General features: G+C 42.6%; 1 protein-coding gene and 1 pseudogene across 1 annotated transcript; one reads left to right on the top strand and one right to left on the bottom strand.

Annotated features, from left to right (window-relative positions):
• Positions 1-18,661: 18,661 nt before the first annotated feature.
• LOC127191115 (39S ribosomal protein L24, mitochondrial-like) lies at positions 18,662-70,928 on the top strand (annotated as a pseudogene).
• A 27,690-nt stretch (positions 70,929-98,618) lies between these two features.
• On the bottom strand, positions 98,619-102,373 carry LOC127191116 (lymphotactin-like). Its single transcript, XM_051148341.1, has 3 exons — positions 102,220-102,373; positions 99,619-99,733; positions 98,619-98,905 (listed from the first exon to the last, which is right to left on the bottom strand). Exons 1-3 carry the CDS (start codon positions 102,371-102,373, stop codon positions 98,734-98,736), a joined length of 441 nt encoding a protein of 146 aa, XP_051004298.1. The 3' UTR covers positions 98,619-98,733.
• Between the last annotated feature and the right edge of the window lie 41,806 nt (positions 102,374-144,179).

Raw genomic sequence — 144,179 nt, forward strand, 5'->3', positions numbered from 1 at the left:
GTGATGAGTTTGTGTGTGTGTGTGTGTGTGTGTGTGTGTGCCATGTGGTGTGATAGAGACCAGAGGACAACTTGTGGGAGTTGGTTCTCTTCTTCAACCATGCAGGTTCTAAGGATCAAATGCAGGCCCTTGGGCTTGGCATCAAGCGCCTTTACTTACTGAGCTATCTCACTGGACCTTAATATTTCTTATTAGAAGTTCTCAACTGGAGACAATGTTCCAATACTGTTTGGTACAACCCCAAATCTGATGATATTGTAAAAGATAATAGTAAAAGAAAATGCAAAGACTTCATAAGTGCAGCTAATTTCACAAAGCAGCTTTTCAATGTCCGTTTCCAGAGTGCATGATACACAACATTGACATCATTGTGTTTATCAGTATAACACACAGCAACCCATTGTATTCCACCACGTCAGCTACCATGTAATGCTTCCTATTGAAAGGCAAAGTCTCAGTCAATTGATCAATATATATTTATTAAAAACATCTCAGGAGGATGCCACAATATAGTCTGTAGTAGGGAAATACTGGAATGACACTTTTGAGACTCAAACAGCTCACAAGCTCTTTAGGCAGACCAAAGAGACAGTCAAGGGCAATAAGAGACAACAGATAAACACAAGGTTCAGAAACTAATCACATACATCTGATGAGAGGAAGGCTAGATGGAGGAAGTGGAACTCAGGGAAGGGTTTGAATAGCCGGCAATGATGGTTTTCACGGACTTGTGTTAAAACGTAGGTTTTGTTAACTTACAGCTTTATTCGTTTTCTAAATATGCATCAAAATTGTGAGTCCAATGCAAACTTATCTCCCTCTCCAAAAGTCCATTTGTTTCATGTACAATGTGCCCTGTATATGAATTTTACCAATGAACCAAACAAAACCGTTACATAATTCTTTCACACGCTTGTATGGTGTCGGTTGTCACTTTATAAATAAATCAGATGCCTAGAAATGTTGGTGCTCAAGTTACAAAGCTCTATGAAACAGGACCAAGACTTGAACGCAAGCCTTCTGAATGTAAAACCCAAGCTTCCCAGGGCCTTTGAACACGCAATGCCATTTTCCACGAAACTAGTCATCCTTCCAATCCCCTCCACCACAAATCTACAGACTACCTTGGTTAAGGCACATTTGGTTGGACACATTGACTAGAAAACCTATATAGCACCTCTTGTAATATGGAAAGAACACCACCCTCTCTAGTCTCCACTGGCGCCATCAGTTCAGCCGCAGCTGACTTTTCCCATCTAGCCACATGTCGGAGCAATAAAGGTACAAATGATGCAACCGATTTATTTAATCAGAGGATTTAAGCACATTAGCTGGGCTACTGAGAGTGAGACAAAGCCCGAGTCCTACTTAGCTTGGCTTACATTACCTCATCCTTACTGTTATCGTATTTAAAATACTGGATTCCTGATTTTAAGCATCATGTTCTCATTAAAACTTCATTCTGCCCGTCAGATGTCCTAGTTAAATTTGTTTACATGACACAAAAACACTCAGGAGTCTCTTCTAGCTTCCTTTATGTGTTCATGCTCACATACAATATTTTTCTCAATTATATAATTACTGAGTGTAGCAGGGACTTTTTGTTTTGATTTGAATATCACGTACATTAAATATCCATAGGGTTCTCTACTTTCTTTTTTTTTTAATTTAAGTAATTTATTCAGATTACATCTCAATTGTCATCTCCTCACTTGTATCATCCTGTTCCCCCTCCCTCCCTCTTTAGCTCTATTCCCCTTCCCTAGGTCTGTGACAGAAGGGGACCTCCTCCCCTACTATATGATCACAGCCTATCAGGTCTCATCCTGGTAGCCTGCTTACCCTTCCTCAAGTGCCACCAGGCCTCCCCACCAAGGGCAAGTGGTCAAATAGGGGGCACCAGAGTTCATGTCAGAGTCAGTCCCTGCTCTCCACACAACTGTGGAGAATGTGCTGTCCATTAGCTCAATCTTGATAGGGGTTCTAGGTTTACTGCATGTGTTGCCTATGGTTGGTACAGTAGTTTGAGTAGACCGCCCTGAGTCCAGATCCACCAGCCCTAAATAGTCTTCTTGTAGGTTTTTAGGACCCTCTGGATCCTTCTATTTCCCCATTCGCCTTTACCTCTCTCACTTGGAGTCCCAATAGGAAGTCCCAGTATCCATCCCAATCTCCTGCTAAGTGAAGACTTTCAGGGGACATCCCTGTTGGACTAGTGTTCAATTATAAGTGAGTATATACCATGTGTATCTTTCTGGGTCTGGGTTAACTCACTCAGGATGATCATTTCTACTTCCATCCATTTGCTTGCAAATTTCATGATTTCCTTGTTATTAATAGCTGAGTAGTATTCCATAGTGTAAATGTACCACAGTTTCTTTATCCATTCTTCAACTGAGGGACATCTACATTGTTTCCAGGTTCTGGCTGTTACAAATCAGGCTGCTATGAACATGGTGAGCATAAGTCCTTGTTGTGTGGTGGAGCATCTTCTGGGTATACTCCAAGGAGTGGAATAGCTGGGTCTTAAGGTAGCCCTATTCCAAGTTTTCTGAGAAAGCGCCAGAATGATTTCCAAAATGGTTGTACAGGTTTTCACTCCCACAGGCAATGAAGGAGTGTTTCCCTTTCTCCACATCCTCGCCAGCATGTGCTGTCACTTGAGTTTTCGATCTGAACCAATCTGATGGGTATAAGATGGAATCTCAGAGTCATTTAGATTTGCATTTCTCTGATGACTAAGGATGTTGAGCATTTCTTTAAGTGTTTCTCAGCCATTCAATATTCTTCTGTTAAGAATTCTCTGTTTCCCAAATCCATTCAATGGAAAAAGGATAGCATCTTCAACAAATGGTGCTGGTCTAACTGGAGGTCTATGTGTAAAAAAATGAAACTGGACCCATATTTGTCACCTTGCACAAAACTCAAATCCAAGTGGATTAAAGACCTCAACATAAAACCAGAGACACTAAGTCACTTAGAGGAAGAAGTGGGGAAGAGCCTGGAACATATTGGCACAGGAGACAACTTCCTGAACAGAACACCAACGGCCCAGGCCTTAATGTCAACCATTAATAAATGGGACCTCATGAGGCTGAGAAGCTTCTGTAAGGCAGGAGACACTGTCAAGAGAACAAAGCGACAGCCTACAGACTGGGAAAAAATCTTCACCATCCCTACATCTGACAAAAGTCTAATATCCAAAATATATAAAGAACTCAAGAAATTAAACACCACCAAACCAAATAACCCAATTGAGAAATGGGGCTTGGAACTAAACAGAGAATTCTCAACAGAGGAGTATCAAATGGCTGAGAAACACTTAAAGAAATGCTCAACCTCCTTAGTCATCAGGGAAATGCAAATCAAAACAACTCTGAGATTCATCTTACACCCATCAGAATGGCTAAGATCAAAAATTCAAGTGACACCACATGCTGGTGAGGATGTGGGGAGAGAGGAACACTCCTTCATTGCTGGTGGGAATGCAAACTAGTACAGCCACTTTGGAAATCTATCTGGTGCTATCTCAGAAAAATGGGAATAGGGCTTCCTCAAGACCCAGCTATTCCACTCCTTGGTATATACCCAGAAGATGCTCCAGCACACAAGAAAATTTGCTCAACCATGTTCATAGCAGCCTTATTCATAATAGCCAGAACATGGAAACAGCCTAAGTGTCCCTCAATAGAAGAGTGGATAAAGAAACTGTGGTACATATACACTATGGAATACTACTCAGCTATTAGAAACAAGTAATTCCCGAAATTTGTGGATAAATGGATTGAGCTGGAAATGATCGTGATGAGTGAGTTAACCCAGAAGCAGAAAGAATCAAATGGCATATACTCACTTATATCTGCATACTAGCCCAAGGGGCATGTCCCACGAAAGCCTTCACTTACCGGGAGACTGGGACAGAGGGGAGGGCATCCTATTGGGACTCTAAATGAAAGACGCATGGGAGAATAGCAAAATAAAAGGATCCAGAGGGCCCTAGAAACCTACAAGTAGAACAATATGATAGGCAGATTTGGGCCCAGGGGTCCCGCTCAAACTAAGGCACCAGCCAAGGACAATACAGGAGGTAAACTTTAAACCCCTTCCCAGATCTAGCCAATGGTCAGAATATTCTCCACAGTTGAGTGGAGAGTGTGATATGACTTTCTCACGTATTCTGGTGCCTCACATTTGACCATGTCTCCTGGAGGGGGAGACCTGGTGGCACTCAGAGGAAGGACAGCAGGTTGCCAAGAAGAGACTTGATACCCTATGAGAATATACAGGGGGAGGTAATCCCCATCAGGAACAGTCATAGAGGAGGGGAATAATGGGAAAATGGGGCGGGGAAGGAATGGGAGGATACAAGGGATGGGATAAACATTGAGATGTAACAAGAATAAATTAATAAAAAGAAAAAAGAAAAAAAAAGAATTCTCTGTTTAATTCTGAGCCCCATTTCTTAATTGGGTTATTTGGTTTGGTGGTGTTTAAATTTCTTGAGCTCTTTATATATTTTGGAAATTAGTCTTTTATCAGATGTAGGGTTGATTAAGATATTTTCCCAGTCTGTAGGCTGTCACTTTGTTCTGTTGACAGTGTCTCCTGCCTTACAGAAGTTTCTCAGCCTCATGAGGTCCCATTATTAATTGTTGACCTTAGAGCCTGGGCTGTTGGAGTTCTGTTCAGGAAGTTGTCTCCTGTGCCAATAAGTTCCAGGTTCTTCTCCACTTTTTCTTCTAATAGATTTAGTGTGTCTGGTTTTATGTTGAGGTCTTTGAGCCACTTGGACTTTAGTTTTGTGCAGGAAATATGGGTTTATTTGCATTTTTCTACAATTAGACATCCAGTTAAACCAGCACCATTTGTTGAAGATGCTATCCTTTTACCATTGAATAGATTTGGCTTCTTTGTCAAAAATCAAGTGTAAATAGGTGTATGGACTTATTTCTGGGTCTTTGATTTGATTCTACTGGTCAACCAGCCTATTGTTATGCCAGTACTATGCTGTTTGTTGCTCTATAGCACAGCTTGAGATCAGGTATGGAGATTCCTCCAGAGGATCTTTTAATGTACAGTTTTGTTTTAGCTATTCTGAGTTTTTTGGTTTTCCATATGTAGTTGAAAATTGATCTTTCAATGTCTTTAAAAAATTGTGTAGGTCTTTTCATAGTGATTGCATTGAATCTGTAAATTGCTTTTGGTAAGATGGCCATTTTTACTATGTTAATTCTCCTGATCAATGAACAAGGGAGATCTTTCCATCTTCTGATGTCATCTTCAATCTCCTTCTTCAGAGATTTGAAGTTTTTTTCAAACAACTCTTTCACTTGCTTGGTAAGAGTTACTCCTAGATACTTGATATTGCTTATGGCTATCATGAAAGGCATAGTTTCCCTAATTTTTTTCTCACCACAATTGTCATTTGTATACAGGAAGGCTACTGACTTTTTTGAGTTAATTTTGTATCCAGCCACTTTGCTGAAGGTGTTTATTAGGTGTAGGAGTTCTCTGGTGCAATTTTGGGGGTCACTTATGTATACTATCACATCATCTGCAAATAGGGATAATTTAACTTCCTCTTTTCCCATTTGGATCCCCGTTGGTCTCCTCTTGATGTCTTATTGCTCTGGCTAGAACTTGAAAAGCTATATTGAAGCGGTATGGAGAAAGTGCACAGCCTTATCTGGTCCCTGATTTTAGAGGAATTTCCTTGAGTTTCTCTCCATTTAATTTGATGTTGGCTATTGGCTTGCTGTATATAGCCTTTATTATGTTTAGATATGTGCCTTATATCCCTGGTCTCTCCAAAACTTTAAACATGAATGGGTGTTGAATTTTGTCAAACACTTTTTCTGCATCTAAGGAGGTGATTATGTGGGTTTTTTTCTTTCAGTTTGTTTATATGGTGGATTACATTGATGGTTTCCATATATTGAACCATCCCTGTATTCCTGGAATGAAGCCTACTTGGTCATAGTGAATGATATCTTTGATGTGTTCTTGGATTTGGTTTGTGAGTGTTTTATTGAGTATTTTTGCATCAATGTTCATAAGAGAAATTGGTCTGAAATTCTCTTTCTTTGTTGGGTCTTTGTGAGGTTTAGGTATCAAAGTGACTGTGGCCTCATAGAATGAGTTTGGTAATGTTCCATCCGTTTCTATTTTGCGGAATAGCTTGAAGAGTATCACTATTAGCTCTTCTTTGAAGGTCTGATAGAATTCTGCACGGAAACTACCTGGCCCTGGGCTTTTTTTTGCTTGGGAGACTTTTAATGACTGCTTCTATTTCTACAGGAGAAATAGGACTACTTAATTTGTTTATGTGATCTTGATTCAATTTTGGCAAGTGGAATCTATCAAGAAAATGGTCCATTTCCTTTAGATTTTCAAATTTTGTGGCATATAAGACTTTGAAGTAGGACCTAATGATTTTTTGTATTTCTTCAATGTTTCCTGTTATGTCTCCCTTTTCATTTCTGATTTTGTTGATTTGGATAGTGTCTCTCTGTCTTTTAGTTAGTTTGGCTAATGATTTGTCTATCCTGTTGATTTTCTCAAAGAACCACTTTATTGTAGCACTAATTGTATCTTAGGCTATTGGCCCAAATCATTATGATGAGAATTGTCACAGGTCCCTTGAAGCTATTAGAAGTAAAACTTTACCTTTCATCCAGATCCTAATCTCCAATGATGCCCTTGGAAGACATGGATCGTAGATTAATTTATCAAACTACTATTCATAAGAATAGTTTAAAAATGTACCACCAAGAGACCTCCTAGGACACCCTGCATACAGCCCATGGATGCCATCCTGTTATTTGTCCTTAGGCCATTGCTGGGCTGTGGTTACCACAAAGCTCACCTGAATCTGCCAGCTGCTTTCCACCTTGATCTGACTTTTAAGCCTTAGATTTGTGATATAGTCACTATAGCCCAACACAAATATCCCCTATGAAAAACAACATAGTCTTTTGAACGAAAACAGCTTACTCCTAATCAGGATTACAAATCATATAAATTTCATTAGTCAAAGATGACAAAAGAGGAAACTGAATAAACTAAGCATTTTGTCTCTCAGATCTATTCAACTGAAGACTTTGTCCTTGGATATTTGTCCTAAAACATACTAATATCTAAAGCCAAATTCCTATTAGTCAGCAGGAAACTGCTTTAGTCCATGCAGTATAAAGAAATGGAAGGTGCTGTCCAAAAGTGAGCCGAGTGTCACAACGGACTCCTCTCATACTCTCACCTTGCTTCCTGTTTGTTCCAATACTCAAATATGTTTGGAGTACGCATGCCAAGAAGTGACATGAAATTGCCATGTAATTTATCTGAGCACATCACAAACCAAAGGGCCGACTGTTATTACATGTAGCCCTTGAGTCAGGATGAGTGGCAGAACCAGACTGAACTGTACATTGCAGAACAGATGTCAGGGGAACAGAAACTTGTGATTGGCAAGCAAACAAGACCTGATGCATGCTTTGGGCTGAAAATTGAGGACCATTACCACAGTATATGTGAAATTTCAGCAGTTGTAATAACTGCTTCCTCTGTGGTTTCTAAAGACCTTAAGAACAAATGAAACCACTCTTTCAGGAAAACATAATATTTTGTAAAAGAAGAATTTTTTTTCAAAGAGAGCTGCAATGGTTTTCACAGAAGTAAACTACTTGAAACAAATTTTTAAAAAAGGCTTGCACAGTAGGAATTTATTCCAGTTGAAAACGTTGACCAGCAGAAACAAGTTGTTTGATTTATCTAGTTCTTCCTAACTTGTGTGAGTGTTAAATGCATGAGTGTCTCATTGAGTGAGTGCCACTCCACAGTGCCCTTCTCTTAACCAATCCAATGAAAACACTTGAATTTCCTTAATCTTGCAGTCAAATTTAAAGTGTTTCCTTTTACATTGGTCAACATTTCCACCTTTTTCTAGAAAGGAATAAATTTTTTTCATTGATTTAAATTTTAAGTGTTTTGTTTCCTTTTATTTTTATCATTTCTTTGCAGGCTCAACTCAATGATAGCCCAGTAGGGATAAATTTTTCTTGATTCAACATATGCTAAGGCCAGCATGTATATACAACCTGTGTCCCTCCTCACAAAGCCTTGCTTTCTTGCTGTCCCAGTACAGAGCACCTTACACTCTACACCTTTATATCTATATGAATCCAGGCAATAGTTTTATCTGATGGGCCCCAAATCATTTACACTGTTCTGCATTTTCCCCAAACTTGATTAAATTTGCACCAGTATCTTCTCTGTGGCTAGATTATGATGTCTTTAAAGTTAGAACCACCATGTGTATTTTTTCCTTATTTGTAGCTCACCCTCAAAGCTCCTGGTCAAGAACAGGATTTGTACTCAGTGAGTAGTGAACCCTGCCTTACCTACTCCTCACCCATCAAATCTGAAGGAACTTGGGCTTTACTGAGGTGTTCTAAAGTGGCAAGTGAGAACGCGGAGTTAATACTACCAACAGGTCAGCATATGGCATGGTAGCATGTCTTAGCATACTCCAACATACTCCAACTGATCCTCAACAGCTCCGTAGAGTATGGAGAGATGATCATTGCCCCACTGAGTCACCTGCCCAGAGCTGCACTGACTGGACAGCAAGGGCAAAAAAACTGTCTCCCTTAGGCCCAGCATTGGGTTGCTGCCCACACACAACTGTCTCTCAAGCCAAAGGTTCGGGCTTGCATTAATTTGTTTGATACATTTTTCTGTGTGGGTAAGAGACAGGGATCTAATCTTCTCTTCTATATGTGGCTATCAAGTTTCCCAGCACCATTCGTGGAAGAGTCTACTTTTCTCCCATTGTAGATTTGTGGTCTTTTTGTTGAAAATCAGATTGCTAAATTACTCTACCTGTCTGTTTTTCTATCAGTACCATAATGTTTGTTAATAATGATTGGCTGTATAATTTGAAATCAGATACTGTGATGCCTCCAATACTGATTTTTGCTTGTTTGTTTGCTTGTTTTTTTTTTTTTTTTTTTTTTTTTTTTTTTTCTCAAGATAGCATTGGTTGCCTGGAGCCTTCTGTGCTTCTCTGTAAAGTTCAGGGTCCTCTTCCTATTTCTGAGAAGAATGCTGCTGAAACTTTGCCGGGGAATAGTCATCTCACAGTGGTAACGGTGCTGTTCCTTGAGCAGGGAAGTCTTTCTATGTGGAGGTCCTGCACTGCAGAGGTCCTGCACTGCAGAGGTTCTGCACTTCCTTCATTAGGTTTCTTTTGGGGCCTTTGTTTCCTCGCTTGGTTTACTTTGTGGCTATGATGAGTGAGACTCTCCCCATGCTTGCTTTCTCAGCACATCTGCTAATGGTATAGCTGAAACAGTGTAGAAAAGCTACAGGCTTTTAACATTGTAGAGTGAGTGAGTGAGTGAGTGAGTGAGTGAGTGAGTGAGTGAGTGAGTGAGTGAGTGAGTGAGTGAGTGAGTGAGTTAGGTTTTTGGTTGGTTGGTTTCTTGAGACAGGGTTTCTCTATGTAGCTCTGGCTGTCCTGGACTGACTTTGTAGATCATGCTGGTCTCGAATTCACAGAGATCTGCCTGCCTCTTCCTCCCTCAGTGCTGGGATTACAGGAGTGTGCCACTGTACCATGCTTTATTTGTTTGTTTGTCTTCTTATGGGGCCATGCCAGGGTGCATAGCTCTTACAGGAGCTAATAACTCTTTCCTTCCTCTCTATGGGGACAGGGATCAAGCCCAGGTTATGCTTGATGGCACGCACCTTCACCTTGAGTTCAGGATTGTTTCGGCTGCAGATAATTTAACTCTTTCCTATTTGAATCCCTCTTATTTCTTTCTCTTGGCCTATCCCTCTGAAGCATCCATGTTGTTAAAAAATTATAAACTTTTTTGAGTGTGTAACATGTGCAAATTACTACTAAAGTATTTACATAGATTATATTATTTAATAAAACCATTGAGTGCTAAATACTTTTACATGCACATTTTATGAATGATAAAGCTGAAGCCAGACAGTAATTAATTAAATTAACCACATAAATGGTGGTTTTAGCAGTCTAAGAGGCATGTTTTCAATCACCTTAATTGATATTTTTTTCTTTTTATGAGCTAATCATTTGTTGGATGTGGGAGGGTTGCAAACATTTATGGAAAGATCTTTGAAATCACTTATTGCTTCACTTTGCAATTGTGTTTTCCCTGTGAAATGGGGAGTAACTTTCATCATCCTGTTTCAGTGATGGAACACATTAGCACTGAACATTCTAGTTACAGCACATGGAACAGTGCTCTGTAGATTTCGGTTTGCAAATCCTTGCTAAGTAAATAGGAACACGAAGAGAGGAAGAGGCAAGCACCCTTGTCTGATTCTGAGAACATTCCTGGCAGCAAACTGATCGGTTTTCTCCAGCATTCCGCAATGCCATGGGCTGGAATCCCAGAGTGTTAGCTTCGTAATGAGCAGATTATCCATGACCGTCACATGTTTCTGTTACATTCAAAATGACAGAGACAATGGGCATCTTTGTCTAGACTGTTCAGATGGCACTCACATTTTTCCTCTCTGCTGTGAAGTTGGGGACCAGAAAACTCTCTCCCTTTCTCTCTCTCTCTCTCTCTCTCTCTCTCTCTCTCTCTCTCTCTCTCTCTCTCTCTCTCTCTTCAACTTTTACTTACATGTACCCCAGTAATGGAGAAGGGAATGAGTGAGAAAAAGGGAGAGACAGAGTAGAGGGAGAAAGGTCTATCTCAGTGTGGTGGTTTGAATGAAAATAGGCTCAAAGGAGCGGCACAATTAGATGTGGTCTTTTTGGAGTAGTGTGGTCTTGTTGGAAAAAGTGTATCACTAGAGGTGGGTTTTGAGGTTTCAGAAACTCAAGCTAGGCCCAACATTACTCTCTCTTCCTTCTGCCTGCCAATCTGGATGTAGAACTCTCGGCTACCTATCCAGCACCACGTTTGACTGCATGCTGCCATGCTTCCCACCATGACAGTAATGGACTAAACCTCTGAACTGGAAGCCAGACCCAATGAAATGCTTTCTTTCATAAGATCATGGTGTCTCACATGTATCACAGCAATAAAATCCTAACAAGACACCTAGAAATCTGCTGCAGACTCCTTATGAGTAAGGACAGTTATGCAAAGTTGGTAACTAGGAGCGCAGGGCTATCTCTCAATGCACACTCAACTGCCAAGAAATGGAACCCATCCTTTTGAAGTACAAAGACCTCTTTTTAGTGTTAGCGGACCTATCATCTCAATTTACGTGGGTTACTTCAGTTTGGACACTGGAAGCTTCACTTCTCCAGAATTCTTCCCTGAGATTCAGAAAGTCCTTACAGCAATGTGTATGCAAAGTAAGGGAAAGTGCACAACAACCCTCACAGTGGTTTAAACAAATGACAGAAACAACTGAGTGTGACGTAGGTTACTTGCTCTCTGTAACGGTAGTTGAGGCATGTGTTAGCCCCATTGTCCCTGCGATCTTGGGCCAGCTTTCCCTTAGTTCCCAGGTCTCTATGATCTCTGTCAAATGACACAAAACCAGGCACAGGGATAATAATGCAGAGTAGGCAGGGCTCATTACAGAAATGGTATAAGGAATTCGCGAGGGCAAGAGTGAGCAATGAGCAAAAACTCCATGTTTTCATCACAACTGGCTTTCATCGTGTGTGCATTCTCTTCTCTCACTGGTCAGTGCACGCTGTTGTACGTGTCCTCCTGTCTAACAATAAAACAGCACAGTCCTTTGGCCTTCTCTTTTGGAGTTGTTCATTTTGTAATGGTGCCGGCGCTATTACTGTTTTATATTTGTTGTCTGAACATCTAGGAAACATGATTTGAATAGTCTGAATACTGAAAAAACTTAAACTAGCATTATCTCAACAAGACACTAATGTTCATAATAATGGTACCATTACACTGTGTTTACAGCTTGTGATTTGGAGGAACACACAGTGGATGATCTAGTATTGTGAACTGGAGTTAATGGTTGTTAACATCAGCTAGGTATCAGTATGCTTGAAGGTCATTGAAAATGGAGTCCTCCCTCACAATCAGTAACTTGTAAAATCAGGAAATAAAACTTAGGGAATTTGATTACCATTCAAAAGAATGAAGTCTGGGCCCCAGTTCTAGCCGTAGGTGGACATGCAGTATTTTAAATTGCCTCAAAGATCATAAGATTACTATCTAGAAAGAGGATTTCTGGTAAAGAACAAAGAAATGCTACAATGTCCTCCCATAGGACATAATCCAAATGGCCACTGAGTTAACTTGGACATCCCCAATAGATATGTGTGCATCATCATCCATGCCCTGATTTCCCCCATGAGGTCACGACGCAAAGGGCCATCAGAGAATTAAAGGATAAAATCTGATTAATAGATATACTGACCTCTGCAGTGTAGAATTGATCCCATCTAAGCTGACCAACGAGCATGGCTTCTGGACTTTATCAAGTAAATGTTAAGTCAAGAAACAAACTATCTGCCTCTAGATCATCTGTACTTTGATCTCAATTTTCAGATCATCTCAAATTATATCAATATTTTAATTTTTATAGTATGTGTGTGTGTGTGTGTGTGTGTGTGTGTGTAGTTCCGAGGATCAGCTGTGGAAATCCATCTCGTCTCCCACCATGTTCTGGGACTCACACTCAGGTGTTCAGCCTTGGCAGCAAGCTCTCTTACACACAGCCATCTCTCTAGCCCTGAATTATATGGATTTTAATGGAATCACAGAATCCACTTTGTTCCTCTATTTGCATATTTAGCAGATGAGACAAATGTAGATTCTGGACAACGTGATCCCATATGTACTTATAGATTCCATAAGAGGTGAGTTTTTAAAAATGGATATATTGTTATGGACCCGGGAACACCATTTTATAGTTGTCCAGCATTTCAATATTTTGCCATGCCTTCCAAAACTTTAGCAGATGATATGGATCCAGTAAGTTTAAGGGCATAGCCAGGGCTCTTCCAGTGCTCTCCTTTGCAGAGAGGGAGATTGTTGCCCCGTGTGCATGGACTATACTTTTTTTTTATTATTATTAATTTATTCTTGTTACATCTCAATGTTTATCCCATCCCTTGTATCCTCCCATTCCTCCCGCCCCCCCATTTTCCCATTATTCCCCTCCCCTATGACTGTTCCTGAGGGGGATTACATCCCCCTATATATTCTCATAGGGTATCAAGTCTCTTCTTGGCTACTTGCTGTCCTGACTATACTTACTTCTCATTTTGTAAATATGATGGCATCAGTGTCAGACATCATTTTGTTATATAAATTCTTTCCTTTTCACCTTGGGGGCCCTCTTGCTTTCTCTCACTCTTGACTCCCCTACTCTGGATGAAGCCGGCAAGTTGCTGTGAGGATTCCAGGCTGATTATACAAAGGACCACATGTTGAATCCAGTTGACAGGCAGGTGAGCGCCTCTGGGTGTAGATTCTCCTTCAGACAAGGGCTAAGATGACTAACCTGTGATGGAGAGCCACTGGCTGGAGTGTTCCAGGAGGACCATGGGAAATGGAGCATTTAAATTCATCATTTTGAGCTGCCAAGATTAAGGGAATGTATCACACAGTGACCAATAATGAACACAATGCCCATCCTTCTTTAACTCTTCCTGTCATTCAGCTGTCTCTTCCCTCCTCATTCTTGTCACACATGACAGATGTGCAAACTGGCCAATACCATAATTGCTCTGAATCCCTCTCCTTCTGCTTCTTCATGGACATCATCTGCTAATTAGTTATTGCCTATCATGATAACAGTGCTACTGCCATCTCTTTCTTTGTCTCTATGGTTACAACCCGAAAAGGTTGTTTAAAACTTTCCTACAATCACTCATCCATAAATGGTGCTCTAGAGCAGTGGTTCTCAACCTGTGGGCTGTGACCCCCTTGGGAGGCTTTTGTATAGAAAACTTACATGTCAGAATTTTACATTGCAACTTATAACAGCAGCAAAATTACAGTTATGAAGTAGCGATAAGATAATTTCCTGGTTGCAGGTCACCACAACATGAGGAACTGTATTAAAAGGTCACAGTGTTAGGAAGGTTGAGAACCTCTGCTGTAGTGACTTCTCTGCTTCATCTCTTCCTATCCAGAGTGGAGCTTCTTAAAATAATTGTCTTGGTTTCCTCTGCTTCAACTTAAAAATATCATACCACCTCTTTTTTTTAATAAAATGAATTGTATCTTGCCTAAATTCTATAAACTGAACTCCAGAAGATAGTTATACATCTCATTTGAGATGTTTTCTTTTTATCTCTACCTCAAAATACTAAATATTAAATTTCCTACATTTCTTTCTATTGCAGAAAGAGGTCCATCAGTTTTGGGGTCTGGACTCTTATTGTCATTCTCTCTCTCTCTCTCTCTCTCTCTCTCTCTCTCTCTCTCTCTCTCTCTCTCTCTCTCTGTGTGTGTGTGTGTGTGTGTGTGTGTGTGTGTGTGTGTGTGTGTGTGTGTGTGTGTGTGTGTGTGTGTGTGACTCTGTCCTTGTTTGGGTAAATATCACTCTCTCTGTGTCACTTTGTTCACACTTATCTAAAATTCACAGTGCCAGACCCCATGTCCCTTTTCTCTGTCTAATGTGTCTATCCAGCATATGGAATTGCAGCCATATGGAGCCTTGAACAGCCCCTGTATTCTCCTGGTTCTAAGGTGTGTGCCTGCTCTTCTCGTTAGCCCTCCCTTTCCCAGACAACTCCTTACACCTTAAAGAGGTCTTCTCTGAGTAACCCAGAGAGTTATGACTCTGCTCCGAACTCCCACATCTTCTTTGATTCACCCTTATCAGAGAGCATATGCTGAATAGTAATCATTTTGCTGTCCTGGAATATATTTTGTTTGTCAATATCTCCCTAGCACCTAGGACAGATCCTTTCATACCGAGCAGCTGCTTGATCACTGTTGTGTATATTGAGTACATGGTTGAGTACAAACTAGCACAAACTATAAGGTTATGCATTGATTTTTTTAGGGCCACCCTATGAAATTGTCTTAAGTTCAGTGGCGTAAAACAACAGAAGAGTGTCTACTCATGGTCCTGGAGGCTTGAAGTGTCAACAGAACCATGCTGCTTTGAATAGCATAGAAGAGAAAGCTTTGTTCTGAAAGACACTAGCCAATTCACTATACTTTGTCCTCTCCCCCTGATTTATACCTGTCCCCCATGAAAAATGTGTTCTCTCTATCCTACTGTCCCTGTCTTGGTTAGGATTACTATTGCTGTGATGAAATGCCATAACCAAAAGCAAACTGGGGAGGAAAGGGCTTATTTGGCTTACACTTCTACATCATAGTCCATCCCTGGAAGTCAGGACAGAAACTCAGTCACACTAGGAACCTGGAGTCAGGAGCTGATGCAGAAGCCATGGAGGAGTGCTGCTTACCAGCTTGCCAATCATGACTTGTGTAGCTTGCCTTTTTATGGGCAGGGCTGGCTTCACTCACAATGGGCTGGACCAGCCCCCTCCCTCCCCCTGCCCCGTCCCACCATAAATTAAGAAAGTGCCCTATAGATGGATCTTATAGAGGCATTTTGTCAGTTGAGGTTCCCTTATTTCAGGTGACTCTAGCTTGTGTCAAGTTGATGTCAAACTAGCCAGCACAATCCTTAATGTTTTCATCCACTACAACTCTAAACAACAACAAAAAAATGTATCTAAATGACACCTCAAAAATCCTCTCTCTGATCACCTAGATCATCTAAATCACATATAAATAAGACCCTGGGTGTGGTTCCTCCTTGAACAGAGGATCCCTGCTTCTGAAACACACAGGTAAAACATATATGTTTTTAATCCCAGAGGGGAGAAAAGAGATGGAATTAAGGGGACTCTGTTCTCTCCCACATTGAAAACTAAGCAAGGAAACCCCCTTTGGGTTTCAGTGCCCGTGAATGCTCCTCTTTGGCTTTCTGATCCATCCTCAGCTCCAGTGCCTGTGCCCTCAGCATCAGCTCCGTCATCCTTAGGCCTCTGGGTCCACAGCTCTACTCGATGAGTAACTCCTGTTCCTGAAGGCCGGCACATTTGTACAGCTGTGTCATTTTTTTTTTCACCTCATTTCCTGTCTATGCAATTAAAAGACTCTGAAGACACCTTGTTAATTTTGTCCACCCTCTATTCAAATTCAGACCAAAATGCCAACACTTCGAAGGTACAATAATTTTGCAAGATTACTATGGGCCATCTATGTATGTATGTATGTACCAAGGGGGTCACTCTAATAAACAATAATTTTCCACATATACTTCTCTAGGCCAGCCCTTCACTCTTCCTGGCTTCCTCCGACATGAGGGTGTGTATCCATGAGTTGAATGCCTAATCTCTTTAAAGATTGTCCTCATGTGCCCTTGGCCGCCTCCCAGATCACACTTACTTAACAGTGCATTTCATCTTTTCAGCATTCTTTACAATCTGGACAATATGAAAATCTCCCAAATCATCAAAGGCTGGTTCTTGTTGCTTAACAGTTTCTTCTTTACTCTCTCCTGCCTCTCTCATTTACTATACCTGGGAAAGAGAAACCAGGCCGCACCTTCCACTTTGCTTGGAAATCTTCTCTGCTAAATGATCAACTTCCTCATTTATAGCTTCTACCTAACACAACATGTTTTAGCCAAACTTTCTACCACTTTTAAAAAATTTTTTTTTTTTTTTTTTTTTTTTTTTTTTTTTTTTTTTTTTTGCCTTTCTCTGATTTCCAATGTGATCTTCCCCATTTCCTTCTGGGACCTGACCTAAAATCCCTTTATATTTATAATTCTTTAAGACAATATCAGATATTTCTTTGTCTTTTATGTTTTTAATTAATTCTTCAAGAAGTTTATAAAAATGTCTTTTGATCACAGTCGTTCTCCTCCTCACTCTAAATCCATCCAGATCCACTCCTTCAGCTCTACTAGCCAAAAGTCCTTGCTCCCTTTTAAGAAGATCGTCCCATTGAGTTTAGTTGGTGTTCCTCATATTCTCGTGGTATGAGTCCATCCCCTGAGATGTGATCAACCTTCCAGGGACAGGACCACGCTCATAAAGAAAACGTATCCGTCTTCCCCCAGAAACAATCAGCTATTTGTGGTTCCTTGGCTATGGTTAGAGGCTCATGGACCCCTTCCCACTCCATGCTAGAATGCTGACTTGGTTTAATCCTTGCAGGCATTCTGCAGACAACCCTGGATTCTTGCCACTATTGTACCGTGGGCATGTCTTGCCAAACCAATCATGACTGTAGATCATAGGGTTCACAGGGGGCAAGGTTGATGATGACTCCTCTTTGCCCCTAGTAACTCAATAGCACATTGCAGTACTATGAAAGCTCAATGTCAGATTTCTCTATCATGACTCTAAAATTCTTTGGCTTGTACCAATTACCTAATTCCAGAACTACTTCTAAAGTTTTAAAATGTCTATTGTAGCAACACTTTGCTCCCTGGCATTAAAAAAATCCACATCAGCTCTACAAAGGGAAACAGAATGGTTTCAGAGGGATATTAAGATTTGTTTTAAGATTGTCTCATAGGGATTGCCAGGATGCTGGGAACCTTTGAATGGGAGCTGATGGTCTAGTCCTCAGGAAAAGTCACTTCTACTGTGATAAATTTCATTTTTTCCTTTAATTCCTTTCCACCACTGGTTGGATGAGGCCAACCCAGATAACCAAGGAGAATAATTACTTACAGTAAATTAATTAGATCTCTCTGGCTCGAACCTTTGTATAATAATATTAAATTATTGGCTCACAAAAATAATTTGACTACTGTCATAGTCCCTTTTTTATCTCTGTGACAAAACACCAGGATCAAGGCAATGTATAAAGGAAACCATTTAATTGTTTAATGGGGCTTATGGTTTCAGAGGATTAGAGCCCATGATGGTGGAGCAAAGGCATGGTGGCCAAAGCAACTAAGAGCTCACATCTTGATTTACAAGCAATATGCTGACAGAGGCACATTGAGACTGGCACAAATTTTTTGAAACCTCAGTGGCTGCCCTGCGTGACATACCTCCTACTACAAGCCACATCTCCTAATCCTTCCCAAACAGTTCCATCATTTGGCTGCTTAGTATTCAAACATTTGAACCCATAGAGCCCATGTTCATGCAAACCATACCCACAGTCACACATGGAAGTGAATATTTTATGATTTTGTTCATAGAATAATATATTGCATTGTACAGATTTATTACCTACAGCATTGCCTTGTACTGCTTCTCTGAATAGCCAATAATTGATTAAAAGAAGTTGGAGTGAGGGATAGACTCATATTTTTGCCCATCATTCCCTTGGGTTGGCCCCCACACTGGAAGGATATATCATTGGCATTGTTTCCTCACATATTATAATGCTCCTTCAAATCCAAGTACACAACACAGAGGGACCATGCCTGTATTTCTCAAGTTGTGAATATTTCTTAGGTAGTTTTACCTGGGTTGTCCTATTAAATCTAATTTTTAATTTTCTTATCAATGTAGAATGCATTAGCTACACACAGGCTCTTGATATATTTAAGTAGGCATTGTTCAAGAGTATATAGAAAACTTATATTAAAAAGGGCCACCTAGGCCAGAGTAGAGTACACACCTGCAAAGAAAGGTTGGGAAAGCTGGTGAAGAAAGTTTTGAGTCTTTCACTGGTGAGATTTTTCACATTTAGCCATGTGTCTTTTGGCCTTGCTGGCCACAGTATCCAAAGCCAACCTCTTCCCCCCTCCTCCATCATGACTGATATGGGATGAGCCATTCAGGCTCCCTAGCAGATAAGAGGAAGAATCCTCCATGGAGCAGGCGGTGCCCAATAGTGGTAGAACACATCTCTAATGAAGACTGGCACCTATTCTGTGGAGACATGGTAGAAATCTTAGAAGGCAAGGATGCTGGGAAGCAAGGCAAGGAGACAGCAGAATTGGGTTGTCCTGGAGGGGTTGAACATGCACTACACTGGTTGAACCAAGGATCACTAAGGGACCATGATTGCTAATGACGCCCCCTTGCTTCATCACAAAGTCAAGCTAACGGACCCCGTGCACAGGAAACCCACTGATATCCAGTGGAGATTTACTGATACAGGAGAGTGGGTTCGAGTCTCTACAAGATCTAGGAGAATTATCCCTAAACCTGAATGTCCTAGAGCAGATGCCAATGTCCCTGAAACATGAACTAATGGCCCTAAGGACACATCAGTGGAATGCTCTAGAAAGAACTTATGTGCCACAGCTAAAGACATTAGAAGATGTGATGGTAGCAATGGAGATCCAGGAGACTCAAAGGCAGAAATGTTTCTTTTTTTTAAATTTTTTTTATTAATTTATTCTTGTTACATCTCAATGGTTATCCCATCCCTTGTATCCTCCCATTCTTCCCTCCCCCCCCCCTTTTCCCATTATTCCCCTCCCCTATGACTGTTCCTGAGGGGGATTACCTCCCCCTGTATATGCTCATAGGGTATCAAGTCTCTTCTTGGCAACCTGCTGTCCTTCCTCTGAGTGCCACCAGGTCTCCCCCTCCAGGGGACATGGTCAAATGTGAGGCACCAGAGTACGTGAGAAAGTCATATCCCACTCTCCACTCAACTGTGGAGAATGTTCTGACCGTTGGCTAGATCTGCATTGTCCTTGGCTGGTGCCTTAGTTTGAGCGGGACCCCTGGGCCCAAATCTGCCTATCATAATATTCTACTTGTAGGTTCCCAGGACCCTCTGGATCCTTTTACTTTGCTATTCTTTCATGCCAGAAAAGTTTCTTGGTACTCAGCCTGAGAGTGCTGCTTCTGCCTGCTCAGTCTTCACCTTGAGGGTAGAGGCCCCTCTTCGTAAAACACCAATAAAAAGCATTGAGTTATTTCTTTTTTTTTTTTTTTTTTAAGCCACCTATCACACTGCTAACTTCCCATGATGACAAATCTAAAAACAATCAACAAACACAAACCTCCCTTTGGTGAATCCTTCATCCTTCAGAGTTGACTTAAGCCACATTGGTTCAAAGATGCATCTTTTCAGTGCACTAAAACTATTTTGACCTAAGAGGCTTGTTCAAGCTCAGTAAGCATTACACAATCAGTTTCCAAAGCCAGAATAACCATGCATCAGGATAAACCTACTGTAGAAGAATCATATCATAGTATGCTTTTGTATGAAAGTTTTTTATTTAATTCTGACTGGGAAGGCATTACATACATTTAGTAGTCATAGAATAAGAGGTGGGGCCAACTGAGGCCTTCACAAAGCACACTGCCATCTCCTGTGGGAATGCTCATGTCACTCATCAGTGGCATAACCTTCACATATACTTCAGCTGACATATTCGTTTCCATCTCCCTATAAAGACTCACATTGGCCTGTGGGCCAGTCATTTCTTTTAATATCAAAGTCTCTATGACAGTGCCTCCTGCTGGACATATAACCAAATTGCTTTTTAATAACTTCTCTGAGTTAGGTGTGACCTCATGATTATTTCTGGCCAATAATTTTCAAGTGTTAAATGTCACTTCTAGATAGGGATGGTTGCCTGCCAAAACAACACAGCCATATCTTACTTGGGGTTTGCTTTGGGTCCCAAAGTGCAAACAATATGGAACCCAGGTATCCGTCAAATTTGTGAAGGACACATGCCATAAGCAAAAAACAAACCCTGGAGACTTTGGGACTGTTTTTCACTATAGAAATGTTTTTCACCATTTCTATCTTATCTAGGATGATGACATCATATGTCTTATCTGTGAGATTTGAGTTATGTCTCATGACATTTTTGTTTCCCTTTTCCAGAGTTTTTGGAAAACTCACCACTGATGCTTGTTTCAACATACTATCTGTAGAGTCATTAAACACATTATACATGCATTTATAATTCTTACCCACCTGACTCTAAGTTTGTAGATAGAGTACAAACTGCCACAAATACTCTTATCTAGTCAATATAGGTAATTAATTTCAAATTTTCAAAACAGTTTTATTTTCTATGTGACTTTATTCAAATAACCAAAAAGGGCTTGGGGAATGCATTTACTCTGTGTTTTATTTTCATCTGTTGTTCTTAACAGTTGTTTGGGTTAGCTTGCAGAGGCCTATAAATCAGTCAGGTTGGCTCCTGCCATATTGTGTGTAATTATCTTCTCCTCTAACCATCAAATGTGACCGTCAACTCACACCCTCTGTTAGGGAGCTTCTGTCATATGAAATGTTCAGCCTATTGTGAAGTATAATGCATTGTGCATGAAAGATAGTGAAGAAAGGGCACTCACAGCTCTTCGTGCCCTTTCTCCTGATAGAACATCACCACCACCACCACCACCACCACCACCACCACCACCACCATCACCACCACCACCATCACCACCACCACCATCACCACCACCACCACCATCACCACCACCACCATCACCACCACCACCACCACCACCACCACCACCACCACCACCACCACCACCACCACCACCACCACCACCATCACCACCACCACCACCACCATCACCACCATCACCACCACCATCACCGCCACCACTACCACCACCACCACCACCACCATCACCACCACCACCACCACCACCACCACCACCATTGTCATCATCATCATTTCTTTCTCATCAGTCTGAGAGAGAAAAAGGAATAGAAAGCACACTTTGAAGGGAGCTATTCACATAAGAACAATTAATCAAGTTGCAAAGTCAGTTCCTTACACATATGGAGAGAAAAATTTGTAAACATTTTGGATAAAAGGGACACATGGAATGTTATTTGTCACTTTTAGAAAGTGACAGTTCATTACTCAGAAGTGTAATGAAGGCACACATCTCCTTCAATGTGTAATTTCCAAGCAGTTTTGTTCAAAATCACAAGTATATGTAAAAGCCTTACACTAGCAAATGTTACCTTGTGGCTCCATGGTTTCCTCTGATAAGTTTCTTTGAGATGAATTACTCAGAAGCTCCAGAAATTGGGGCTATTAATAACACTCACTCAGGACAGAGGACAACAGAGATCAAAGTCTTGGGAAAGTCATCACCATCAAGTCACCAAGTCCTTCACCTCACTGCTTGGCATCCAGTCAATGTTGGCAGCTTGCAAAAGGCACAACTTCTATTCTGTTGCCATTCTGCAGCCTTGTAAGATGAGTCAAGGATTATTTTAACTTAGACAGTAATTTACACTTTAAGCATTACTGTTTCATGACCACATTACATATTTAAGATCAGGAGGGCCAAGGGTCTTGAAAAATCTTAAATTATAGGGCAATTTCCCAAGCGTTTAGACTCTCTTAGCCAGCAAGAAATCTGTTTCCCTGAAATATAGTGCATGAAAAGAATCAGGTCCTGCAAGCAATATTTAATAGAGAAAAAGACTGTCAGTTACTCATTATTTGTTATAAACTTGGATATGTGCCCTTGCCAAATTCGTACCATGGAAGTGAGCTCAGCATCTCCATTTCATATACAGGGCCTATGAGGATGAGGGGGTAAATAATTTATCAGGTACCTCAAAACATTTGAATCACATCTCCAAATTTTATGAGCATAGACCCTAATTTATCTTGCTCCTAGCAGGGAAAATATTTAAGGTTCTGAGGTTGCAGAGTGACTCGGTGGGCATTTTGTTCTAAGAAAATGTCTTGAATAACCAAAGACTAAGTATTAATGTCAAAATGTCCAAGGAAGAGAATGTCACAGCATTGGGAGTGAGCAATAGAGACTAGAGACATTGGATATCTAAAGTGACATCTTAAGACTGGAGCTTAAAAGAAAATAAAAAGACACATCTGAAACATGACATTGATTTTCATAATTCTTATACATGTATGTTTCCTTTTAACATCGCTTTCCTTTGCCTAGTGTAAATAAGAATATCCCATTTTTTTTCCATAAACAGGTTCTGCACCTGTTACAGCAGAGGTGTGACCTCTCTTCCCATGCATGTCCTTAAGCTCACTGTCTAGCATACCTAAGAGAGACAGACAACCAAATAGTTGACTGACAGAGTGGCATTTGATTCACCACTATTTTTTTTTCATTTATTTTTTAAACAAACCATTATTCCAATTGCTTCAAAGAGCCCTGTCTCCAAACATTCCTTTCACAAACAGTACCTTCTCTTACACTTTTATATGGTGCGTAGGGTACTTCAATCTCAGAATTGCCAAAGCGCTGTTTCTGAGGATAAAACCCTCTTTTTTTAATAAAAAAAAAAAAAAAGCCTTTCCATGATGATGACAATGAATACAGTAGGGACACCAATAAAGATTTAAAAGCAAAAGCAAAAACAAACCTAAAACCCCAAACCTCTTGACTGCCTTATATCCATCCAAAAGCCAGACCACTTGATTCTTGTAAAATACCCATTACCGCTCACCAGAAACAAAGCTTGTTCAAATGTATTTATCAAATTACACTAACTCTTAACCTTGTTCAAGAAAACCACCTACAAATTAAAACAAAACAAAACAAAAAACAATGCATGGATATATTCTTTTGTTCAGGAATCAATGTCTTAACCTACTTTCTGTTACTATAACAAAATATCTGAGATAAAATCAGTTTTAAAAAAAAAATAAAACTTTATTTGACTCATGGGTTTTAGGGGCTAGGAAATACAAGCATCTGGCAAGTGCTTACTTGCTATGACGTAGCAGAGGGGCATGGCAGAACATAGTAGCTCATGTCTCTTTGTATTCTTACAAAGTCCCTAATCTACGGCCGATGTCATCAATGTTGTGGTGTCAGCTTTAGAGAAGTAAACAAGGTGGGCCTGACTTTTCACTATGATGCATGATGTATGGTGCTAGCACCCACCCAATCAGAACAAAGATCAGGAAAATGTGAACCTAGAATCAGTAAGTGTTGAGCAACTCATTTGGTGTCTAAGCAATGCACCTTGATGCCACAGATTGACGTATGAGTGCACAAACCAAAAAAGAAGGAAAGTTGTTCCTCTACTGGGGCATAAAACGCTTAGAGATGTTGGGCTTACAGATAATAGCTAATGACTTTTGGAACTTATGGCCTAAGAAAGAGACGCCCCTCCAGTTTTCTTTCTACACTGTAGTCTTACTGCAAGTGAACTGTGTTAGTTCAGCCAGGATACATTCGGCCTTGTCCTCATGAAGTGCCATCTTACTGATTTCATGTTTTAATAAAAATAGTGGTTCTCCCCAAGTGACCCCAAAAAATAAGTGGTTGATTTTACGTACCTACTAAAATAAGAGGCAGATTTGGTGACGGAGCAATGCATAGTTATTTCTCTATAGGAGAACATATTTGGACACAGGCACTCATTTGGATAAGTGTTCCCAGAGGCCTGTACATGAAGTCGTGGGGTCTATTCCATAGTGGTATGTGGAACCTTTAAGGGGTATAGACTCATTGGAGGACATAAGGTCATAGGGATTTGCCACTAGAGGGGGTTGTAAAATGCTGGCCTCTTCTTGGTTTTTCTCATAAGGCGAGTGTCTTTGCTCTAATACATGCTGTGGTCACATGTTCTGTCTTGCAAGCTGACTGAAAGAACAAACCAAGTAATAATGTACAGGATTTCGAAAGGCCTTTCCTCTTTACAAGCTGATCATTTGGCATACTTGAAAATAAGATGTGTGGGTGTTTGACATGTATGCCTGTGTGCCACATGTGTGCCTGGTGCCTGTGGAGGCCGGAAGAGGGTGTTGGATCCCCTGGAACTGGGTTACTGGGAATCAAATCTGGGTCATCTGGAAGAGAAGCCAGTGCTCTTAAAGGCTGAGCCACCTCTCAAGCCCCCTTCCTTTTTTATTAATGGACACATGAATTATCATATGTTTGTACCATAGTTTTATTCAACCAAGCCCCCACTGACAGACATGTGTGCCCTTTCTTTTTCTTTCCTTCTTACTTTTCTTTTCTTTCTTTTTTTTTTTTTTTTTTTCTTGAGGTATGGTAAATATTTTATTTTTAATTGATTTTTAAAATTGATTATAATTTATTCACTTTACATCCCGATTGTTATTCCCTTATTCTCATTTTCCCCTTCCTACCCTCTCTCTCCCTCCACCACATTCTCCTCCCCCAGGCTCCCAACAGGGAAACGCTCTTCCCCCACCTTCTGGCCACAGTCCATCAGGTCTCATCAGGATAGCCTGTGTCCACTTCCTCTGTGTGCCTGCAAGGCTGCACTGCCAAGGGGCAGTGACCAAACTGTGGGCCCCAGAGTGCATGTCAGAGGTTCAGCAGCAGTGTCCCCTCCGCGTCACCAACGTGGAGAATTGTCTGTCTATCAGCTACTTTTGAACAGAGGGTCTAGTCACTATTACAAATAACTACGGTCAGCCGGGTGTGGTGACACACGCCTTTAATCCCAGGACTCAGGAGGCAAAGGCAAGCGGATCTCTGTGACTTTGAGGCCAGCCTAGTCTACAAAGCAAGTCCAGGACAGCGAAGGCTACACAGAGAAACCCTGTCTCAAAAAACAAAACAAAACAAAACAACAACAACAAATAACAATGATCAAAATATCGAGTGTAGCTCATTGCATTGCTGCCAAGGTACCTGTGTAACAATATATATATATTGCCAGTCTGTCCTTGGAAACAATATTTTTTTTTAGAAAATGGATTGCTGAGACAAAGGGTATTTGCATGCATATTACCAGCAATTGATGAATACACTCCATGCACCTATTTTGCATTTTTACCAGCAGTGTGTCTCAGAGGCCCTTTCCCACCACAAGTATGTTGTCAGGTTTTTGTATTTTGCATCTGACAGACAAGAAATGATATCCAATTGTAGTTATGATATCTGGATCTTGTTTTGAATGAGGCTGAGCATTCTCTCATATGTTTAAAAGTAATATAAATAAATTTAAATTCAAATATAAACACATAAATAAAAGCAATAAGCAAAAAGTGCTAACTCACAAGGCAGGCACGACAGAATAACATTAGATATCTTTTCAACTATCTGAAAAGCCAGGAAAGTGAGAACTGATGAACTTCAATTCCTGAAAGTCAACAGCCAGCCAAGATGGCTACTTCCAGCAAGGCTAATGCTGTGAGAAAACAAGGCCATTTCAAGGCAAGCACAGACTAAGGCAGCTCCTGACCACCAAGACAGCATTGCAGACACAAGACTACCCTCAGAGGGAGAGGAAAGATGGACTCTACCCCAAGAGCACAGTAGAGAGTCAGTTTCAGGAGAGAAAGAAGTGGGCGAAAGATAGGTAGGAAGGAACCCTCATGTCCAATACAGTAAGCTAACCAACCATTAACACTTACAAAGAAGGAAAACAAACAAGCAAGCAAGCAAACAGTTCAACTAACCAGATACATAATTAACAAAATTGTATCAGACTGAAATAGGTGAAAAAGGAGTTTTTGCAGATCAAAATCGAGTAAACCCAGAGCCCACCATGGTGGAATTGGTGCATTTGGGGAGTGAGAGGGGCTGTGCCAGCAGACTGTGTGAACCCTAGCCCACAAGAGGCAGCCTCCAAAAGCCCTCGCTGTACTTTCAGGAGCAGACATATAATAAAGGGAGAAGGGCAGCCAGACAGGACATGCAGTGACACGGGCAGAGGAGAAGGGGGTCAGTTTGTTCACTCTAGGCTTTCCCTGGGCCACATTCTCAGAGCTCAGAGCAAATGTCATAGAGCTTTAAATTGGAACCTGGCCTACAAAAGGCCCTTCAGATAGCAGGGAAGATGCTGAGTCAGAAACATTGGGTAAATGGAAGAGTGATCTGAGCCACAGACGCAGAGGAACACGGACGGGGTCCAAACATGTGCCCACGAGTGGGAAGGACTGTCCAGGAGCAGGAGCAGCAATCTCAGTCAGAACCAGCGAAAGGTCACCCAGCAGCCTCAGCAGCATCTTCCCACGAGCTGCAAAAAAATTGCCCAGAGCTGTGACTGGCATCAGTGGAGTAGCACAGGTATAGGGACAAGAGCCAGTAATCCAGTGTGGTGTGTGTGTGTGTGTGTGTGTGTGTGTGTGTGTTGGGATTTAGTCTCCCTGCCTTGGTCTCCTGAGAACCCGGGTTGTTTTGGGTCGGCTAATTGCATTTCTTTCCCCCTTCCTCTTTTCATTCTGGTGACAGAGAGGCAGAGCCACAGACCTCACTGGCCAGCCCAGCAAGTTCATGTGCTCTGACCTCAACGATAAACCCTGTCTCAAAAATAAGGTGGAGATTGAATAATAGAAGAAGACAATTGCTGTTGATCCTGAGCCTACTAATGCATGCAAAGAGGTTCACATACGTGTGTGTGTGTGTGCGCGCGCGCGCGCACGCGCGCGCGCACACACCCCTCCCCCCCCCCAAAAGTATAGTCACACATACACTTTTTTTTTTTAATTAGAAAATGTGTTCAGAGAAATCAGAGGATGCTTATAAACTCCTGAAATGATTCAAAGAGATTATGAACAAACAGATGAATGAAATAAGAAATTCAATACAAGATTTGAAAAGGAGATTCAGTAGAGAGAGCTGGCAAGGTGACTCAGTAGGCAAAGGCACCTGCTGCCAATCAGGATGATCTGAAACTCCTAAAACTGACACAGTGGAGGGAAATAACTGACACCCGCATTGTGCTTTGATAACCCCCGCCCCTCACCCCGCCACATGCCTTGGCACACATTGCAGCCCCTGACAAGCACAACCTAGAAAATGAAAAGAAAAAATCAGTCTGAAATACTGGAAATGAAAAGTTGAGAAGCAAACAAACAAAATCTCCATGGAGAGCTTCACCAACGGAATGGATTTGGTAGGTGCTAGAACATCAGACACTGTATCACATCAGTCAGTGTGTGTGTGTGTGTGTGTGTGTGTGTGTGTGTGTATGTGTGTGTGTCTGTGTGTGTGTGTGTCTGTGTGTATGTGCATGCATGTACATATACCCATGGATTTACATAGGTGCTGGGGGTTTGAACTTGGGTCCTCATGCTTGCACAGCAGGCACTATACCTACTGAGCCCTCTCTCCAATCCCTTCTGTAGCTATTTTATCCATGTATTAACAGTAAGGAAAATTAATGGGAAGTGATGATGTTGAACATGTTTCACAAATGCTTATAATGGATAAATTCCAAAGTGCTAGTGGTTTAACACATAAAAGAATATATATTTATTTCTATAACACATAAAACCCAATCACCAGGAGAATTGGCCACACGTCCACTTAAGACACTCAGTTAGGAGTTGTGCTAATGAAGCCTCTGCCAACTTCAGGATGGTTTCTGAGTCTTTTCTGGGAGCCGCCATCCAGAGAGTGGAATATTAAAGAGAGAATGAATAATATATGGGAGTTCCTTTGGGTGGGGAAGGCTTTCCAATGATAGACAACACCTCCATCCAACTTCCATTAGACACATGACCGCACCCAGGAGCAAGGGGCCTGGGGAACATAGCTCAATAGCCAGGTGACTGCTCCCTTCAATGTCTGCTATGGAGAAAGGAGTTGAAATGGCTACTAGATGCCTAGCTGTCTCTGCTACAAACTTCTGTCAGAAGAGCCACGCATGGGACTATTAGGAGGCTAGGGTGAGGATCCAAATAAAAAGTTGGCTCCAGGTTGAAAAAATCCTATTTCCAAAAGATGCTGTAGCCTGGTCCCTGGGATCTATGAATGCCACAAAAGGCAAAGAAGACAGGAAGAATGGAAGGAAGTGCGAGGAGGAAGGAAAGGGAAGAGACAGGGGAAGGGAGGAAGGGGTCTTGAGGTAGGTAGTAGCACTAAGTTTTCTGAGGAGCCGTAACAGAAAGAGGCAGGAAAGGGCTGAACACACGAACACAGGAGAGAAGAGGGCATACAGTGATGAGGATTTGAAACTGCTAAGCGTGATGGTGTGTGTGACGAAGCTGCAACCCAGGGAAGGCCAGCAGCCACCAGAAACTGAGTGGGACAGTGGGGAGATTCACCCAGAGCTTCTGAACGAAGCACAACCTGCCGACATCTCTATCTCACCACCGTGCTGTTGAGTTCAGACTTCTCGCCCCCAGACTTTTAGTTCCTTATTTTGAGCTGTTAGTCTGTAGCGGTTTTCGTAGACATCATAGGAAACTAGCCCTTGATGATGAGCTGACTTAAGAATTCCCAGTTTATCATGAGGAGACACCAAACTCTAAAGTACCTTTATTGGGTCGTCGAGATGGCTCATCAGCGAAAAGCTCTGCTCTTCCAGAAGATCAGGGTTCAATTCCCAACACTCACGTGGTGGCTCACAACTGTCTGTAACTCTAGCCCATAGGGGATCCAATGTCCTCCTCTGGCCTCCAAGGGCACACTGCACACATGTGGTGCACAGGAAAAAAATCTATATACATAAAATGAAAAATAAAATGAAAACAGCATTTTAAGTATTTATCTTTACAGCATCCTTTCTATGTTTAGAGAGATGGGATCTGTATTAGACACTAAAGGTCTGATACTGGATGTGAGAGGAGGAGGGGCTATAAGGTGGACATATCGGAAATTTTCACTGAAGCTATTCTCCACCCACTGGCATAAATGTGTCACAGCTTCCGGGCCCTGAATTTTATGGGAGCAGAGCAGGGTTTCTATGGCACTGAGCTGGCATCCACACCTCTAGCCAAGAGCGTGAGTCAGCTCACAGCAGTGAGCGTTGCTGCCTAAGAACACAGAGCAAGCAGGCTCCTTGGATTTTGTCTTTGATTCAAATATGCAGGCAGATCAACAACTTTTCAACCAAAGGAAGACTCTGGTGTTTGACAGGTGCAGTCTATAGAGATTAATGGCCCCTTTAAGCTGGGGACCTAATTAATTGACCAAAAAAAAAAAAAAAAAAAGATGAATGTGGCTGAGTTATGCTTTGCTGCTCCCAGGCTCACCACGCCCACCCACATCAGATAATCTTCAGCAAGGCCTCAACTCACCTGCCAGGGAAGAGAATATTGCCCGTGGTGCTCTTGCCAATTCACAAGGGCAACAGGATGCATTCCAGTAACCAGCTCAGAGTCAAAGAAGAACCTCTGGGGATTCAGCTCTCCCTATCCCCAGGGGAGTCTGAGGAAATAGGAAATCATTAGGTTGGCTGGGTGCATAAAAATGAGGGAACTCTGTGGATTTCTCAGCTCCCAAATTGCCCACTACGCAGGACTCTGTTCCATGCACAGGATCCAGCTACCTTGTGTGACTTTCAAAAGACCAAAGAGCACTGCATGTGTAATCGGGAGATCTGGTTTAAGCCCAGTCCTATCAAAACAGATTTGGATATGTAGTTATCACTTGGTCCTTCAACTTTTTTGCCTGTAGAAATGACACTTGATAGCCTATGACCATATAGTGGGGCAGGAGGTCCCCTAGGGAAGGGGAATAGGGTAAAAGAGGGAGGGAGGGAGGAATGGGAGGATACAAGTGATGGGATAACAATTGAGTTGTAATTTGAATAAATTAATTAAATTAAAAAATACGTAATAATAAAAAAAAAAGAAATGGGAGCTTTAATAAGTCCTTCCTAAACTCCCCAAAGTCTAACATTTGGGACGCTGCATCTAGGTAATTCACATTATCAAGACATTATCTGGACATGTGGACACATCTGCATGCCTGGCTGCATCCTTCAGGCCCAGAAGGGGAGCGCAGTCTGGATATCCCCATATACATGGCTAGAGCACACTGACCAGAGTATTCCGCCCCACAGGAGCCTCTAAGGTATGTTATAAACTTCACAGATATAGCTATCTGTTGCTCCTCAGCAGAGGAGCAGGGTACACCACCAAGAGATGACTTCACAAGTAAGAATCAGTTCTGGTGGGAGAGTGATCAGTATTAAATGAGAGCTTTGATTACTAGACCATGAAGCCTTACCATAGTGACTGTTAATCTTGGTGGTCAGTTTGATTGGATCTTGGATCACTTAAAGTGCCTTTCTGGGTGTGACTTGCAGAGTATTTCTTAGAAGCATTGACAGAGGGAGAATATATACCCCCCCCAAACAGGCAGCACCCTCCATGGCAATGCACATATAACCAGTATAGCTTTTGCCTGTTCTCCTTTACTTCTTGCTTGTGAGTGCATCCACTCTGCTAGTGCTGCTACTGTTGTCATCCTTTGCTAACATCAGAACCCAGGTTCTTCAGCCCTTCAAAATGAACTTATAAATGGCCCTTCCAGAATCCTCTAGGCCTTAGCTCCAGATTTGAACTGTGGAGACACCCAGATTCATGGACTGAGCAGCTATCAGATTCCAACCCCTTCTAGCATCTAAACAGGCATTGTTGGATGACCCTTGTGAGCCAGTCTAATCAACATGCTTTGTAATATACATTCATTCTATAGGTTCTATTCCTTTAGAGCAGCAGTTGTCAACCTGTGAGTTGCTACACTCCCTTTGGCAAAACCTCTATCTCCAAAAATATTTACAGGAAGATTTGTAACAGTAGCAAAAGTACAATTGTGAAGTAGCAATGCAGTAATTTTACGGTTGGGGGGTCACTACAACATGAGGAACTGTATTAAAGGGTTGCAGCATTAGGAACGCTGAGCACCACCGCTCTAGAGACCCTCCCCTCATAGAACCATTAAGGCAGACTTGTTTTCATTTTGGTTAGTTGTTTGCAGGTGCTAGAGGTTGCTGCTGGGGTCTCATACATACAGGCAAAGGCTCTACTACTCAGTGACATTCCTAGCCACTATTTACCTTTCATTTTGAGACAAGGTCTGACCAAATTGCCTAGGCATCCCCTGAACTTGCAATCTTCTTGCCTCAGTCTCCTGTCACTCACATTATTGGCCTGTGTTGCCATGCCTTGCTAGGTCTTTGTATTCATGGCTTTTGCTGCTATGTCAAAATACATGATGTGAGGCAACTGAAGAAAGGAAGGGCTTATTTTGGCTTACGCTTCAAGAGAGCACCCTCCATCCTGAAAGAAAAAACAAACAAGCAAACAAAATCATGGCAGCAGGAATGTGAGTAAACAGGCCACATTGCTTCTGTAGTTAGAAAGTGAACAGTAAGTGAGTCCAGGCTATAAAAAGCCCAAGGCCTGTTTCTAATGACCAACCTCTTCCAATGAGGCTCTGCTTCCTAAAGTTCCCACAAGTTCCCAAAGCAGAACCACCAACTGGAGACGAAGCCTTCCTGCACACGACCACATGGGGCACACTTACATTCAACCCTAGATAGTATAGGGGAAACGCAGCTTGGTGTGTGAAAAGTAAATGGATGGCCAAGGTCATGTTACAGAAATCCAATGAAAATGTATACTCACATTACAAAGCGTCTGACTTACTAGGGCAGCCAAAGGACCTGGCTCCTGGTGCGCAGCCTTGTGTTCCAGGAAGGTGGGATATGCTTCCAGTTTGAACTTAGGTCTTCTGCATCCTAGGGGAGACAAGAGGCAACTTACATTTCCTCATACTGAGCTCCTTCCTTTAGCACATAAGGGTAACAATGATTCGGTGAAAATGTCGGCAGGGGTTAAAGACGCTAATGAGTACGCTGAACCGCCTGATGAGCCCGGAGTATCTGATCTCAGGAACTAATTTTGCCAATGATTGAGGACACACTGAGGAAGGAATAAAGATAGACTGGAATAAAGAGAGACGGGGCAGTCTGAGGGGAGACAGATTTTTTTTGGGGGGGGGGTGGATCATTTGTTATTTGTTTTTGCGATGCTAAGGATTGGAACTCGGAGCCTTGCATGGGGGGGGGGGGGGGGACAAATGCTCTACCACCGAGCCACATGCCTAGCCATCTTTCTTTCATCTTTATTCCTTTCTGGTCCTATTGTGAGTTTGAATCTAATTAAAAGTGATGGAACAAAGTGTCCCCAAAGAGTCACAAGGAATGGGACCCAATAAGTTTAGCGGGAAACCGAAATAGAATGAGCACGATTGTGGCTTGGCATGGGGGGCTCTGACGCTGCAGGAGAGCGGCTAAGGCCTCCTGTTCCAGCAGTGACTGTATCCTCCTCAGAAGGAAGTGCCTTTGCCTAAGGACAATAGTGCCCTCTGAGGTTAGGACTGAAGCCACCTGGGGAAAGTAAGGGCTGGATGCTCAAACAAGGTTATAAATATTCAAAAGGTGGCTAGGATAGGACTTGATTGCTTCATCTGACCCAGCAGCATTCACCTGAGAAGCGTAAAAGAACTGTTGAATAAGACCAAGGGCTCTGTGGGAGGTGAAAACTGGATGTGTAGGCTACTGTCATCTGAAGTTAAATACTCTTTTCCAAAAAGCTTCAGTGGCAAAGCTAAGGGATGCAATACGTTCTTCACACGGATCCTTAGGGAATGGAATTCAGCAGAGGGGCTGGACTGTAATAGCAACAGCATTAATAATGCAGGGCGCTTACACTGTGGCAGCGTGCAGGGAGCTTATACATGGCAGCACGCAGGATGCTTACACTGTGGCAGTGTGCAGGGCACTTACACCATGGCAGCGTGCAGGGAGCTTATACTGTGGCAGCGTGCAGGGAGCTTATACATGGCAGCATGCAGGGTGCTTACACCATGGCAGCATGTAGGATGCTTACACCATGGCAGCGTGCAGGGTACTTACACCATGGCAGCATGTAGGATGCTTACACCATGGCAGCGTGCAGGATGCTTACACTGTGGCAGCAGCATGTAGGATGCTTACACCGTGGCAGCGTGCAGGGTGCTTACACCATGGCAGCATGTAGGATGCTTACACCATGGCAGCGTGCAGGATGCTTACACTGTGGCAGCAGCATGTAGGATGCTTACACCATGGCAGCGTGCAGGGTACTTACACCATGGCAGCATGTAGGATGCTTACACCATGGCAGCATGCAGGGTGCTTACACCATGGCAGCATGTAGGATGCTTACACCATGGCAGCGTGCAGGATGCTTACACTGTGGCAGCAGCATGTAGGATGCTTACACCATGGCAGCGTGCAGGGTACTTACACCATGGCAGCATGTAGGATGCTTACACCATGGCAGCGTGCAGGATGCTTACACTGTGGCAGCAGCATGTAGGATGCTTACACCGTGGCAGCGTGCAGGGTGCTTACACTGTGGCAGCCTGCAAGATGCTTACAGATGCATGGTCTGTTTCACTCAAGCTTCAGGACATGCAAATTTAGGTATTCATAAAATAAAAATAGTTGTGTATGATAACAAGATCCATTGTGCTCATTATTATGGGTTGTCTCTGGCTTGCTCCCACCAAAGGGGCTCAAGTGTTGAAGGCTTGGTCCCCAGCTAGTAGATCCAATCACCACGAGGGAGTTGAATCGTGAGGACATTAATTTCATCAACTGATTGATGCATCATTAAGTGCGTAGGGAATGGACTATTAGGAGGTGGGGCCTACTTGGAGTAAGTATACTCCCAGGGGTATGCTTAGCTCCTTCCTGTCAGTTGGTCTCTTCACAACCTGGCTTCCTCATGTGAGCAGCCTCCACAGCCACTTGCCGTGTCTATCATCACAGCCCGGTCCCCACAGGTTCATAGACATAGAACAAGTGAACAATGGACTGAAAACTCCAGCAGTGGGAGCCAAGACAAATCTTTCCCACTTTAAGTTGTCAGTGAAATGGCACTTAAAATTTCCTACCTCAACTACCAATCTCTCCTCCTTTCCCACCTCGGTAATGATGTCAGTATTTAGCCAGTTGTCCGAGCAGAACACAATTGCCCTGGGTCATTCTCTTTCGCGCTAATCTCCTCATCCAACATCCAATCTATCCCCCAGTCCTGCTACTTGTACAACTGAAATATTTTTCTGAATTTAATCATCTTTTACAATTCCCAATACCTAATCAAAATATCAGGAAAAAAAATCTATAAAAATACATATTTGGTCCCTGGGCCATAATTTGTGTTTCTGCCCTAATCTAAACCTTTTTCATTTTCACCCTTACTCTTTACATACTCTCTTAAATAGATTCCCTCACTCAACTCTTTGATGTACTGTGGGTCATTCTTTTAATTGTAGCCCCTTTGAAACAACAATCTAAGTCTGTTGTTAATTATAATAATAATAAGTATACTGTTAAAATCAGAACAACCCCAGCCCCTGGCTTTAGAGTGACCTTGATCTCGTCTCAGCTCTCATCTCCCACTCCATTTCCTACCATGATCTCTTTGCCAGCCCCTCTGCTCACAGTGACCACTTTGCAATTCTTTAAATTCCTAAGCTTTCCATCTATTCGAGTCTTAGATATTGCAGTTCACTCATTTTGAAACCATCTTGTCATGGTAGATGCTTCCTCATTTCCAGCACCACCACTGCCGAAGAGTCCGGTCTAACCAACAGAAACATTATAGGCTCGTGCGTCCCAACACTCTGTGTCCCTTCAACTTGGGTAATTTCCATACCACGATGCCCAGAACCATTTTACATACTGCTTTACATGGTAAAAAACTTCTGCGTCTACACATATTAGAAGGAGAAAGACCTTGTCCTGTTTGTTGATGTGTCTATCATGACCCTCACAGTTCTGGTAGGTCCTCAAAACAATATTTGTTGAGTGAAACAGAGAATGGTGGGTTGGTGTGGTGGTTTGAATAGGTACCACCGCCCCCACCACCACCCGCCCATACATTCAAGTGTTTGAATGCTTGGCCTACGGGAGTGGCACTGTTAGCAAGTGTGGCCTTATTGGGGTAGGTGTGGCCTTGTTAGAGGAGTGTGTCACTGTGGAAGCAGGGCTTTGAGTTCTTAAGTGCTTAAGCTGCACCCCGTGTGAAACGCATTTAGTCCCCTTCTGCTGCCTACAAACCAAGATGTAGAACTCTCAGCTCCTTCTCCAGCGCCATGTCTGCCTGCACGCTGCCATGCTTCCTTCCCACCATGATGGTAATGAACTAGACCTCTGAAACTGTAAGCCAGGCCCCAGAAGAGTTTTTAAAAGAGTTGCCTTAGTCATGGTATCTCTTCACAGCAATAAAGCCCTAGCTAAGACAGTTAGATAAATGATTAATAGCAAATGATTTGAAGATAAGATTCAATTCCGAAACCTCTCTATGCTCTTGTAATTCTTCCATACTCAGTTAACAACAGGTCTCTGAAAGCCTTCTTAAAGATCTGTGGGATGATTTAAAAAAAAAAAAAAAAAAAAAGATCTGTGGAATATCATTGAACACTGTACATTTTAATTAAGAAAAATGGTTCATGCTAATAAGTTAAATGCCTGTCCCTTTTGTCAGTAGCATAATTATCAGATTGTAACTCAGCAAAGAACTGCTTCCAACGTGGAGAAAGTATAACACTGAATGAGATAGAAAAGGTGGGGCCTTTTTTTCTTTTCTGACCACTAGGAAAGTGCAGATTACTTAGAATCAGGAGTACCATCAGGGCAGAGGGATCTGGAGTTAAAATAGCTTGGATAAGCCCTGACAGCATACTTTCTAGATAGGGCCACTTAGCCAAATCATTGAGCCTCTCTTGAAAGTATTATATCATGCAGGTAAAGATAACATGAGTCTGCAGTTTAACTGCAAAAATTAATACATATTTCTATATAAAAGATTTCTCTGTAAGGATATGGTTTTTGCAAGTGACTTTTTTCCACCTCACCCAGGAAAAACTGGCTTCTAAGCTTTAAATTAAACATTTACAGACTTACACTTACACTATGGAACTATACTGGAGATATATGTTCAAAACCAGACCCTAGTCAAATGCAAACTCTGCCTAAATTTGAGAAGTAGGAAAATGTTCACTCAAGCATTCACATTACCTGGAAAGTTACACTTTGAAAAAAAAAAAATCAGATCTGAATGTTCTCACGGATTCTCTCCATTCAGCTGGAGGCTGCTGCTGAGTGCTACAATTAACTTCTGGTTGACAGAGCTCTTTTTCTTTGTTCCCTTGTGTTCGTTCTTCTAAAAGCAACTCAATTGCTTCTCCTGATTAATTTCTAACCATATATATATACTTAATAGAATTGAAAACCAGCACCTGTGCCATATAAAGAGACATCAGATGAGCTACTAAAATAACATTCTTTTTCAAAGGCAGAATTTAGTCTACCTAAGCCAACCTCACCTGAGTACAAAATAGGAAGGAAGCAATGAATGCTAAGCTGGCCTCAAAGGCCATGTGCGGGACATTGTCACTGATGATAGGTCCGTGGGCTCCCTGTCCCGGCATTCAGGTAGTGTACTCACTTAGTTTTACTTACCGGAGTTTGGCTGCTAGGGTCTCCTCCCAAATTGCCCTAATGCAGGACTAGAGGGAAAACCTTTCTTCTCCCACATGTACTGGTCACTATCACAAAGCAACTAATCAATGGACAAGGTAGAAGCCAAGTCCCAGCAACCGACTCAGCTGCGAAAAGTTGTTTCTATTCCTCTCTAGATGTTGGCGAAGAAAGAGAAAGGGAAGGTGATATCTGGGTTGAAGCATCTTTACCTCCTCCCCATATTCTCTCCAGAATATTCTCGCCAGAAACTCTTCAGGCTGTTTCAAAATAATGTTCACTTCTTCCTCATTATGGCTCAACCTGCCATATGGCATCAAAAATCCTAGATGATATAGTCATTTTAGAGACACAACATTGGAAGCATCTTACAAATGGAAAGCAGCTGCAATTTAGCTTTTCTACTTTAGTGTTCTAATCCCAAAATATCTTCATAGGCTCATATTTTGAAGTTAACTTCACCACAGGGCCACAAGCTCCTGTTGAATTAAGAAAATCCATGAAGGACATTTGGGATATCAGATAGTGTTTCCCAGTAGGTGGCGCTGTTCTGGGAGGCTGTGAAGCTTTAGCAGGTGGGATCTAGGGTGGGCAACTTAGGTAGGGACTTGGAAGGTTGTTCCAGGACCTACTTCCTCCTTCACACTCTGTTTCTTGGTCAGCCATAATGTGAACAGCATCCAGCATGCTCTTTAGCGGCCTCCCCTTAACTAAGTAGCCATGAATTCTCCATGGTGGACTGAAACCCTCTGAAACTGTGAACCTTTAATCCCGTAGGCTGTTTCTGTCAGGCACTGTGGTCATGGAGACACCGAAGGACCTAGTATGCCTACACTGCTGCCAATTATGTGAAATTAGTCGAACTCTGTCTCTCTCCAACAAATGCTTATATGTTGTGTTATTTGACAACAGAAAAGTGTTGTGGAGCTTTCCCTCCTGGCCCCAAGCTCCCAGAATAATGACCAATGAGACTCAAAATATATTTACAAATACCTAGGCCATATAGCTAGGCTTGTTTGCTATCTAGCTAATAACTTAAAAGAACCCATGTACTCTAAGCTACGTGCTGCCATGTGGCTGGTTACCTCTGCTCAGGTTCTATATGTCTGCTCTCCTCCATCTTCCCCAGGTGAGTCTCTAGTGCCTGCTATATCCCAGAATCCTTTTTGCCTTCCAGGTGTCTTATCTTCTATTCTACCTATCACAGAGGCCATAACATTTTCTTTTAATTGGCAGGCAATGAGTCCATGCAATGCACATGATATTCTCTCTACAGAAAAGGACAGAAACATCCAGACTGCCAGCAAGCTGCCATCCATTGCTTACACGCTGCGCCAGTCTCTTTTACATCTTTGCTGTCAGGTTGTGGGCAGTTTCTTTATAGAGCTCAGATTCATTTTTCTTCATCTTTAAAATGGTTACAACCTATCCATTTTAAAGGAAACAATGAAAATAAAACCTAATAAGAAACTCACTGTCAGCATAAGGTATTAAGCGCCTGTAGTGTGATAATATTGCCTTAATTCTACACATGCAAAACAGATTCTGAAAACAGTGGTAATGGTGACCAGCATACACAGTAGCTCTAGAGGTACCTCAGCGTTGAGAACTTTGGAAAGGAACTCTCCCTCATTCATAAATCTGTCTGATTCACTCATTTACAAAGATAAATTGTCTGTTGTAATAGGGAGACAACAACAGAGAAACAGAAAGAACTGTTCCTGTGCCTGGTTGCTTGTAATGACAAAACACAAATCAATTATTAAGTGTCTATCATCTAGCTGTGTTTTCTGTGATCTCTAAAATCTAATCATTAAAAATTGCTGTTTCAATGTGTGACTCACAGGTCACAGGTACCATTAAGTCAGAGGCAGTCGAGCGTTCGCTGAGTCACACTGCACTGGAAACAGATCCAGGCACAGATGAAAGCATCTTCAAAGTAAAGCAGCCAGGGTGTTAGAGCAGCATCAGTCACTGGGAGAGGAAACAAAGGACAATGCAGCTCTAGATTATTCAAAAGACTCCTCTACAGATCCATCCACAAATAAAAAGGCTATAGAAACAATCCATCATTTCTTACTTTTGTCTGGCATTTTTTCTTATGCTCACATGACTTCTCTGTATACATTTCCAATATTATTCTTTTTCCCATTTACCAAACTTATACTAATATCATTATTTGTCACTAACTCAGGGAGGGGAGAATAGTTTCTTTAAAAAGCCAGAGGTCCATTAAAGAGTGCAGTGAAGGAAACAGATGTTATCAACTACTTGCTGATTACTGCCTGTTCTAAATGGACAAATGAGTAACTTATCTTGGTGCCCAGCCTTATCAACAATTATCACATTTTATTACATTAATCTATTAATCTCTTTGTTTTTGTTCTCTTGGAGTGCATTCGTGTCTTCCTTGAGTTGTGGGGACATGTTTACAATCTTTTTTTTTTTTTAATGTTTGGTCCAGAAGTCTAAATCATTCTTCCAGGGGGATTTACTGAGGAACTGGTAGCTTTCAGAGGAGATGTGTCTTGGTTTTTCATGTTGGTCTTCTTTCTGCACTGGTACTTGGACATCTGGATTTGTTTGTTGGTGAGCCTTTTTGGTTTTTGGGTTTGGGTTTGGGTTTTTGTTGTTGTTGCTTCGTCTTTTGTTCAAGTCATCTTTCATCTTTCTATGGATGTGTTTGGATTGTTCAGGGTATTAGTAGGGTTGAGATATTATTTTCCTATGTGGAAATAACATTGAGAGCCATGGGCCTTGAGAGTTAGTCTTGCCCTGGGAGTCGTCCACTCTCTGTAATAACAGTTATCAAGGGTTAACACAGCTTTGCCTGGGCCCTGCTTCTATTACTCATGGTGTGGCTCCTCCATGCTTGAATGCTCAGGTCAATGCAGCATGCTCTCAGCTTCCACTGACTCTGCCTCATGTTGGGGGCCCCTTAAGCCTTGGTACCCTATCCTGGGTCATCTCTGACCCATGCCCTACCCTCGATATGTGTTGTGCAGCTCTGTAATGGTGATCATTAACTGATTCACACTGTTTATGAGAGAGCTACTCTTTGAATAGTGTCACATACCTTGTCCAAGTTGATCGTGACAGAAGATCAAGTCTCTAAGAAGCTAAATATCTTGACTAAGACCATTGCCCTGGAAACCAGATTGGCACAACCCTACATAGCATTTGCTTCTGTATGTTCTTTATATGACATTTGTTTATATGTTTTTGTGAACATTTATTCAGTGGCACACATTTGACTACAGGTATAGCATCCTGAATAAAACAGAGAGAGAGAGAGAGAGAGAGAGAGAGAGAGAGAGAGAGAGAGAGAGAGAGAGAGAGAGAGAGAGAGAGAGAGAGATAGACAGAGAAAGAGAAAAGAAGAAGAAGAAGAGAGAGAGAGCACAAACCCAGTCACACACCTTCTCCAACAAGGCCACACCTCCTAATCCTTCCCCAACAATTCCAAGCATTCAAACAAATAAGCTACTGGGTCCATTCTCATTCAAACCACACATCAAGCTTTTATTCAGTTTGAGGTTATGTCCTGAGTACTTGCTTTGTAACTAGCAACATACTAGGTGCAGAGGAGACTGTTGTACACAAAGTCGCCCAGGCCTTCAGTCATAGCGATTCCTTCCCAGCACCCGTTACTAAACAGTTCACACACAGCTAATGAATGCATGGCAGCTCTCCAAGGAGGACCATCTCATTGGCTCCTTCCAGGAAGAACCTGACACATGGGTGATTGGGGATTGTGTGTGTGTGTGTGTGTGTGTGTGTGTGTGTGTGTGTGTGTGTGTGTGTGTCCTAGGATCATTCTGTGAGATAAACACAAGTAAAAGTCAAGAAGAGCCCAGTGCAGAAAGCTGGAATTGTCCCAGCTGCAGGCATGGGAGAACTCGAGGTCCCACAAAGACAGACCAAATAGCTTTCTGTTCAGTCTTTTTATTTGTTTAGTTGATTGGTTGGTGTTTGTTTGTTTGTTTATTTGTTTTTTGAGACAGGGTTTCTCTGTGTAGGCTTGGCTGTCCTAAACTCACTTTGTAGACCAGGCTGGCCTCAAACTCACAGAGATCTGCCTGCTTCTGCCTCCCAAGTGCTGGGATTAATGGCCTGCGCCACCACACCCGGCCTTTCTGTTCAGTCTTATGAATGATTGTCTTAAAGTTTTGCATGACCTTTTATTATAAAACCACATTGCCCTTCAATGAAATTATGTCTATTGGCTAGACTTCATTCTACAGTCAGGACAGGAATCGTCTATGTTCTCCGCTAGCAGAATCCTCCGTAGCCAGGTTCCGAGAGGCACATAGCTGTGATGGATCTGTTTGGGGGGGAGTCTGAGAAAGTGGCAATGCCTCTGGCTGCTTTATTGATTTTCTTTCCATCCTACTGCCTTTTCATTTCCATGACTCTTTAATTATGGAAACTGTTTTGCTTTGGTCAGGAACCAGATTCCCTGCTCCCCCTCCCCTGAAGTTGTGCCACCAAAGCTCCTTGGTTAGGAAGACCTCCCAGGAATTCGAGCAAGAGGCCATCCCAGCATCAGTGTCGTGAATTTTAAAATCCATGATGACACAACAAGCCTGGGCAAGGAAGGACACTGACCCTCCTCCTCTCTTTCTACCCTTTCGCTTCCCAGTCTTGCCCAGTTAAAGTCAGCTGGTATGATCTCATTGCCATTCTTCTAGACCTTTAGCCTTGAAGTAGAGGTTAAGTGATTGGGAATCTCGTGATGGTCAATTTGGTATATTAATTTGCTGGAGTTAAAGGATGCCCAGGAGGAGTTGGTAAAACAGCATTTCTAAGCATACCTGCTTGATAGTAATGATGCTAAAAGACATTTGTATTTGAATCAGCAGACTGAGCAATGTCCACCCTTGCCAGTGTGGTGGGCATCACCATCTAATTCACTGAGAAACAGATGGAGCTCGAAGGCAGAAATCTGACTCGCCTTTGTCTCGTCGTCATATTCTCGTTCCCTCACCCCAACCCCCTTGACTCTCCCTCCTCCCTCAGCACTCACACCTCCTTGAAAATTTACCCTTTGCTTCCTTTACACATCAATCTTCCTGGCTCTAGTTCCTTCAGACTCTGGGACTAGCATTGGAGGTGCCCTGGCTCTCAGACCTGCAGACTGAGGTTGGCTCACAGCCTGCTTTCCTGGCTCTCCAGCTTGCAGATGACAGCATTTCACTGGGATCTCACAACCTCCATAGTGCTATGGACCAATTTCATGTACACAAAAAGTTTGTCTGTCTGTCTGCTTGCCTATATTTGAATGTATGTATCTATCTATCTATATCTATCTATCTATTATCTATCTATCTATCTATCTATCTATCTATCTATTATCTATCTATCTATCTATCTATCTCTCTGCAATCTAGCTACCCATCCTTAGCACCTGGTGACCTGGAAGAGGTCACATGTGACTATGCTGAACTAGTTCTTTGTTATACGGGCTGCACTGTAATGTGTGATAGCTTCAACCACAGAGCCCCAAGGGCCAGTCCCACTGACCAGCCTTCCTCCTGTGGTCTCTGAGCATTGGCCATCGTATATAAGGACGGATTCTACCAATCGACCTCTACCTTTACGCCTCAGCCTCTCACTGGGCACACACATTTGCCTCCACTCCTGCCTCCAAAGCCCATGAGCACTTAGGCTCTCCAGTCTCGTCTCTTTGCCACAGTGTGTTCTGGGCACCATGTTTTCTGGGCTGAGAATTTTGGGGCCACATCTACATACCCATCTTTGGCAGACTGTGCTATACACTGTTTTGTTTTCAATTCTCCTTTATTTGGGTGGTATCAGCTCAGAGAGTCAGATAGCCAATCGGAACCCAGGAATGGCATGCCTGTAAGTTCTTTCTTGCTGAAGTTCCTGGTGTTTGCAATGCTCAGGTAGATTTTTTTGTGTGTGTATCTAGGACATACAACTTAATAGCTGCTATACAACTGTCCTTTCCATAAACAAAAAAGACAGAGACTGTTTATTTTACAACTTTTTCAACTCTTAGTCCTCTAAGCCTCTTACAAAGACAGCGGAGATAGTGATAGAAGAGCTGGCATTTGAACTGGGTTCTGCCTAATAAGGCCTTACAAGTAAAAATTTGGGGCATTTTGGGGCTGGAGAGTCGGCTCAGGAGTTAAGAATATGTTCTGTTCTTGCAGAGGACCTGAGTTCAGTTCTCACACCCACCATGGCCACTTATGAATACTATAACTCTAGATCCAGGAACTCTGACTTTATCTGGAGGCCTCTGCTGGCACATGCACCCATGGGAAACCAGGAGGGCTCTAGCTGTTCAAGACGACTGTAAGAACAAGATGGCTTCCGCTCACGACTTGTGTAGTTGGAGCACTCTCCTTGTTCCCCTTCAAATGCCTGTAGAAGGAAGACAGGCTGTAGGAGTGTACATGCCATTTAGAAAGAGGTGTGGTGTCTGCTAGCTCTTGAAGTATTTTTTGGGAATAGTACAAATTTAACAAAACTGTTATGAAAATCAAATCATATTATTCATATCCTAGCAGCATAAAAGGTGCTCAAATACCAGTTCCTAAAACTATGTAGAACCATAGGGCATCATGGGAGATTATGACTACCAAAATAGTTATTAGACTGTGCTGTTATGGGCATGTATGCGAATGTTTGACAAGGTTAGGTGCACGTGATATGATCCCTAGAAAGTCAATGTGATATCATTATAATTTGCTCAAATGTCAATAAGATAGAACACTTGATTTCTCCTTGTTAGAAAGTAGAGATGGCTTTTTTCCTTTCCTTTCCTTTCTTCATTTCTTTTCTGTTCTCTCTCTGTCTCTCTCTCTCTCTCTCTGTCTCTCTCTCTGTCTCTCTCTCTGTCTCTCTCTCTGTCTCTCTCTGTCTCTCTCTCTGTCTCTCTCTCTCTCTCTCTCTCTCTGTCACTCTCTCTCTCTCTCTCTGTCTCTCTCTCTCTTTCTCTCCATTCTCTAAAAACAAAAAGAGAAAGAGACGGAGTACCTGATTATTTTAAATGATGACTGAGAAGGTCAGAGTAAAACATAGTTGTGAATAGCAACTTTCTGATTTAAATTCTTTTCCATAAATATTTGTGCCTTTGATGTTTGCTTAATCATATTACATTAGCCAGAGACTGTAGACTTTGAGGGAAAATGTGCTGCAGTCTTCAAGGCTCACTAAAATTGCTTCATTTATATAATAGATATTTAATTTATTCAACAAATACTTATTTTGAGCCTTTCTTATTGAAAGATTATACTCTAATTATTGGGGGATCCCAAAGAAGAGAAACCAGACATTGATTATTAACTCCTTCACAGTCTGATGAATTAGACTCTACTTACAAAGTGTAAGCCTACCTGGAATGTGACCAATGTATTGATAAAAAGATATGTAGGGACTCTGAATAGGACGGGTTTTATTTTGGTCTAAGTTTTAACATACACTTCTGCCTCTATGAGGATATTGTGGTTTGATATATCTAGGTATCATCAGAGCTGACAAGTAAGACGCTTTTAACAAGTGCTTATCGACGGAGAGAAAAAATGAAGGAACTAAACTTCTGCCACTTGCTTTTCAAAGTAATGCTAGTATGGAGTCATCCTTAATTTGTATATTTCTTATAAAATAAATGAACAATCCTGGAGGCACAGAACCATGCCTGTCTCATTTTAAATTCTACATAGAACCTAGCTGGTATGGTTAATGCACAATAAATATTTTTTGAACAAAATGAATAACTTAATCAGGAGTCTGTTTTAGCAATGCATAACAAGTGAACAACTCTACAACACTTGCCAAAGCTCTCAGAACTCTAAGGAAGGAGGATGCATTTATTAATTTATTCATTTATTTATTCTATCTAGTTTGAGACAGAGTTTAGCTACATAGCACAGGCTAGTCTTTAAATCACTAGGTAACCTAAGCTGACCATGAACTCATAATTTTCCTACTTCAACCCCTTAAGTGATGGAATGGTAGATGTGCTCCACCTAGCCAGGTGGATATATTTTAATGCATATAAATAAACCTCAATAAATATAAACCAGTTAGCAATATCGCACTGTATCCTAAGAGGGTACATCTTAAGTTCTTAATCAAATGAAAAAGATAATGGTGTGAGTGACAGATGTTAAGTAGCTTGGTCTCCATGAACAGCTCACAATGCATTTACATATTCCAAAATAGAAAATGCAAAACTATGCACCTTAAAGGCAAGGAAAATTTACCATCTAGCCCTCTAATGCTGCAATAAGACGATAGTTTATTACTACAAAGAAGAAGCCAGGGAAGCAAGGTGACTGTAAACTCGACTGACTTACTAGCCAACTCCAGAACTAAGAATCTAGGATATTCTCTGTTCTGTTCTACCATTTGGAGGTGACTCATTTTACCCTCAGGTTAGTTTTCCAAGTGGCTGCAGGATCCCACAGTGGTTCCAAATGTGACATTTAAAGGAAGAGGAGACTGCCACCTTTTCCTCTGTATTCTTTGTTTAATTTTTATTAAAAGGTTTTGTTTACACAACGTATTTTGATCACACTCTTTCCCCTTCCCCAACTCTTCCCCATCTATCTGCCAAACTTGATGTTTGCTCTCTCAAAAAATAAATTGACCAAAAATGAAATCAAAGGAGACAAACAAACAAACAAATCAGAGAAAAAACAATAAGGTAAAAAAGTATACACACACACACACACACACACACACACACACACACACACACACTGCATTTTGTGCTGGTCAACTACTCCTGGGCATGGGACCTGCTCTGGAGTATGGTAGACTGACAGTGACTCTCCATTGGAGAATATTGATGTTCCTATCCCAGAAGGTATCAATTGCATATAGATTCTTGGCTAGGCTAACTTTGTGTCCATTTCCACTTCTCAATGCTGTTATTATGCCTGGTTTGAACCTGTGTAGGCTCTGTGTGCATTGCTGAAGACTCTGTGAGTTCATTAGCCCTGCTGAGTCTGGAAGACACTATTTCCATGGAGTCAATTACCACCACCTCTGCTCTTATATTCTTTCTGCCTCCTCTTCTGCATAGATTCCTGAGCCTTGAGGGTTTGATAAAGACATCCCACTTAAGACTTAAGTGCTCCAAGATAGACAATGACCACTGAAACCAACTAACTGTTATTATTGGACGATTTTAAAAAGCAACCCCCCAAAAGAGGTATGTACAGAAATATAGCATCTTTAATCATAATAGCTACATTTCAATGTCATTAAAAGTTATAAAGATCTGGTCACAGGATGGGTAGATAGACAATAGATACATAGATAGATAGATAGGTAGATAGACTGATAGATAGATAGATAGATAGATAGATAGATAGATAGATTGATAGATAGATTGATATGATATGATCTGACATAGATAGATGATAAACAGATCTTCCTCCTGAACATGAGTGAATCCTATTCTTGGTTTCATTGCTGATCTGCGTTATTTTTGCTAACTAACCTTAAAGATGTTCAATATACTAATGCCCATCTTCTTGAGAAAGCTATCAGCTGACAATGCTGAATACTACAGATCTAAGCATAGATCACTGGCTGTACAAATTTGCAGAGAATTTACAAAAATTTCTAACCAGGACAAATGGCAAAACATCACCTTAATTCACTTACATTATGTAGCAGAGCCACCCAGATATTGTTTGTAGATAAGAATAGAAAAGTCATATAAAATAAAATAAATAGAAACCATATCTTCAGAAGGCTAAAAATTCTTGCTGTGAGAGTGATCTACAAGAAAAGTTAAGCACAGTGGTTTGTGGTGTTTCTGGAATACAAATCCTTTACTGAAATGTGGCTTCTCATTGTGATAGAAACAAAAATGCCTTTGGCCTAACTCTCTTTTAGAAGTTTGGAGACATGAGCACTGGCAAGCCTTGAATCACTGTGAAAAGTAGTGAATATAATGCCATGTAAATTTATTCCATGTGAATAATAAAGAAGCATCCAAGATGGGCTTAATTCGTGTGTTATCCTTCCAGGTGCCAGTATAACACACATATTTGGCTCCCTAGTGCTCTGATTATGGTTTGAGTCAATGATTTATGAGGGGCAGAAAGTTCTGTATGCGGTTACTCTCTGCATCATCTGGCTTCTGAGAACAGGGCAGTGGTTCTTCTTAGCAGAAATAGATGTCTGAAATAGCTGCTAAACACTCTGAGCATGGAAGCCACCCATACAGTAAATGAACTAAAAATAGATCTGGGGCAGAAAAGAGATTGCGACTGTAGACTCAATTTTCTTAACTAAAATATTTAATTAACAACTTATTGACCAAGCCTATGTCAATTATAACCAGATTAACCAAAACAGTATGAAATGAGGATTAATTGACACAACAACAAAACCTTAAGGATATCAGTCCCTAGGAACGATTCTCCGACCGGTAGCCACAGGATTTCTTCCACTGGAACCGGGGGGTAATAAGACCTCAGAGCCTCAGCAGGAGCCGGAGCTCTGAAGCCTTCCCTCAGGCGGATTTCTCTAGGAGCCTCTTGAAGGGCAGCGATGAACAGCCAAATCTATCCCAAGTCTCCAATCGGCCCAGCTGCCAGTTCTGGGCTCATTTATATATCTCCTCCCAGAGTCTGTTCACAGGATCTTTTTCATCTGGTAGCAATTAAGCTCCTGCACAACGTGGTTGCTCTTCTAGTGAATTAACATCACCTGTTCTCTTACTAGACCGTTCGATCCCACACTTGGGATCCTAAAGAACAGGTTTCTCTCCTTCATGCGACTGTGCATGGAAATGAATCTGGTGCTCACATGGGGGGTGTCATCATGGAAGAGCTACATTGAAAGGTAGAGTCAGCTCACACAGCAACTTCTGTCCAGTTAACAGTATGTGGATACAAAAAAACTACTCATTCCGAGACTTATCTGTGAAATGGGAATTGTGTCCTGACTCCCTCATGTGGAGTAGGTGATGTAAACACCAGAGGATAGCATGTCTGAAAGTCTTTTGTGACTCCTAAAGTTACAGGATTTTGATATTCCCCCATCTCAGTAACAACCCTGTTCTATAAAGTGATGGTTCAAGCCAAAATCCAGAATCTTCCCTGAATCTTGACTCTCCATCACCTACTCATCCAGTCCTTTGGCAAGTATTTTGTTGAGTATTTTTGCATCAATGTTCATACAGGAAATTGGTCTGAAATATTCTTTCTTTGTTGACTCTTTCTGTGATTTAAGTATTGGAGTGACTGTGGCCTCATAGAATGAGTTTGGCAATGTTCCTTCTGTTTCTATTTTGTGGAATCCTTTGAGGAGTGTTAGTATTAGCTCTTTGAAAGTTTGATAGAATTCTGTACTAAAACCATCTGACCCTGACCCTGGTGCCATTAAGTTGCTAGTATAAGATCTCTCCAATTTCTTTATGAAGGCACTTAATGTTATGAATTTTCCTCTTAACACTGCTTTCATGTGTCCCATAAGTTTGGGTATGTTGTGCCTTCATTTTCATTGAATTCTAGAAAGTTTTCAATTTTTTTTCTTATTTTCTTTCTTAAGCCAGTGGTCATTGAGTAGGGAATTATTAAGTTTCCATGAGTTTGTAGCCTTTCCATTGTTTCTGTTGTTTTTGAAGTCCAACTTTAATTCATGGTCATCTGATAAGATATAAAAAGTTATTTCAGTTTTCTTGTATCTGTTGAGGCTTGCTTTGTAACCGACTATATGGTCAATTTTGGAGAAGGTACTGTGAGTTGCTGAGAAGAAGGTATATTCTTTTGTGTTTGGGTGAAAAGTTCTGTAGATATCTGTTAGGTCCATTTGATTCAAAAGTTCTGTTAGCTTCATTATTTCTCTGTTTAGTTTCTGTCTCAATGACATGTCCATGGATGAGAGTGGGGTATTGAAATCTCTCACTATTAATGTGTGAGGTTCAATGTGTGATTTAAGCTTTTATTAATGTTTCTTTTATGAATGAGGGTGCCCTTACATTTGGGGCATAGATGTTCAAAATTGAGACATCATCTTGGTGGATTTTTCCTTTGAAGTGTATGGAGTGTCCTTCCCTGTATCTTTTGATTAATTTTGGTTGCAAGTCTATTCTATTAGATATTAGAATGGCTACTCCAGATTGTTTCTTGGGTCCATTTGCATAGAAAATGTTTTTCCAGTCCTTTACTTTGAAGTAATGTATTTTTTGATGAGGCGTGTTTCTTATATGCAGCAGGATGATGGATCTTGCTTTTGCATCCATTCTGGTAGCCTGTGTCTCTTTACTGGGGAATTGAGTCTGTTGATGTTGAGAGATTATTAATAACCAATGATTGTTCATTCCTGTTATTTTGATGGTGGTGATGGTACTGTCTATGTGTGTGTGTGTGTGTGTGTGTGTGTGTGTGTGTGTGTGTGTGTGTGTGTGTGTGTGTGTGCGCGCGCGCACTTGCGTGTGCATGTATGTGTGCATGCATCTGTAGTTCCTATTCTCTTCCCTAGGGTCTTCATCTCCAGAATTCCCTCAATTGTAATTTGGGTTTTTGGTTTGGTTGGTTGGTTGGTTTAGTTTAGTTTTTTTCTTCTTCTTCTTCTTCTTCTTCTTCTTCTTCTTCTTCTTCTTCTTCTTCTTCTTCTTCTATTCCCATTTTTCAGGTCTTAAACAGTTTTATTCATTTCCTTCATTTGTTTTATTATATTTTTCTGTATTTCTTTAAGGGGTTTATTAATTTCCTCTTTAAAGTCCTCTATCATCTTTATAATATTGGATTTAAGGTCATCTGTTAGAATATCCAGGACTTGCTGTAGTAGGGCAACTGGGCTCTGGTGCTGCCACATTGCCCTGGCTCTTGTTGATTGTGTTCTTATGCTGGCCTTTAGACATCTGGTTATCTCTGGTGCTAGAAGACCACCTGAGATGCAGGCAGAGGGCTCCAGGAACACACAGGCTAGCCCTTAGGATTCTTTGGAAGATAGGCAGATCTGTGTGCCAAACAATAGGAGCTCAGGAGACAGAGCGCAGCTCACTGCTGCATGAAATATTCTTGATAAATAAATTGTACCAAACATGGTCACCCTGTCCCCTTCTTCATCAGATCTAAGTCTGTAGTGTCCCTCACTCTCTGGCTCCAGACATAACCCAAGTCATTAATATTTTATGCTAAAGGTTTTGTGGGTTTAGATCTTAACGTTTTTAAAACTGTAAAGATCCACATGCAGTTAATTTTTACAGATAAGAAATCATTTTTCTTTCATATGAATATCAGTTTTTCTCTTCTGTCTACTCAGGACAGATTTGAATCTGAAGCAGCAAAGTAGTTGAGCATCATAACTATTATTTATTCTTTGACTGTCTTTAGTTTCAGGTATGAACTAGGTCTCCACAGGACAGAGTAGATCAGTCAGCTAGGAAGTATTCAGGTGACGTGGGAACAGGACCCATCTCTCCTGGGTTTGTTGGCCTATATTGACTAACCGTGGATATTTGTAAGGCCTAAAAGGGAGCTGGGGCTCTTCTCATATTTCATGGAAACCTCAGAAGGCTTCAGTAGAAACACGACTGTCACTAATGAATGTTATTAAACTACATAGACTGGCCATGTCCACAGAGGAGAAAGGGTGCTGTTTGAAAAGGGGCAGATCCTGATCGCTGGCATGCAGGTCACCAGCACCACTTGGCATGCTCTCAGTCTTCCAGGAGGAACACAGAGTGCTGCAGGGCAGGGCCATGCCTCAGCTTAGGTCCAGCACGGAGAGAACCCAGGACACGGCTAAGAATACTCTCCATGTCTTCCACAAAGACCACACATTGAAACCCCAATAAACCACAGAAACGGGAGATTTCGTCTCTCCATTGCCCCGCTTCCCTGACTCCCACTTGTAAAACACTGGCTCAACACAGCCTCCTGCCTGCTTTCTCTGACAGAGCAGGGTAGCTGAGAGAAGAGGGAGGAGTCATCCAACAAAACGATGGCACACTTCACCAAGACAAGCAACAACAAACAAGTCCCCTTGAGCCACTTTCAGAAATAACTGGAAAGTGCAATGTCCTGGGAGGAAAGACGCGAGAAGAATACACATTGATATGGAAAATGGACTTTTCAAATTTGGAAACAGAGCCAAAAGGGCAGTCCCACATTGTCCCCCAGGTTGCATCACTCTGAGGTCACAAGGCTGTGTCAGTTATTGGCACTCAGAGCAAACAGAAACATGTCCTGCCTCCTCCCTTAGTGCTACAAGATGAAAGGAAGATATTTTACCCCAAAATATACCCAAAAGAAAGTGTCATGAAAGACAGAAAACCAAACAAACACTCAGAATCTCTCAGCCTGTCCTCCTGGTGGCACAGGAGTCCTACCGACACCAGCCTGCAGGTGTTGGTCCTGCGTTTGCTTAAGCGCAGGTGGAGAGGAGTTGACTACTTCAGGAAGCCCATTGGCTCACAATGTACCAACATCTACCTTTTTATAAATTTCACAGTTCTGTTCTTCAGACAGTATTTTTAAAAACCTCTATTCTTGCTCTTTTTATCATGATTTCTAAACATTTAGATGATGAGGAACCCCACTTTAGTGTACCCTAATTCAGTCTAGCCATCTTTTATACAAACGATTCTCCTGTGACTGGTCACTAACCCTCAACATCTTTATCAAACATCCTTTACTCTGAATATCTCAGAACCTGGGCACCTGGATGAGGGGGAAAGAACATTGTCCCTTCTTTCTGGTGACATGTTTGATTTTTCATGTGAAAGCTGGGGTGACAGGAAGCACCTCTGTCAAACAGTGCTCTTTAAGGAGCCTGAAAAGCATTTCTACTCAGAAAACAAAAACAAAACAGCTTGACCTTTTGTGACGAATGTGGACAGAAACTGCCTTAGGTTACTGTGGACAGACAAATGGCACAAAATTTAGTACTTACCTGTCAAGTTTAGAAACAGTTGCTTCCTCTCCATCATCCTTATGGTAGCATCTGTAGCCGTCTGCAGCCAGAGCGTACATACACATATGTGCACTCTCTCTGCTAATGCTTTGGAAAGGAGTCAGTACATAACACCATGTGTCTACAAGTACCTAAGAGTTGGCCAAGGAAACACTCAGAAAAAGAAGCTCGTCTCCCTGGAGGACACTTGAAACATCAAAAGAATCCTAATGCTTCCAATTAAAAATAAGTAGGATTTTTAAAATAAACAAAATAAGGAAAGAGGATGGGCTAATAGTGGGTGGGACCACACCTTGACCAGGACTGCTTAGATGCGCATATCCTTGGCCCTCTGTTTAAACTTTAATCTTATTTCAAGGACTGAAGACAAACTTAGGGGAAGGGTTTCCTGACTCTCTTTGTTTATCTTTCCAATTTGGCCATATTAAATAAATCTCCCTTTTTTCTTTCCATTATTAATTTGGCTCTTTTAATTGGCTTACTAAGAACTGGTTACTAAACTAGGTTTGGGGCACAGGCTGTGAGGCCCAAGTCAGACAACATTAGAGCATTGTACACGAAAAGATAGCAAAGGCATATAACATGGATGAGATGACAAGCAACAGTCAGTACAGTAAGACAGACAGACATGATGGACAAGTGACATCAGAGGAGCTGAAGGAAGAGGGATCCTCCAATGGAACTGAGACTATCTGAGACAGACCAATCTGAGGAATGGTATCACTAATGGCAAATAGGGACAACACTTCAAAGACGGAAGAGTAACAGTGCCTTGTCCACCTTTCTAGCGTGTCTCTCTGGGATGTCAGCTTGGCCCCATCTCCTGAACTCCCAGCATCCATCTGCCCCTGCCATATCCCACATGGGCACTAACAGGAGGCTCCGAACAGCCTACAGTTAGGAAGAACATGTGGACGGCATAAGGGAATAAGTTTATAAAACCAGATTCATAAGAGCTAGAAAAACTCCTAAGGTATGGAGAATGTTAGCAAGGATTCTTCAGGAATACAAAGTGTAAAATCTGCCTTGGGGTAGTTTTTCAAAGTTGAGAAGACAGAAAAGACAATTCCCAATCTTGGAGAGAGCAGTTATAAAAATTAAATCCTTTGCTGTGTCTATCCATTAACTAAGACTCGACAGATGACATTGCAGATGCTTTATTCAGAGTAAGGCCTCAAGTGGGGAAATAGATGAGCATTCATCATCAAAAGCTCTTCCCTTAGATGAACTGAAATGATACTCAGTTGCAACATAATTTCATAAGGTACTGATAGGCGAAGCTTCACGGAAAGACACTTAGCACAATTGCAGACTCTCTGGGCTCCCTCAGACCATTTATTTGTAAAGATGAAACCTAGAGAAGTTTTAAGACTCCCCTGCTTGCTATGCATTCTCTCATGCGGCAACACACGTATCACTAAGCCAGATGGATACCCCTACCATGGGTTAGAGTGTACATTTTAATTGCCGAAAGGAAGGTGCAGCCAGTACTGCTGACATTTCAAGCAGTGAGCATCCTGCTTCCTGTTAGGTGGAGAATTCAAGGAGAAGCGACTCCCAACAGAACGCCTCTCGGCAGATGCTCAGCAAATCCTTTCCAATGTAAGAGATTCCAATATTAAGGGCTTTTTTTTTTTTTCTTTTTTTTTTTTTCTTTTTTTTTTTAAGATGTTTTATTTATTTATTATTTATACAGTACTCTGCCCCCATGTGTGCCTGCATGTCAGAAGAGGGCACCAGATCTCATTAAAGATGGTTGTGAACCACCATGTGGTTGCTAGGAATTGAACTCAGGACCTTTGGAAGAACAGCCAGTGCTCTTAACCTCTGAGCCATCTCTCCAGCCCTTTTTTTTTTTTTTCTTATTTGCTTCAGTTTTTAAAAAGTAATGACTGCTTCTAAGGGATCCATATTCATTTTGTACAATGCCAAATGATGGCTCTGTCTGTCAGAGACAACATTTTATCTTAATAGCACCCCAGATTAACCTATTTTTTCTAGAAGAAAGGGTTGTAAGACCAGCCCACAGGTTGTCCAGGTACTATAGAGTGTCAAGCCTCTGAGGCTGCCTTTTAAAATGAACTAAAGCTGCCTTATTTCTTCTGGAGCGTCCATGAAGATGGTGTCTGGAACAGGCCATCTCTTTTTCCTGGGCGTCATTCAGGAGGCCATGAATGATTTATTTGTCAAAGGGTTAGGTTTTCCATGATGGGCAGAGTGGTCCTAGTTGCTATGGGTATGAGAGATGAATATTATACCAAAAGTCAGAGCCTCTCCCAGCCGCCTTGATAGCCGGAGACATCCAAGTGTACACCTGAGTCCTGTCAGCACACTAAGAAGTCAGCTAGTCTCCTCCAGCTGCGGGAACTTTGTGCCCCAGGACTGTTGTATGATGCCTTCAATCGCAGCCTTACGATGTGACAGGATGCACATGACACAAACTCCCCCGTTGTGCGCACCCCAGTCTCTCCCCTTCAGTCCAGAGACGCAGGGCCCGCCTGATTCTTCAGAGCCCAGCTCAGACTCACCAAGACCGTACCAAGCCCTGCGCAGCTGACCTGAAACTGCTCTGCCTCTGGGATCCGTTGTGCACGGGTGAAAGAGCACATGGCTGGGGCTCCTGTGTCCTTCACCAAGAGAGTTGCTACATGTGGTCCTCTCTTCCTCCGAGGTGCTGCCCCAGGCCAGTCCGAACACTTTCATCTTCCAAAACAGTCATTTCACTTCCATGGCACGTCTCAAGTTGCTCCTACATAATCTTCAGACACTTCCAAAAATATTCTCGGGGTCAGAAGACCTGGATTTAAGGTGTTCCATCATTGAAGCTATTTGGGATGGCTGCCCCACCCCCACCCCAGAAATGTTCCACTTCAATTCTTTGAGTCTAAATTGCCTTGTATGAAGTGGGCACGGTGCTAACAGGCACGGGATTGGTCAGGGGTCAAACGATACCATGTTTGTGCTAGGGAGACAGCCCCGTTGGTAAAGTGATTTCAAGCATGAGACTCAGATTCTGAGGTCGGATCCCCAGCACCCACAGCTGGGCATGATAGCAAGTTCATGAAATACCAGTGCAGGGGAGGCAGCCACAGGTGTAGCCCTGGAGTTCACCCGCCAGGCAGCCTGATGAGGGCAGTGAGCTCCAGGGTTAGTGAGAGACTCTCCATTAAAAATGAAGGGAGAGATGGAGCCAGCCATACAGCTTGGCAGGTAAAAACACCTGCAGACAACCTGCCTTTGATGCCTGGGATTCAGTTAAAGATATAAAAAGAGAGCTGACTCCACACAATGGTCCTCCGATCTGCACATGTGTCATGGCATGCACGCACCCACATACTTCGTACAGAGCTAATAACAATAATTAATAAAATACATTTTTTAAAAAGATGGTGAGTAAATGTGGAAGATGCCCGGCATCCACCTCTGGCCTCTATACATGTGCCCACATTCACACACACACACACACACACACACACACACACACACACACACACACATACACACAAGCACACATATACAATATACACGGACACAATGTATGTGAAGCCAAGCCCTGTAAAACTTTCAAGTCCAATGTGTATTGCACAGAAGAAACTGACATGATCTGATGTCATCATACATGACAGACACAGAGGCTGAGTGGTGGTGGACACAGGGCAGCCACAGATGGTCCTTCAGAAGCAGTGGGGAAAATGCTAAATTGGCAGAATCTGTTAGGAGAAAAGATGGCCACCCAGGGGCGACAAGCTGTGCCACAGAGACCTGCAGAGGGAAGCAGGAGAGAGGAAAGGGACAGGCAAGCACCTGCTGCTGTGAGGAGAAGGGAAGCTGGGTTATGTGGGCTACACTGAGCCCTAAATGGCCCCCTTCTCTAACAGTCTGGCATGCTCGGCTATTCTGACACGTGCCTTTCTTCACGGAAACCCTGCGGAACACAAGCTTTACTTTCCTTAATTCCGAAGGTATAATTGAAAAACCTAGAACACCTGAGGACATGGCAGTAGGCCATTGCTGCCCAACCTCGATGTACCTAACTCCAAAATGGTAAATTTTGCTATTAAAAATGAGTCTTTCGTATGGCCCAGGACTCTTGAGCCCTTTAAAGTGTACTGTGCGTTTGTGTGTGTATGTTTGTGTGTGTGTATGTTTTTTGTGTGTATGTCTCCTTGTGTTTAATTATACATGCATGTTTATGTGCTTGTTTGTTCATATATTCATGCTCATGTGGTTTGTGTGGGTTTGTGTGTGCACATGCACACACATGAGTGTATGAACCTGTGTGCATGTGTGCTTGTTGAGTGTGGTTTTTTGTATAAACACGTGTGTGCTATTTGTGTGTTTGGGGTGTGACTGTGAGTTGTGATGAGTGTGACTTTGTGTTTGTTAGTGTGTTCATGTATGTGTGTTTGTGTCTGTGCATATATGTCTATTTCTATGTGTGCATGCATGTATTTACATGTGTGATTATGTGTGTACTTTGTGCCCACAATGTATATGTGTGCAAGTGTTAGTGAATGCGTATATGCCTGTATCCGCATGTGTCTATGCATGTTTGTGTGATTGCATGCCTCTGTGTATGTTTATGTGCGTGATTGTGCATAATTGTCTTGTGTTTGGCTCCACTTGTCTATGTGTGTGACTGTATGCAATGTCTATTGTCTGTATGTGTGTGTGTGTGTATATTTGTATGTAAGTTTATTTGTATGTCCATGTTCATGCATTTATGTGTGTCTTTGGGTATGTGATGTTTGTATGTGCATTAGTATGCACCTGCTTGTGTTTGTGCTTCTCTAAATATCTATTTGTATGTGTGTACATGCATTTGTTTATATGATTATTTGTGTCTCTCTGTGTGCTGGTGCTTATCTGCCTCTGTCTCTGTCTATGCATGTATGTTTGTGTACTTATATTGGAACTTCCATGATTTTCCATGTGTGTGTTGGTGTGTATGTTGGTATATGCATGTTTGTCTGTGCATGTGCTTTTGTGTGTGTGAGTGTTTGCACATGTGTTTATGTGTATGTTTATTAGGTGCATGTATTTGTTTCCTTTCATGGTAGACTGTGTGTATGGATTTGTGTGTGTGTTTGTCTGTGTTTATGTTCATGTATGTTTGTATGGGCATTTACTATTTATGCTTTTGTATGCATACATGTGTATGTAAGTATGTGTGTTTATGTGTATACATGTATGTTTGTATGTAGCTCTGTGTGTGTGTGTGTGTGTGTGTGTGTGTGTGTGCAGGATTTGGCATTGTTTGTTTGTTTGTTTGTTTGTTTGAGATACAGTCTGTGTCACTCTGGACAGCTCATTATGTAAACCAGACACTGGCCTTGAGTTCCCAAGTGCTGGGATTAAAAGCATGCACCGCCATACCAGGCATGTGTTTGTGTGCATGCACACCTACACGCATGTGTGTGTGTTATGTATGTGTGTACTCCAAACAACAATTCCTGTTATCAGAAAAGTCAGTAAATTGTCTAAATGCACATTACCTCTGTCAGACTTAAAAAATGACATTCATGTGAGAGAGGAGATGTGAAAACTAGATTCTTTGACTCTCAGACCCACTTGGATAGGTTCAGTGATTTGCTCGTCACCACCTCAGATGACTATCTGCGCCTGACAAAGCAAAGCCTCCTGGACAGTATCCACAGGTCATAAAGAACAGTTGGAATTTAAACTCATCCCCCCCCCTTTTTTTTTTACCATGGATTTTATCAGATTCACCAAACATCTCACCCCTAAGTCCAATATTCCTAAACATCTTCTTTCTAATTGGAAGACATAGTTGCAAATTCAACTACCTTGACTTGGTCATTCCCATAGCTCAGGTTTCATCCTGAATAATGACACTTCCTTCCTCTCTTCCCCTGGTCACAGTTTCCTTTCTCAGTTAATGTGTGCGTGCACACACGCACACACACACACTCACATACGCACACATGCACGCACGCGCACACACACACCCACCGTTTAAAAAAATAGCTCTCATTACTCTTCCTTCCTCTTTTTTCTTTTTAATTAACATCCCCTCTCTCCTATCTTTCCCATAGCAAACCTCAGTGTTTCTCCTCTCTCCAAGCTTAAGAGAGCCACTGCTCCTTTTAAAATGCTTTCCACCTCAGTCTCTGTGTCTTCTTGTTCATCTGTTCTCGCACTTACCCTCCAGCAAATGCCTGGAGAGTCACACAGTGTGAGTCACCCCGAGACATTAATAAGTTATTCGTTGTGAAGGCAGATGACATCACTGGCCCACTGTCTGGAGGACATGTGCCCTTGATCAGTTTTCTCCACAGTAGGAACAAGCAGATAATGTAGTTCCGGCTCAGCTCTGCCCCTGAGGACGATTTCAAGCCCCTTCTGAACTGAGGTTTGAGACACAGCCAGGGACTTCGAAGCAAAAGAAGCCAATGTTACAAATTCATGAGATTTTGATGCAGGCAAAGATGAGTCCTAGGAGGCCAGTGCTCAAAGCTAGATATGGTGACTAGAGCACATTAACCAAAACATCCTGATTAAGGTTAGTTTTGTTTTGTTTTGCTTTGTTTTAACTGTGATCCGAAAGAATGAGTTGCATAGCTTTCCAGTGCTTAATGGTTCTGCCAGTCAGCAACTATGTAGTAGGTATGCTGATTCATCTCCATTCTCATCACCCACCATTAAGAGACAGACAATCACAGAGATCCACCTGGAAAAGCCACAGAGCTAGCGCATGCGAGGGCCTGGCCTCGAACGCCCTTTTCTTTCCGCTGCAGCGGGATGCCACGTGTGCTCCATTCCTCTCTTCTTGGCAGCATGAGCCTCAGATGGTATCGGTGAAAAGCCCAGCAGCAGCTGAGGTACCAGAGGGGATCTCTTTGGGGCAACCCACCCTTTCGCAGGTCACTTTCTGCACCAAGTCTGAGATGCTGGGACCCAGTGGCTAACACCTGTCCTCAGAGTTCTGTGAACCTTTTTCTAACACACTGCCCCACCCTAGGAAGGAAGCAGCACTCACTGTCTTCACACCTCTGAGGGACACTTGCCTGCTCTATTATGTTCATCACCTGGTGCAGAAAACAGTGCAGGGTTTCTTAGGCAACTCAACTCTCTCTCTCTTTCCATTCCTAGACAAGGTTCTGAATTTTTTTTTTTTTTAAATCAGAGCTGAGTGTGCCAACCTTGTGCTGTGAAATTAAGTGAGGGTTGCTAAATAGTATCAGTCTTGTGACATCAGGTGTCACTTTCTGTATGTGTCCCTTGTCTCCCTGGATCCGAAGCAGGGCAGGCAGGGTCTGTGTGTTACTGATGCTGGTGACATCTGCACAGACAAAAATGGATACGTTAATTTTAGCTGCTCATGATATATGCCATGTCGCTTGCAGAAACAGGAAGCTAGGAGAGTTCTACCCATGACAGAGTCTCTTCCGTATATTACTCCAGCGTCCTCATAAATAAAATTGAGAGGACAAGAAAAACAAGTGCCTTCCAGATGTTGGCTGCTTTCTCTCCTTTGAAAATTGGAAAGAATTCTCAATTCTATAAACATTTGTGGGGTGCTCACTAAATCTGCTTTGTTCCATGGGAACAATAGATGTATTAAAACCTTCACTCTAGTTATAGACACAGACATCCAAGAAAAAACAGTTCCAAAACTAATTGAGGGGGAAGTGAAGCAACGGACACATGAGCAAACTGCAATATAGGCACCGAGAAGAAGAAACTGGAATAATCTTAGAGCCCTGCAGAGGCTACAGGCAACCTGGCCCTATGCAGATAAAGAGGACTTATGAACACAAAGAATGGCAAAGATTTCTCCACTTTCAAAATAGAAATTATCAATCACAGTCAGCATTGTTCTATGCATACTCTGTGCTAAACACCGTACAAGGCGTCCACTATACCCTGCTCTGTTTAACCTTTCAGCCACAATTTCCGTGGTAGACATTACTTTATCTATTTCATACATGGAGAAGTAAGGTTCCAACTAAGCATGGTGGTGCATGCTTGTCATTTCAACTCCCAGGAGCCTGAGATAAGGGGATCCAACGTTCAAAGCCAACTTGGGCTACATAGCAAGACTCTGTCTTGCCTATCTTACGAAAATAAAAAGAAATACAGTTATTTGAAGGTAAAGTGGCTTGTCTAGGTGCTGGGCCGGCTGAGGGATCTCAGGCGACATCACATGCCCTCTTGCCACATCACTTCTGCGATATGCTCCTGGGCTCAGATGCCACCTCCATGAAAGGGCACTAATTATTCCATTAAATCTTGTTCTTTACTTACAAAATATTTTCTTTACATTCTGATAAAAAAATTAACAATAATTAGCTCAGCCCTAGTCATATCATAATAATAAAAATAATTCATCGGCATCATTACATTTTCCAGTGTATATGAAGCCTTGTTATCTTACATGCTACTGCATGTGTGCATTTGGTAATGCCACAGTGCAAAGCCATTACCCCTACTGTTTCTGCTTAGAGAGATGAAGACATCAGCGTACATCCAGATTACAGATCACACACTGATCTGTCTTAAATACTTTGTGAGACTGGAGGGGGAAAAAGGGCAGTCTTTACTTCAAGCCTATTTTACTTGGAGGATGTAAACTTTGCTTTATCTCCAGATGCTCGACTAATACATTATTATTATTATTATTATTATTATTATTATTATTATTATTATTATTATTATTATTATTATTATTTTAGAAAGCTCCATTTCTACCTCCCTCTGGTAAACAGAACTAGTGCTGTTCACACCAGGTTCTGCCAGACTGGGAATTCTGAGAGTTCCAAAGTTCTCTATGGTATAAGGAGACATGGTCATCTCTCGCAGAGTAGCTGCCCAGCTGACTTAGGACACATTTGAATGCTTAAAATGCAAGGACAGCCAGAGGTCAGACTTCCAAATGAGTGCTGATTGGCAGGAAGAAAAGGAGGCATTCTGAAGAAAATGCTGTCTGCCTCTGACCCTCAGCTGTCATCCAGGATAGAGTCAGAATAAACATCCAAGATCCTCAGGGGTTCTGTTTTCTGTATAAAGAAATAAGGAGGAGAGGAGGAGAGCAGAGAGAGCAGTCTTTCCTTCCTGTGTCTCTAGCCCTGCAGGAGAAAACACCCAAGTAAGCTAACTGCAGCTGTTGCCAGTGAGTGACTAACCTGCCGGGCCCCTGCGTGGGGTCCTTCCATCTTATTTCAGATCATTTACCCTCCCTCTCCACTAACATCACTTTCTACTTCAAGCCTTCCACAGTGCCTTATCTCATATTCAGCTCTTAACCCAGCGTCTGGTTTCCCATAGGAATTGGAAAGCATCAGAAAAGTAGCTTCCACAAGCTCACACCTACCAGTCTACCCACAGCTCCATCTAAATGAGCAGGCTGGACCTCTGTGCTTCGACCTGAAGCCAAGCTGTATGTTGAAGCATCAATCTGCTGGTACCCATTCAGGGACTTTGTTCCATCCAATGGATCACCTCTTTCCTATGAGCAAAAAATACAGACTGTTTATCATAGCTCAAAGTCCATCCCTTAACTTGGTATTTATCTCTATCTCCTCTCCTATTTCTCTGTTCCCCAAATAATGATGACTATCAGAACTTGTCTATGAGCGCTTGTCTCTACTCTCCTTTCCCTCATCTCTTGAGCTCACACCACTTAGACCAGCCTTCCTGTCAAACCTTCAAGCTGCTCTTGTCAATATTTAAACATCATCCTATCCTCTCACTCCTCCTCCCTTTCCCTCTACCTCCACATGCACACACTACGAAACTAATTCCCATACTTGAGATCTAGAAGTGCCGTTTGACCCCGAGGGCCACGGTTTTATTCCTAAGGTTGCTGCTTTTGTTTTCTGAACCACCATTCTTTCTTGGTCCTCTACCTATTCCATTAGCTGATGTTTCCCAGTCTTTACTGGCTCCTGTTTCATGAGGCCAAGACTTGCTCTCTAGGCCTTCAGCATTCAGCATATGGACTTATTCCCTTCGCAATCTGCCTCTGTTTTCATGGATCTATGCTCTGCATCTGTCCCAATGATGTTCTGATTCATAGCTCAATTCTAATAACTCATCCAGCCACCATCTTCATAAATATAACTGTCAATGACTTGTAAAAAACATCTCAGATTTATCATACCAAAAACAATGAACTCATAATCCGTGGCCCTCAAACTCGCTTGTCCTTGTAAACACTTCAGTTCCAGTGACTTGTAGCTCCAGTCTTCCAGTTGCTCAAGTTAAAACTTTGGTATAATTCCTGGCTTCTCGCCTCCTCCTTCCCTCCACAGAGGAATGTGCCAGTTTCTCTCTCCAATATGTAGAACATGACTACATCTTACTGTTGTCACTCCTCCTGCCTTAGCTCCTCCCACCACTGTCTCCTTCCTACACCACTACGGAGCTGCCTCACTCACTCTTTCCTTCTAACCTTGTTCACAGTTCATTTACTGGTGAGCAGCCAGACTCTTCTGAAATGAAAGTCAAGTCGTGCCATTCCTGTACTCAAAAGCCTTCATTTATCACATGTCACATAGAGTAAAATCCAATGTTCTTATCGTTTGTGATGGTAACACATACCTTTGGTAACAACATAATCTTAGGGGTTTTTTTTTCCTATGTGGTGGCCTAGCTTTTTTAAAAATGTCATATACTGCTTTTATCCCTTTGCTCAAATTTTGCCATGTCTCCTCTCTTACACTTAATCTCTACTCTATTTGCAAGTCCCATCAACTGTATCTTCAGAGCATCCCACAGATTTGACCACGTCTCATCATCTCCATCACCTCGGTCTGAGCTGCCATGATCTTATCAATGCTACTTTAACGGCATCCTTGCCGGTGTCCTGCTTGCACACACTCACAGATTTCAGAGTAACCGTAACTAAAAGTGAGTACGGAATTGTAAGTAGTTGTGTCATTCTTGTTGTTAACCCTTCAATAACTTCCCATCTCAGAGAAAATTCTAGGTTCTTCACTACACACAAACAGACAAACATGGATAAACCCATAATAAGCATATATCCATAGAGGTGGTAGGACCAGAATTCTTAAGGAATTTGTCAATGTGAATATAACCTCAATAAGCATAAATTCAAAAGGTAGTTGGGCCAGAAATCTTAAGTACTGAAGAATTAATCTGATGTAATCTAAAAGAGACAGTTTATTATTTCAGGAAATGTGACCACGAGCAGAAGTTAAGGAACAGGCTAGCTGATGACAGTGGCTTAGGGCTGACAGGGAATTCATGCACAAGATACAAAACAAATGAGCGTTCTTTGTGTGAAAGATAAAGTGAGAGGTTAGTGATGGAGTATAGGGAGCTATTGTTCAACCTCAGAGGAAACACAAGATCTTGGAGGCTGGCTGAAACAGACTGCTTCAGACAGGAGGCAGGGCATGCATTTGAATGAGGCTGAAATGGAAATAGGATTGATGAAATATCGATAATTCATAATAGAGGAAGATGCCAGAGATAATAAAGAGATATAATCTGAAAGTTTCTCTGACATTGATTGTATTCATTTAATAACCCAATGTCTTTAGAATTCATAGCAAACTCTTAGCAAAGATTATTACATTAAAACAGAATTCAATTCTGAACAGATTTTCCTTTATTAAATATATTTTTCAATATTATGACAGTGAAGTGTGTGTTTTTTAATTTAGTATGGGGTCTCCAGTATAGTAAAAACTATCAACATTTCCAAAAGAGTGATTTTCAAAACCTTGATGACCAGTGGATCCATTTTATTGAGAATTACAGAGCCTTGTTTACAATGTTAGACTGAAAAAATGAGGAACAAAATGATCGATATTTTCAGTTGCAAAACAGATACTTAAGCATTCCCAAGTACTAAAAAACCTATGTAGCATGGTATTCAGATGAGCATGCTGCAGACTCAGTGCATAAGGCTAAATTATGGAGCTTTTCACCATTATACAGATGTACACGTATTCTGAATCATGCATTGTTTGACCTATGCACATGATCAATCCACGCTCATGACTTACCCTCACAAAGACTCTAGTATTTTTCCTGATGTTTCAGAGACAAAACACTGACCTCCTTTACCTAACCCCTGTCTTCTTATCGTCTGTTTTCTACTCAGTAACCAGAGTGTTCTTCTGAGGAGTTAATAGGTTGTGTCGCTTCTCTGCTCCAAAATGTACATGTCTTCCATGTCACTGGGAGGGCAGTCCAACAGAAATCCAGCAAGTTCATTGAGATCATAAGGACTCATAAGCAGGCACGTGTTTCCTGCAAGATGTTCTCCATCAGGCACATGTCATTAGTACACACCCCAAACACTCATAAGCATCTCGGCAAATCACATACATCCAGCCTTTTAGATACCAAAGCCCTTGAGACTTTTCATTGTGTTCTCTCTCTCCCCCTCTCTCTCTCTCTCTCTCTCTCTCTCTCTCTCTCTCTCTCTCTCTCTCTCTCTCTCTCTCTCTCTCTCTCTCAACTTTTATGTCTAGTGGAGCAGTTACAATGCCAGGACCTGTGGATTATTTTTCCATTATTTCTCCTGCTCACACCCTAGCCTCTCAGGCTCTCGGAGCACTTCCCCGCACTACTGTCTCTCCCAGGGGTCAGCTTCTCCTGTAATCCTCATCCCTCCTGTGAGGACCTTGTTCCCACTGCTCTAATTTCAATCATTTGTCAGGTTCTGCAGCCCTTGGGGCAGAGCTCAAACTCCCAACAAAGAGCGACCTACAAGAAAAAGTCCGCCTGGCATCGCCATGTCTGGCTTGCCCTCACACTGCTGCTGTACTGTATCTCATCTCTGCCTTCTCTGAAATGTATCTGCGTGCTGCTTGGCCCAGTGAATGCAGGAGTAGTTGCTATTTTCTTTACTGGGTTCATCCCTCCTTCCCTGATTCTTCAAAGAAGAATTCAGAGTTTGATACGTACTTTGGGGGGAGGGGGCTTTTTGTTGAGTCAATAGCAGGCACAGACTTCCTCTTAATGCCACAGTTTGTGGTTTAAAACGAGCAACAGTTAAAGTGCTTTTTTTTTTTTTTTTTTTTTTTTTTTTGTAGAAGAGAAAAGTGAGGTGTAAAGAATTAGAGGGAAAGGCTGCGGCCATCAGTTGCATCGCACATCGACCTCCAAAAGGGAAGCACACTGGATATGCTGCTTCTCCTGCTCTAGTGAGACAGAACAGATGTGCCTCTTCATGCTTGTGCTGAGCTGTGTGGTCTATGTTTGAACGATGCAGCGTGACAATCTATTTAAATTTCTATTCGAAAGGAAGTAAACATAAGTACACACATTTTCAGAAATAATCACCTTGAGACTACAACATTTACTTGGATGCTCGGAATCCAACCCAGGTCCTTTGAAAGAGGAGCAAATACACTTAACTACTGAGCCATCTCTCCAGCCCCAAGATTTATTTTGTGTGGTGAGGAGTTACCTAAAGGTCCCAAAAGATCTGAGGGCAAAAGAAGCCACCAGACCCCTTAGAACTGGAGTTATATGAGGTTGTGAGTTGGTGCTTGGAACAGCAAAGGGGAAGAAATCTTGATCTGTTAACTTTCATGTTCCCACTATAGCCAAGCCAAAGGAGGCCCAGGCCTCTGGAGGTCTGAAAAGTCAAAGTCAGCCACCTTCCTCGGGGCATCTCTCAATGGGAGTGGTTTTTTGTCTCACTCAATTGCCGGTGTGCTATAATATTGACTCTTTCATAGACTTGCCCAGCTTTCTCTTGAGCCATTACAGAGATGTAGGAAAACATGGGCCTCTCCACCTCACCTCCAGGCAGGGAGTCTCTGCAGCAGTGTTTGTTCTGAGGAAAAGGAGGTCTCTAGGTGGGAAAATGTGAGCACTTTTCCTGGACCTGGACCGACACCTAGGAACCCAAGTCTTCTTGCCTTGTGCCTGGATGGTTTCCCTTCATACACACGGTCACACTGGCCTACAGCTGTGACAGCAATAGTGGAGGGACAAGTAAATGAAGACCGCTCTGCACCTAGAAATGCAGTCACCAGTGACAGCCACCCAGGGACCATGCATTAATTCTTCTCAAAACACCCCTCTGGCTTCCTCTTTAGTGGGTCTCAATCTTTCTAATTTAATTCCTCATGTTGTGGTGACTGATTCCCCCCCCCCACACACACACACACACAACCATAAGATTAGTTCTGTTGCTACTTCCTAACTGTAATTTTGCTACTGTTATGAATGGTAATTTAAATATCTGATATACAAGATATCTGAGACATATATATGACCCCAGGTTGAGAACCGCTGCCTTATGATGTGAGATGGGAAGACATCCCATAGTAGCCAGGTGATTACATCTGAACCACAGGCTTGGCCTGTGGCATGGGAATCTCCTAATAGCTCATTAGAAAGACAGGATCAAGCGGGAGGGAGCCTAAATTTTAGTTATGTCCCACGTCATTTGTTCGCACACGGAAGTATGACAAGGTCATGTAAGACAAACGGCCTACATGGTGGGGGTGGAAGGTCTCCTTATTTATTAAAGACGTCTCACGGAAATCTCCCACTGAAAGGTGACATCTAAATAGAAGGCTTAATGAGTAATGACCAGTTTTCTGCAATTTCAACAGGGACCAAATGAATGCAATAGAACCTGCAGTCCACTTCCGAGCTTTTCCACCTACGCTCCACCCTCCCTTTGCTCTCTGGAGCCACACCCATGCCCTGGCTCTTGGCTCATGTCAGGGTGATACTCTCAGGCATGCACTACATGGCAGGGACTTCCATTATCTTCCACCAAACCCACCCCACAGTGGAGAGCAAGGCAGTCCCTTGGAAGGGTTTTCCTACGTGTGTGAATGGAGTGAGTGGAGGGATGACTGATGGCTTACTGACTTGTACGCTGCACTCTGACTTTTAGGCACTAAATATAGACAGTGCACATGCTGGAAGAGCTAAACATAGCAGTGTTGGCATGGAGGGATGAGGGAAACTCTCCTGGGACAGACTGCGTGGAGACTGAGTTGTGACCCCACAGCTGCTACAGCTGCAGGCTACTTCATCCACCCTGCTGGGAAAGGGGTTGCTTCAGTTTCATCCAGGGATGATTTGCTCAGACCGTGTGTTGGGAGCCATTGTTCTGTTTATAAAACAAACAAGCAGACAACTGAGCCTGCCCTTGCCTGCCTCCAGCAAGCTGGTCTTCTCCACTGGGCTACAAGTCAGAACCATCCTCACTGAGGCAACTTCAGATCTCCTGGTGGGTTATTTCTGATCCTCCTCACACTGCCCCAGATCTTTCTGGTGTAGTTAGACAAGGAGGCTCTGATGATTGGGGCTGAAGGGCAGAATGAGAGTGGATCGCTAAGGCTGCCAAACTCTATGCCCCCAAGCACCCTTTCTGGTTAAAGATCCTCTGCGGCCAGACATACCCTGGGAATGTTACTTAGCTCTTCTGTTGTGGTTAATTTATCAGTGTGTCCTAATCATGTTTATTATTAGGCCTATAATTATTATTACGGCACTATCCCTCTAGCAGTCAATAAAGACACAGACACCTGTTACGTTTTAAAATAGCCTTAGTTAACCTGGGGCAGGGCAGATATTAATCCCCTAAACTATTTCCCATAGTGGAGCAGGCATAGGATACCTGCCCCAATCCCATCCATGATCCCAGATACTTGCTAATCATCATCATCTGGGTCAAGTCTCCACCCACATGGGCCATGTGCTCTCCTTCACTAACCCATGGTGCAGCCTTCTTCTCCCTCCCCCTGGTCTCACCTTCAGTCTCTTCTCCTCCCAAGGTTCTCTTCTCTTTGTCTCTCTGTCTCTGTCTCTGTCTCGTCTCTCTCTCTCTCTCTCTCTCTCTCTCTCTCTCTCTCTCTCTCTCTCTCTCTCTCTCTCTCTCTCTCTCTCTCTCTCTCTCTCTCTCTCTCTCCCAGCCCTGGAACCTTAGCCATGCCTATCCCATTTGCCCTGCCCAGGTGTGATGGCCTTTTTATTGGTCACACAGGTTAGGCTCTTAGGCAAGGCACAGGTGGGCACAAACCTGCAAGCAGTAATTACCATCAAAATACATCACACCAACCTCCAATGCTCTTCATCTCTGCCCAGGTTAGAACCAAAGGGGAGAGAGAGAGAGAGAAAGAGTCCTTGGCCCCTTGCCACTCCCCCAACAGCAAGAGAAGACAGCGTTAGGGCCGCATTCGGACTCTTGGAAGAAGGCTTCGATACTGAGTGGCACCCGTTTCCAAACATGACATGTCTTTCAGCTCTCTATGCCTGTTTTGCTACCCCAAGAAGCCACCGAGGAAAGGGAAGGCAGGGTAAGCATCCATTTGTCATTTCCCCTTCATTAGTGAGAAGCCTGTTTCTCTCCTGGGGTGAGACAGAGATACCTCATCTGCATTTTGATTGCTGCCTGTGGATAATGATAACCGAAAATAGGCTGTGAACTCCCTCCATGATCAGTTCCCATTAATTAGACTTAATTATGTGACCCAAGCAAGGAAAAGAGACCGTCTTGCCTGTCCGTGCATAAATCATGTCTGATTTATCTCACTGAGTCTTCCATGACTTCTCCCTGTTCCCTCCGCGCACCCCCCACCCCCCCCACCCCCAACCCCCCCACCGTGCAACCCAGGAGCCAATCTGCCCCTCCCTTCTCCTCCCCTCCTCCTCCTTACCTCAGTCTCCCAGTGGTGACTCTGAGAAGCTAGCTGGTCTTATCTCAAAACAAGGAAGAATAAGCAAGAATTTGGCCGACTGGTTTCTAGAATGGCACCATGCCTATCAGTCTGTAGCTGACACTCACTGTGTCTGTGGCTTGGTTTTTAAAGCTAGGAGAAAACTTTCCCAAGGGGCTTAATTGGTCTAATTCTCAGCATCCCTTGTAGTCGTAATTATTGTCAAAGCGGTATGCAAAGTCACAACGATTGTCTGATTGTCTGCCATCCCACTACAGAGACTGGAGATGTTAAGATAAATACTCAGGTGGGGGTGGAGACAGTATGTTGGTATTCCTACAGCTCAGGGTCTTCATGCTGGGAATTGGACATGTTAGTTATGTTGGCATAAATATGGCTCAGGGATGCTCAGAAGAAAATGCTATGTTATTTTGTGACCCTCTAGCACAGCACTGATTCATCTAGCTGGGGTCTAGAAGCCCTTGGTGTCCCCAGTACATATGGCATAATCTCTCTGGAGGCTGCAATGCTTACAGTCAGCAGCCAGTCAGCAAAGCCCAATTTCTAGCACTAGCCATCACTTCAGGGATTTCTACAGTGCCTCCCACCCTAAGGATAGTGGTCTTGCTCCTACATACCCTCAAAGCTTCATTTGGTGATTTCACAAGTGCAGATTCCCCTCAGGCACACAAGCAGCAGGATTTTCACTTGTAACAATCTCCCTATCTCCAAGGCCAAAGCCATTTTGTCTTCTGGCTCATCTTAACTATGAAGACCTTTTCAGTGACAGAATGGGCCCTGGCCAAGAAGATTTTCTGGGACAGATTTCTATAGGCTGTGCACCTTGACTGCTTTGATTTACCTATTGATTTTTACAAACAGGCAGTGTCGGGACATGCCTTTAATCCTGGCAGTCAGGAAACAGAGGCAGGTGAAGGCCAGCCTAAGGTCCAGGACAGCCAGGGCTACAGAGAAACCCTGTCTTTAAAAAAAAAAAAAAAAAAAAGGGGGGAAGAAAAACAATCCAGGCATAGTAGTACACCTTTAATACAGGCACTCAGCAGAGATAGACAAATCTCTGTGAGTCTGAAGCCAGCTTTATCTGCAAAGTGAGTTCCAGAACAGTCAGGGCTCAGGGAAACCTTGTCTCACAACAACAACAACAACAACAACAAAAAGGTCAGAGTAAAGGGCTTTTGTCTATAACATGCCTATTTTGCCTGGTACAGATTTGATTTCATTTTGTGAAAATAAAAATGCATTCTCTAATATTGTATTTTATACCACTATAGAGTAGTGTGTGTGTGTGTGTGTGTGTGTGTGTGTGTGTGTGTGTGTGTGTGTGTGTTCTTCATAATTCTTCTTGGAACCCATTTGGCATCCTACTCACTCTCTAATTATTTAATGGGTTATGTAAAATCTCTTTCATGTAGCCATATTACATTTGTATGTGAGTCATGATCTTATCTTGTTAAAACTTGTGTTTTAGTACAAAATTTCCACTTACTATTGGCAGTTGTTATATTGCACCAATAGTTATTTGCTATAGCAACGTCAGTTCTATTTTCTTAAAAGAAAGTGCCAGAAAAAGTTAAAAGGTCATTTCACAGAAGAGGCAGTGGGTGGTGAAGCCAAGACCTTGCCAAGCAAGCCAGGCCATACAAATTGCTGTAGCCAAGGCTGTGATTTTTTTTTTAAAGGCTTTTTCTGCCTTATTAAAGAGAGAGCAGCTATATTGATTTGGATAACGAAGACATGTACTGCTGAAAACTCCATCAGATTGGCAAAATCAGCTACACCTTGTTTCTCTAAAACAGAAAAGCAGCTACAGGGAAAGAGTGAGGATTTACAGAAAAACACAAACACACAGCTTTGCCTTTCCCTCAAGGCTCTCAGGGACCTGTTCAGCTGGAGCTCTATTATCGGGGCCTTCAGCAATTTCTTGTCATGCTCTAGGCCCTTCCTTAGAGGGCAGCAGCTCACCCTGAAGGACCTAGCCCAGTCCTTCCTGCAGAATGTACTCAGTTCTCCGCGTTCTCCCACACTGTACACCCCACCCGTTGTCACAAGCAGAACCATCCCCCCCCCCAACAAGGCAGCCCTCCTCATCCCCCACCTGAGCATTGCGGGATTAGGGCTCTCTGGGCTCCATCGCTGTCTTGGTGGGCACCTGCCACAGGCTCCCCCAGAGCACTGCAGCACTGCAGCAGCGCCTGCAGCTCTTTGCTCCGGGAGCTGGGCGCTGTGCCGCCACCCCCGCAGCTCTGCGCAGCCTCTGCGCCACAGCACGCCGTTTACATAAGCCTGGCACTCACAGCAGTGAGCTCACCTTCTTGGAGGATCGGAATGCAAACTTCCCAAGAGACAGTAAAAGCTGAACTGCTACTGGATTGCTCACCACACCACCCCTCACAGCAACCCCCCCCCACACACACACACGCCCCCAGGAACTGTCAAATGGTCATATCCTGTAGCAGGAAATACCCCGTGACAGGATAGAAAACATCTCACCAGGGACAGCGAACTCTTCTTAAAGCAACATAGTTGGCATGGCGGCGTGTTCTTTGACCTCTGATAATGCCACTTCCTCTAACCCGCTGGGTTCAAGCCAGCCAAGGGCATCAAACCCAGTTTGCCGAGAGAAATGGAGGACAAACTGGTTTGTGCTGGATCCTTTTAATTACCTCCCTTCACTTACTGATTGACCTTGTAGGTATTTTCTCTACCCTTCTCTCCTGGCTTTTCTAGAATGTTCAGTGGAAACATGGAGAGTTTTCCCTGGGGCAATAGGCCAGTCCCGGTTTCATGCTGACAAAAATAAGTGGCACTATGCATTTCCTCAGCCAGTCTCAGCTGCTTTCTCCCACACCTAGGAGACTTGAACTCTCACCCCAAGAGGCCCAGGCCCGAAGATCCTCTGCCTTTCGCCTCCATTCTTACGCTACAGAGCAAACCACAGATGTGTGATCCAAGCCCTCCAAGGAGAATAAAGAGACCCACTCAATCAATACTATCATGCCTAGGCAGGATGCCATAAAAATGCTGTTTTCCACCCCCCTTCCCCCCCCCCCCCCCCCCCCCCCCCCCCCCCCCCCCCCGCCCCCCCCCCCCCCCCCCCCCCCCCCCCCCCCGCCCAAGATTGCTCAGCAGTAAACACACTTGCCACAAAGCCTGGCACCTGAGGTCTATTCCCGGGACCACATGGAGAGACTTGACTCCCACAAGTTGTTCTCTGATTCTACATCTGTGCTGTGACACACACGCAGCACACGCACATGAGCATGCGCCCTCTTCTGGCATGCAGGTATACATGCAGCTAAAGCTCTCATACATGAAATAAAATTAATAAATCTATGCCCTCTCTTCTCTCTCTCTCTCTCTCTCTCTCTCTCTCTCTCTCTCTCTCTCTCTCTCTTTCACACACACACACACACACACACACACACGCACACACACACCATACATAAATAAACCATCTATTAATTTAAAAATTACAACAATATATCCATCTGTTAGAATGAGGACTACTATTTGCTATTATCAGGCTCTCTACTCCAGCAGGGTCACATAGGGAGAACTTGGACCTGGTACAGAAAATCAGGGCTGCCCAGTTTACCCTGGATTAAGAAAAGGACATAGGACCTTCAGCCTGTAATGTCATGGGCAGACTGGAACAAGTCAGTCACCCAAGACAGGCAGAGGATGTTAAAGGGATTTTTATCTTCTCCTTGGAAACTTGAGCTCTGGATTGAAAAGATTTTCTTTTCCCAAAATATATGAGAGTATTTTCTCTCTGAGGAATTACTGTAAGACAGAAGACAAAGCTCCGTGGGCGTATTAGAAACTCGATCAGCACAACTTGAAGGGGACCGTAAACAGGGCAAGATTCTAGAAGTAGGTGTCAAGACCTCTAATGGGCTACTAAGGTTCAGGACATTTAATCTGCAGCTATGCCTTGTTTATGCCAGTTGGAGTGGCACAAGCATAAAAAAGAACTCCAAATCCCGGATGGCATCCCCACACATGTCCCTGGCTGCCGCTACCCCCACCTGGGACTTAGAATAGCAACCATCATCCTCTGTGTGGCATTTACTAGGTGTGGTCAGCGCCAGATTCACCATCACGGAACAAGCCCTGGCCTACAGTTAGACACCTGAGTGCTATTTCCAGGCTGGGCCTTCTGTCTGGGGACCTTAGTCAAGCTCTTAACCTTCTCAAATGAACAATAAAATGCAGGAAATGTTTTCCATCGCCTCTTCTCCACTTACTGTGAGAATTAAATGAAGTAAGATTGACTTCCAATAAGTTGTAATGCCAGAGACCATCACCAACAATTTCTAAGGTTACTTTTGGTCCTTGTTTTCCTGGACATCTTGGGTTTTGTCCCTGTTTTGGGAGTCATAGATCTACTGTAGGTAAATCCTTAATTGTTTTTGAGCATTTTCTTTTTTCTACATCTTTATCTTCTTGAATAAGAAACTCTGTGTTTTGGTATTAAATCTGTTCCTATGCCTCTGTGCACTGTATTCACACACTCCAAGCAATGTTCAGTCAGATCTTCAAATACCCAATAAAGGTGGGGTGGTGGCCATTCATAACCAGAAGCTATATGGCTACAGCGGGGACACCTGCAGACATCAGTTGATCTTGGTAGATTTTCAGGGCCTTGAGTCCCAGAAAAGATCAGTATTCAAAAGTTGAACAAGGCATGTAAAGGATTTGTAGGTTGTCTCTTCAGTTTAGGGTTTGGATGGGATGTATGGAAGGAAGGGTAAGTACTCTATCCAGTTCAAGAGGCTATCAGGATTAAATGAGATAGCGTAACCGTGCATGGATCATCGTAAATGACTCAGTGGAATCCCACTGATGTGGGGAAGACCAATGGAGGGCTGGAGGGATGGCTCAGTAGGTAAGAGTACTTGGGCTAGCTGCAGAAGCATAAGGGCCAAAGTTTGAATCCCAGTGCCTATGTAACAAGCCTGACATCTCATACCCGTGCTTTGAGGGGAGTAGGAGTAGAGAAAGGAGGATTCCTGGCTCCTGATTGGCTTCTACTCTAGCTGAGAAAACCAGAATCCCTAGTTCCTAAGAAACCTTATTTCAAAGATAGGCAAAGCGTGATAGAGAGGGCCACCCAGTGCCTTCTTATGGCCTCCACAGGTGGGCTCACGGGCTCGCACACCTGTACACATAACTCATAACAGGCATATAAGCATAAATAAATATTTTTAAATATCAAGATAAATAATTTTGTGGCTATAACAAGTGTATAACTACTGTTAAAGTACAAAGCAGTATCATTAATTACATTATTCATACATATATTCATACACACAATGCATATTATTCAAATGTCTTCTCCCTTAACTTTTTCACAATCACCCCAAGCAAAATCTACCAACTCACTGTAATTAAACTACCTACTTGCTCCTCTATATAACCCCTGGTACTTCTAACCTACTTTCTGTCTCCAGGAGCTTTCTTGTTCTAGCTATTCCGTAGACTCGGACTAACAAGGTAGGATACATTCTGTCTGAATTACTTTGCTTGGCCTAATGTTTTCATTGCTTTTCCAGTCTTGGTTGCTGAACTGTGCTTTACTTCGGGATTTTTTAAAAAACAAATATACTATGGTGAGCATGGGCATATGAGCATTGGTTAGAAATTTGCTTTCAATCCTTTTTTCAGGTGCACTTCCTGGATTATATGGTAATTCTATGTTTAGCTCTTTGTGAAAGTGCCAGACTATTTCCCATGGGAGTTAAACCATTTTTCATTCCCACCAGCAATGAGAGCTTTCCACTTTCTCCACTCCTTCACCAATACTATTACTTTCTGAGTTTGCTTTGTATGGTGACGAATGGTACACAGATTTTTAAAGGCACACTAACACATGTAATCGGGCAAGGAGATGAAAGTTATCAATCAATAGATGCATGCAAATTGAGAATCAACTATATTCTGGGTACTTTATTCACAAAATTATTCTGAGGAAGGCACATAGCCTGTCTGTGTAGCTCAGGTAAGAGGTGAAAAAGCTGGAGGTAAAGATGGGTGTGGAATTTGATAGGAAAGTTTGACCCAACTAATTGAGCGGCAGAAACACCTTTGCCAGTAACTGTGGCTGCCGAGAAAGGACTCAAGACTCCTGGGATCTAAATCTGTTCTTTGTACATGGTGCCTGCACTGCACTTTATTCATTTGGACAGTAACATGGGAAATTATATTACAGTAATTGTTTGCTAGTTGTGTACTTGAGGCTGAAATTCTGAGTCTATTAGATCCACTGGTGTGTGTCTTTCCATTAAATCCCCCACCCCACCTGACCCCAGGCTGACACATTAGCTTCTGTGATTTGTGAGATGGAAGTCGGGTTATTATAACGGACACGTTTATCACGGAGCCCGCCTGTCTTCTGTTCCTCATCTCTAGGTTTCTTTCTTCACTTCCTGAGACGTTGATGCATTTTCATTCTTCTTTTGTCATAGAAAAATGGTAAAGCAAACTCCCAGGCTCACAACTCACCAGCTGCCTGGAGTGTTTATTCTCAGACGAATGATTCCCACACAGAGGCGCATGGCTGGAAAAGAAAGCAGTGTGTGAGGACGTACAGCCATTTGAAGTCCAAGATGAATTTTAAGCATCTTGAAACTATAATCTATGTCAAAGGGAAAGTAGGCTATAATTAAAGGAAAGGGGAAAATAGCCCATCATCCACACCACTGTGTTTACTATGTAAACGGGGACACGGGCACTTCAGGAAAAAAAAAGAAATCATGAGTAATTTAAGAACAGATATCACATCTTGTACTTCCATGATTCTAGAATAGGAACTTCTATTTTTTCCTTTCTATCTGTTCTTTATTTAACTTTTCTCATTTTTAGTTGAAAAATGATCACTTGGAACAAAGACTGCCTTCCCCAACCTTCTGTGAGGCTGAGTCTACCAAGAGGACCACACTTTGAGAATGCATATGCAACTTCTGAAAAAATGTCCTCGGGGAAAGAAAATGAAAACCCTGGGTTCCAAGGGTTTCACACCAGCCATGGCCTGGATGATCCCGGATTTACACTGCTAAGGAGATAAGAGGAAAATAAACTATAAGTTTGGGTCACTACTTCCTCTGGACTCAGGTCATTTACAGATAAACCTATCCCTTGGTGATAGATCCCTTCTGGAAAGAAAAAAAAAAAGCTTTTCATTCATTCAATGGTTACAATATGTCAGGCCTATTGTCTTTCTCACGTTTATGGAAGGTCAAGTGGTTTTGATTCTCAGATACACACTTACACATATGTAAGGATTGAGAAATGATCCACTCTAGTATGGTTAGCAATGCAGACTGAGGAGTATGCATCCACATGTGCACACACACACACACACACACACACACACACACACACACACACACCATGACGTCTAGGTAGATGGGTAAGGTACTATGCAGTGCATAATATAGCAATCCAAGGGAAAAGTCAAGATTGCTGAAGGATAATCAATGCAACTTTTGGCATCAACATGCTAACAGTACACATCACAACTTAAAATGATCATCCTTTGTTATACGGCAATTTTAGAGGTCTGCTCTGAGGAAACCAGGTCGGGGAGGAGTGGTGCTCAAAACTTTCACTCAAGCACTCAGTAGGAAGACAGTTTCTGCACGTAATGATTCAGTCAATAAATACATCTGTCAGAAGTGTCGGGTTGCGGCTAACTGGCATCCTCCTTCCCCACGAGTTGGCTTTCATGGAGAGAGATTATAAGAGGATGGGAGAGAAATGGAGATGAGAGGATGGCAGGCCGCAGGGTACTTGCCTCCAACCTAGACCATAGTGCAGTCTTTCTACAACAGAGTGAAAATTACCCAGAATCCAAAGAAACTATTCCCCATAATACGGCAGTGCCGCTCAGTGCTCAGCAGTGAATTAAATACAATGTAAAGACATCTTCATCTGGGGGACGAAGCTCACTTTGGTTTACCACTGGTAGATGGAGATATGCATTGACAACCCTGGGATTTGGAGCTATGAGAAGATGGAGAGGCCTGGTTGGGAGACAAACCAGCGAGCACTGCAGTGGTGGGCCCCAGCTGCAGTGGCAGTGAGCCGGTGCTGCCCCCACGTGGCTCTGCAGGCAGCACGCATGCTTAAGGGGCCAGAAGCCACAAAACAGATTCCTCAAGAGCTTGCTTGGGTTTCCCGGTGTAAATAAAAAGGAATGTGTTGTTAAGGCATATGCAGATGGGGACATCGGCCAACTAAACCCTGTAGCAACAGGTGCTCTAGCCTACGTCACCTATGGTGGGAGAGGGGGCAGTTCAGAGAATCACGTTTGCCTATTATCTACATGCTTTCAGTTTTTCCCCTATTCTTCTCAGCTTTCTCCTGAACCATCATCTCTCAGATTTCCACAGCATGTGCCCATTTGAGTATAATCAGAAAGTGATGCTTTGCGGGGTTCACGAGGCAGAAGGACAGCAGGCCGTTGTTCCTATCGGGAGATCTACCCATATGAATGAGTGTCAGTACAGGACGAACACAGCTGCGGGAGGCAGGGGTGGACCAGAAGCTCCTCCGAGGTCCAGAGGCCAGCTGTGCTCACCTGTAGAGGCAGCGCTTGCAATATTTGTGTCTCTTAATTTAAGCTCTTCATTATCCATTGCTCCGTTCTTTGTTTATTGTCTGAGGATTCCATACGTGCTTTCTGATCAAATCCACCCCCCCCATCCCTCCCCTCCAACCCCTCCTCTATCCCTCAACCACTATTCCTTCTCAACTCCACCCGCTCTGTTCTTAAACCCACTGAGTCCTTAGTGCTGCTTGTATGTGCACTTGTATGCATGGAGATTTACTGGAACATGTGTTATCTCTCAGGGGCTACATCCCTGAAGAAACTGGCTTCTCCTACTCCAGCTACCACTTAGCCAATAGCTCCTCACTAGGGCTAAGGTGGGACTTCCAGAGCTCCCTCCAATCCATGGTGGGAGTTGGGCTGTCTTCTGCGTGCAGTCACAGTGATATGAGCTCTTGAACTCAGCAGCACCGTCATGCCCTGCGACGACTGTTTCACTACATATGTCCATTACCCCTGGCTCTTATAATCTTTCCACACACACCCCTTGTGCTATAGCTGTCAGTTTTACAGACAAATATTCCATAGCCTGTGTATTTATTCCTTGTAAGTTGGCCAGTCGTGGGTCTCTGTATAACCAACATGTACTGAATAAAAAGAAGCTTCTCTGATGAGGGCTGAGAGATGTGCAGATCTATGGCTGTACTGTTAGGGGGCAGTTTATTATTATGTACATTTAAGAGGATAATATGGAAGGCCAATACAACCATTGCATAAGCCCCTTTTCTTTTTATGAGTTCATGACTTAAAAAAAAAAAAAAAAGGAAATGCAGTAGAGTCTGATTTTGTAACCAAAGTCAGCTAACAGTGCCTGAAGCTTAAGCACCTGGGGCTTCTACTGTATTACTCAGATCTGGTTCAAATGCAATATCTGTGTTTGCATGTAAGGAGACCTTAAACAAGACCCTGCGCACTCTTTCTTATCCCAGTTTCTTCATATGTAAAATGGATTGGTAAATGTGCCTATTTCACAGGACTGTCACATAGACCAAATCAATGATATCTGTGTGTTTAATATATATGTATATATATATGTATATACATACATTCATTAACAAACACAAAGTGCCATAATTGAGTATTTAAAATTAAAATATTAGATATGTGGAAGATAAATACATACTAAGCATAATCTTAACTACCTAAGATATACTTGAGAAACTATAACAGGTATCTTGGGCAACTTCTTCAGCAATACACTTTTTTACTAAGCAATGAGTTTCCAGACAATCTCATTTTCTTTAGTACTGTTCTTGTGTTTTTCTAATTATCTACAATGAGTATGTAAGTATTAGTATACAGAAAGCATAAATGTAACGTTAGTAAAATGGCTTACAGACAGTCACTTAAGTATAAACTCAATACCCGGATTCATTCACAAATCCAAAGCCTCCTGGAAAGAAACACACTCAACTGATTCTGTTTCCCCATCACAGAAATTTTAACCATTTTCCCAAAGTACTCTCCCACCTAGTGAAGAGCAAGTAGACATTACAGCTGACAAAGCCGCAGCTCAGGAAATTTACAAAAGGTGAATTCTAGAGGGGAAGATGAGTCTGTGGATGAGTCTGGAGAGACTGTTTTACTCACTGAAGACAGAAAAGAACCTACAGACCAAGCTACTGTTTAATGTCTCTGTTCAGGAAAGACATTGTTTGATTTTAGCCTGTAAATGCTTTCTAATCCCCCTGGTGGTCCTAAAAGACTACAGTGGCCCACATGCAGGATCATATCCCCCTTTGGCAAACCATAATTATGAATAATGCCTTCCTTCTCAGAAGGTCTTTGTTAGACAGCCGCATGTGCATTCATGTATCTTATGCAAGACCTGTGCAAACAGCACTGTGCCATTGGATTTTAATAGACATCTGTACCTTGCTGCTCTCTGATGACCCAAGAACAGCCACTGGTTTGTTTTTGTTTCTGTGGTTGAACTTAGGGCTTGAGTGATTGACACTTCCAGCCCAACTAACATGACCATGGTGTGATATTGTCTTCATCCAGCTGGGGTATCTTCTCAAGAATGTCCTTGTAAGGCAGTATTTGGGAAAATGATGGTTTCCTTGCTCCTGTCTGTCTAAAGAGCATGTGCATCTGATGTGAAATTCTAAGGCCTTCAAATGGAACCTCATAGCAGGTCCCACTGTTCTCTTCATCTTCAGGCCTATGCCGCATACATTTGTAGAAATGCCATGAACTTCTAGTGAAACAAGTTGAACTTGCCCTAGGTAGCTAAGGAAGCAATGACAGGGGAATCCACTCTTTGCAATCCCCATAAGTCACCTTCACAGAACTGTTTTATGATCATATCTTCAGGAAAGATGTTTGGTAGGAATTTATGTTTAGTTTTTAATTTTCTTTTCATATATTCATTGATTTTAGAGTTAGGTCAGTGTACAGCAGAAGTACCATCCATCAGATGAGCCACTGGACTCCATGCTGCTAGAAATATGTGGAAGATGCAAAGAATTGCCTTTGAACTTACAATGCTATGGGTAAATTGTGAGTGTGTGAGTGTGTGTGTGTGTGTGTGAGAGAGAGAGAGAGAGAGAGAGAGAGAGAGAGAGAGGAGAGGAGAGAGAGAGAGAGAGAGAGAGAGAGAGAGAGAGAGAGAGAGACGAGAAGAGAGAGGACAGAGAGAGAGAGAGAAAGAGAGAGAGAGGAGAAGCGAGAGAGAGAGAAGAGAGAGGAGAGAGAAAGAAAGAGAGAGAATGTACATGACAAGTTTTCACATGCTCATCTTCACTTCCTATGAGCTGCAGTTGCTTCTTCACCTCCTTGAGAAAGCATAAGTGAATTTGCTTTTAAAATGCAACACTATTATTTAGGAACAAGTCAATGCTAACCTGAATGTAAGGAGATAAGATTAATTTCTAAATTATGTAGATAATTGTAAAATAGAGGCGGTGTTGCTCACATACTTTTCTGGGGAAACTAAGATGCATCTTTGTGTGTGTGTGTGTGTGTGTGTTTGTGTGTGTGTGTGTGTGTGTGTGTGTGTGTGTGTAAAACAATGGCAAACTCACAAACAGTATGTTCTGCAGGCTTGAGAGGAAAACAGGAGTAGCACTGTCTCCAGGCCTTTGTGTGCATGTGACTCACAAGAGTCTGGCTTGTGAGACGCCTGAGGGTTGGCAGGAAAGGGAAAACAAAAAGAAAGTTTCGAGGCACAGGAAGAGAACTCCAGTCTGAACATTTTTCTATTATTACCAAAGTGAACTTGGTACAATTTTGACCGAATCCAATTTGAGCTGCTGAACTGGGCGGTAAATCTCAGAAGGGCAGCCAGCTTTACCTGTCAGACTGTCAGTGCACCGTTTGTCTCAGCTCCTGCTGAACCAAATGAATAATTGCACCTGTGGTGCTTAGTTTGACATTTCTGTTCCCACCTGAGCACAGAGGAGTTGTTAGAATAGCAAAATGTCCAGGGCCAGTGGGACCACAGGCATTCGAGAAACCCGTGTGCAGGATGCGCTGTTAATAAACCTATTGGCGTTAGTATATAATTTTCAAAGTGCATATGTTTTTTGAGGAAAATTCCCATTAATGTTTTCTTATTACACCAGATTTCTGTGCCTAAATCTCTTGCCCAAATAAAGCCGGTTAGCTGGCTAGCTAAATTCTTGCATGGAGCTATCCTGCCACATGGAATGCAAAGACCTGCCAGTGGGGTGAAGAGCAGTCAGACTTCCTGCTCTCAAAACCATACTGTGACCATCAGCCTGGAAAATAGGTGGACAGTGTCACCATAAATCCCTTTGTTCTCAATTCTCTCAAAATAGGAACCAGACAACCCAGTCAGGTTAGCCACGAATCACTTTGTAGACATCTCTGGATAGAGATAGAAATCTTGGTAAAATCAGAATTATTGAGAGGCATTTATGATTTGTTCCCGTTCCCAATAACCCAGGGTCAGAGAGAACGTACCAATCATAAAAACTAGCCACTTACTCACAAGAACTGACAGCAATGGCCTCCCATTACATTGAGGAAAGATGAAAAGGGGAAAACATCAACTCACAAGTTGTGTTTTATTGTTTTAATTTTTTTCACAGCTGTAGGTCAGGCTGTACGCTAGGCAGCAGTCATTCTCTGAGGATTTTCAGGGCTCCTTCAAAGAGAAGGTGAGCGACTGTGGCTTCTCTGTTACTTTTTGTCTTTGCAATTCTTCAATCAAAATAGTAGTAAGACTTTAAGGAATATGTAGTTATAAGTTTAAAAATACAGTGGTCTCTTTTTTTTTCTTCCTGCAGATTCAATAATCTTGAGCATACCATGATTTATAAATACTAAATGGAAAAAATTCTAAAACGAAACAAGTTATAAATTGCATATCCTTCCGAGTGCCTTGATGAAGCTTAGCCTCCTGCTCCATCCTGCCTGAGACATGAAGTAGCCTTTTATCCTGTTAATTCATTGCTCACCCATTGGTCTAGTTACCATCACGGTTATCAGCTTGGTCGTTGCCAGAGAGCAATGGTAGTGTATAACGTTCAGAACTACCTGGGTTTGGGCATTTACTAGTTAGCTATTATACTATAAAAGTAGGATGTGAACTCTATTTTTAAGAAATTCTAAAGGCATAGTCAGATAGCAATACAGAAATAGTAGTAACTCTGATAGCTATCGATGGTAGGATTTTAGGTTAATTTTGGTTTTGGTTTTTATTTTTTTGCTTTTTGTTTTTGTTTTTACTTTTGTGTGATCTCTGGGTTTACTATGATAGCAATACTTTTGACTTTTGTGTCTTAAGAAAAGAAAGAGATCTGTAACCATCATGTGTTTTAAAACATACATTCTTGGGCCAGAAAGATGGCTCCATGGATAAAAGCGCTTGCTGCACGAGCATAGGGCCTGAGTTGACATCTTCAGGACCCACATGGAAGTCTAAGGCATCAGCATGTGCCAGAGGCAGAGATAAGGAGGCCACAAGGGCTTCCGGCAGCCAGCCAGGCTCTCAGAACCGATGAGCTCAAGTTCAGTGGGGGCACCGACTCAGAAATAAGGTGACAAGAAAGGCACCAAGTGTCAACCTCGGACCTGTACACACATACACACGCACACACATGCACACACACGCACACACACACACATGCACACACACACACATGCACACACACACATGCACATACGCGTGCACACACACGTTTAAATACTATAGTATTTTGGGGTACACAGAGCTACTGAGGCATATAATCAATAAGAACCAATAGTGTAAGAAATCGATGATTTTTATCAGACTGAATAAGTATTTTATTTTAAATGTACTTATTTATTCACTTTACATCCTAATATCAGCTCCCCTCTTCTCCTCCCAGTCCTCTCCCCAACACCCCTCCATCCCATTCTACCCTCTCCTTCTCCTCAGAGGTCCCCCATGGGTACCAATCCACCCTGGCACATTAAGTCACTAGGGATATCCTCTCCCACTGAGGCCAAACAAGGCAGCCCAGTTAGGGAAATGGGATCCAAAAGGAAGCACCTGAGTCAGAGAGGCTCCCAGCTCCAATTGTTGAGGGATCCACATGAAGGCCAAGTTACAGATGTGCTACATATGTGCAGGAGGCCTAGGACCAGTTTATGTATGCTCTTTGGTTGGTGGCTCAGTCTCTGTAAGCCCCCATAGCCCTCAGGTTGGATGACTCTGTAGGTTTTATTGTGGAGTCCTTGACCCCTCTGGATCCCCCAATCTTTTCTCCAGCTCTTCCATAGGACTCCTGAAGCTCTGTCTAATGTTTGTGTGTGGATCTCTGCATCTGTTTCCCTCAGATTCTGGGTGAAGCCTGTCAGAGGAGTTATGCTAGTCTCCTGTTCTGCAGGCATAGCTTCAGGGACTGGTTCTCTCCCATGGGATGGGTCTCAAGTAGGGTCAGTCTTTGTTGGCCATTGCCTCAGTCTTTGCTCCATCTTTGTCCCTTGCACATCTTGTGGGAAGGACATATTTTGGGTCAAAGGTTTTGTGGGTGGGTTGGTGTCCTTATTGCTCCACTGAAAGTCCTGCCTGGATACAGGAGGTGGTGATTTCAGACTCCACATCCCCCTATGGGGGAAGTCTATGACCTCCATAGACTTCCTGGGGCCTCTCCAATCCCAGATCTCTGGCAAATCCCAGAGATGCCCCACACCTCAGATGTCCATTCTCCCATCAGGCCCACTCTCGCATTTGCCTGTAAATTTCATGATGTCATTGTTTTCAATAGCCAATCAGTATTTCATTGTGTAAATGTACCACATTTTTTTATCCATTTTTTAGTTGAGGGACATCTGGATTGTTTCCAGTTTCTAACTGTTATGAGTAAAGCTGCTATGAACATAGTTGGGCAAGACTCCTTGTATGACAGAGCATCATATGCCTAGGAGTTATATAGCTGGGTCTTGAGGTAGAACTATTCCCAATTTTCTGAGAAACCACCAACTTGGTTTCCACAGTGGTTGTATAAGTTTGCACTCCCACCAGCAATGAAGGCATGCTCCCCTTTCTTCACAACCTCACGAGCATATGTTGTCACTGAAATTTTTTGATCATAGCCATCCTGATTTGTGTAAGATGGAATGTCAAGGTTGTTTTGACTTACATTTCCCTGATAACTAAAGACTGAGCATTTCTTTAAGTGTTTCTCGGCCACTTAAGATTCCTTTGTTGAGAATTCTCTGTTTAGCTCTGTGCCTCACTTTTTACTTGGGTTATTTGGTTTGTTGGTGTCTGGTTTCTTTTGCCTATTTTGGATATTAGCCCTCTGTTGGATGTAGGGTTGGTGAAGATCTTTCCCATTCTGTAGACTGTCACTTGTCTATTGACTGCACCCTTTGCCTTACAGAACAGACTGAATAATTTACCTCAGTCCAATCAAATGAAAGATTCCTAAGATCTACTCATTCTATGTAAAGGTTCTTATGATATTATTATTATATATTTTATTATTATTATTATTATTATTATTATGATGCTGATGATGATGGTGGAGGTGGGTGGTTGGTAGTAGTAGTGGGCAGAATAGTAATAGTGAGTGCTTTTGCTGGCTTGTGGGTTTGTGCTTGGGTCAAATGCTATCATCTGGTCTTATGTAACAGAGGTAGAATATCCCGCAAATGTACTTTGTGGAGGTAGCATTCTCATGTGCTCCCCCAAACACATGTTAATCCAATGATTTGGGACAGTGCCATCAAACTTACAGTATCCCTAAAGTGACACTGCACAGAGACACATGCAGAACTTGCTAACAGGCTGTCTTTACTCAGTGCTTTGGAGCTAGGGAGGTTGGTCCTGAAGGCAGCTTGCAGGAGAAAGCAGCCCTCTGGCCAGAGCACAGTTCATGGAGCAAAGCTGCTCATTACTTCAACTGGCCACTGAACAGCTGGGTTTCTGCAGAGGGGAGACTGTGGCAAGACACACACTGGCCTTTCATGATGCTGCAAAGGATTCCTGGAGAGCTGTGGACATCTTGAGATCTCCCAAGTGTTGCATTCATCGCAGGATCAAGAGCTAGCCTCAATCTATTGGAGCAGCATTAAAACTAAACACTTGACTCTGCCTGATGTGCCAGAGAATGCAGCATCAGAAAGGAAGATCCGTGGCTTTCTGTCCCTCTTCTGTGTGATATTGTAGAGGAAAGGAAGTTCAAAGTCACAGAAAGAGATTCCCGGGGGGGCGGGGGCAGGCGGTGGGGGGGGGCGGGCGTATGGTAATTTTTAAATTTCTTTGTGAGTATTCTGAATGTTCCCTTTTTGTGTAGTGGTGTGGTGTTTGTTGTGTGTGTGTGTGTGTGTGTGTGTGTGTGTGTGTGTGTGTGTGTGTGTGTGTGTGTGTGTGTGTGTGTGTGTGTGTGTGTGTGTGTGTGAAATGTGCACATGCTTCCCATGTCCTGAGAGAGACTATCACTAAAAACATACCAAAGTATTGATGAATCTTATAGTGGATTTGGAGTAGAGCAAATGCCAAGCCTCAGCAAGAAATTTTAAAGGTAAGATATTCAAGTTTTGAGAACTCTCGTGATGATCATGAAAAGATCATCAGAACCCAAACGCTGATGCATTTGGTGAACAGCTAAGCAAATTTAGTATATCCATGCAAAAGCTACCGCTTGGATGAGCCCTGAAGATGTAATGCTAAGTGAAAAAGAGAGACTCAATAGAGTCATCTATAGACAATGGCCAGGAAAGTCAAATCTGGAGATCAGTGCTTGTCAGCTGGGAAAGGAATTAAGTGCATAGGGGAATGAAGGGACTTTGGGTATGATGAAGATGTTCTAAACTGAATTGCAGTGCCTACTGCAGACCTTATGAACTTGCTGAGCACAGTATTTTACATTTAATGTAGATGAATCTTGTGGTCTATAAATCATAATTCAATGAATATATTAAACTACAGACAAAAATGGTCCAGAATTCTCTCATTTATGAGATTGTCCACTTCTAGCCACTCCATCCATGATCTCTCTCTCTTTCTTTCTTTCTTTCTTTCTTTCTTTCTTTCTCTCCTTCTCCTTCTCCTTCTCCTTCTCCTTCTCCTTCTCCTTCTTCTTCTTCTTCTTCTTCTTCCTCTTCTTCTTCTTCTTCTTCTTCTTCTTCTTCTTCTTCTTCTTTTTGAAATAAGGTTTCTCTGTGTAGCCATGACTGTTCTGGAACTCACTGTGTATACCAGGCTGGCCTCAGAGATCTGCCTACCTCTGCCTCCTGAGTGCTGGGATTAAAGGCATGCACCACCCGTGCCCAGCCCACAACTATTTCTTACCTAGGTTTTTTAATAGTCTAACTGGAGCCACTGCTTCCATCATTTAATCCTTAGGTTCTCTTCTTCATAGAATAGCAGAAGGATACACTGAAAATATACGCCTTTGTAATGGTCTCAAGTTCCACTATAAATGAGCCTCAGAGTCTCCCTGTGGCCAGGAAGCCCTGAATGCTTTGTCCACCAAGCCCCTGACCTGGACCTGAGTTTATTAGTACCCAGAGATGATCCAGGCTAGGACTTAGAGGCTGGGGCTAGCTGGCTCCATAGATTACACTCACTCTATTGAGTGCTATGTGCACCACACCAAGAGAGCATCCAAAGAAAACTGGCTAAACAGCTCCCACTGAGCAAGTTCTGTTGCTCTGTCCCCACTAAACCAATTAATGGTCTTCCTGATTCTGAATCCTGGATTCATTGCATGTTTTCAAGATTTGTGTGAACATTTAAAAAGTTTGCAATGGCATAGCTTCCTCACACCCATTCCTTTCGAGAAGCCAGCCCTACTCTCCTTGAGCCTGAAATAAGCACACTTTAGAAGAATTAAACATCCCATATACTCACAAGTCCAGTTTAAAGTCAGATTATATGGTCGGGCATAAGGAAGATAGATGAACCCAGTTTTCACATTTTTTCTTCCTTTAGAGGCAAATACATGACATATCATCACAGCAATCTGTGTGATTTGTGTAATCAGAAGAGAGCCACACTTTTTTAAAAATGTATTCTTCTGTCATACAACACATCCCAACTGTAGCTTCCCCTCCCTCCACACAAGCCCTCATATCAAGGCTGGATGAGGCAACCCAGTAGGAGGACAAGGGTCCCAAGAGCAGGCAAAAGAGTTAGATGCAGCCCCACTCCCACTGTAGGAATCCAACAAAAACCCAAGCTAAACAACCACAGTGTATATGTGGGGGGTCTAGTGCAGACCCAGGCAGGCTTTGCGATTGCTGCTTCAGCTCTGTGACCACTATGAGCGCTGCTTAGTTGATTCTGTTAGCTATGGAGAACCACACTTTTAAAAGTGTATCTTTGCTCAAATTTGTAAGCACAAAATGTCATCAAGAAAATTATGGTGTTATTTAAACCTGCTCTTGTTACATGTGAAGGAGCCTGCTCTGGGTTTCCTATCTTCAGTGTCTTCTGACTTATATTGTTCATATGTGTGCAGGTATGTATATGCGTGTGGTGTGTGCGCATACCTCTCACGAACCACAGTTCTTATGGAGACGGGTTTTCTGCTTAGCCTGGTGCTCACTGAGTAGACTAAGCTGTCTAGCCAGAAAGCTTTAAAGCTCCTCCCGTCTCCTTCTCCTCTGTGCTGGGATTACAAGATCACTCCCATGCGTGGCTTTCTTAGATCGGTTCTGAGATTGAATTCAGCCTTCTTGATTGCATGGTAAGCTGCCTTCCCAGTCAATAGGTACAACATAGTGATATACCATGGACACGGTGGTCTTAAGACATCCTGATCATTTTAGTGATGAAGGAAAAAAAAAGGACAACTCCCATGGCAATGACAGCATGATCTACCTCCGAAAAGTCGCTTAGGAAGCCACCTCTATGGAAAGGCTGTCCTTGAATCTACGGAGACAGTTCTATACTGAAGATGGTGCTGTTGCCAGGATCTTACCAACTCCATAGAAACATAGGTAAATCATCTTCCTTCATCTCACCTTCTGAATTCTAGAAAGAAGGGAATAAGATAATGGAGCTGTAGCTGAAAGTCATCACTATGGTTACCTCTGGAGTAAGAGTAAGCATCCTTCAACCAATTAAACCCAGCCTAAGTAGGAGCTTGGCACAAATCTAACATGATGTTTAATATACATGTGCATCGTGCCATAATCATAAAGAAAAGCTGATTATGTATTTCAGAGTTGTGGGACTCTCTGCCAAAAGAGATCATTCTTCCTGTTCTTAACCTACAACTATCTTTATAAAATAATTTAAGCTCTTTGCAGAATATTCATGTGGAGTCTCTAGGGTTCTTCTCCCAGGACACCTCAGAGTCTCACTGCCATGAAGGCAAAGGCTGTGCCATGCATTCTTTCCAAACAAGAGAGTAAAAGAAGCTACCTTCTGACAGAGAGCAAGAATTCAGCCTTGGTAGTACCTGTTGTCAGAACTCATTGCCTCTTCATATCACCTGAGTTAGCCCTAAGTGACTCACAGCCCTTGTCTGGCTATGGTATCTGTGATGCTGCGGGGACTTCCCCATCACCGCACATGAACTTCCGTGCTTAGGGTCATCAAAGCTTCAAACAGAATCATTTCCCAGTATCTCAAGAGAAAGCCTAATGCAAGAGCTATTGCAGGTCTTCTTACAGTTAGCAAAACCTATCCCACCCCAATTTCTGAGAAAATTAACACAGAGAAGAGATCACAAATCAGCCCAAGGCACCTGGCATTCTGCTTTGTAAACAGTGGCAACTCAATATAGGCACAGGTGTGTTATGTCACTAAACTCTTATTCACATCTTTTCTACTTAAAAAAAAAATAAATACAGAGATAGATGTCTCAGCAGTTAAGATCACATGCTGTTCTTGCAGAAAACTTGAGTTTGGTTCTGGTACTCAAACAGCAGTAACTCCAGTTCCAGGAGATTCAGTGCCCCTTTCTGGATTCCATGAGCACCAGGCATACAGGCACTACATACAGGTAGGCAAAACACTTACACACATAAAAATAAATAAATATTTAAAACACATTAAGTACTTAATGCAGTATAGTCCAAACTCTATTGACTAGCAAGATGGATGTGGGTAGAGGCACTTGCCACTTGCAAGCCTAATGACATGAGTTCTATCCCCCAAACTGGTATAAAGGTTGTAGGAGATGTTACTCCCTGGCCTGGCCTGCACATCCATGGTGCAGTATACATTCCCAAACATACATCATGAGTGAGTTTTTATCTCAACACTACAGCCTGAGACAGGCTGATCACTTCCTTTTGTCCTTATCTGTAACGTAACCTTTGCTGCTCCTCCTACCTCATCTTTCCTACCTTTTGCTGTGAAACTTTGGTGTATTAATCCACGTCCAACAGACACCTGTAGGCAAGGGCACTCGATATTTTTTATTTTCAGGGCATCAAGATCATGTATCTGTGTGGTGTGCTGAGACTTTTTCAGATGTGTGCAATTTTCTTTTGTATACTGACCTTGATCTACATTGACAAGACAGATGGAGAAATGCATCAGCAAGTAAAATGAAAAATACTCTTAATCTTTCCTCTTTCCCCATGATTCTGTGTTGTATCTCAGGCACACAGGTGATTATGATTAATAGTGTGCTAATGCCTTGAAATCATTTTTTCAGGGTAACATGACTCAAAATGAGCTCTCTACATTTCTAACCACCCTCAACCCTGAAAATAATTGGCCTCCCCTCAATTATGTCAACTTCAACTCTCCTGTGTCCTTCACGAATTCCAGTCTTGAGCATAAAAAAATATAGTGAGTTAAGCAATGAATCCCTTTCGACTTTTTGTTAAAGTACAGTACGCATGTTAGAAAGCATACATACATCATAAATGGGTAGATTGTATGATCTCAACAGCCTGTGCAAGTAGCTTCAGATCATGAACAACACTCAAAGCACATCATGCAATCTGCTAGCAAATTGGACATTCATCATCTCCTGTATCAACTAACCCAAACCTACAAAACCTAAGCTTATGTAGTTTGTGCCGGTCAGTTTTCTGACACTAGGACAACATATCTGAGAAAATCAACTTGGAGGAGGAAAGTTTATCTGGCTCACAGTGTCAGAGGGCTCAGTCCATGGCTATTGGGCCTCATTTTCTGGACTTGCAATATGGCAAAACATCAAGGTGGGAAGTGCTCGGTGGAACAAAGCTGTCCATCTCACAGGAACAAGAAGCCAAGAAAGGCAAAAAGAAGAGACCATGATAAAATATACCCTCAAAGGCATACTTCCAATTCCCTACTTCCTCCATCTAGCTCCCATCTCCCCGTGTTTCTACCCACCTCTCAATGGCCCATTTGATTATTTATTAGTGGACTAATCTACTGATGGGATCAGAGCCATCAGGATCCATCACCCTCTAAAAGGTGTCATCTCCAAACACAGCGCATTAGGACCAGGATTCACTCACTTTAGTACCCCCAGTGCAAGATTTGGGAGTCATTTCAGCGACAAAACGGAACAATATATTCATTTTGATCATGTAAATACAAGTTACAAACCAATACACAAATAAGCACAGCTCCACTGGCAATACGGAAGGATTGCTGGTCTGCATAGCTGCAGCCACGAGATACTTCTGCTGTTAACAATCAAAGTGATTCTCACTCCTTGAGACTCAAAACAACTTCTTCCAAATAAGCATGACATATTGTAGTATGCTAATAACTTAGAGAAATCTCAGTCAAAGAAGAATAGTAAGAAGAACCACAAAAATAACTAAAATAATTGTGCCATTGTGCTAATCAACTTTCCTATCCTATAAGTTAAGTGACAATACCAGGACTTTTTCTACTCCAGATGTCAAGTTAATATAAACAAGCATTTTATCCTCTCTGTCCGTTTAGTAGTAGTCCTGGATAGTTTATGTCAACATGACACAACCTAAAGTCATTTGAGATGAGGGGATCTCAATTAAGAAAATGTTTCCAGAAGACTCAGCTATAAGCAAACCTGGAGGTCACTTTCTTAATTAGAGATTGATAGAGAAGGGCCCAGTCTACTGTGGTGTGTGCTATCCCTGGACTGCTGGTCCAGGGTTCTATATGAAGACAGGCTGAGCAAGGCATGAGGAGCAAGCCAGTAAGCAGCACTCCTCCATGGCCTCTGCATCAGCTCCTGCCTCCAAGCCCCAGCCCTGCTTGAGCTCCTGTCCTGACTTCCTTCAGTGATGTGCAACAACATGGAAATATAAGCCAAATAAATCCTTTCCTCGCCACCTTGCTTTCTGTCATGGTGTTTCATCACTGCAATAGCAACTTGAACTAAGGCAGTGATGTCCACCTCGAAGCCTGCCAGTGTAGCTCTTGTATCAAGTTGCCCTGAAGTGCAAGCTGAACCTTCTTCCCAAAGTAGACAGCAGCATCTTTGTCAGTGAGGGCAGCAAATGGATTCAAGCCCTAGGTTTCTCTGTTGACGAATGCATGTCTGAGGTCTGTAGACCACCAGACAACCGCCTGCTTATCTGAGACATGGTTGCCCTGAGGTACCCGGAATATCAGCCTCACTGAGCATCTACAAAAGTTTACCACAACTCCTTCCAACCGTGGGTCTTACTGGAGAAGGACAAAGGCACGGAGTTCTGTGATGAAGACAAGCACATAAAGTGATTCCAAATCCCTCTCCTACTTCAGCTGTAAGACTGACCGTTCAGCTGCCACTGACATCAAACCTGAAGTTTTCCTCCTAAATGTTTCACTCTTTGGAGTTGCTGGAGAGGTGGCTAGCAGTTAAGAGCATGTCTTGCTCTTTGCAGAGGAGTGAGTTTGGTCCTCGGCACCCAGATGGTATACATAAACTCATGCAATCTCACACATGCACACATACTTTAAAAAGTAATATTTAGAGTGCCTATGAGGTAAAGCTAACTTAAGTCTCAGAATATTTCCCTAAGCCACTCTTGGTTCTATCAATACTTGTCCTCTTTTAAAATGACTTCTTAACTCTGCTGTCATCTTAACTCTGCTGGCCATATGCCCCCTCGATGCATATTTACATATTACATTGTCCATGAGCAGATTTAAAAATTGAGCCCTGCCTTTATGAAGGTTATAGTCTGAGAGGCAGAGTGATCAATGAACAACAAACCTGTCTTGGTCTTTTTAACTCCACAATGTCTACCGTTTTGTTTTGTTTTGTTTTGTTTGTTTCATTTGCTTAGGTTCAAATCTTACTTATCTTCTATGACCCAGCTGGAATCTCATTATTCAAAGTTACGCTGACCAACCCAGCCATCCCCCAGTGACCTGAACTTTGCAGAGCCCCATACATCAGTGACCACAAAAGTCAAAGAAATATCTAAATGCCAACCACCACAGGCAACTCACAGCTCAAGAGAGATATCAGCAATTGATCACAGAATTCTTCCTACCAAGCCAGAAAGTAACTACAAGATCTCAGGCAACACAGAGAGCCAGACATCCACTACCAACCAAGATGAACAGAGTCTTTGAAAATCTACCAAAAAAGAAAAAAAGAAAAATCTACCATCATCCTTACTCCATTCCACTTACTATATGATTATCACTGTCCTTCGTCTTTTTGCCCTTAGGTCTCTGTCCACAATCAGCTACTACCTGAATGGCTTATCAGAGATCATATTGATCGTCCTTTTAATATCTCTGAGATAACAACAGTTTGGGCAAAGACCATTGGAAAGGCCTCATTGTAAGTATAAATTACTAAACAAGAACTTCCAAATATCTGAGGTATGACACTCCCCCAAATATCTATAATTCAGGACAGAATAAAATGAGTGCTAAAGATAGCCTGGAAATTGAGGAAAACCAATGCCTATGGATATGATATAGCTTGTCCAATTCTCCCACCCCCCTCTCCTCTACTCATCCCCTCTGTTTAGTCCTCAGAGAAAGAGTTCCTCTCTTCCTTCTGACCACATTTAGTGAGACTAATTATTGCCTCACTATGGCCACAAGGTCTTTATTTCCTCATATTACAATGGGAGATTTCTTTTGCCCATCTTGTCAAAAACTAAACCCTCCCAAGCCATGTCCCAAGCTTCAAGAGTATGCTATTTTTTTTTTTTTTTAATTCTTAGGGCCAAATACTTGAAAGAAATAATGTAGTAAGAAGCTATTTTGTTCATGGTCTTGGAACATCATTCATGGCTCTGGTACCTGGTGTCTGAGGTGAGATAGAGTAGTATGGAATGGAAGGCAGTGACAGAACTGATCATGTCATGGTGATCCGGAAGCAAACAGAAACAAGGGTCAGGGCACAAGATGTACCCTTTAGTTATAACATCTTCCGATGTCATCATAGCATGACACCACCAAGGAGTTAATCCATTCATTGGTCAGAACGCTCTCGACGCAATCGCTTTCCCAAAAAACCTACCAGCTAACAACCAAGCCTTCCTGTGGAGGCTGAGGAGGGCATATCAGAGTCAAGAGACAGATGATTGTGCTGTCTCAATAATTATGCCGTGCAACACAGTTTGGTAGGAATTCAAGACACATGCCCTGCCTTCCACCCTCAGGTCTCCGGGTCTCCATTCTAATGTACAGCAGCTCCCAGGGGTAGAAAGTCCTGTGGCCCCTCCCTCCCATGATCAAACCCCACCATTCTGATGCCCCTTCCAACCTTTGCTTTCACCTCATTTCTCTTTTCTCTCATTACAGATTCTTCTCTTGGCTCCTGTTTGCCTCCCACTGCTGTATGACAAATCCCTTCTAAAATAACACTGATGACTCACCAGTGGATACTTTTTTTCCCCCATTTATATGTCCCTTTCCCCAGCCTCCCAAAGGGCATAAAAAGTTTCACAGATATTTGGTCTATTTATAACCCTGTTCTTCTAAAAAGGATTGCCCGTCATAGGGGAATAAAAATGTAGCTTGGGTTTTGTCCGAATTACTCGCGTATCAAGCTGATAGGGAGTGTTTCTCTGCCCATGACTCTTTCCTTTTTGTCTCTCTCTTCCTGGTGATTATATCTTCCAATGGGTTTACCAGAACTCACAGCAGAAGTTAGACCAAAATCTTGCCAGTCCACGGTGTTGTTTCTTAACCACTCACACCAGCTGAAAACCTCAGAGCAGCCTCAGTTTATCCCTCAAGTCCATTCCACATCCAGTAGGTAGCCAGACCACTGCCTCCTTCTGTGTCTTCCCACACCTCTCCCTGCTCCAACTCAGACCAACACAATGATCACTTCTCTGGTCCCCACTGAAGCCAGACAAGGCACCCCAACTAGGGGGAAAGGGATCCAAAGACAGGCCACAGAGTCAGAGACAGCCCCTGCTCCCATAGTTAGGGAAGCCAAAGGAAGACCATGCTGCACATCTGCTAAAGGCACAGTTCTTATGTCACCTTTTCTGCACAACTTTTTTTTAACTTTCTAAGAGTGCCTTTTAGTGCATCCATCAAACAACTTCCTATAAGTTATTATTCTACAGATCTTACCTATGTCATTTTCTAAGTAAATAAAATCTGAGGCATATTATAAGTTCCTGACTTAAGTCCCCAGATCTTTACTTTGTGTTTTTCAGCTACTCAACATTGAGTATTTATTAGATAGGTGTGGGGGAGCGCACACACATGTGTTTATATTCATAAAAAATTCATTAGAAGCCTATCATGTTCCAATATTATACCACATAGTAGATGGTAGGTATATACCAAGTTCATATCCCCAGCTTCAACTACTAAGACAAATCAAGTCAAATGATACTTTGGGGAAATGTAAGCAATAACAGAGGTAAGCCCAGGAGTTAATCAGGCACTTGCGAGGGACCTCATCTGGACAGATGGCATCAGATGAGAGAAGCCCTTAGTTTGGCTGCCTTGAACACCTGCCTGGAAATAACTTTGATGGCTGTCACAGGCTTTGTGACAGCTGAATAGAATCCTATTCTTGCATACTCTACAGGAGCTCGCAGCAAGTACTCAGGTACTGAATAAATCAAGACAGGCTTGGGTTAGGAGGCTCTATAAGTACACTAATGTTGGGCGTATTCCTTCTCATCCATAACGGCTACTTCCTGCAGGCAGTTAGCTCCGATTTTTGTCTGCAGATCTGATCTTAGCCTAGTCAGCAAATAATGGCCATCTTAAGATAAAAACTCGTAAATGTGATTTGCTTGTATGCTGGTCCTGGTTCTCATCATCAGAGCAAACTGGAGAGGAGTTGATGACCTGGACACTTGGCACGGACAGCTGAGCCCACCAGGTCAAGCTCAAAAAATCACTAAGCCCAGAGTCACCTGCCATTGTCTTCTTATCCCTGTTTTGCTCCCTATGCTACACTTCCCACCAACCAACCAGTAGAACCACAGAGAGAGAAAGAGAGACAGAGAGAGAGAGAGAGAGAGAGAGAGAGAGAGAGAGAGACTTTAAAAGGAAGCACACATTCAATGGGATGGGAGACAGGGCCTTCCTGGGTCTCCAGTATCTCCCCAGCCTCCCTTTTGTCCCTTTGCATTGCTTGTAGCCTCCATTTTGTTCCTCAGATATAGTAAATGCTTGCATTTTTGTTGGGGTAATCTTTTGTGCACTATGGGAAGGTTTTCTCTGTATATGCAATCGTTGACTGCTAACCTGGCAGAGGGCTGAATACTGTCCGGACTTCAGTACTGTGATTTTTTATAGATCATCCCCTGACACCTGTTTTGTAAACACTCTTATTCCCTTTTGATTTGTTTAATAAAGAACTATGGTCAATAACTAGGCAGGAGAGGAAAGGAGGGACTTCTGGGCAGAGAAAGGCTCTCTGTGGGAAGAATCAGACATGGGGATTTACCAGTGTGACATAGAGAGGGCAGGTGCTGGGACTGAATGAGAGAGAGGTAACAGGCCTGTGGTAGGATGTAGACCAGGATTTGCTGGGTCAGAAAAGCTAAGAATCTGCCCAGATATAGAGCAATACGTCTCAGGGTCTTTACTCATCTGCTGGTGAATCCAAACCTGCACCACAAGGGACTTCCTTCACACATCAACGTCTTTTCCCCCAGCAATCTTTTTTTTTTACATTTTTTTATTAATTTATTCATATTACATCTCGATTGTTAGCCCTTCCCCTGTTTCCTCCCATTCTTCCCTCCCTCCCACTTCTCCCTTTCTCCCCTCCCCTATGTCTGTGATTGAGGGAGACCTCCTCCGCCTATATATGCTCTTAGACTATACAGTCTCTTCTTGGTAACTTGCTATCCTTCCTCTGAGTGCCATCAGGCCTCCCTGTCCAGGGGACATGGTCAGAAAAGGGGCACCAGGGTTCGTGTGAGAGTCAGATCTCACTCTCCACTCAACTGTGGAGAATATCATGTTCGTCGGCTAGGTCTTGGTAGGGGTTCAAAGTTTAATGCCTATATTCTCCTTGGCTGGTGCCTTAGTCTGAGGAGGACCCCAGGACCCAGATCTGCCTGTCATAAAGTTCTTCTTGTAGGTTTCCAGGACCCTGTGGGTCCTACTATTTCCCCCTATTCTTCCATGCTACTCTCTCCTAAAGTCTCAATAGGATGTCCTCTCCTCTGACCCACCCCTCCCCCCCAGCAATCTTTTATACATGGCATTTGTTTCCCTTGCCTGGAATGTACTGGAACTGGACAACCCTGACTCATTCTTCTGGTCTTGGATTCTTTTCAAGATGAAAGCTGCTCTGACCTTGCCTATGTGCTAAGAGCTAAGCAGATTTGCTCCTTCGCACCCGAGGCTCTGCCTTCCTTAGAAGCTCACATGTCATCCTGCATACGTTTGTGTCATCTCCACTACAAGCTTCCTGTACTTATGGGATGAAAGACAAGATGTCTGGTTTCACCTCTGCCTTGCTGTATTCTGCGAAGCCCTGGGAATGCACGGCTGGAGGAATAGGTGAAGGAAGCCTCCAAATCCTGAGTAAAGGAAAAGGAGAGAATTTATCAGAGTGAAGAGAAATATTTTCTGCTTGCTGCTAGGTTTTTCAGCTCTAGTACTTATCAGCTCCTCAGTAGGTGGTTATTTAATAACTTAATTATAGAGTGATTAAGGGGGTTACATAAGAATATTGTGTCTACTTGAGTCATCTGGTCATTATGCCTTTCTCAAATAGAAATTCTTGGGGGAGCTGACTTCTGAAGAGAGTGCAATTGAACAACGGTTCAAACATGGAGCTCCATTTCCAACTATTCAATCCGAATTCTGCCTATCAATGATCAACGGCCTTTGAGAAAGCTAATGAATACTTTGATATCTCTTTTATTTTGTCCTTAATTGAAATCTGTCATGTGATCAAGTGAATTATTGTTAGCTAAGCAAGAAAGTAGCCTTCACTATTTAAAAAGAATAAAACACGGAACTGGAGAGATGGGTCAGAGGTTAAGAGCACCAGCTATTCTACCAAAGGTCTTGAGTTCAACTCCCAGCAACCACATGGTGGCTCATAGCCATCTATAATGAGATCTGGTGCCCTCTTCTGGCCTGCTGGCTCACGTGCAGGCAGAATACTGTATAAATAATAAACAAACAAATAAATAAAATATTTGTTAAGCAAAATTCTTTAAAACTGAGAAATCATAATATTTAGCTCATTGTTCATCTTATTGCCATTATGATCCCCTAGGGTCTGTGAGTCATTTGGAAAGCACAATATATAATTAAACCATAAAATCAGGGGTCAAGAGATGATGCAGTATGGTAGAGCCCTGGCTGTTCTTCCAGAGGACCCTGGCTCACTTGCCAGCACACACATCAGGTGTCTCACTACTGCCTATAACTCCACTTCCAAAGGATCTGATGCTCTCTGATCTCCTTAGGCATTTGTATACATGTGCAGCACGTAAACTCACAAAGGTGCATATACATACATTAAAAATGAGTTAATAAATTATTTTTAAAAATCAAGAAATCACTCCTCATCTTCTGTGACTTTGTTAGTTTTCCACCCTTAAGGGAAGTGTTGCTGCTTATTACGCTCTTGTCCTCATTAACATATCTTTGAAAACCATTGTGGACAAATGCCAATGGGGAAGAACAGGTGGTCTGACCTTTAGCTGGGAGGTGATGTTTAGTGGTTTCCACTCTGGTTCTCTGCACAGACAGGAGTGAACCTGCTCAACAGATGCCCAATGGTGCTTAATATTTCTCATTGTCTCCTTAGGAATTCTTCAACTCAACTACAAAGATAAGGCCAGTCCTTGCTCTTCAGACAGCTTAACAAGCAGGTGTATATCATCAGCTTCTTGGATACTAGACCCATAAAAATAGAGTCAAATCAGCCATTTAATGAGAACACAAGAAAGTATAAGTTTGGGGTATTGAGTGACCAGACAAATATTCAAATAAAACTGTACTGTAAATTCTTATTTCCTTGGGAGAGTTTCCATGTGAGAATGTTTAGGAGTATTGAGAACACATAGCGAGTAATGTAGAGCTTAGACAATGGTAGCTGGAGTGTTGATGGCAGGAGAATCCATCCCCAGGAAGTGTGATTACTGCCTAATTGACAACATATTGACTTTTACTTGAACAACCTACCATGAGGTAAGAGAATTCTCTTGAAGTCAAGCCTGAGTGGAGCCACTTGCTGAGCTATTGTCTCTCAGAACGAGAATGTAAAGACAGCTGGATGATCTCTCACCGCTTTTATAAATAATACTCTGCTATGAAGCTGAGATGGATCATGAATTGCCACAGGCACAGGTATAATTTGCAGCTCACTTTTGGAGAACTGTTACAAGCTGAGCTTAAGAGTGATGAAGGCAGCTTTCATCTCTAAAGAACATTGGTCCAAGGGTCTCCTATCATGGACACTAGAAGCACAGCAGGGGAACAAAGAGAGAGAGAGAGAAAGAAAGAGAGAGAGAGAGATCAATGAAACAGAAATAAAACAAGTGATATATTTATTACTTTTCCCTTTGTATAATAAATCAAACATAAAACAATCCTCAATAATAAATATTTATTACTTATATTTAAAATGAGTGTGGATGCCATTAAAATAATGATAACTTTATTCATGCAACACTTTCATTAAAAGTAAGTCCCGCATAATTAGTCCTTGAGCTTGTGAGCTGAGCTGAGCTGCTCGGCTAGTCCTGGAGGCTATTTCCCAGCCAGGGATGTAGCTATGCTGCTGGTCCTCTGGGCTCTCTTGGGGATGGTTTTAGCCATGCTCTTTCTGACCCTGGACCTGCTGTCCACACTTTTCACTGCGTCTTTCACCCATTGCACTTGCGGATCAGCACAGTATTTTCGTCCTCCTTTGGTAACAAAACTGTAATGCAAGGAAAAGATAACGTTAGCCACACTGTCCAATGAAAGAGAATTTATACATAAGTTAGCAGAAGACACCATCTCTCAGAACCATCCGTGAGCTCCTTCCTTCTGCTGTCTACTTTAGTAAGGGAGAGAAGTCCCCGGGTGACAGCCAGCTCTTGGTGGCTGCAGTTCACCAGTATGTCAACACCTGGAGCTAACCTGAATTCTTAGGACCATCTAGTTCACCTGTTCCATACCTCCTTCTCCTTCCAACCTAGTGCCACTCATCCCTTTGGGAGAATCAGAGATGACCTGGGTGAACTTCTAAAAGTGGTACTCCGTAGGTTTGCATCAGAGAGAGATTTTCCTTCCGGAAGACAGTGGTACCATGTGAGGGAGTTCTGGATGTGTTCCCTTGACATACAGCCACATAGAAGATGTGCTACTCCATGCAGTAACCCTCCTACATTAGTGTGGCTGTTTAGGCAAGTCCTAGCCTGGGCTGTCCATCTATTGTTCTATGCAGACTCATCAATTAAGCAAGTGAAGAAAAGGGGGGTTATAGTTTTTCAACAATCATCATTAGGTAGGACAGTAGGAGGACAAGATTACTATAGACAGAATGGGCTATCGGCTAAGCTGAGCTGCCCTCCAAGTCGAGCCACTTTTGTTGAGGTGAACAGCTACTATGCTTCCAGGTAGAAACCGCAGCTTGGAGCAGACACTCACATTATCGCTTTCACAATGCCCTCCCTGGTGGAATAGGTCTTGATGATTTGAACTGGCAGCGGCTGGGATTTGAAGTTCACACAGATGGTCTCTTCTAGGACTTCAGTCCCCACACCTAGGAAAAGGAAAAGAAAACATAAATAAAACTGTAAGTCGACAAGTAACAAGTTCAAAGTCACTTATTAAGTGACTCTAAAATGTGACATGAGTATAAAACTACTTGCTTCTTTGGGGAAGAAATAATTCACATTGGCACCCCAAGTCTTCCCCCCCCCCATCTCTCCTTCCCTCCCTCTCTCTCTCCCTTCCTCCAAGACAGGGTTTCTCAGTATAGCCTTCACTAGGAGGACTCACATTATAGACCAGGCTGGCCTCGAACACACAGTAATGCACCGGCCTCTGCTTTCCTGAGTGCAGGGATTATAGGCATGCACCACCGTGTCCAGCTTTCAAGTCTCTTGTGTATTCTATATTGTGGTAAATGTCTGTCTAAATTTAAAAGTTATATCAATAGTATTGTTTCAGGAATTTCATAGTAAAACTAACAAGGTGGCAGGGAATGGTGGTGCATTGCTTTAATCCTGGCATTAGGAATCAGAGACGGGTGGACTCTTGAGTTCTGAACCAGCCTGATCTACAGAGTGAATTGGGGGCCTTCCAGGACTGCATAAATGAGACATTGTCCCCCAAAACAAACAAATAATAACAAGGTGGTATCCATCTTTACATATTTTCATTAATACAACCATGACAGCAGAATTTTCAGGGACGCTCTCAATAGCTACTTAGTTAGGTGTCCTTTTGTGTGCCAAATGTCAAAGGCACTAAATCAGATGGGCATTGACCCTGTTTATAGAGGGCGTTTAATAGCGAGGTGGTCAGGAAACTAGAGAAACAAAGGAGAGGGTTTCAAATACTAACTGTGCCATTAATTAGATAAAAGAGGGGTGTGATAATGATTTGAGCCAGCTAATGTTCAAAGGAAGAACACAGTTCACTTTTGACTGAACAAATAGACATGTTCTCATTTTTAATAGTCAATTGTGAGACATGGAAGGGAAGAATTTCTCGGGATTCATCCCCAAAGGGATGGACCAAGGCAGACAGCTGAATTCTTACATTTATAGCACTACCTTCCAATGCACAAGGAAGCATGTCCTAGGAGAGTCAATGAGATTAAGGAGTTGGTAAAAATCTAAATACGCAAAGTGTCTAAGTGGTCAATCCCCCCGTAGCTGGAGCCACTGTGTGTGCTTCAGGGCTGCAGAAGAGCTCGTCTTCATTGATAACAATCAAATTTGAGCCGTAGTGTTGGCACCACAGGAAGCCATTTGTCTACAACTAAAAGCTGTTTGCTCACCACACTTCTTCATGGCTCCTTTCCTTTGTTCTCGATGCCTTTCTGCGTGTTCCTTACCCTGCCAATATCATTTTATGCTGAACTTCTCTGAACTCAATAGAAAGAAAGAATCTGGCCTCTGCTAGCTTTCCTTCACTGCTTAGGAACAATATTTCTCTGTGTCAGATGTACACTGTTGCCCGAGGCCGGCAGAACTCTACTGTCCTCCACATCTAAAAACTTGCTGTTTAAAGCATTTGCAAAATTAAGCCAAAGCAAAGATTAGCTTTTGCCCCACTTGACACATGCTAAAACACCACCAAGGTTTACCAAACTCCTTTGAGTAGGAAATTTGGAAACCACAGTTCTCCAGCTCCTGCAGACCGCCGCTATGGCCAAGCCGATCCCCTCCAGACAGTACCCCTGTCAGCTCAGCTAAATGTCATTCCTCCAGCAGCATGAGACCTAATTGACTATTCTTGAAGGTTTTTTTTTTCATCAATATTTCTTCTGTTACCCAATGTCAAGGATCGCCAGTCTGTGTCCCTTACACCCTTGTATGATGAAGTTATGGTATTACAGTCTTAAGTGCACAGAACAGAAGACAAATAGGTCTATAAATTAGCTCTAGCCAGTAGGAAAAGGTGACCTTGTAGGAAACACTGACTGAACAGTCAGCTATGGCACAGCGCTTCTGCATCTCATCTGGGAATATCATCCAGGTTCATTTGTCAGGAGTGCAGACTGTCTGTTACACAGTATCAAAGGCTGTCGTACAAACCCAAGATGCCTATCATAAACCATGATATTCATGGCAATATCAGCCAACTCCTCTATTTAGCTGAGAGTAATATTGATTTCCCTGGTAGGAATATATATGAGCTTGTGGTCATTTCTTGTTTGACTTCTCCAAGTAGAAAATATTGATTTGCTTCTAATCATACGTCCTTGGGCTCCTATCCCACTGTGATAAAACTCTAAGAGTCTGAGAACTTATCAAATCAAAATTAAGTAAACAAAAGCAAACCACCCATTTATAATCACTGCCAGAATTTTTAAAATATTATCATAAGGATAGCTAATGTAATTAAATAGTCATCAGTAAAAAAAAAAATCAGATTTAGTCCGTTTTAATTCTCCTCACAGGGTTGCATTTATAGACACAATATAACATTCAATTTTAAATAAATCAGCATGAGTCCAGAATGGCTGAGAGCTGGAACTGGTCTTCCCATTCTGCGTGTGGGAAGTCTGAGGCTTACCTGGGGCGAGCAGGTCATTGCAATCAAAACGCAAGTCAACCCCAGCATATGAGCCCAACTGTGCTTTATCCAGATGAAAGCCGCTTGGCTTACCTGCTACAATGTACGTGGTGAGGCAGCAGATTCCCAGCAAAGTCAGGAGGAGAAGTCTCATGGCTGAGATCTTCCTGAGCTGTGCAAGAAAGAGTGTGGACCAGACTCCTCAGCAGCCCCTTTTATTTCCCCTACTGGTCAGCACACTTCCTGTGTTGAGAGGGGGCTTTCAGGTGGGTGTGGAACCATGGAAAGTCTTTGCAATGGTGATGACTTTTTTTTTTTAATTTAAGCACAAGTTTCTTTGCTGTGTTCATACTGACATGAGGCCTTGTGGCCTTTCCCTCTCCCCCCTGTGGTTAATGTGTCAGTGAGGCTATGTGCATGAGACGAAATGTAGTTGTCTCCTTTACAGCTGTGAGTCTAAAGTCAGATCTTCCGTCCCGAAGGCCAGTGAGTGTCATGGTTCAGTGTGATAACTGGGCAAAGGAAATGAGGTGGTGTGGCCATTGTGGTCCGTCCCACCTGCCTCCTGTGACAGAAGTCTTCCACTACCACAGCTCAGCCCCTGAAGCTCCTGCCTGACTGCCCAGGAAACCAAAGCACCACAGCCGCTACTCAGTCTTCTCCTTCCGTTTCTTCTCATTCCTCCTCTCTCCCTTTATTCCCATTTCTTCAAACTCCTGGAGGAGGACCAACAGCATTATCTCTACGTGTGTTTGCTCTTTGAAGCACACACAGAGATAGTTACATTTATTGCGGACAAATGGCAGCAGCACATCTCTCTCTAGGCATGTTTGCTGTTTGAGGGAAACTCACAGAGCTGTAGTAAAGTTTATTGAAAGATTGCTCTGCAATCTTATCTTTAAAAAACACGAGAGAATTGTAAGCTTCAAGGGGCTGGAGGGTCCATGGTTCAGAGTGTTTGCTGCTCTTCCTAGGATCACAGTGTCATTCCCAGCACCCATGCCTTGCTCTCCACACCCTCTTAAAACCCCAGCTCTGGAGAATCTGATGCCCTCTTCCCCACCTCCATGAGCCCCAGAGCACAGGTGCAGGTAGACTCGTGTGTGTGTGTGTGTGTGTGTGTGTGTGTGTGTATACATACATATGTATATGAAATGAAAATTCCAGTAGCTTTCCTTTTATTGGTATAATATGTTTACACAATTGTGATCATTACACTTGCTGTCTTGGCATCAATTTAAATAACTTCTCATCTTTCTCGGGTCTTCACTTTTCTACTTTGAGCAAGCACATTCACACATTAAACACTCTTCTGTCACTGTGACAAAGACATATCTGTAAGGTTATTTTTCAGTAAGATAATATGGTCTATCCCTTTAACAATTTGAAGATAAAATATTTGGTGAAATCATATCACTGTATTTATAATTTTTGTTTTCTTTGTATAATCTTCCCCAAATATAGTTTTCATTTGCAATATCTTCAGCAGAACTTGAGTATATCAGTTACACCAACCTTTCTGGTACTCCACTTTGGTTTTGCTTTTTATTTTATATGGTTATCAATAAAATGCATTTATTAATACTGTGTGTACTAAAAGGTTTTGTTATTAATATTAGAAATATAGAAATAAATTTATATTTCCACAAACATCATAAGTTAATCTTTAAGAAATTTTTCATTAATAGCATTCAATCTAGGCAGAGTTCACTCTGAACATTCAGAATGTATTTCAAACTATTTCCACAACTGTACCACTTAAACTCTGAACACATTTGCCATTTAAACTGCTTCTTCTCCTTCACATGAACTAATTAGTGCTCTGTTCCAAATTCCAAATACAAACATGTAAGGCCATCTTAGACTCACACATTGTTAATAGGAGTGGTGGTTAGCAGAACTATTATGGAGAACAGTTCCAGGCCCCTCAGAAAACTTAAAAATAAAACTACTGAGCCAAGTGGTGGTGTCCCATGCCTTTAATGCCAGCACTAGGGAGGCAGAGACAAGAGAATCTCTGAGTTCAAAGCCAGCTTAGTCTGCAGAGAGAGTTCCAGAACAGCCAAAGCTACACAGAGAAATTCTGTCCCAAAAAACCAAGCTAGATAGAGAGATAGATGATAGATAGGTAGATAGATAGAACTACGGCATAATCATTATAGCGAATGCTGCGTTGGGCCCTCAGAAAACTTAAAAATAAAACGACTGTGTGATCCTGCAATTCCACTATTCTCAAAAGAAAGAAAACCAGTTTGTGAGGGAGGATCTGCACTTCAACATTTATTTTATCATTATTAGAAATAACCAAGACATGGAATCAACCTCCACGTCTATCAGTGCATGAGCTGATCTAGAAAGTGGGATAAATGAGCAATAATGTATTATGTTAAGTGACATAAGCCTGACACCGAAAGACAAATACTCTATGACCTCACTCACAGGTTGGCTATTTCTTAAAGTTAATGATATAGAAACAGCATAGAATGGTGGTTGACAAGGACTGAGAAGAACTGGAGTGACACTAGTCATAGGACACCCAATATCAGCTGATAGGAGAAACGATTTCAGGCAATCTTTTGTACAATGTGATGAGTACGGCAACAATATATTGTATTCTTGAATAATCCTGAGCAGGAATATACAGTGTTCTCACCTAAAAATAACTGTATGAGGCAATACATATCATAATTAACTGACGCAGTCAGTCCATAAGAAGTGTATAACTTCAAAACCATGTTGCATACGGCAAATATATGCAACTGTATCTGTATCTTTCACTTTAAAACATAAGTAAAAAGTAAATAAAAATGGGAACAAAATGCAAAGATTTTTCTGTGGCTTCACACTTTTTAAAATAAAAATAGACAATGTGACTAGTGGCTGAACTTTTCTTTAACATATTAAAATGGAATTTGTTAAGCTCTCGATATGATTTTTTTCATTTGCTGCTTGCCAAGTCATGACGTCAATTCTCTAGTACAGAATAACTGAGAAGCCAGCAAGACAGCAGTAGCCGGTTGCAAAGGAAGCATCAAACTTAAGCAGCATCTTGTCAGGAGCAGTCATGAAAATGGAAATCAAGGTGACAGTGTGGCCCATATCATCCTATGCAAGTGTCAAAAATTTATAATAACACTATTGTCGCGGACCATCTCAGTCGGGTATAGGTCCTTGGGGCCGGGAGTTCTCGAAGAGTCGGTGGGCAGAAGATAGGTGAGTGACAAACAGAGACAAACCCAGAGGTTTGAATCTGAGTTGTATTTTGCAGGCAAGTGAGCTAGGTTTTTATATACATTTTGAAACGGGGGTGTTTTTTCGTGGTTACATTATTTCCATACAATTCAAAATACAAAGTGCAGAGTAATAATGTTGTCATCAATCTTGAATAATCACTTATAAGTCATTAGACTGGTATCAGTGCATGTGCCCTCTTTGTCAAACATCTGTGAGTCAAGACAGTTTTTTTTTTCTTAGCTCTTTCGCCACTATCTGGAGCTTAACGTTAACACTTTATTTGTAAGTCATAATATGAACAATGACTAATTCTTAGCCATGTTTTTCTTAACAAGTGGAACAGAACTTAGTGGTAAACTTACCTGAATGACCCTTGGCTGCAGTTTCAAGTTAAGGGTCTCCTAGCAACACAGTTACGTCTGAAAAGTTCTTGATAAGAAAGTGAAAACAAAGGCAGAAAGAGAAAACAGTCAGGGTGTTTGAAAACAATGAGAAAACAGAAGAGCTGTAATCAGTTACTCCTGGCAGGGACACCACACCTGTTTCCAGGAGGCTCTCCCTTGGGTAGAGGTCATCGCCTCGGGTTCTGTAGTAACATTTGTCACACAGACTCCACTGGAGGAGTCATGACACACTATGATGCCAGAGATATGGAGCAGCGTGTCACTTAGGGCATTAGAAATTGATACATGTTTTTATAATGCACTGGGAAAAAAAAAAAAAGAAACTGACATACTAGTTGAAGAGAGAGACTCACTATTGTCACCTAAAGCCAAATATTCATGAATTACAGGATACAAAATTCTGCTTCTGGTTCTGAAGTTGAAACACACTAAAATATGTTGGATGTTCAAGCGCTCTGATTGGAAATATATTAACAGGCAGTACACTGTGCAATGTCGTTACTTAAATAAAAATAAGTAAGGCCACAGAGAGGCTAGTGGTGATGATGTAGACAGAGTTGTGTAATTCAGATTAGCTGACACAAACAGCAAAGCAAGTTCTCCTCATCAGTTGTCTGCCGTGAAGGCTCACCAAAAGAAGAGGTGCGGGGAGCCGGGTTGCTTCTACTCTTAGGCTGTGGCATCTCTTGCTGCCTGAAAGGAAAAGGTAGCAGAGTAAAAACACACATATCTTAACCACCAGGAAGTGGGATGCATTCCTTGGTTACACTACATTAGTGAGAAGTGTTCACCTGGTGCCATCTAGAAATACGGACAGGAGAAGAGAATGGGCAACGTGGGTGTCGCTGGGAATTGCAGTCAAGAGTCATGCCCTGAGCAAAGAGGAAATAGTCTGTCGTGCTCTCCATACCACACAATATGATTAATTCAACTGGGTGCTTAAAGTTTATTTTTTAAGAGCAAAAATGAAAAACAAAGATGACCGTGGTCATTATTTTCTTTGAAACACACCCCTGTATAATAGCTCTTAAATTATAGCTAGCTGCACTCCTCCTGAGCCTGATTTTGTCTTTTCTGCTAAATATAGTATGATTGCTATGAAGAAAGTTTAGACATAATAGAAGTTGTGCGCGTACTCTTGTGCATGCGCGCGTGTGCGTGAGTGTGTGTGTGTGTGTGTGTGTGTGTGTGTGTGTGCAACATGTGTATGTAGGTGCCTGCAGAGGCTGAACATGTGCAACTCCAGGTTGCCTGGAGTTGAAATTACAGGTGGTGTGAACTACCTAACCTGGATGCTAGGAATCGAAGCCAGGTCCTCTTGGAAGAAAGAGCAACAAGTGTTCTTAACCACTGAGCCATCTCTCAAACCCTTAAAAAAAGTTTTTGAATTTCTTTTCCTTGATTTTAAGTAACATTGACCCAAATCACATTTCCCAGAGGTAACCCCATTACCGTTATGTATGGATCTTCCTCTAAACTTCTCTTAGCTAAATATGCCTGGGTGTGGCTCATCCTATTCTCTCTACAATATTCAATGGCCCTAGATTTATCATATGCACACAGGGTGTGGGACGTTGTGCTCAGCTTTGTAGGGTATTAGCCTGTTTTATTCTTCAAGCAGTTTGATGCTTTAAGTTGAATTCCTATCTGCGTTTTATAGACGAGAAGCTGCAGCTTGTAGAAGTTGGGAGACCAAGTCACCCACACACCCCTGCAAAGCTCAAGAAGGCAGAGTGAAGATCAAGCCAGGCCCACCAGACTCCAATGCGAAGTTACTAGGTTATACTGTATGCCCAGATAATCTCTGACACAGTGTACCCCCGTTTGAAGGGTCCTCACACTGTTCCTTTTTATTTAACCCACAACCACATAATAGCGAGACTGTACATTTCTTAAAACAAACTTCAATAATGTCTGTTCTACCGAAAAGTTCAGCCTTAAAATATAGATTTTTGTTTGTTTGTTTGTTTGTTTCTTGCCTGAGATCTAGACCAAGAACTTCTATAAAAGAGAAAAATTCCCATAGCTCTGACGTGAGATACATAGAAAGAAGGAAATGGCTGAGGAAATAGACAAGGAAGTGTGTGGTGGGGCAGAGGAGGTGAATGAGAAACTCAGCAAAAGCCAGTCAGTCACATTTCAGACCTCCTTATTAGCATTTATTTATTTGTATATTTGTTACCAATTTAATTGCTTGTCATTAGTGAATAGATGCAATATTAACATGCAGCTTCTAGCTGACGGGATGGGTTATATTCACCTTGCCTTCTTGATAAAGGTAAACAGCTAAAAAAACAAACTCAGGTTATGAGGGTATGAAAACACTGTTCTGCCTGTGTAGGCATCAACTACTCGGCACCAGGAACCAGCAATTTCAGGAGAACAGAAGGAAGGAATGCTGCGCATCCACCACCCAGAAGATGCTTACAGCAGTGTTGGTTACACTGTCTACTGTTTGGGGGCCAATAGAGAGTCTGGACAGAAAGGGAAGCAAATAGAATTGATGCAACTGTATCCAGGGAAAACTAGGGTGGAAGAAGAAAGGCAGCTTGTCTCTATCCCACCAAGCCAACCATGTATCAAAAAATTAATACTATTAAGAAGACAAGTGGGGCTTCTTTTAGATTTACTATTCATTCATTCATTCATTCATTCATTCATTTGTTGGCTTTTCAGGACATGGTTTCTCTGTGTAGCCCTGGATGTCCTGGAACTCACTCTGTAGACCAGGCTGTCCTTGAACTTACAGAGATCTGCCTGCCTCTGCCTCCCAAGTGCTGAGATTGGCCACTACCTACAGCCCAGCCTCCTTATTTATTCTTAATAATATGTATATATCCGTGTCTGTACCTGAGTAACAGGTGCCTGTGGATGCCAGAAGAGGCTCCCTCTAAAACTAGAGTTACATAGTCTGTAGTCACCAGATATCGTTTCTTGGAACCACAGGTCCTCTGAAAAGGCAGCATGGGTTCTTAAGAACTGAGCCATTTTTCCAGCCACATAAACTTAAAAAACTACTGTGGTACATAAGTAAAGCCATTTCTAGATTTCCTAATCTGGGAATCAAACCCACTCAGTATGTCTGTGGAAGGCAAATGCACCAGCCAGGACATGAGCTGGAGTTCTTGGTTACTAACACTGTGTGCTCAGTATCCTTGCTTGAGAAGTCATACTACCTCAGGACTCAAAAGCTGTGAAACCAGAGTTCTGTATTCTTCTGGCTCAGCTAGAAAAAGTGATATCCAGAAGAATATCAAATTATTCAGTCTCAGAGCACCACACATAAGAATGGAACATGCCATGTGTTTAATTTCTAGGAAGAGCTCCACAAATAGCAGTGATTAAAATAAAAAGATAGACACTGAAGCCATTAGACTCTGAAACGGGGACATCAGTGACAAGGGCGTGGCGTGTAGTTTTTACTGGAGGTTATGATTTTATCTTATTGAATAATAATGATTGATGGTTTGGTCTTGGCCAGCCCTTTGATTTTCTAATTCCTCATATGTGACTTCCTGCCATCTCTGAAATATCAAGAGGACTAAGACTGCGTGTCACTCACTGGACACTTTTGACCTCAAGCTGGGGGACATTTTCATGTTCCTAATGAAAGGGTCAGTCACAAGGACATGATGTTTTTCTACAGTAGAATAATGAGTCCATGAAATATCATTAAATTACCCAATTTTCAGATTAATTAAAATCACTTCCACTATATCTTTATAGAATTTCAGTGTTTTCCCCACTAGACCATAAAAATAGTAAACACAGGCGGCAGATGTTTTCTTAGTTGCCCCCAGACCAACAACCTGTTACACAGAGCCTGGGATTCTGAGAGCACATAAATTACCTTAAAGGGTATATGACACTTGAATGAATTTGAATGGGACCCCAAGAGACTCCAGCTCAGAACCCATCCTTCCAGAGTAACTGTGGCCCCTGAGCCATCCCTAAGGTTACTTACTGCTCTGATGTACCTCACAGATCTTACTATCCACAGCTGACAGCTTGTGTTTGTGTTTGATAGATTTCTGTTCTCTCTCTACACAATTTTGAAGTCTATGAGAAGCAAGACATTATTCGTTACTAATTCCTCACATCTTTCATGTGCAGGGGCATAGTAAATATACACTGACTAAATGCAAGTAAACCTGTTTTCTTGCCTTTTTGTTCTTTCTCCTAAGAACTGACAAAGAAGCACTGTTCAAAACACTATGCATTTTTAACGTACTGATAATTTGCACACGTATTTTCCACACACCAAAGGCTATAAGTGGAGAAGGGGGAAAGAGCATATGAGCTAAAATAGACCTTGAAGTTACTCAGATAATTCACTGTCCTTAATAAATGGATAAACAAAACAGAGCTGTGGGCAGTATCCTGAAACAAAGGCCGGTCTTGTCACATCCTTCAGCAGGGCTCAGTGCAAAACAGGACAAACCACCTCCACCAAACATGATCTGTAGGACACAAGAAGATTAATGCCTCTGTTCTCTGTCCACCCCCAGCCACAGAAGACAGAACCCACTCTTTAAAAGGGTGAAGGAAAAAATCAGTGGACATAGACTATCTGTTTACACCAGCGCCTTCAGACTCCCTGATAGAGGGACGCTCACTAGAAGACTGCTTGTTAAGCATGCACAAAGTCTTAGATTTGATCTCTATAAAAATATTAAACTGAATTGAATTTAAAATGAAAGGAAACCTCTTCAGTTTCCTTCTGTCTAGTTGTCCCCTTACGTCAATGTACTTGGCCACGACAGACCTCAAAGTAAGTCAAATGCCAGTGTGCAGCGCAGCCTGGGATAGGCAGCATATCTACTCCCTGCCAATTGTAAATGACATTATGGGAGTAGCTTTTTAAATATTCAAAGTGTTGGTCACTATCTTCCTTTTAAGAATTGTGTTTAATTACCATAATTTATCACAAGGTATTTAATGTCTCTCATAATGAACCATAAATGTAAATATATAGTCATACCCACTTCCTGACAAGACCTTTTAGAGTTTTATAATCCTCCTAGCTGCTTAGGATTCACAAGTCTCTCTCTCTCTCTCTCTCTCTCTCTCTCTCTCTCTCTCTCTCTCTCTCTCTCTCTCTCCATATATATGTTTAAATATACATGCTATATATAATACTACTACATGTGATAACTTACTTCATGTAGCATAGTGTCCTCAGGTTTTATCCATGCTGTTCTTATATAGGATATATATGATATTGAGAATATATGATATACTTTGTATCTGTTATATAGATATTTTATCATGTGCTATGTAGTATATGTTATATACTTCATATATATGCTATGCCTTTTGTTTAAGTGTGATGATATCATTTCATATGGTATCTGCTTTCCCAATGAAAAATAGTGCATAAACAGTAATATTAAAGATAGACACTATATTTTGGGAAAAAATCTATAATTTATTCATCTTATATGTTCTCCACCATACCTCCAATTGCCCTTGGCAACCATTGAACTTTCTGTTCCTATGAGTCTATTTTATCTTTTGTATTGTCTGTGCAGGGTGCTTCTCATGGAGCATCTAGAGTCAGAGGATAGCTTTGTGACGACAGTTCTCTCACTCTATCTTTCCATGGACTCTGGGGATGCACTCAGGTCATCAGAGTTGCATCATCAGGCGTCAAGCATCTTTACCCACTGATCAATCCCACTGACTCTCTATAGGTCTCTCTTAGATGCCAATTACAAGTAGAATCGTGTAATGTTTATCCTGCTGTGATTGGCATCATTTCACACATTGCCCCTATTGCAGGGTTTCCTTCTGTTCGAGGTGGAGTAATTGCTGCTGTGTATACAACACTCTCAACATTTGTTCACGAGCCCGGGAACACTAAAGTTGTTCCTGTAGCTTCAAGATCATGACTAGTGTTATAGAGGCCTGGAGATATAAAGACACCTCAAAACCTTGACTTTGATTCTTTGGAATATGTTCTCCAAATAAAATCACCTGATCGTATGGTATATTTTTTTTTCAAGTTGTTGTTGCTCTGCTGCTGCTGTTGTTGTTGTTGTTGTTGTTGTTGTTGTTGTTTTGTCTCTGAGGAGACACCATTCTGGTCCTCACAATGAGTGTATCATTGTACATCCTCGAACTTGCTGCCTTTTGTTTTGATAATAGCTATCCTATGTGGTGAGAAGTGGTACCTCTTTGAGGTTTTCACTTCCATTTCTTGGATGCGTAGTAATGTTGACCATCTTTTTATGTATCTGTTGGCCATCTGTATGTTGCCTTTGAAGAAGTGTCTGTCCAAGTCCTTTACTCGTTTTTAACTAGATTTTTGGGAGTCTCTTGGTTTTGCTATTAATTCTCCTTTTGTTCATAATGTTTAGCCCATGGGTCTGAATCAATATTCTATCATAATTCACCACAGTTTGTATCAACTTTACTCTCCCAAAGTCCCTTCTAGTCTTCTTCCATGGATGGTGCATTTGGTATCATCTGCAAGGCCATCTCCAAACCCAAACCACCTCGATTTCTGTTTTCTCCTAGGAGCTCAGCGGTTTCACTTCACACTCAGTTCTAGGATCTATTTTGAGGTAATTTCTGTAGAAGGTGTCCTGTTTATTTATGTATATGTTTTTGCCTTTCTAACGTGACATTTATTGAAGAAACTATCCATTCCCCAATGAATGTTTTCATTTGTTAGTCAAGGATCAATTGAATACACTTGGGTAAGGCTAGTTCTGGACTCCCTAGTTTGTTCCTCTGTATTTGTCTATTATTTCACTGTCCTAACTACATGGAATCTGTTAAAGTGGCTGTGGTAAGAATCCTAGATCACACGGCTTCTATACTATAAAGAATTCAAACTTGTGCCTCTGGTGAGTGTACTGAGGATCCACATAGAGACCCCTCAGTGTGGCTTGGCAATTATTCCTGACTGAAGTGTAGGTTGTTTACAACCAAGAATTCAAACTGGAAAAAAATTATTTCTATAATCAGCCTGCTACAGGCTGTCTATGAACACACATTGTAAGTGTGCTCAGTTCCTTATTGTAGAGGCCAAATGGTAATGAAGAAGAGAATGGGATCTAAGCTCAACCTGAGTCTGCTCATGGTTTTCCTCATGGCTGTTAAATGCAAAACTCAACCGACTGCCTCATCTATATTTTTCTCCTGAAAAATGACAATAAATTTTGGCTTGTGGAGTAATCTTGGAAAACAAAGTGAAAATGATGAAAAGAATTTAATGGAAAACAGAATATCTTCAACTGATTCTTCCACTAACGTTTTTACATTTACTATTTACCAAAAATGGGATATTATTTTAAGGCTCTACATTTGATGTAGCTATCAGCATCCAAACAATGGTAATAATGGAGAAAATAAATACTTTGAAGTTAATATCTCCATAGTTTTTAGCAGAATCAAGCTGAATATTTTTAGCAGTAGCAGATTCATTGTTTAATAATGATTAGATGTTGGTATCTCATTTAATCAAAAGAAGGCATCTGTGTGTACTTAGACATGATGTTGCCTATAATTTGCAAGCTTACTCTAGCTATTACTGGGAATTTGTCTATATGTGTTATTTTTGATTGTTTCTGATAGAAAACGAACAAACATTACTGCACTGTGTGGCTGGAAAGAATCTAAGCCAATCTTGCCAATCCTGCTGCTTTACAGATGAGGGAGCTTGTATTACCCAGAGTTTTAGTCTAGGAAAGACAGAATCGGAGCTACCAGCCAGGTCTCTGGATTCAAGACTAAAGGCTTGAATTAGATCCACAACCTGGCACTCCAGGAATGCTGCAAAGCTAGGACTCTCTACAATTCCGAACAACACATTTAACGATGTGTGTTTCCTCAGGCTAAAAGAGAATCCCCTTGCCTGTCACCAGTGGTTCTGAAACAACAGCCAGATAACATCTGTGAATACTTTTTCAATATGCTGGGCATTTTACCTCCATCGTTCATTCAGCCCTGATTAGGTGGGTACCATTGCTACTCACACTTTACTGGAAAGGAACCCGAGACATCAAACTAAAAATTTTCCCTTGGCCTTACAGCAAGAGGTCTGTGGTAATAAGATACAAATATAGGATCTTCCTTCGGAACCAGCACGGTGGTCCATTGCTAGGCTGAACAAGACGAACAAAACGTCCTAAATTTAACCAAGATGATAATGGAGTGTGGACCTTTCATTTCTTTATTCACAATTTTCTTTGTTCCCTGGATACTCAACACCTAGAGTTCCGACCCTCTAAACTATATCTATCACCATGGGAGAAGGTTCTATGGTCTTGTTCTCTGCTAGCAGCCCTCTCAAGCAACCAAGTCAAGATTCTGGTGAAGTTGGGAAATTCTAGTGTCTTTGAAACCTTGAGCCTCTGTGCGGCTCCGGCTTTGGATCCAGGCCACATCAAGTCTCTGGGATGCAATTAGCGTCTGCCTCTCCTCCCACACTCTGCTCTCTATAGTCTGCAAATGAGAGCTTTAGGGCATGTAAGCAATCCTAAATCTTAAATATTCTCTTAAGAAAGGGGCAGGAGGCGGGGAGCAACCACAAATCAGGCCTGTGTAGGCCTCACGATGGAAGATACAAAGGAAATGTTGTGTGAACATTGCTTGGATTAAAGCATATTGGTTTATTTTAGTCTGTTGTGGGTAGGATTATCAAAATGCTGTGGGTGTCTAACGGTCTTTAGAAGAATCTGTTGCAGCCAGGAATATAACAGCCTTTCCAGGGATCTCTGGATCTGTCCGAGGTCAACTTCTTCCCAAATAAACTTATTTGGAGGAAAGGAGGAGAAGAAAGGCTCTTGAAGTAGGGATGTAGAAGGAGACACAGAGAGACACGGGGGTGCTTTGGTCATGATTCTGGGTTGTCTGCGATGTTCTATGGTATGAACTAAAGACCTTGGGATGGGCAGAAGCAAGGGTTGGTAGTAAAGCAAGAGGAAGAGTGCATGCACAGTGTAGGTAGAGTGGTGTCATTTTCATATCAGGCACAAAAGCAAGTCAGGCAGTTCCCATATACAGCCCCATAGAGCCTCATGCCAGCCCTGTGAGGAAGGCCCCTTAAAGGCCGCCTGGACCGACCTTACATGATGTGCCAGCCAAGGGAGCCAGCACAGGCTCAAATCAAGCCTCCATTCAGCTTGCCAAACTATGGTCCCACAGACCAAAAGTATTGAGTATCTAACTCACACAAAAGTGCTCTATGAGTTAGCCTGAAGCTCAGGGTATTGTTGTCTCACTTACTGATGGAAGACTAAGACTGTAGAGGATGAGCCATTGCTCAGGGTCACCACAGAATGTTTTCTGGTGACAAATCAAAGTCTGTATCCTCCCTCGTTTTATTCCTTCTGCTAGATTGTCACCATATTTGGTGAGTAGGGAGGAAAAGGGGAAGTCAAGAAAACTCAAGTCTAATGCGCTGAGCATCACTGTAAGTGCCTAGTGACGTAGCTCTGAAACAATCAGAAAGTTCCAGAACAACGCTAATTATGAGAAAGCACAATATAAAGGGGCAGACATGCACAGTCCCCTCTGTGGTCACCTATTAACGCTAGTCAGCTATGTAACAATCAAAGACCTCTGTCTTCAACAAAGATAGGAAGAAGGCAACAGCCCTTTGCTTACAGAGCTTGTGACTGACAGCTCCAAAAGACAGGTGGAAAACTGAAAATCAAGCAGCTCAAAGTGGAGTCCATCGGATTGTTTGTGTTAGAGAGGGACGGGGAAACTCCACCGAGATACCCTAGAACTTGAACTTGGCCTTTAGAGTTAAAAAAAAAAACTCTCTCTGTGGTAGAGAAGTAAGCCTCCAGGTTCAGCCCTAAGTGCCATCACTGTGCTGAGCAGTGCTGTGAGCTGGGTAGAGATGACTGTGTCTCACCTTCGGTCTATGCTGGGCTTTCCAGCTGAAAAGACCCAGGTCACTACCCCACCCCCCAACCACACCTACAATCTCTCTGCTGCTGAAGGTGTTGCAGGACAAACAGAAAGGAAAGTGGCTGTAGAGAGTTAAAATGAGCTATGACTTAACACATTGGACTTCCCAGGAACTGGAGCACCCTCTCTTTTTATCTTTTATTTTTCTCAAGCCAGGGTTTCTCTGTGTAGAACTGGCTGAACTGGAACTCACTATGGAGACCAGGCTGGCCTCAAACTCAGACACCCACCTGCCTCTGCCTCTCGAGTGCTGGGATTAAAGGTGTGTGCCACCACGCCGGACTTCAGCAGCTCACTGTCCTGGGGGTGGTAGTGGAAAATGCCAGTTCTTCCTCTGAAGTAACTTGGGCATAGCTATGGTGTTGTGTTAAGGAGCCCAGGCCAGTTCTTTGCTGGGTACATTTGAGAGACTCATTTCTGCTGGAAGATAATAGCCAGATGGCACTCCCAAAGCTAACGTTGGGCCTCACGGGGACTATGGCAAGTCTTTTAACGTCCTCTCTTCTTACTTCTTTTTTGTTTGGTTGGTTGGTTTTGGTTTTCTGTTTTTGGTTTTTGAAGACAAGGTTTCTCTGTGTGGTCTTGGCTGTCCTGGACTCGCTTTGTAGACCAGACTGGCCTCGAACTCACAACGTTCTGCCTCCCGAGTACTGGGAATAAAGGCATGCACCACCACGCCTGGGTTAATGTCTTCTCTTATCCTGTCCTTCGGGGAAGGGAGAATAAGCGGCAAGCGCACCCCAGCACACACGTTTCTCATTCCGTCCTTCTGCAGTGATGTTCAGGAAGGGTTTGCCTGTCCTGATCAGGCAGTTTATACTTCACTAGGGTCACATGAGGCCTAAGGAACAAAGGCAGAAGTTTAACGCAACTTTCTGTTTAATAGGACAGCTCAGCGTGTTGGTAAAGAACACAGAGGCAGGTATCTGGCTGCCATGGTTTTAGGTCTGGTCTTGCTGGCTGAGAGACTCTGAGAATCTCTTTAAACAAATCATTACCTCAGTTTCTTCAACTGGAATGTGCAGACATATAATAGTAAGGACTATATGTGCTACTGGAGAAACCCACCTAAAGTTATTCCTGACGTATAGAAACTGTCGTATAAAAAGAGCAATGTCTCCATTTACTAAAACAAGCAATTTTTTTTAAATCTGAAAACTGGGAAACTGTGGAATAGGAAGGTTTTCGGGGGGCTGGAGAGATGGCCATGCAAGCACGAGGACCAGATTTTGATTTCCATCACCCAAAATGTCCTGGATAGTTTTTATTGTCGACTTAACACAACCTAGAGTCGCCTTGGAATAAGAAATCTTAGTTGAATCATTTTCTCAACAAAACTCAGCTGTGGACATGTCTGCGAGATATTTTCTCACCATTGTTAATTGTTATAGGAGGGCACAGCCCACTATGGGCGGTACCAACCCTAGGCAGGTGGTCCTGGGCTATATGTGAAAGGTAGCTGAGCATAAGACAGAGAGATAGGCACTAAACATGTTCTTCCATGGTTTCTGCTTCAGGTCTGTGACCTGGAAGTATAAACCATATAAACACTTTTCTCTCCTAAGTTGATTTTGATCAGCGTTTTATCACAGCAACAGAAAAGAAAGTGGAACACTATGTTAAAAAAAGAATGATGTGGCACCATCCTATAATCCCAGCACTGATGTGGCAGCATTTTATAATCCCAGCACTGATAAAGCAAAGACAGGAAAAACACCAGGGCCTGTTGGCCCACCAGTCTAGCCAAATCAGTGAGAGACAGATCAGTGAGAGGTTATGCCTTAAAATAGAGAATAATTGAGAAAAACACAAAACACAAATGGCTTCCACACATTCAAGCACACGCATGCACACACACATACACTGAACATACACACAATAGAGAAAACAAAGAAAGAAACCACACTAGAAAAATCATTCACTTATCTTTCAGCCATGCCTTCAACCTTGCACCTTACGTATGTGAACGTCACTATAGGAAACAGGCCATAGACAACCCAGTCCTTGAAACACCTGGAAGCTTCTCAGTGGGTGATAGGCAAACAGTCAGAAACACAGATGGACAGACAAGAGAGATAGATGGTGAAATAACCCAGGTAAACAGACTTCTAAAAAATGCTCTAATCATGAGTAGAGGTTCCCCTGTTAACAACAAGCCACTTAAGTTGGCCATTTATGCCTCCTTTGCTCTGTTCCTCCCCAGAGTTTAACAAATGAGGCATCATTTGCCTGCAACTCACATTCAAAGTCTGCAAAGATGTGAGCACCTGTCACAGAATGGGCATCCTGAGCACTGGGCTGCCAATCTCATATTCAACATCAACAGGCTCCACCCCCAGGAGGAGGAGCACTTGATAGCCATTGAGAACAGTAATCATGGTTCATGGTTACATGTAGCTCCTGATTCAGTTATAGAGAGACATTTGAAGGTTACAATGACAGTGATGATAGGACATCACTCTGATTGTTGGGGATTCACCCTGGGGTATTACAAAGAAATAGAAACTTGAGGTCAGAGGTCAGGGGCTGGTACTCTGGAGCACCACTATCCATCCATGTGACTTACACAATTCATTCACCATCCTTAGTGTCACCTACAAAATAAAGATAGCACTTTTATTTTCCACCATTGCTTAATAAACAATTTACCTGATCTTTGTCCACTGGTTGCTGGGAAAGAGTCTTATAAATCCCTAGAGTTATCTAAAGGTCATCTTCCCATTAGGCCCCTGAACCATGCCAGAGCCCATGCTGAAAAAATGACTCAGGAAGAGGGTACTGGTACCAGCAAGGCCAGCCATGTGGTTAACTTTGAACTGCTGTTATCATTTTGAACTTGTGGTTCTAGAAATCACATTCAGCTATGAGGCCAGTGAGTCAACCAGCCATTCCTATCTAGTGAAACCTCAGTAGAAATCCTAAACTGAGGCTCAGATGAGCTTCCTGATAACAAATGCTCTCTGACTCCACCGGGAGGGAACACTGGAAGCATTGTGTCTTGACCCCACCCACCCACCCACCCAAGACTGAGAAAGAACACTCCAGGCTGAGAGGACAACGATAAAAGGGCACAAATGCAGAAGCTCACAGGCATCCATGGAGAGGAACACTCATACAAACAAATGTCACAGCAGGTCAGAAAGATGCCTCGAAGCCAAATTACCCAGGTGAAACGAAAGCATTCCCAACACCCCATAGGCAAAAGGGAACTGGTGAACAACTTGGAGTGATCCAATGTACAAGCTCATGTATACACTGCATAGTACTCTTCTAAGAAAGAAATCTTGTTAAAAAGATTGAGATCACTGCCCAGCTCCCTTGTTTTAGAGATACAAGCAAAGACCTAGGGTGACATGCCTCAGTTTACCACGTGGACTCAGCCATTGAGGGCCAGCACCACAGACTTCTAACTCTATATCAGCACTCCCCACAGGTGCTTTCTCTCACAGTCTCAGATTCCAGTGAATAAGAAGCTAATGGCCTGCCTTTCGGAATGTCAGGGTGTCCCTAGTTTCTCCTCTGGCTATTCACTCCTGAAACAGCAATACACAGGACAACAGCACAAGACGATAGGGGACAAGAGGAGGCTGGAAGGCATTGCTCACGGAGAAAGAATCCAGTTTAACAAAACTGAACCTACTCTACTGGCTTCATGACACCAGCCAGCAGCAGAATTGAATGATGCTGCAAAGAGATCCAGTGTCTGCAGGGTGTCAACTAAAAATAGCGACAGGGCTGTTCAACAAAAAACATGAGCCATATCCTCCTGGAGCAGCTGGGTTGTGTGACAGGTAAAGTCAAACACTGCATTCCTCTGCGCTGAGGAGAGACTGAGCTTGAACTGTGTGCTGCAATACCCCAGGGAACGGAACTTATTCTCTGTCTCTGTCTCTGTCTCTGTCTCTGTCTCTGTCTCTGTCTCTGTCTCTGTCTCTGTCTCTGTCTCTGTCTGTCTGTCTGTCTCTCTCTCTCTCTCTCTCTCTCTCTGTCTCTCTCTCCCCTCTGTGTCTGTCTGTCTCTGTTTCTCCATCTCTCTCTGTCTTTTTGTGTGTCTCTGTATGTATGTATCTGTCTCTCTGTTTCTCCCTCCCTCCCTTCGTTCTCCTCCCTCTCTTTCTCCCTCCCTCCCCCCTTTCTCTGTCTCTGTGTCTCTGTCTCTCTGTCTCTCTCTGTCTCTCCCTCCCTCCCTCCCTTCTCCTCCCTCTCTTTCTCCCTCCCTACCCCCTTTCTCTGTCTCTGTCTCTGTGTCTCTGTGTCTCTGTGTCTGTCTGTATGTCTGTCTGTCTGTCTATCTGTCTGTCTGTCTGTCTGTGTCTCTCTCTCTCCCCACCCCCCACTTCTCCTCCCCAGTTTTTCCCCCCCCTCCCTTACCTTCCCCTTCCCACTCATACTAGGTAAGTTCTTTACTATAAACTACAACTACAACCCCAGCTCTTCCCACTCTCTCTCTATGCTGCACCTCTACTGCACTCTCCCCTACATTTATTGGTCTTTCTGCAACACCTAAATTCATTGATCCTATAGCATTGGAAATTCTTGGAGAGCCTTTGACTTGTAAAGGACACCCAGGGAGCCAAGAACCTGGAATTTGCCTTCCCCACCACCTCCTTCTCCAACACAGGAGACTCCCCAAACAAAAAGGTAAAGCCATGCTGGCTTGAGTGACGTGAGATATTGATTAGATGACATCTGGGTTTTATTATCATTCTTTAAAGTCCATACATAACAGGTCAATGCATATTTTCATGAGAAAAAGATAGAGTCTTATGACCAAGTTCAGAGTAGAGTCATTAAGTGACCCACCTTGGTTTGGGAGACCCTGTGGTGAATGTCACAAGCCAGTACAGGATGGAGAAGCATTCTTCTACAAGGTTTCAGATTCACAGCCTTGCACTCAGCTTAAAGGAGCCTCCCACGTTCCCCTCTACACCACTTGTTTTGTAGTTTATTTTTCTTATGTATCTCTAAACCCATATGGATAGACCATCCAATCTACAGGAATGCATCACTTGACAGGGATCAAAGACATAACATGGGATACCACTTTAGGGTAAAGTTGCTTTTAAGTAAATAGAAGAAACACAGTAAAATGATAAAAGTAAACGCATGATCCAAAATCAAATGTCTCACACTACACAATAATTGCCTCTATTGGATCCATGTAACTGTTAGCATCACCACTTATGCTTGAGTGATGGGTTGCAAGACAACACTTGGTGACAAGACCCTCTGAGTTCATTATAATCTTATGGAGCACCCTCCTACATGCAGTTACATCACTGACCAAATGCCATCATGTGGCATGTCGCCACGGTTGCAGCCAGCTATTGCAAGTTAAGAATGTCCCTTTCAGAGCAGTTTGTGTCCTAGGGAGACTCTGATGGAGAAGACTACATTTTCCTTTGTAAATGGTTATCAATTGGAGACAGCTTCTGGATTAGAGATGGGAGCATGTGTCCATTTTTTCCTTTCAGCTGTAGGACCCTATGTGGTGTAGACCCATGCAGGCTCTGTGCATGCTGCCTCAGTTTCTGCAAATTCATATGTGCGTTGGTCCTGTTGCGACTAGAAGGCCTTGTTTCCTTGATGTCCTGTATCCCCTCTGGCTCTTACACTTTTCCTGCTTCCTCTTCCACAAAGTTCCCTGAGCCCTAAGGGGTGGGGGAGGCAGATTTGATGGAGACATCCCATTTAGGGCTGAGCGGTCCAATGTCTGTCATTCTCTGTCTATTATCTGGCTGTGGCTCACTCTATTTGTTCCCATCTGATGCAAGAAAAAGCTGTTCTGACAATGGCTGGGTAAGGTACTGATCTGTGAGTATAAAAGAATGCCATCATATTACTGCATTCCTTTAGCAGAACAGGCATTTTGTTTTCCCCTAAGTCCCTGGAATATCTAGTCTTGGGTTTTTGCTCACCCAAGCATTGCCAGGTATAGGTTCCATTTCATGGAGTTCAATTGAAAAAGCAGTTGCTGTCCTCAAGCATGTTGAAAGAGGATAGAAAGGATTCTGGGATAGTACCAGGCATTCGTGATCCATCCAGGAAGATGTGAAGAGGACAGACACATGGTACCTGAGCACAGGTAACCACACATGTGGCAGAATGCAGATTAGTATAAGTGGGTTACTTTACGTTATGAGCTAGTCAGAGAAGAACCCAGCTGTATGGCCTAGTTATTTATTTATATATATATATATGTTGGGTCTCATGAGTCGTTATTCTGGGAGCTTGGGGACAGGAGGAAAAAACACAATAGTGGTGTGCAGAGTACCTTCTGGTACCAAGAACACTAGCCAGGACAGGTAAAGGCTCTACTCTTAGGGATAAGCCACATGCTGAGCCATAGATGTCAATAGAAAATGAACTCAAAGGCATATTTGGAGGTTTCTTGTCTCATAATGTCGTGTCAGGGCTTTCTCTTTTTTCTTTTGTTAATTTTATCTTTTTCACTTTTCATTTTTGCTTTTATTCTCTATTCATTTTTCCTGTTATTTTAACCCCACAGGTCCTTTGCATATATATATTATAGCTTCTAGTTTTCTCTTTTTATGGGTTTCCTCAATGTGCAAATGATTGAGTCCCTCTTTCTCTCTCTCTCTCTCTCTCTCTCTCTCTCTCTCTCTCTCTCTCTCTCTCTCTCTCTCTCTCTCTCTCCCCCCTGTGTGTGTGTGTGTGTGTGTGTGTGTGTGTGTGTGTGTGTGTGTGTGTATGTATACCTTGTACCTTCTCTTGGGCTGTTTTCCTTTTATTTGTTTGTTTTATCCTATTGTGATATATTTGTTTTTGTTTTATCTTATTATATTATATTTTATTATTCTCCCTTAGAAGCCTATTTGCTTTTTACTGAGAGATAGAAAGGGATGAATCAGAAAGGAGGGGAAGTGGGGAGGAACTTAGAGGACAAAAGAAAGAGGAAATTGTAATCAGGATACATTATGTGAAAAAAACTATAAAAGAAAAACAAAAGAATATCTTTTTAGTCCTGCAGGTAGAGAATTTCCAATTTGTTCTTAAAAGGTAGGCAAGAAGTCATAATGAGTCTTTTCTTAGGGTTTTTCTATCAGGATTGTCTCTATTTATTTTATTTTATCTAAAAAGAAGTAGGTGGTTCCCTGGGCCTGTACAACATAAAGCATCAATGTATGCGTTCAAGAAACAATTATTGTGTCATCTACTGTTTCAATCACCAGGGATCAAACAATGAAATCAAGGCCTTTCTGTCCTCAAGCCTAAACCACAGAAATGAAAATCAGTAAAGAGTTTCTAGGGCGCACAAGCAGACAGACACTCATTGTTAAGTAGTGGTAAGCCCTATGTAGAGACCAGATTAACAGAGAGAGTGAGGAATGTAGGCTGGTATTGTCAGACTCAGTTCCATTGCACCCTCTCCTAAGGAATGAGCTGAGCCATAATCAAATAAATCAAGAGCACAAGCTCTTGATCGTGAGGGTTCTTCCTGTCTATACGAGCAGCGTCTTCCAACAGGCGTTGGACGTTCTGAAAGGAGACCCAAGGTTTTTAATGTGGCATAATGAACCTACATGGCATCCTATAAGGACCCGATAAACACATCTGCATGGAAATACCATGTTAAATACCTGCTAGTTTAACTCTTTATTATTGTCCTCACGAAACAGCTCTAATCTCTTCAGTACCACATTCCTCTACAGAAACAAACACCGTGAGGATAACACGGCGAGATGCTCTTTCATAGCATCTCTCCGCAAACCTGAGCAAAGGTAGTGGGAAGCACATGGTGCAGACAGCCGCGCTAGCCAGGGAGGAGAGGCCTGCGTCAGAAATCACTGGGGTTTACTATTATAATTATTATTCTTTTATCTTGTTTTTTTTTTATACATCTTGCTGGGAGAAACCACTGTATCATGCCATCTGTTTGAAACCCAAAACTAATTACATTAAGAAGCGGACACAAGAGTCTGGGAAGAGAGTGTAGCAGGTTAGAGAGCTTGCTGCCAAGCTGACCTCCATGGTGGAAAGAAACAACTCCTGAGAGTTCTCTTCTGTCCTCTAAATGCATACTGTGGCTCATGTTATGCGTGCGCGCGCACGCACACACACACACACACACACACACACACACACACACACGTACACACAAATACACACACACACACATACATACATATTTCTAAAGTTAAAGATGTAAATACATAGATAGATTTTTCTAAAGCAGTGGTATGCTCAAGTTTCTTAGCTATTGTGGGTAAAGAGAAACAGTACCTTGGGGTGTGATGCCTACCTGAGCAGCCTGCTATTGCTGTAGCAGAGACTAGTGTTTTTAAAAGAAAATGTTAGGCCGTGGTGGCGCAGGCCTTTAATCCCCACACTCGGGAGGCAGAGGCAGGCCGATTGCTGTGAGTTCAAAGCCAGCCTGGTCTACAAAGTGACTCCAGGACAGCCAAGGCTAACACAGAGAGACTCTGTCTCGAAAAACAAAACAAACAAACAAACAGCTTAAAAAAAAAAAAAAAAAAAGAAAATGCTGCTTTTTTTGTCTAAGTAACCAAAAGAAGTGTTTTTCTAGATCTAGTTCTCGGCACATTACAAGCACACGGAAGGTAGACATAAAATCTGCAGCTGTTGAAAATGTTGCCTGGCCAGCATAGTCTTTCTCTGCAGTGTCCAGAGTAGACAGGCCTCCAACCCTGCAAAGCTGCTCACTTTTCCCAGAGAAGTCTAATCCTTCTGTGGGAAAGCCCAGTAATCTCAAGTTTGGGGAGTGAAGTAATTTCCCTGATTGAACGCAAAGACATTTGTTCTGTGAGACTGGGTTCTTCCATAATAGGGTTTGAAGTAGGAAGAGAAGGATTTATAGCCAATGCATGACCAGTAAAATTATAAAGGGAATAGACTCTACTGAAAATGCCAAACAAACGGCCTTTCTGTGTCATGGTCCCTCTGGTGCTTCTGAAATGGCCTTTCTCAGAAACGTGAGAAGCTGAAAGTTGCACTTAAACAACTTTGCCTAAGCCAAGGCACAAAATCTGAACTGTTTATGAAGAAGCCATAGCAAGAATAATACATGTAGTCTCCTAATGGCGGCTGTTTCTGTGCTGTTTTCCTTCCTTTTTCAAGTCACCTATGAAAACGTGGAGATTTGTTGTTGAAGAACAAGACGAGTGAAGAAACCTGTCACTGGGTATCTGAATCACTTTTTTAACCATGCTGTCACAAAATACCTGATATATTCAACCTATGGGAGGAGCCATAGATTTGCCCACAGCTTCAGCGATTTCAGTCCATGCCCCTTAGCTTCTGAGTGGCTGGGCCCATAGTGAGCCACAGCATCATAGAGGAAGTAGAGGACAGTGCAGGGACACAACCCCCAGGGACCCCAAGGACACTTCCCAGTGCTTCCTCTAGCTTAAGCTCATTTCCTAAAGTCCCCACCTGCTCTCTCCCTCCCTACCTCCTCTCCCCCACCCCTCTTCCCCTCCCCCTCCTCCTCTCCCCCTCCTCCTCTCCCCCACCCTTCCTCCTCTTCCCTACCCCACCTTCTCTCCCCCAACCCTCCTACTGCTCCCTACACCACCTCCTCTCTCCCACCCCTCCTCCTCTCCCCCACCCCTCCTCCTAGCCCCCACTCCATCTCCTCTCTCCCACCCCTCCTCCTCTCCCCCTCCCAACTCCCACACCACAGCACCTCCAGCTGAGGAACTAGCATTCAATCAGCCTGTGGGAGCAGCGGATAGTCAACCCTCACACCATGCACATTGTACTTGACACAACCCAGAGCAAAAGCAAGAAGAGATAAATTGTTTTCTTTTCCCTGAGCCGTGGGAAATGAGAGCCCGCTGGCAACAGCAGGGACGCTGACTAGTTTTCTGTGAATGTTTCATTTCTCTTGGAAACCATGGACCCCACAGTGATTTAGTGTCTGACTTTCATGGACAAGGCTGTTTTCCAGGATCTAATCTCCAAGAGGCGCTAAATCAAGAGAAGACCCACCTGGTTATAAAAAGCCCGAACGGCAAATGCTCCCTGAAAGAAACACTTCACCTATTTGCTCAGACACATAGGAGCATGAGGCACGTAAGTCCAATGTACTAAGAGTCATCGGGAAACTGCTTTAATGAATAGAGATCATTTGTAAGTAGGCATTATTATCGTGCTACGTACTTGAAAACACGTTTCTCTTAAAGTCGCCGTTACTCCACCCTGCCTTTCCCAGTACTGTCTTAAATTATGTAACAGCTTAAATAGCTGTAATCCCTGATCCAAAGAGCTAGATGTATTATCACTAACAGTCTGAATCTCTTCTTCCTGCTTATCAAAGATATACAAAGAAGACAAAAATCATGCTAGAGAGAGGGATCTATCTGGAAAGAAGAGACGGAAGGGAGAAATAATATAGTTTAAATTTTTTTGGTTTTTCAAGACAGGGTTTCTCTGTGTAGCCTTGGCTGTCCTGGACTCACTTTGTAGACCAGACAAGCCTCAAACTCACAGCGATCCGCCTGCCTCTGCCTCCCAAGTGCTGGGATTAAAGGTGTGTGCCACCATGCCTGGATCTAGTTTAATTTTTTTTTTTTTTTTTTTTTTTAAGAAAAACAAGTCAGAAGACCTGTGCATCTAATTGAACTCACTTGGCAAGTGATCAAATGAAGAGCTTCCTTACCCATTAAATCAGAAGCCTAATTAACATAGAAATAGCTTAAATTCCCCTTTGGGTACTATGACAAAACAGTCATAATATCATTTTCCCTCCCTTTTTTTTTTTTTTTTTTAATTCCAGAAAGTTCTTGACCTCATTTGAGCAACTTAGCACTACAGGAACATCAACATTCATGACCCCAAAACTAAATTTCCACTATCATTGGCCAAGGGATTTCTGTGATTTCTTTCAACACTAAATATAGAAATTAGATTTATGTTACCATTTGGATTATTTTTTCTATTTTTCATTTGTACTAAACCTTAAAACCACTTTAAATGCCTCTTAATATTTTATGAGCAGCATTTAGTGCCTGAGAGTGCTGTCTTAGGTGTTCGTGCAGCTGACCTGACCTGGATTCTAGAACTGTCCCAACCTGACTCTCCAAGAGCATTTTTGCAAATGGCTACCTTGAGTGTTGTTTTCGACATCTTTTCTTCCTTTGGTTTCAGAATGACAGATGGGGTCCAGCATAACTCACTACCAGGGCAAGGGATGGATGGATGTTAAAGGGAAGGAACATCATCCCGGAAAAGCCCCTCATCCTTCGCATTTACAAAAATTCTTTATATGGTTGAGCCAACTGAGACAATCTAGGGTAGCAATGTATGGCTCAGGGACGAGACTGGCACGTACTCTGCAGTACTGTTTCATTTGCTTTAAGCCTGGAAGTAGTAGTGGTGGTGGTTGTTGTTGTTGTTGTTGTTTTCATGCTTTTAAAGGAAAATAATGATACAGATAAAGAGGAGACAAACGTTCCTGGAAGAGAGTAGCAACTACTCAAATGGAAGAAAGCGAGCTGCATGCACTGGCGTCCTGTGATGCCAACAGCAGCCATTCTCTGTCCACAAGTGGTGGAAAGGCTGGGATGAATGGAGGGGCACTGTGTGCGCTGGTGACAGATAGGAAATGGACTATCTAGACTGGTGCCTTGGGATCCCGAAACCTCGATACGTCCATAAAATCACAAGCGTTTTGTATTAGGAATAGGACCACAGCCAAGAGCCCATGAGATGACCTCAGATTATTCAAGTAAATATGTTGGAACATCAGTCCTCAAAAAGACATCAAGGTGGCTAAGGAGATGCTTATAAGATACTGCTTATCTTACAAGTACATGGATCTGCACTTGGTCCCCACATTTATAAAAAGCTGGGTGTGGTGGCAGAGGTTCCCAATGCTAGGAAGGCAGACGCAGGTGTATCTCTGGGCAAAACTGGCCAAATAGCCCAAGCTAGTGGTCGTCTTCAGGCCAGTGAGATGCTGTTTGAGTCAAAAAAGTGAACAAGACCTAAAGAATGTACTAACCCAAGTATACATATATAAACACATGCACACATGCATGCGTGCACATACACACACCACACACACACACACCACACACAGTAAAGTAGGATTATCCTGACAGAAAGATAACAAGAAAGATAAGGAAACTGGAGATTGCTGAAGCCAGACCCACTCACTTACTGTAAGTGTGCCATCAGAGATAGTGTGTTAGCCTACAAACAATATCTCGGGTCTAGTATAGCTGACATTGTTAAAGCATTAAGTGCGTCTGTCCTCTGGAGACCTGAGGCTCTTGATTATTGAGAAGATGCCAGCTATAAGAATAAGTGTCACTTGAAACATTCCAGAAAGGCAGCTTGGAATGGCATGCAGGCCTGTGTTGAAGTTTATGTGTGTGACTTATGAAAATAAGAGGGCACTTCAGTCTGTTCTAAACCCAGAAATCTTGTCTTTGATTCCATGAGCAAGCCATTTAAGTCTCAAGTGCCAAGTCCAGAAGGCAGCCATTGGCCAGCAAGCTATGAATGTGAAGAGGTATAGCAACCTCAAGGAGTCTAGGTATTAATTCAACATGATGGCACTTGATATATTTATTGACTATCTATTCTGGTAGCTGTTGGGAATTCTATAATGAACAAGTCAATCATACCTCCTGTTGCATCACTGTTTGCTCCGAAATTAGAACAGTCCATCCTCCAGGAAGTTCTTTAAACAGGAAGGTAAACAACTCAAAACAGCTTCAGGGAGTCCCTGAAAATGATCAGAATCACAAAGTTCCTCCTTGCCAGAGTGGACAATAAAAGCTGAGATTTCCCCCTCAGGCAGAAGGAATAGAGGCCACAAAGAAGACTCTCAAAGGAGAAAAGCTGCCAAGAAAACTCTCAAGTACCAGACCAGCTGCCTGGAAGTAGCAGAAATCAGCTGAGCTGCCTGGAAGAGGTCTAAACTAACCAAGGCCCCTGGAAAGGACGTCCTCCCGCCTCTAGAGCTGCCTACAAGCAGCTGTGTGTTCCAGGTTCCCAGCCTTGGGAGCTGTCACCCGTGCTGGGATGGAATTTGGTGAAGCAGCTCCCTTTGAGTCATTTCTGCTCCTGTAAGTAACCCCTCACCCACATCCCCGTAACCCCAATACAACTCATTAGTTTCAGCGACTTCGCCTTTGATGTTGTCTTCACTCTGTCATGGGCTCCGTATCTGGGGTGACTAGACATGTGTGGTGGTCTCTGCAGGAAAAGCTTTATCACACAACATTCCTCTCTTGATTTTTTTTTCACTGTCTACAGAGAGATGCGAACAGATAATTTCAGTATGCCATCGTAAGTATTGTCACACAGATAAAAATCAAGACTAGTACAATTTACGCAGAAAATTTTGCCATAAGAGCTGATTGAAAGATACTATAAAGTAAGCTGTGGGGCAATGGAAAAGCACAGAAGAGTGTTATAGGAACACTTACATTAGAGGGAAACCAGGTATAATGGTGCGTGCTTGTAATCCCAGCAATTGGGGTGTAGAGGCAGGGGAATGAGGAGTTCAAGACTATGCTTGGTATGTTGCAAGTTTGAGGCCAGTATGATCTATGTGAGACACCGTCTGAAGAAATAGATGATGATGAGATAGATAGATAGATAGATAGATAGATAGATAGATAGATAGATATGTGCAATAGGGCTTGTTGCAAGAGTACTTTGTTGAGATAGCCATTATTAGTTATTAGATTTTATTAGCTACCAAAAAAAATTATTGTCAACAACCATGAAAGAAACTAGCAAACAAAGCACAGAAGGGCTATGCAGGAAGAATTCAACCAATAAGATTATCTCATCTTCTGACTGATGTTTATCTGACAAGACACATTTCATTTAATTTGTCCCCAGATCTGATTTCCAAACAAAATTTAGATCTTGTCTGCGATGCAGAAATGTTAGCAAGGTCCTATGGGAAAAAAGAGAAGGGGGCGGGGGAGGCAAATGACAGGATAACAGAATAAATTCGGTAAATTCATATGCAAAAGTGTGTGGCATTGTAGTCATTCTGATTGAAATGAAGTTTCAGTGAAGATACCTGACACCTGACCTGTTCACGAGATGCTTTGTAACCTGATGCTGGCAGGACTTGGAGAAGAACCCGCTGCATCATCCCCCACTCTCCCGCCAGAATGGAGTGCCTTTACATTCAGAGGCTCGCCCTGTATCTATTAGCACTTTGAAGACCTTCCCTAAATATGTTTGCTATCAAACTGGACAGCTTCTGGATTGCCTCTTATGGCAAGTATCAGATTCATTGAGGCAAGGCAGGAAGCAACAGTCTGTTACATTACATCTCAAGTTACTTCATTTCTGGTTAATAATCAAATTTCTCCCAATTATATTCATTATTGCTTCAACTTTCTCCATATGTGATTGTTACGCACTTATTACATTTATTCCGATCATTCTTTGGAATTACAGTAAACCTCTATTAGCTGGAGAATATGATAGTAGCTAATAGAACCTTTTGATTTCCTAAATGGTATCCCACAGAACGTGACCCCATTCTATGAGAGGTAAACAAATATTCTACCACAAGGGATGAAAGGGGAGAGAGAAAGTAAGAATGAAGGAAGGAAGGTTACGCTGAAGGATGTTTTTCTCACTCCAATAAACCCGAAAAGCATTTTGCTGCAGAACTTCACTAGTGAGCTTCTTCAATAAAAGGATATGTATTCTAATTCTCTGAGAAACGAAACTGTCATTTTAAAAACTTATATGGACAAAGCACTTTTTCCAAGAAGTCCCCTAGCCTTATAGATGATTATACTTGGTGGAGAGTTTGAAGAAATTGTATTATAGGCTATGTCTTATTGCCAGGAGCAGCGGACTTCTCTGTGTCATGTGTTTGAACAAAATTTTCACTGCACTGTGAATTTTTTTTTTTTTTAATTATTTTTGCCTGTGTCCCTCATGACTCCTCCTGTGTTAATTTGCTGGAGCATCTCAGAGAACTTGGGGAAATGCTAACATTTACCAGTTGCTCAGAGAGGACATTGCAAGGGACGCGGATGAAGCAATACACGGGGCAGAGTGCATGGGAAAGGGTACTGAGCCTTAGTCCTCTGGGAACACCGTCCTCCAGGACCTGTTCAGCTGCTAGAGGCTCCACCACCTGTGTCCTTTGGGGTTTTATAGACCTCGTGACATACACTGCTAGCAGTAGAGACCTGGGAGGTGCCTATTCAGACTCTCATTGGTCTCTTTGTGTGACACTGCTCCATCAGAGTTTGGAGCAGGACCCATAAAAAAAAATGCAGAGGGTCTTACAACCATCAGACCAGGTTGCTTCAAAAAATTCCAGTATGGCCAGGTTCAAAACGGAAAAATAAGGGGAAATTAAGCGTTTCGTAACCAGCCTTAGGGAGGGTGTTATGAGCCAGGAACTGGGAACAAACCCTGAAACACTATGTATGACAATACCACAGGGTGACAAAGTGCCTGCCCTGCTTAATTCCAATGCTGCTAGAAAGCTCATTTGTGAAACATAAATAACAGTTAGAAAACTTTGTATCTAGATGACACAGCACCAAAGTTTCGTGATTTGTAAGGTTTCCTATTGCTGTTTTCAACAAAACATCTCCTCCAAGTAACCACGGTACTTTCAAGCATCCTCCCTATTAATCATCTCTCCCAGGGAAGGAAATGGATTGAACACACCAGTGTCCTAATTTCTCAGAGGTAGAAAAAAGGGGTTGCAGGATCAAAGGGGTTTTTTAAGGTTACCTAGGATCCTGCTCTGCTAGTGGTTTGGAAAGAAAGGGATGCCTGGCTTCCCGCCAGTCAGGAGAGTCTGTTCTTTCCGATTCAAACTTTCATCCAGAGTATGAGACAGCAGGCAATTTAACATCTAGTGTTGCCAATGCATCAAGTATGTGGTGGAAGGTAGAGCCGCATTAATATGCAAATATATGAATATGAAATGACTTTCTTTACTAAGCACAGAGCCTCCCACTTCTCAGAGGAAAAAAAAAAAAAAGCATGTCTATATGAAAAGAGAATAGAACTGAGAAAGATAGCAAGCTACTCAATTTATTTTCATTAGCATACGAGGGAGTGCATGCAGCTATAACTCACTCTTGGGAATAGCTCTCAGAGTGTGGGGAGGAAACGATTCACTGTTCCTGCGGGTGCGTTGTGCCAGCATGCTCTCTCCAAATATTAGCTCTCTTAAAAGGATTTAGAGATCTAAGAAAAAATCCAAACAAATGCCTAAAGATTGGCCCTACAATACCTCAGTAATAAACCCTGAATCATTTTCCGATCCTCACTCGCTTGCACTGAAAGCGTTGTTAGAGCTGAGCAGATGGGTCTATTCGGAAGCCAGGGCATAGGAACAGATCCTGTGATGCACCATGCACAGCTGTAGACCATGCCCCTGTGTCCAGAGAGAAACTGAGTCCAGCCTGTTCTCCCCAGTGTTCCTGTCGACGTTGTGCCCATTCTGTCCAGCAAAAGGAAGCAACACCAGAAAAACGCTTTCTCGAGCTCTTAGGAAAAGATGACGAGAGGGACAGATCTGGCTTTATTTGGTTGCTTGACTTGGTGAGTTTTAAATTATAAATGCAAACATGCAGAGTAGAAGGAACAATGTTATGTACTTCACATTAAAGGTTGCTATGCATAGAAGTCCTTTAAAAAAAAAAAAAGCCATTCTAACAAATGGCAAGCCACATGTCAATAACCCTTCCTCAAAATAGCCAGTCTTGATTATCAACTTGATGGTCTTTAAAGTCATCATGGAAACACACCTGTGGATGTATGGACAAGGATGTTTCCATGAAAGTGTGCATAAAGGGCGAAGACCCAATCCGCATGTAGGTGGCACCATCTAATGAGCAGGGCTCATAAACTGGATTAATTCATAATAGCCAGAACATGGAAACAGCCTAAGTGTCCCTCAGTAGAAGAAGTGGATAGAAAAGAAACTGTGGTACATTACACTATGGAACTACTCAGCTATTAAAAACAAGGAATTCCCGAAATTTGTGGATAAATGGATTGAGCTAGAAATGATCATAATGAGTGAGTTAACCCAGAAGCAGAAAGAATCAATGGTATATACTCACTTAATTGCATACTAGCCCAAGGGGCATGTCCCACGAAAGCCTTCACTTACCAGGAAACTGGGACAGAGGGAAGGCATCCTATTGGGACTCTAAATGAGAGACGCATGGGAGAACAGCAAAATAAAAGGATCCAGAGGGTCCTAGAAATCTACAAGTAGAACAATTATATGGCAGATTTGGGCCCAGGGGTCCCGCTCAAACTAAGGCACCAGCCAAGGACAATACAGGAGGTAAACTTTAAACCCCTTCCCAGACCTAGCCAATGGTCAGAATATTCTCCACAGTTGAGTGGAAAGAGAAAGCAATGTATGTGCCAGCACTCATCTCTCTCAGCTTCCTGTTTGTGACTGTGACCCTGTGACCGGCTGCCTCCTGCTTCTGCCACCATGCCTTGGCTGCCATGAGGGGTTGTAGCACCTTGAATTGTAAGTCAGAATAAACCGTTCCTTCCTCAGTTTGCTTCTTCTTGTCAGGTACTTAATCACAGAAATAAGGAAAGTGAAAAATATATTAAAATAATAAAATTCATTTTTTGCCAACATTATTTTATTATTGCCATATAATTGTTATGTGTCCCCTGATAATCTGGTGATTATGACATTCTCATTTTATAGATTTTTTTTTACATAAAGTGAACACATAGGCTCAAAGACACACATAAGGTAAAGAATGGATCCAAAAACAACTTATTTCTGGACCCAAACCTCTATTTTGAACAGAGTTTATTAAAAATACTTAATCAGAAGAAATATAGGAACACACTTAGAATTCTGTGACTTCTGAACAGGCCATAATGGTTCATCTTCATCGTTGGCATAACTAGAATTAACATCACCTAGGAGATACCTGTAAGTTTGCGCACACAAAGTTTACACAGAGGTATAACATAGGAGGGAAGATCCATCCTAAAAATGCATGACACTGTCTCATATGCCAGAATCATGCCATGAATAAAAGTGAAAACTTAAAAAAAAAAAAGGTGAGAGTGAGCTGAGCACTGTCATTAGTCTTTTTGTACGTCTTGGCTGGAATAAAATTTGAGCAGCTGTCTCAAGCTGCCACCACTATACCTTCCCCAACATGGCAGATTCCATCCTTTCAAGCCATGAGCCCAAATAAACCCACCATCCCTTAAATCACTTCTTGATGAGTATTTGGTCACAGCAATGAGTAAAGTAACCAGAGTGCCAAGAATGCCCTCGCAAAACATTAAATGAATACTTTATATAATTGGAATTAAATCACCAATAAGTTCTCTCTCTCTCTCTCTCTCTCTCTCTCTCTCTCTCTCTCTCTCTCTCCCTCCCCTCCCTCCCTCCCTCTCTCTCTCTCTCTCTCTCTCTCTCTCTCTCTCACTATCTCTCTCTCTCTCTCTGCACTCCCCTCACCTCTCTTGTTACTAGCAAACTCTGTTCAATATCACCTTTGTACATGAGTGAGGCTTTCCTAAGTGACTCACTCACATTAACTACCCCATAAAAGTGATGGCAAAGATATGCAGATGGAAAATATCAAGAAGAGCCAAGGAGCTCATTCTTGAGAGTGGCTATTGTTACTGGTACCATATCCCCATCCATATATCTCTGGGATAATATAGAGATGGAAGCATTTTGCCTCGTTGAATATTAGAACAAATTATATAGACACTATGATTCAATAAGCATAAGGAGCACTCGCAGTACATTTTTGCATAGCCCAGGCGGATCCATCCAAGCCCTCCCCATCCACATGAACAAATGTTTCCTTTTTAATTAAAGCGCATTTAGGTCTTCTCTCAAATTCAGCCACTCCCTTTTCTTTCTCAGCTAGCACTCACAACCAGGGTGAACTCAGCTGCCCTTCAGCCTTCACCTCATGCCCAGAAATGTTCACAATTTCTTCTTCAGAGTTCTTGGCCTCTTCCTCTGGGTGACAGACAAGACACACAAGAGAGCAAAGCATATTAAAACAAAAAACAAGCTCTGGCCACTCCAAGCAATTCTGGAAACGTGAGATGATAAAACAATGTCTAGTTCTCCCATCCTACAGACCAGGAAAGGAGAGACAGCCTGCTGCAAGAGAAAAATCTAATGCCAGACCCTTAGGCAGGAATGTGTGTGTGTGTGTGTGTGTGTGTGTGTGTGTGTGTGTGTGTGTGTGTAGTGAACTCCCACTATCCTCTTCAAAAGCATACCCCCAGTGACCTAACTTCCTTTCACTAGGCCCTACCTTTTAAAGATTACTCCATCCCATAATAGTCCCATAAGCTGGCAACCAAGCCTTTGACACATACGTCTTTGGAAGACGCTTGTACAAACTTGTGCTGTAAGATGACTAAGTTCTGACAATATAAGGTACAGCATGGTTGATGATGGCTGTGGTAACTAATTTGATTTTGGAGCTCATTACACAGTGGATACATATTAAATCATCGCACAGTACAACTTGAATGTAAAAAACCTTTATCTGTCAAACATTTGTCTAAAAAAATAAAGCAACCATTACTTGGGAAGCAATATGGAGGTTGAATTGGAGGAAGACAAGATCATATTTAATCAAGATACAAAATGAAAATAGGAATGGCAGGACCAGGGGAAAAGAAAGAGCCATCTCCCCACCGTTAACTTCCACCACAGTATCCCTCCTCCTAGGCTTGGATACTGACAGTCATTAGGGAAGAGTCTAGAACAGAATTCAAGAGACAGAGATCAGCATGACTTGGCCATTTATCGGATAGGTACAAAGGGCCATTCTCAGAGTACCAGCCCCAGCAGCTGCATGGGCGTGGCCATCCCTGGCATCACACAGTAAACGTCTTGTGTAAGTTACCCCAGGGCAGATCTCCAGGAGCATCCTCGGTCTGGAGAAGATACAGGGCTTGAGGGATACACCTTTAAGTTCTAGAGAATGAAGCACAACTCAAGGCTGTCAGAACGAGATCGATGGAGGGATGCCTTAAGAACTGTCACTCACTGGGCTCCAGGGAGTTCACGTTCTACTTTGTCAGCGGTCACCAGCCTGAGGCTCCTAGGGGACCAAAACTTAAAGGACAAAAAACAGCCATAGAATAGAGAAAAGGCTAACCTAGACCGAAGAGGCATCCTCCCTAGGTTGGGAAGGAAAACTTAAGAGGAGGAGATGACTCTGTTGTGTAACAGCTGCATTGTTACTTTGAAGCAAGGCAGTTGAATCAGTCTGGCAGCCTTGAATTGGCCATGCTAAGCATAAACACATACAACATGGTCATACTAAACACTTACCAAATCTGCCAAGCACCTTTCTAACTGCTCTAACATGTTAAGGGATTTCACCCTACTACAACCCAACGGGGGAGGGCATGTGTTACCTCTCCCCACACTGGACATGGAAAAGCAGAGGCACGAGGAGTCAGGTAGCTTGGGCAGTCAGGCTGCCTCCGAGCCTGGGCTCTGGACCCTTGCAGAGCACAGTCTCTCCACAGTGAGATGCTGAAATCAGGTTTAGAGGGAGCCTGGAGTGAGTCCAGCTGGCCTCAGACAGCAGCTTGATGGCTTCCTCCTCCCAGCCAAGAGAAATGAATGCCTGAGGACTGCCTTTTGCTGGTTCTAGAGGCAGATCTACCTAGTATTCAGCAGGCCCCTAAGTCTTTTTTTTTTTTTTCTTTTTTTTTTTTTTATCAATGTGTATTGTTTGAACTATTAACAGCTTGAGGAGGAAGGGCCATAGCTTCCTGACAGGCTAGGAGAGAAAACCCATTAAAATACTCTCTCCCATTTGCTAATCCAGATGCTATCGTTTGCAAGGATTTTTCTTTCTTCTCAACATAATAAAAATTTCCAGTGACATTCTATCATGTAAGACACCATGCCACCCTTATTTTGAAAAGGGAGAAATACAAATCGGACCAACTTGGTTTTATCAAAAGAAATTGAGATCAACTCTCCCCTTGCTCATGTGACTTTATCCCACAGAGAGCAGGAACCAAAGTTCTTGAATCTGATTTCTCCTGGACACATGTCACTTCTAAGATATCTTTGTTTTGCAAAGGTCTTCCCATCTTCCCAGAGGGAAACCAAACATGGACAGAATTCAACTCACTTACTATAGCTAGAAGTCTATGAATCTAAACCTGCTGCCCACAGTCATTCCATAGTAATAGATTAGTCATAATCAAGGCCAACCAGATCATGGTTCTCTGCAATCACCAGCAACACTCACTGGCTTTTACCCAAAGCTCAAAATATTGCTGGAAGATGGGATAGTCAAAGTACCACTGTTTTCTATGTCTTCTTACTGATTTATACTCCATCCCTTCCTAGTGACCCCTTCTCCTTAGTGGACTATAGCAAAATTATAAGTTGGGAAATCCCCAATATACAAAGCTAAAAATCTGAGTAGGACCCAGGACCAAATCCAAAAGTGAGGCGACTACCTACGTACATTCTACTAAAGCAGGAAATATAACGGTGGGTAATCCATGATTGTACTTCACCCTTTGCTTCTTTTATTTATTCACAAAATATGTACCACATATCGGCTACTATATGGCAGGTGCTATGTGAGGTGCTAAGAATTTGGCGATGGAAATTTAGTCCCTAAGCTAAGGTTTGGTCATTGAGTTTATAATCCCCTGTCTCCTTTCCCATCTTCCCTGGAAGATACCATCCTCATGAGCTGGTCTGAAAGACTAGCCCAGCTAAGCTATTGCTAACAGAGGCTCTGCCTGGTGAGGATCTTCGAACTGGTACCAAACAGGTATGTGGGTACAACTCTAGAACAGGTCTTTGAATGATGACTTACTTCAAAGTATCTGCAGTCTGTAGGCCCATCCTATCTGGAAAGATGGTCTCTTAGCTACTTGTAAGTAGCTACTAATATCAGGTCCTTCGACCTCATGTTTCCTTCCAGCAAATGCTGTTCTTTTCAAGCTTAGCCAAGGAAAAAAATAACATATTCTGGCCACGATTCCGATGGTGGCATCCAGGTGGGGGTGCTGCTAGGGTGCCCCCTCTTTCAGTGAGAGGAGAACTAAGCTGTGCGGATATGGGGAGGTTTCTGTCTCTCTAGGTGCCTAGAGAACCAGAGTCCGAGTCTCTGGCCTCTAAAACAGTATGGCTGAGTTAGTTGTCTGGGATAAGGGCAGACCCCTCACAGCCAGCAGGTGTGTGTCTCCACCACACAAAGCCAGCCCCAAGCAAATGCCTAAGTCTATGAAGCTGACTATTAAGCACCTAGCACCCAATTTCTCCTTTGGAGAATTTCTTCTGCCTTGGATGGCTCCTTCATTCCCCAGATTCCATGCAACTAAGAACATTTTATAGTCGCTAGAATTCATGTTGAGGGAAATATTAAGCAGAGAGAAAATATATTCAGGAATTCCCCCCTTGAGGGCCTAGTTCACAAAGTGTGAAAATTACCAAATATTTCACTCTGGTCACTGTTTCCTGAACTTGCAAAGCTGCATTGTTTCCTTTACCAAGTCAAGGTGCAGGAAATAGTTCTATGGTCATAGTTCTGAGAACTGGTTTGCAAGTAAAGAGGTAGACTATTTCCTGTCAGGATAAATTAACAAGAAAGACCATTATGCTGGTAAACGGTGACTATCATGGATGTCTCCCTCGCTTCAAAATGCAAACCTCTCACTGCATCCATTGGGACATGTCTACTAGTTAATACTATTATTATGGAGCAAGATGTGAACTCTGGAGCATCCCATTACAGCTGGCGGGTGTTGAACATGTGACTGAATCTCCATGGGGTTCAGTTTCTGCATTCACAACTATGAGAGTTCAATACTGCTCACCTTTTGGCTATAAATGAAAGACTCAGTGAAACGGCATGGAAGAACTGAGTGCCGGTCACAAGAGCAGGTTCCTTCTAGGTGTCTGTCATTGTTCCAACTGTCCTGCCTCACTATTGTCCTTCTGCTTGTACTTAAGAAGGGACACTGGAGAGAGGTGTGAGGGTCTCCTCTTCATGCATAAGAACCCAGCATATGTACCACAGGGTTCCCAGCACTCTAAAGGGATATTAGCAATTGAAGGCCAGTTCTTATGATCCTGATTCATTTTTTTTGTCACAGTCCCTCTCCCCAGTGACAGCCAGTGGAGATGTCACCTCTTTCCTTTCAGAGGGTAAGGAGGTAAAGATATAGGAAATTGTTATTTTTCTCTGAGGTCCATTTTTTTAAGTATAAAGAGAACCAAGAAATATAATGAGGGGGAAAGACTTTACTTCTTTATCTTTGAAAAGAAAGGGGCAAATTTAATTCAAACACATGGAACTATTTAGAGAGGTTGTTGCCAACTGTAAGTGAGCAAGAACCCCAACATGAGATGCACTCACAGCCACTCTAAGACAGAGCTCAAGAAGAATAGGGTGCTTCGGGGCATTGGGGAGGCAGCCCCAGGGTGCTGACTGTGAAATGTGGTGCTGGGCAAGAGGCTTGTGCAATGGAGAAGGGGATGCTAGGGGAAGGAAAGAGAGGAAGACGGTGAGAAGGTCACAGCACTTACAATAAGTACCTCGTCCTTAGGCAACAGACACGTCCTGGGCTTTGTGCCAGCTGACCATCGCCTGCTCAGAAACCACAGTGGAAGGCAATTTTCCTACCTCAGATTCTTGTCAAGCTGGTCCTCTTCCCACTCAGTTCTGCCTCCCTTTGTACTCTCCAAAAATCATGTCCCCAGACTCAATTGAAATGGGGATCATCTCTTTCCAGCTGATTAACAGGGCACTTCAGAGATGTCTGGATGAACAGCCCACCAGAGCCTGGGACTTGGTGTTTACCTTCTGCTGAGCCAACCTATGTCCTGTAATCTGAAGTGTGTCCCTCCCAGTGAGCACATAGAGAATTTATTCACCCATAATTTCCTTCAAGATCCTGCATTCTTACTCCCGCTTTTTGGGTCAGGCTTCTTTGGGTCACAGAGATAAGGCGCAGGTTCATCGAGGCCAGATTATGTATTTGTTCTCAGAATGCGCACAATTTCTCATTGCCATTCTGAGGAAGGCTAGCTGAGGTCCATGTCGGTCCTCCCATTGCGGTGACCTGGGGGAAAGGAGAACAGGCAGATGAGCTTTGCTGGGCCAGAGAAAGGGTGCGTTCTGGATTGCACATATCAGTATTCATTCGTTCGCCTACATTGGTGTCAATGGAATGTCTAACAACATGATAAAAGATACAAGGTCTCTCTCTACCCAAACCAACCAGCCTGCAGCCAAAGGGACATCATAGTGCTGTGCAGTCAGTGCTATAGTGGGAAAGCCACAGGGAAATGAAGTCAAATATGTGACAGAGGAGTAACTCCAAGTCATGGAGCTGAAGGAATTTTCTGGAAAGGAGGAAGATCCATGTTTGAGGCATAGCCAGCCCTTGCCACACAAAGCATCTTAGGTAAATCTTTGCTCACTTCAAGCACACGAGCAGGGAGGGAAAAGAAAAGCACAATCATTATGTGGAACTGTGGCTGCTAAGCCATTTCAGATGTGACTTCCTTGTGACCTCGCAAGGACAGGAAGTTGGTGTTAAGTGTCCTATGCCTTACAGATTTCAGAAAGCAAACTTGGGCTGGTGGACCAGAGATAGAATTTGCAAAAAGAGCTGCTTCCTGAATATTTCAAAATCTTTCCATTAGGGGAAAGAAAATAATGTCAAAAATAAGTCAAGATGACTATCTGTATTAGTGGAACACAGAATGGGCATAGGTCCATAGATCCTAATGGTGGTTAGTGTCCTCTTAAAATGTCACTTTGTATGAAGGTGTCAACAGGAGTTCATGGACTTCTATAAACAACTGGCCTTGATCTTGATGCTATTGAGTTTGGTGGTCTTCCCTACACTTTCCTCCTCCTCTGGAGACACCATCCTTTGGCTTGATCATTCCTTTAGCTGCCATGTCAGCACCTCATAAACAAGTTTCCCCCTCTAATTCTTCCCCGTTTGAGGATGCCTCAAATTGAAGAAGCGATAGTCATGCATGGTGGTGAGAAACCATGACCTGCACAAGAAAGAGAAAAAAGAAGGAAGGAAGAAAGGAAGGAAGGAAGGAAGGAAAGAAGGAAGGAAGAGCAGAAGAGAGCAACCTAGAGCCAGAGTACCACAGACTCAAGGCTAATTGTGGCCCTAGGAAGGGAACAGACCCTACTGAGGGGCGAGCCTTCCACCATGAGGTCCAAGCTTTCGCTTACCAGCAAGAGAGACAACTGTGGGTTTCCCTGGCTTGCAGTACGAGATAAAAGGAAATGCAGCCTTTGTGTCTGCCTCATGTCAGTACTCTCATTGCACTCAGTCTGCTAACAATGTTCAGGATATATTTGGCTTCATCTCTTAGGTGCAACCTCTCCTAGAAGATACTCCAAGTGAGCACAAGTGTGTCTTCTACTTATGGGTACAAAAGAGCAAAAGTTGGAAGAGAAAGAGCAAAGACACAGGGGTGCTTGTAGGTCTGTCTTGGCCAACTGCTGTCATGCCATCACTGACACAATACAGAGAGGACATTGAAGTTCTCGTGATTAAATGTTTTCTGAAAGAAGCCTCTGCCATCTATCTACACAGGACCCTGAAGCCTCACCTTCTAGGGCCAGTTTCTATTATCTAAATAGTCTGGAAGTCTCCCCTTGGTGGACCACTTTCCAACATCTGCCATCCACTCGCAATCCCAAAGCCTCTCCCTTGTGGACTACTTTACTACAGCATCTGAAACTCTTCTGATATATAGATATAGATATAGATAGATAGATAGATAGATAGATAGATAGATAGATAGATAGATAGATATAGATATTCATGCAATTTTATTTACCTCTTTTCGTGACATTTTACAATCTCTGTCTTGACATGTTATCTTGACATGAGCTTCAAGGTAATATTCTGGGGTAAGAAACCCTCAATTGTGACTTTAAATTTCTGTTCCTATAATAGTTACCTAGTGAGCACACCTTTCTTATTTTGAAGACTATATAATTCACACACTTGCAATAACCAAGAAGAATTCACTGCCACTGATCATTTATAGCACTATCCCTAAACTTTTTTGATCATCCGCCTCATGAGTAAAAGTTCTGATCACATACACTTACTTATAAATGTTATATCTAGCAAATATTTTTAGATCTCATCTTATTTATTATTCATAGAACTAGAAATTCCAATTTTTACTCCTCTACCACAGCAGATTTTTCTCCCATGAAGGATGTTTGCACCTATTGTGGAGGCTATAATGAAAAAAAAAAGGTTCTTATTCACCAGGTTTCTTATTGATGTGAATGTGATGTGAAGAAGCAACAGGAGGGGGGGGAGGTTTCTTTTGGCTCCTGGTTTGCAGCCACCACGGTGGGGAAGACACGGCAGCAGGTGGCTCCACAGCAATGGGGCAGGTAGTAAGTGAATCACATTTCAGTGGCTGAGAAGGGAGAGGCTAGGGCTGAACCAGGTTCTAACCTTCAAAGCTCACCCCTCAGCAACTTACTTCATCCAGCCAAGCCCCACTGCCTAAAGACCTCCACCCTCCCAAGCTGCATCACCTGCTGAGAACCAAGTGCTCACACGCATGAGCCTGTGAGTGCTATTTTATATCCAACCCAGAGGAGATGCCCAGATCATTCCTGGAGTGGCAGTAGCAGCATCCGCAGCTCACCCAATAGTCTTGACACTAACGGATGCTTAGTACGAGGGCCTCTCAGCCAACAGAACAGAACTCTCCATCTAACTTAACAAGTGCTGTACACAAATAAGCTCAAGTGATTCTCTTACCCACTCGTTCCGGCCTCTCCTCCTCCCAGCACATGCGTGTTGCACTACCCAGCTGCAGCAACACTGACGGGCTTGCCAACTGCCTCCCTTCTTTGAGCAATCCCTCGACAGGAACACCAGTGATCAGTGAAGTGGTCAGGCTCATAGGGAGGAGAGGGAAATGCTCCCAAACTAGGAAGCTGTTTTCAATCACCAGCGGGAGGCAGGGGAGGAGGTGTTCTGTTAGACAGCTCTGTGGCCCTCGGTATCATGTCACGTGAAGCCGGTTAGTTCATGAGAAGAAAATGTATGTGAAAAGGCCTGTCTAGGACAGAGAAGGAAAGGAGTCCATTTCCCTGTAACTCTGGTGGAGACTTTTTCTGTAAATTGAAAATGCAAGAGGGAAAACAAACAAAAAAGGCATTGCCTTTATGCACTCTTCCTGCAGGTTCTCAGTAATCTTTGAATAAAAGATATTCTGTAGAGATCCACACAGCTGTTCTGGCCTCACACTTCTCAAGTGCAGTGCCTCAGACAAAACCCAAACACCAATGCAACAAAGCAAGTGGCAGAGGAAACCTTCTAACCAGCAGGGGTGGGAGGGATCATTAGTGTTACTTAAGTGGAAACATCTTTTCCCACAGTTTTTTATGTAGTCAAGTAAAAACTGCCCATATCAAAGCATACTGAAGTCTAAGAAGATGTTTAATCTTTTTGTTGTTGTTGTTCCTTTCTGACCTTGGACAGTAACTGAGCTGCCATGAGCTACACCAACATCTAGCAATCAGTGCTGAAAAATTACCTGAGCACGTGAGAGTCAATCCTCATTGTTAAACCTAACTAAATTTAGGATCACCTAGGAGACATAGTTCTAAGTGCGTCTGTGAAGGTGCTTCTACAGAGGGCTACTAGGAAGGGGAGATGAGCCCTAGGTAAGGGTAGCACCAACCTATGGGCTAGGGTCCCAAATAAATGGGGGAGGGAAAGGCACTCCTTCCCCCCCCCCCCCTCTCTCTCTCTCTGCCTCTTGACTGTGGGCACAGTGTAATCAACTGCCTCACACTCTCAGGACCATCATAAATACACACACACACACACACACACACACACACACACATATATATATAATCATACTGGACTATACACTACACCTCGTAAATCATGCAGCAAAATCAACTTTCTTCTCTTACTTTGCTTTTTACAGTTATTTTGTTTCCCCCTGCCTTTACTGCAGACCTATCACTCAACTCACAGAGAATTAGTTCCAAGACCCCCAGTTGCCTTGTGAATACCATATCCAAGCACCCTAGGTAAAACTGCCTGGCATTTGCATGTGAACTATTCTCACCCTCCTGTGTGCTTTAAATAATAGGCAAGACAATGCTAAATTATAACTGCTCTGCGCTGACAGAAACGTGAAGCAGCCACTGCTCCCACTGTGGTAGATGGGGAAGGTGAGGCCAGGCTACCTATACTCAGCACCTCTAGTGCCCTATCCTACAGCAGGCCCACCTCCTAATGTCTCCAGTCCCCTACTCCCCACCCCCCACCCCCCAAAAAAAGCCACCAGCTTAGAACAGGTGCCCAAAATATGAGCCAGTGAGAGACATTTAAGATTTAAGGGTACCACTTTCTTTCACC

The sequence above is a fragment of the Acomys russatus genome, chromosome 6 (assembly GCF_903995435.1).
Source record: "Acomys russatus chromosome 6, mAcoRus1.1, whole genome shotgun sequence".
NCBI lineage: Eukaryota > Metazoa > Chordata > Mammalia > Rodentia > Muridae > Acomys > Acomys russatus.

What these genes read in the sequence shown, in the direction of transcription:
- LOC127191116 (XM_051148341.1), bottom strand. Translation starts at nt 102,373, where the DNA reads ATGAGACTTCTCCTCCTGACTTTGCTGGGAATCTGCTGCCTCACCACG. An exon ending in CAATGACCTGCTCGCCCCAG is followed by an intron (nt 99,734 to 102,219) that starts GTAAGCCTCAGA and finishes TCCTTTTCCTAG; the next exon opens with GTGTGGGGACTGAAGTCCTA. An exon ending in GGCATTGTGAAAGCGATAAT is followed by an intron (nt 98,906 to 99,618) that starts GTGAGTGTCTGC and finishes CTTGCATTACAG; the next exon opens with TTTTGTTACCAAAGGAGGAC.